Below are 144,179 nucleotides of genomic sequence, written 5' to 3'. Positions count from 1 at the left end.
GTCACGAGGCACGGTGTGGTGTCTGCATCCCGTTTGCACCAAAAACTTCTAAACTCGCTGATATAAGTAGACTAAAATTGTGTGGAAAGACATGTGAGAACAGTAAGTATCAGCTGAGATGACAGTAGTCAGGATGATAAATCACCAGTCTTTCAGGTCATTTGCTGAGATGCAGAGATAATTCTCGCCTGTTGTGCCTCTGCACGTCTCTTCCAAACGCCTTTCTGCTGATGCCTGATTTTTTTTTCACTCACTTTATCGTTATTCTGACAATAATATTCACTCTGACCCCGCTCGGCGCAGGTACGGCGGGTGCACTTTCACAATTCCCGGCGCACACTCGTGTTGGCAGCGTGCGAAGCGCGCGGTGCCGCCGGTGTCCATCACCAGTCTGCTTTACTCTGTGCGCTATTTGTAGCCACGTTAACCTATCATCAATCCTACATTACTGAAAAGCTTGAAAGAATGTAATTGCACACGGACGCGCGCTATAATCATCATCTACATAATGACAGAAAAAGAGCACACGTGTTAGAAATCAGTTAAACAGCAGGCAGACTAACCCTCCACTTTCAGCCAAAACCCCCCAAAAACACCCGAAACAAACTCTACAAAACCATTTTAGAGAATGATTTAAAAAGATTCACCAGATAAATATGCATGCAATAAATATACTTCATCAAAGCTTGTGTCAACCTACAAACTGCAAACAAAATATGGAAACTGAAGAGAGTGGGTTCACTTAAAGTACATGTAAATACTAAATAAAGAACTTAGAGGCATCAGACACATATGATCTGAGATGATACTAATGTGACATTAATTTGCAGTAAACAGCTGCGCCATAAAATGGTAGGATAATGACCATGTGGCTACACTGTGTCAGAGAGATGAGACAAACAGGTCTTTTCCCTAAGGAATCTCACTTTAGTGTGTGATAGGGTTAAATACTGAATTTATGCTGAAGTGAGAGTCTCTGTTCTCTAACTGAACTATCCACTAAAAAAATAGGTAATGCTGAAAATGTCCAGTGTATATTTTACCTAAGTAACCCATCCCAAAGACCCCTGTAACACCAGGTGTGTGTAAGCATCAACTGTTTCCGTCCAGCATTACATAACCTTACAACCAAATTTGAATCACCCACTCCTCTTTCATGTACACTTGCAGATTTATTAAAAAGCAGCCTTTAACGAGAAATCAGCCCTTGATTCACATGAGAAAACTTGAAAACATCCTTCTACTCGGAAACCCCTGGGCTGAATGTAGCTCACTGATCACAGGGCCCAGGAAATGAGCAAGCTCCAAAAAACATAAGTGCAAGTGAGAAATATCCAAGTGAGGCTGAGTGGCTGTTTGATGCAGCCGTTTGTGTCGGTGTCTCTTCCAGGATGTCCTTGTGGTTTTCATATTAAGGTATTATTCAGGCGCTCAGAGGAAAGTGACGGCCCATTTGGCGATTTGAGGTCGAGCAGGCAGTGGTTGTAAATGACTGAACACACACAGATTTGTTTAGTTGAGGCGAAGCTGTTTCAACAGATCTGAGAAAGAAGAGACCACACGCTGGCTTAAAATATGGGGGATGAGTGCCTTTTCAGCCGTTGTATAACTAGATACAAGAGTGTGGGATAATAGGCTTAACACTCACTTCTGTGTTGTCTTGGTTCTGGGAGCATTTTATGAGCTGCAGGGCTACATCCCATTGTAACCCAGAAGGTCTGTGGCTAATGATAATGAAATTAATTTTTTTTACCCCCTCGTTCTCCAGACCATGTATCTATGAAAAAGCGTACATGACATCCCTCAGCAGGAGATCTTGGGTAATTCATTAGCCCCGTGACATTGATAAATTATGGAGCAATTAATAAATTAAGTAACTTTTTATTATGCAACAGAGCCGTGATTAATAATCGTATAAGCCTACTATGCATTAAAAATTCGATTTGGATGATTTTCTGTTGTAATAACTCCGCAATTCTCAGACAGGGTTTAAGTCTTGAGGGACCTTTTGCAAATGGCTACTAATATAGATGACTATTAACACAAGGTGCCACTCTGGTTGTTGTTTATGTGATGAATGATGTGTTTCGAATGTTAATTATTCTCTGTATTTGAATGGAGGGTTATGAATAATATAAAACATCTCAGTTGTATAATTGACTGCCTGAGAAATTATGTTTATTTTTGGCAGCAGTTGGAGTTATTTTTCATCTGACTCTCAGCAAGCTGACTGGATTTGTTTCAGTCAACTAAATGGCTAATGTATGTGTAATATATCAAGAGAACAATGTGTGGAAAATTTAGGAGAATAGTTTGATATTTAGTGTCCTTTCACTGTCTGTTTCACTGTGATTAGCAGTCATGGCAGTCAGTTGTTGGTTAAACAGGGCAGAGATGTGAGACAGGGCTGTGAATAATGATTATTTCCGTCACTGATTAATCTGCTTTTTATTTTCTCAATTAATCGCGTTGCCTTTAAAATGTGAGAAAAACTGAAAAAGAGCAAAAAAATGCACATCAGCTTTTCCTAGAGCTCAAGGTGACCAACAGGCAAATATATTCAGTTTACTGTAAGTAAGGAAAGGAGAGGCAGCAAGGAGTCACATTTAAGAGGCTGTAACCATCATGTCGTCTGTGCTTAAATGATTAATCAGTTATCACATTTTTGCTGATTATTTTTCCGTCAATCAATGAATTGATTAATTGTCTACTTGCTTCAGCTCTGGTGTGAAAGATACTGCCTTCGTAAAGACATAATTCATCACTAAACAGATGAAGCAGATGCCAGGTGAACTGAGCTCACACTGTCAGCAGACGAAAGACAGGTACCTATAGAAGATAAGTTGACACACTGGAAATAGACAGAGCTGGTACAGAGTCTAAAGACGAAGGTAATGAGAGAACATGAGAGGAGGTGTAGATTAAGTGCTAAAAAAAAGGAATAAGTTAAACATCGGCCTCATTGAAAGTCATCCAATTCTTTCTTCCTTTTGCACAAAAGCACCCAAGAAAATGCATGTTAATCCATATATAATTACAACTGCAGCACTGGGCCTTAACTGTGCACAGCACAGGGTTGACAGTCTGAATCCCCAGACCAAATCTGAGGGAGGGCTGAGGTGAACGAAGAGCGCTCTCTCCTCCTTCAACAATCTGAATAAACACCAGTAGAAGAATGAAAGTGCCCATTGAACTCAACTGCTCCAGTGAACTGCAGAGTCTCTCACCCTGCAATTATTTTAAAAACCACACTTTTTTTAGAAATAATATTTTACTCTTCATTGGTATGTCTGGTTAAAGAGTAATTTTAAATATAGAATTTTCTAAACATCATAATTTCACTCACTCAGCACCTAACAAGGAGACAAATATTTCCACTTTAATACACTGCACACCCACAAACAAGCTTATTGTAAAGGAGCTCTGACCTTGTATGTGCTGTAACCTTCATGTGGTAAAGATCACTGAGGACACAAGACACTCACCTCGCCATACATGCTCACGTTGAGCTCACAGATGCTCTTTCACACAAGATTTTTCTGGGAGGGATGAGCCTCAGGTAGCCTCTCTGTGGCCATGAGAGACACGACCGCATTATACTCCCTCTGATTGCTTTCAGTACAGACGCAGGCACTGACCATCATGCTTGATAACTGAATTTCATTTCTGTTGCTAAGCACAGAATGTCACTTTTTTGCAGACTGAATTTTAGTGAGGACATTCATACATATTCCAAGGTTTATGTGACACACTCTTTTCTGTGTAGTAGGTAATTTCAGAATATAAAGGAAGCATGACACTTCACAAATTTAGGATCTAGTGCTGCTATGTTTCTCATTTCTAAACTTTTACCGTCAACCTCTGTTTGACTTTGCCATCAGCATGGAAACACTTACTTATTTAACACGGCACATCAATTAAAAACAAATTATGTTCTTTCACTGAAAGCTTCACAAAGCCCAAATCCCTTTTATAAGTAAGAAGGGATTGTGATTAGGCTGTACACCGCAGAGTACACACTTGAATCATAACATAGCACCACAACAACTGAGACAACAAAAGGCATTATATGGAAGCAAAATTGCCTGTAGTTTGCCTGGAACACCACAAGCCAGCATGGTGCAACACTGCACAAACACATGCTGTGCAAACCTTGTGTGTTTAAAAAGCAGAGGCTGTCTAACACTAATTCTAACCACATCAGACTTCTCTCTCCATTTTGGCCTGTCATGAAGTCTTAGATTCATGTTTCTTAGATACCTGTCCTCCTCTAAGGGTCACTGACCTTGTCCACCCAGATACATCCCCAGCTAAGCAGAAATACCACCTTAATCCTGAGAAAACAAATAGAAAAAAACCCTCTTTGTCTGATACAGCATATATGGCATGCAGACACAAATATGAGACAGCAGCAGCAGCAGCAGCAGCAGGGCGAATACAGTTTTTTTCTCGCTCCCTTGAGTCTCCCCTCTTTGCCATCATTGTTGCAATCTGCATGTCAGAGCTCATAAGCTTACCCCACCCCCACCCACCCCACGTCCCATACATCACAAGGGAGGGTTTGGCCTACAAAACCACAGTGGAAGCAGACAGAACAGTTTACAGTGCTGATGACATCTGTCCTGCACTTTCCTCCTGTGAGTGCGTAAAGGATCATGAGGGGGAGATTTGAGAGGGACAATTATCAGGTCACGGCATTTTCATCATCAGTAGCACAATAATATGCACTTCACTTGTTAGCCATTCATCTAAAGGGACGAACAATTTTCCGTGGCAGCTCAGCATCCCACTGTCACTTGTCCCCAGTTTTATTTGTTGTATTTGTTAGTTGTATTTTGCACAGATAATTGAATGATTGATTGCTGCTTGTCGTCCGTAAATGTCTTCTTAAATTTGATGTGTACTTTTGAAGGAAAGCCACGCAGCTTTTTTGGTTGTGTTGTGACTGTGTGATTTTTCCCTCTCTACTTTAACCTCTTTTACATCATTTTGTACTTTATACTGTTTAAATACATAATCCAACAATGAGCAATGACAAAAACAATATATAAACTCGAAGAGGAGGTGGATGAGCAGAGCTGCTGCTGTAAAGGATAACCTCTGTACCTTCCTGCCTGTAGTGTAAAACAGCTTGAGTTATGCACAGCCACAGTGTGAATGACCCCAGAGGTGCACCTCTTTCCCCCCGTGACCACCCGCTGAGGAACCGAGCGAACGACCCCAGCTCCCCTCCCCCGTCGGGCTCCCAGTAGCCTCACAGCACAGACAGGCAGAGAGAGAGAGAGATAGAGAGAGAGAAAGCACTCTCCCTGACACACTGACAACCCTTCATAGTGAAGCGCCGAGCTGTCCTGAGACAGAATACGTTGTCTGCTCTAAACCAGCACAATTTATTGTGGCATTGCTCTCTGGGAGACTGCAGGGGAGACAGGAAGACCCTAGAAGAATAACTGTAGGTTTGTCTGCTGGTTCGGATAGTGAAGGGTGGATTACAGTGCACAACTTAAAGAAAAATGACTCGTAGCCTTGGGTAGAATGAGTAGGTGTAACTCCCAGGGGATCCAGATAAAGATGCGCTTGACTTACACACAGAGGAATAACTAAGGATGGGAAAATCTGAAGGCATTTTAATTTCAGAGAGCTGCTGCTCGTAAAAGTTGCTTTACTGCATTGTGAAAATGCAAAATGTTATGGAAAGTGTCAATATAGAATAAAAATTTTCATTGTTTCAAGATCTGTAGGCATCCAAACAATATTAGAGGAGGCGATGTGGGACCAGGGGACATGGGTTTATTTGAAGAGGGAACACCAGGCCGTCAGTGTAGTTTAACGCTGAAGGAAACCGAAGCTTTTACTGATGCCGCAGGCTCCGAGGTTCATGCTGACCTCATCGTGGTGTGACTTGGTCCGCTTAGATACCACACCAGAATGAGACTGCGGAGCGAAAGCCCATTTATATTCTCAATTCTCTCACAATCTGTAAACAGTCTGTTCCGCGTGAATGAACATCTAGTGTGCAGTTCACCAGCATGCTGCCCAGTGACGGTACAGTGATTTTCAGGGTCAGAGACAGACATGTCCAGACAAGGCCTGCTGAGGGTCTTAACGGGGGTTTCCAATTAAAGTAAGCAGGACAGCCACAAGGATCAGGGAATTTGACTGAGCTTGAAAGAAGAGCATTTTAAGTACAATGAATGGATAATGGGAACATTTTTTGCAGTCCAAAGTGATTTCTGAATTGAATTGAGAACGTGTTGCTGGAGAATATAGGGCAGCAACAATATTTTAACCTGTATTTCTCCAGGAAACATCAATGTGGGGAGTGATGCATTTATCCGCGCTCCACTTCGCAATGACCCTGTTAAGAGTCATAGTGTTTTAACAGATTGTTTTAAGGTGCATTAAAAAGTGACATATGGCTGTTTAAAAACACATTTTCTAAGCTGCTCCTTCTTTAGTTAAGGTCTGGTTAAGTTTAGGCTGCTGGTGCTACATGGTTGAGGTTAAGGAAAGATTGCATTCATGATTAAAAGAAACCAGCGTTGGCTGTTACTGTTTTAAGACACTGAGCAATGTCATCTCTCTGGTGACATTTCCAGATTGAGTCTAATCCAGCTGAGATGGACTGCAGTTCACACCTGTTGTCAGGTCGCGTATCAAATGTCTCACAAGTAAGCACCTGTGATCAGATTTCACTTGCCCACTCACATTTGGTTTCGTCTGTTTAAGACTGCTGCTAAACAGAAAAAAGTTCGACTTCAGCTGGTCAAGCAGTTTGGTACTTCACTGACCTCTGCGGTACACGCAAAGAAATTGTGTTTTTAAGGTTTCTAGTCTTACCTGCAAGCGTGCACTGATCGGTCTAGCTTTGCAACCTGCAACACTAGACTGAGCTTCAAAGCAATCTGGGCTGCACGCTTGTTTATACGAATGCGGACACATCTGGCACACTTCTAAATGTCGCTGAAGTCACCTGATGCATTCTGGGTGCCACCATGGCTGTATTTATTGCTGCCTACTAATGATCAGATCCCAAGATTCATTGCCTTTTAGTGCTACTGTAAGTGTGAACGGAGCCCATTCACACAGTCACACACATTCCCAGCTGGGAGCTGCACAGTTAAACCACTGTCTGATTTAGTCACTTAGCACCTTCACTGAAGCAATTTAAATGCCTTGCTCAAGAGCATATGAATGAACAAGAAAGTATTGTTCATTTGCTCTTTTTTGCCGGGGATTCAGAGTGGCAACTGTTGAGGTATTAGTGCTCTTAGGCTTCTGGGCAGGCGTTCAAAATCCAACAGAAAGACTGGTGCATTAAGTGATACAACAGCTTTTGATAAATAGGCATTAAGTTGAAGGTTTTTATACCTGAACCCCCAATGAGATGACTGTAGAGTCCTTCTAGCCTTTACCAGACAGGTGTGAATACTGTACCAGCAGCTTTAATCAGCTCTGTCCCATCAGCCCATGCTTTGCTCCCAGCTCCCTCGGGATAAAACTGGGGAGAAACCGTCCCCTGCTACTTCTCTCCACCGTCCTCGCACCGCCAACTTGTCGATATCTTATAATGTAAAAATTTGATAGCCAATTCAGAGCCTGGCGTCTTTCTGAGCATACAAAATGAGCACAAATCCACTGGGACCACACAACAGAACCTGTCCAAAATGAGTTGGGAAAGCAGGTGGAGGATGCAGAAAGAAAGAAATGATCGAGAAAAGAGTGTGGAATAAAAAGATTCAGCATAGTGAATTTGTTCACCCACTGCAGATCTAAGCTCCAGTGACCCCCAAGAATCCAGAGTAAATTATTCATTAAGAGTCAAATGTCTTGTTTCTTGTGAAATTACCTTTCTTTCCTTCACTTCTTCTTGGATCTACACTAACCAGAAGAATAATTAGTTATAAGGGCACAGCCATTTTCAGACTTTAATCATGTAACAGAAAAGCCTCCTGCAGTGAACTTATTAGATCTGGAGATGGGGAGCTGAGACAGAAAAAAAAGAATAAAGCATTGACGAACACTTAAGAAATCTGAGTTGCCTGGGTCTGTAATTAAAAATTGATGTCATATTAGAGATGAAGATTTCAACTCAACAGCCAGAGGAAAATGGAGTGCTTATTGAACTTGTCAGCGCCCCAGGACAAGCACATGCTTTCAGCCCTGCTGGGTGGCTCAACAGGCAGATTCTCTGTATCTATCAATCAATCAATCAGTTTATTTTATTCCAGACCATGCATCTATGAAAATTAAATTTCAAACTCATGACACACATTATAGCAAAGTCATACATGCATATACAAAGACATATGCTCTATATATGCATAGCAATACAACAATAAACTGCCTATTTACACATCCAGCAGATAAAGAGTAACATTATGTGTCCACATGATGAAAGTAAGTCCAATATTTTTTTAGCTCTCTTTTGGTCTCCACCAGTTCCCAAGAGAAATTTCTGGCTCTTTAGCTGCTAAATGCAGCAGCTAGTCACTAACTTTGTCTGCTGTTTGGTGCTGAATAGTTTGTGTACAGTGGGTTTGCAGTGCTGTTTTTTCTGAAAACAGCTGCCTGCTGTGGCCACACCCTGCACTGAGGTTGGTGAGAGCGAACCATAACATTAATGTTGCAGGAGCTAAAATGAAAACAATGGGCCTAAAAGATGCTAAAATGCACAATTTTCTAAATTAATTATTTCATCTATGAAATATCAGGAAAATAGAGAAACAATTGCTGTCATTATTTTTTAAAGTCCAGTGTGATTAACAATGATACAAAACAGACAAAAACAGCAACTCCCCCCCTTTGGAGAAGATGAGACCAGGGAATCTTTGGCATTTTAGCTTAAAAAAATTGGCTAAACTGTCATTTGTGCATTTCCAAGAAATCAACAAGTTAAGTCTGAATGTGTAAACTCCATGTGCGAGTCTATTTTTGGAACAATATCTTTGACAAACTGGTCTGTCACCAATCCCACGCTTCTGTGAGAATGATGGCACAGATTTCAGATAAGTGGGTCCCTGATCTCCGTGCTATATTATGGCAATAGTGTGCTTCCGTCACCAGGAGAAGGGCGTTAAAACGGTGTACCTGTCACTGTAACAGGCTGATTATTGCCTGTGGAGCTGGCAGGCTTGCAAGGATTGCTCCCCTCACCACACTCCCTGCTGGGAGAGAGTCCTGGGGCCTGTGCTCACTGAGGCTGAATGACTCACAATTACCACAGCGACAGAGCCTGCAGCCACCTCCCATCCTCTCCAGCCGTTTCACTGACTCACTTAGCGCACATGACAAATGACAAAATCACCCCGAACCTCCGCCCCCTCACTAAGACCTGATTGCCCATCGCCCACACTTTGCCTACAGTACTTAAAGCTGGGCTACATCTTGCCAAGCTCCATGAAACAAAACAAACTTAGTCTGAAAGAAACTTGTGCTGGCCTTTCAAAGCAACATTTTACTGTCTTACACTATGGAGACAGTTTAACGTGCATATTATAAACCTTTGACATTACAGCTGCAGCCCTGAAAATACTCTGCTGTTATAAATGTTTCTAACTCATCAAAACACTTCTGTAATGTCATGACACTGATCACTGAAAAACTAGACAGCATTTGTGGTGCATCATCAAAGGATGACTTTTTTGACAGTATTTTAAATATGAAAGAAAGTGAGTTATATGAATACCCAAAGCAGACAACATTAGTGTGTAACTGTTAACAAAACAATGTCACGGTATGCATCCTAAAATGTGAAAAATAATCCCTCTGCAGTGAAGCAATGCATTCATCTTTTGGCAGTGTGAAAACAACAGTGAACTCAGAGGTTATTTTACACCATTTCAACTTGCTTACATTGCATAAGTCAAAGTAGGAAGTGTGCTGATAGTTAAATCTTACACCTCATATACTCCCCTAGTTAAATGCAGTGGCGAGAGAGTTGTAGCAGTATGCAGTTTTTCAGGAAAGGAGTGGAAAAGTAGTGCTTGTTATAATACTTAATGATGAAAAATGTGTTATGTGCTGCCATATAATGTGCGACCTCAGTGACCTTAGAAGTGCATCACTGACCAGATCTCTTAAAGTTTGAAAGCATGAAAATAGTAGGCAAAAATCCATACTACAGGCCATGCATGCATACGTTTACCTGTAAAAATGAAATCACAATTGTATTACACTGCATCATGGTGGTTTGGGCAGCGGCACAGTATGTGTTCTCTCACTGCAGTAATCATTACAGCCCTGGCTTGGTTTTTTCTCTTTTTTTCACAGCCATATTAAGCTCATTCTAACATTTGTCTTTGACAATGATGCTGCACACTGAATCTGACACCTCCAGCGGTGCCAGACACTTAAATCTTCTGTTCAACAATAGCACAATGCTCACTTCATCTCTCCTCCTGCAGCCTGGCCTCTCAGGCTGTCTAATGAAGACTGTGCAAGAGAGGGAGGATGCCTTGCTCAATATGTACGATACAACAAAGCATTCTGCAATATGTTTTTGCTCAGATACGAGTGTTGGCGCCATCGGAGAGTTGCTTAAATGATCAGGATCTTAAAAGCAAGGGGCAGTTTCAGAGAAATAAAGAGTGGCATATTTTTCAAGAACCCTAAAGGGCTTTTTTGTGGGACACCACAGGAGCTCTTAAGTGCTATCTGGGGAGGTAGGCAGAGTGCTACCCTCTGTGCCCAGCAGCCACCGGCTCATTGGAGAAGAGAAATCAAACACAAACTAGTCCTTCAATAGGAGCCATGGGGAATGGTGTATTTGTCATCAAAGTCATCTTGCCTGGCCCTAACTCCCCTCTCTGAAAAACAAAGACACATTTGAAAAGATTAAAATCAATATGTCCTCAGCTCTTCCAAATTTCTGTTCATTATTAATGAGTTTGGGATTTTCAAAGAAGCTATCAGAACTATCTGATTCAAGAGGAAGGAGTCCTTGTCAGGGCTGTTATCGGCCCCTGTGGGGAGGCTGAAGGATCTGAGCAGCAGTGTAGCGTAGCAGCAGACAGGTAACTAGAGGAGATGGTGTCTGGCCTCTAACACCCCCATGGGAATAAGGCCAGATTAAGGGGAGAAGGGAGTCCTCTCATCTCCGTCCAAACACCAGACCACAACCACATCAGCGGGAATCCTCGCAAGGCAGTTGAAATGCGATACACGTTGTTATGAAAGGAAATACATGTTTTTAGAGAGACAGAAAATCAATATCGCTGACTGACTGTGGTGCAAGTGAACAAATCTGAGCGAGCTTGAAAAACCTGCATAAAATGGAATAAAAATGAGTCAGACTTAATAATCCTGACTAAGCCGGTATAAGGAAGCCCTGGCAGTCAAGACAGTAGATGGATCAGAGCGCAGACAGGGATGCATGCATTATGCATCATTGTAAAATCTCTCCGGGTAGAACACACACACATACACAAACTTGCCCCACCGTTTGCATTTGCATCACTTATTGTTCTCATTTACCACAACTCAAAATTCACAAACGACGTGTGTGTGTGTGTGTGTTCTCCACTGCCAAATCCAAAGGACATGATAATGCTGGCTACTTCCAAGACACATTAAACAAACGCTACCTGTTAATAGATCATTACTGTTGAATAATTACCCGTTACTTTGCTCTCACATTCACACACTCTTCACAAAGCCACTGCTGAGCACAGCAGCACTATCTTATCTCCCTCATTCCTCTTCCCCACCCCTCAGTTGATTTTAACATTTGACAGCTTTGTGTGTGTGCCGATACAGATTTTTTTCTTTAATTAAAACACTGGAAGTCTTAATTGGACATTACACTTTATTCTTTGGCCCCCCTCCGCTTGCCCACCTTCCCTTCCTCAAACACTTTGATCCTCCGACCAAATCTTTCGAGGCAATAATAGTTTCCCCTGTACTCAGACTCACACTGCGGTGCTTAAGAAGCAAAAAGCTCACTTTAAAACAGAAAACACAGCTTAGTCTACTTTCCACTTAGAGTTTGTTCCTTCAAGATTTTATATAAAAACAATTTCTCTCCAGTTACATAGATGATCTTCAAGTGACCCTTTCTGACTTAGTTCCAGCGAAAATGAGATTGTTTGAGAGGGAGACATTAAAATAGCTCCTTGGATGAAGTTTTGGCAATGTAGAAGTGAGTGTTTTGTAACTGCGTGCATGAATACTGCTCCTTTTGGTGCAGCCAGACACTTTATAATTGCATAAATCAACCCCCGACCTCTGTTGTCAGAGAAACAACTCTAGAAAGCATTTCTTAATGACAGAGCTTTATTGTTTTACAGGATTATAGCCTTTGTAGAAAATTGTCCACCATCAGAAATATTGATTGAACTGCCCAATACCACCGGAGTAACGCTACTTTATGTGAATTCAGATTTGGTGTGGATTTTCTGTTTGAATCTGTTGTTTGATCCCTCTGGCCTCACCAGTAGCTCCGAGGAGGCATATGAGCCCATTACAAGAGAGCTTAGGGAATTATATCGGCTCTGTGAAAACTAGACATAAAGGAGTATTTTCTCTCGCCGAAGTAAACAAAAGAATGTAATAATAGCAATACCTGCAAAATTCCAACCATTTATTTATATATATAACATTGATAGAATGTCACGGTTACTACCACTAGAGGTATGAACTGTAAATTAAGTATCGATTAAACCTTTAATTTGTTTTCTGTCCACGTTTCTTTCTACCTTGCTAATAACTGTCTACTTTCTTTCTCTATTTTCTTCTTCGATCTCCACCTCAAACCTCCTCCTTCCAGGTGGCCCTGGGTCAAGAAGATGACTCCTCCAGCCCCAAGAGCTCTTCAGATGACTCCTCCAAGACAGTGGGCCTCCTGAGTGGGCAGGCTCCCCTCTCGCCCCTGAGCCGCTGGATGCTTCAGAGTAAGAGCAGAGCTGCTAATGCCACCTCTCTGGAGCTGCCCTACCGCTCCCCGGTCCCTTTCTCCAAGCAGGAGTTTTCTAAACAGGAGTTCTGGGAGATGTTGGGCAGCGACCTGCTCAAGCCTGACGCCTCCAGCTCCCGGGTCAAACGCCGGCCCATTGTTAAGACCGGCAAGTTCAAGAAGATGTTTGGCTGGGGAGACTTCTATTCCAATATCAAGACGGTGAGGCTTAACCTCCTGATCACCGGCAAGATTGTGGATCACGGTAACGGCACGTTCAGCGTCTACTTCCGCCACAACTCCACAGGCCAGGGCAACATCTCAGTCAGCCTGGTGCCACCTGTCAAGGCGGTGGAGTTTGACCTAGGAGCGCCAGAGCGTGGTCTACCCCAAGGACTCCAAGATCTTCAACTGCCGCGTGGACTATGAGAAGGTGGATCGCAGCAAGCGCACCTCGCTGTGCAACTACGACCCGTCCAAGACCTGCTTCCAGGAGCAGATTCAGAGTCACGTGTCTTGGATTTGCTCCAAGCCTTTCAAGGTCATCTGTATCTACATATCCTTCTACAGTACGGACTACCGCCTGGTGCAGAAGGTTTGCCCGGACTACAACTACCATAACGAGATGCCCTACCTGCCCTCAGGCTAGAGGACTTGTAGGGAGGAGGAGAGGTGGGAGGGGAGTGGATAAAGGGGGGTGAGTAGGCGTTACTGCAACACATGAGGAGGAAACCAGGGCTGTGAATCGTCCTTAATGCCACCGTGGCAGCGAGACACCTTAAAAAAACCCCTCTCTGTAGCCTGACTATTGCAAGATGTAAAAACGTATATGCAAAACAAAAACCACAGTATGCAGATAATGAGGCATTGGGAATGCTTAACTGCAGCATTCATTAACTGGACTGGTAGTGAAAATGAAATACCGCCAACACGCACATTCTTACCTCAATCCAGTTTCTAAATGCCAACTTCTCGCCAGCTATTTCTCTCTTCCATTAATTCATTTGTGAATGTTGTCTGAATGTCCTTTTAATCACCCTTTACAATATTGCTCTCGCAAGGCAGTATTTTCTGTGAAAGTGCGCATTTACATGCTGTGATACGATTCACTGGAGAGTTGTATAAAAATTAAGACTTTATTACAAACATCTTACAGCGTAAAGGAAACGATCATGAAATCAGACTTACCAGAGGGAAAGCAAAACATCGTTTTTCTCACAAAGAACAGATGAATGTAAGGTGTAACAAACCACGGGATCATTCAGGTTACACTCTAGGTCTTTTTAAAGGGCATCTTTTTTATGTGAACTCAAGTCAATCCTGGAACAACATCAAAAAGCTCCTGTTTTTACTCTGTTTCCCATACCCTGCCCACATCATCACATCCAAGTGTCTCACCATGGCACTGTCACTGTGTTTACCTGCAAAATCTAATTAATATATATCCTTCAGTAATGTCACATCCATTTCAATGAAAGAGAAAAAAAAATCTGCAAGATAAAGCAGTTGCTCAACAAAGATTCAAGACCAAGGCTTAAGACAAGTTCAATGCAAGGGAAATAACTAGATTCTGCATAGAGACAGGATTGGCCCCTCCACACTTAAGAGAGAGAGAGAGAGAGGTGGGGGAGTGAGAGAGGGAGAGATTCAGTGAGCTCTTTTAATTAAAGTGGAGAAGGAGATGTAGAGTATGCAGCTCTGTCTATTGTCCCCTCTGTATGAAAAAGATTACATTTTGTTGCCGTCAGGATTCCTGATTTCACGCCTTGATAACTTTGACTGTGTGAGGGAGATTGCTCTCTCCCGACAAATACTGTGTTCACTAAAGTCGGCCCGTTATCTTGAATAAATGAAAATATTATCATAATAATTACATATAATTTAATCTCCTTTAGAACTAATTAAGGTTTCAACGAGAGGGCGAAATGTATTCCTAAAAATCAAGTCAGCGGGTAGGAGGATAAGAGGACGTTCACAGGGATTGTTGTGTTTTTGCGTGGAGCCGGCAGCCAAAGCTCAGCCCAGAGTTAACTGCTCTCATTAAGATAAATGGCCACTGGCTGGCCCATCTCATGTTGCTCTCACAAACAATATCAGAGGAGAGCAGTGCACAGTGGAGCTATGAATTAGGTAACTTGACATTTTGTGTGCTGAGAGGTTACTGCTATCCTGCTCATAAGGACACAGTGACTTCTCGGTTCATTAACAATGAACAGTCACGAGACAGGTGCGAAGGGTCATTAAAGAGTGAGATCAGATAACCTGGTTTGATGCTAATACACTGCGATATTAGGGATACAGCCGAGATCTGTGCGCGCTTGGCTGGAAATGTGCAGTGATGTCCAAGGTGGACCCGTGCAGCGGTGAGTGGTCATCATGAAGCCATCTTCCTGTGGGGGGTAGCATAAGGCCAGACATAAATGCATCGCCTTGGCTGTTCTGTGTGAGCTTGGAGAGCAGGAGTAGGAGGGGAAAACACAGTCACAGGGCTAAAGATAGTAACAAAGACCTGTAAATCTGCACATCAAAGCTCTGAGTTTTTAATTTACTCTTAAAGAGGGGGGTAGCTCCTCTCCATGTGCAATCTAATCAACTTGTGGCTGACAGCAAATGGCAGCAGTGCACAAGCAAGTCCGCAGGGGACAGACAGCTACACCTCCCGCAGCCATCAATAAAGGCTGTTCATCTGGCTGCGTCAAACTTCTGTCTCCTCTTGCATCTGATTGTTTTATCGCAGCAGATATTTCATGTATGCACCAGCTTGTCTGCTTCACTTGTTGAAAACACACGGATCTATCTGGCTTGTATCTTACTATAAGTGTCTCACTATCAAGAATCCTCACAAGGAGGATTTTCTTTAAGAGGCTGCCATCAATCAGACTATGAGAGAGAATATAGAGAGAGATTCTGATTTCTGCCACATCACAGTAACAGTTCATGTAGTATTTATTTGAAAGTATACAGTCCCAGTGGAACATACAATATAGATGTTGGTTTGGCAGCAACTCAAACTAAACGCCTGACACTTGTCTGAAGGTCCTTTTCCTGTACTGCTGGATGAAATACAAAGCTTCATGTGTGTAAAATGCATCAACCAGCATGAATTAACCACTGCCTCTCGCTCTGTTCATCCATTTCTTCATCCTCCAGCTCTCTCTGCCCCTTTCTGCCCCCGATGTCTGCATGTTACTCAGCCATACGCCCCGCTGTCTTCACGCTGTTGTCCTCTTCCTGTGTGTGACCCGGCTGACTGGCCTCAGCCTCCATACCCTCTCTACCTCCCTTACCCTGGCGTTGAACCCTGCAGTGGGTAGTTCCTCATTGCTGCCCTGCCCGCCCTCCTGCACACAGCGCTGAGCTGAGCTGGCTAATCTCTGTGAGCTTAACGCCGAGCCAACTGAACATCAGCAGTGAGAACTCCCCTCTCTCCGTCTCTATCTATCTATTTCTCTCTATATCTATATCCCATCAAACAAATGCGTGCGCAGACACAGTCTTAAGATGTGCTGGTTTAGGTATTTTCCTCTCTCCTGTTCAAAGCATCTTACATAAGCCCTTGGATTGTGAGGACATGAAATCTCCTCGAGAGCATGCCAACAGAGTGCCCGACACAGATACGCCCCAGTAACCTCAATACTCCTCTCCCCCTCCTGCAGGGCGTCCAGAGAGAAGTTGGATACTCACACATGTTGGAATCAAAGCTGGGCAACATGAGCCCACAGCATCGAACTCATGTAGAAAAAAAACAAGGACACATGTTGGGCTACCTGTGGAGAAGAAGCTCTGCTCCTTACCAATTCTCTCAGATTTACAGCAATACTCTCACTGAGACTCCACCCTCTCCGCCTCTCCGGTGCGAGTTAAAGAAAGGCTGCTGGACTACGTTTAAGAGACAGTCGTGTTAATGTGGGATGGATGGTGTTGTTAACTGCAGCAGCCTTACTGTTGACCCATCTAGTGCCAACAGACATGTGGATATTTGGCCTTAGAGACTGCAAGACAACACTGGTCCACTCAGCAAAGAATAGTAACTAAACGCAACTGTCAAAAACATAAATATACATATATATATAAAAGCTAAGAGTCCTCAGATCTGAATAAAGTTGTATTTAAATGTGGGTCATGCAGTGGAGGTCGTCTGTTTTATCTTTTTGTTCCTCATGGTTTTGTTTCTCTATGTCATGTGGATGATATACTGTATGGATGATATGATGGCATTTACTGTGGTTTTCATTCTATTCTAAAAATCAATAAAGTACACAGAAGTACTTAATCCACTTCAATTTGTAGAGAAACAGACTCTGGTCTTATATCTGCTTGTGCTTCATATGTAGGAAGAGTGTGTCAACAATGCTGAAGTCTCTATTTTCTCATATTTGCATACCCATACTGTGTGCCAACGGCAAAGAAAAAGATGTGACAGAAATTTTTGCTGAGGGCCCTTGCAGATATACATGCAGAGAGCAAAATAGAAGGAGGAAAACGGAGCAGGGAGGAAAATGGGGTTGAAAGAGAAGGGAAGGAAATGTTTCAGCTGGAATGATGCATGAACACAACTCCATCCTCTAATTAGCCTCCTCTTTCTTTTTCCCCCCACTCTCACTCTCGCTTTCTTTGTTGTGCATCTTCGTACTCCCCGTTCATTTCAAGATGTAATTGACATTAAATTCATTCTACTTCTTAATTAAATCCCAGACAACTGTTAACGAGGGGATGGGTTCAAACATTCAGCTCACAACATCCCTTTAAACAAGATCGATTAAGGCATGGCTGGCGGCAAAGCCAGGCCCTCCACCCCTCCCTCCACGCCCCCTTGTTCCCATAAAAGTGCCGCCTGCCTCAGGATAACCTTGCCGGAGATGATGAAAGGGAAGCAAATAAGTCAACATAGAGACAGAAGAACAGAAATCTAATTTGGAAGAAAGCAAGACTGAGGTTAATGTGAAATCTGTGAGAGCAGGATTCTGGGTCAAACATGCACATGGACACACACGCTGCAACACGTGCGCAGACACACAGAAAGAGGAAACTGCAGGCAACAATCATTGATAATGGGCAGAAGAGTTTACAACAAGTGCAGAGCCTTTCGGTTGTTCACGAAGAGAAAACAATACAAGAGTGTGTGTTTCTCAGAATGGAAAGGGCATTTCAGCATGAGTAATGGGAAGCTGGACAATAGTCAATTGAGAAAATAACTAGTCATGGCACGAGGAGGCGGGAGAAGGCGTGCAAAGCTTAAAATGATAAATAGACATTCGGAAAAATAACCTTGAGGTATGAAAACGTGTGTCTGGAAAAAATGGACAAAATGTGTAACAAGAGACGAGGAGAGTGACTCCTTGTTAGCACTTTGTTTTGAATAACAAGGCTATCAGGCGTGCAATTTAATCCTGTAGAGTAATAATTATGAGTCATTTTCCTCCATGACATATTACACCAAAAATTGTAGTATTGCTCTGCCGGTAGACATTGCACCCTGCAACATCATCCCCTCGCTAACAGTGTTGACAAAGTCGAAGCTCAACCACGACACTCTCATTTCTTCACACTTTGAAATCATCGACGAGGATTAGACTGGTATACACAGAACCACAGTGATACCAAGGTTTTATTAAAAGATGAGATTTCATCAGTCATCTGTTACTAATATGATACAGGTTTCTCCCTGACAAGTCACATTAAATCAGTTTCTAAACCCTGCAATGAGGATAATCTTCCAGATATAATTTTGTTTTTTAATCTGTTTTTGTATTTTTTTTTCTTCATTTAAAGGACTAATTTATCCCCAAACCTGCCCTATTATTGAATAGGTGTGTTAGGTCAGCCTACTAACCCCTCTTAAAATTTCATTAGTGTGGGGTTTCAGAGATTTTGGTGTCTCATTACAGTGTAAATGTGGTTCCAGAGGCTTTTTCACCTCAAGAAGAATGAATCCAAGGGTAATTTGAATACCAGGTGAAGCTGAGAGCATATTGGCATGAGTTGTCCAGAAAAACAACTTTTATATTTTGTACTGACTATCACAAACCTAGTCCATCATTATGGTCATTATGTCGCCTGTTCCACATCTTCCAGATCTTATAGAAACTGATTAGTGCTTTTGTTACCTGGATACCAACTCCATCCAGATGCAGTTTATTATCGTACCTTACGTTGCTGCACTCGCTGAATTCAAATACACTTGATGCACTTTGAAATTCTGGATTGGGTGTTGGGGTGGTCATGGTCACGCTCTTACTAAGGGCACAAATGTGTAAATGCAAATGTACACATGCACTTCTTGCCCACACACACACACACACACAGAGAAACAAGCACACATACACCTTAAGTGGTTCCATGCTCCAGCATCCTAATAGTCTCTCTGCCCCACCATGCCAATCACGAAGCCCGAAGTAGAGTGGACAAGCAGGTGGGCCAAGTCTCAGCCACAGAGCATCATGAGAGAGAGGTTACATCAGACAAGGACAAATACAGGATCAGACTCTCAACCCCCCCCCCCCCAGCTCCTTTCATGATAGAGAACTACAACCCGTATTTGCAATCCACTGTACTTCTACACAGACTGGACACACGACGCAGCGCACACATGCTTGACGGAGGCCATGAGAGAGACTGGAAAATTATAGTGCAGTGAAGGGGTTGAGGAAACGGGGGGGGGGGAGGTGGAGGCTGTGAGAGCTTGTTGCAAAAGAAAGCACAGATGGCCTAAGGCTACAACATGGTGGTAAAAAGAAAGAATAACTGAATATACTAATTAGAAGGGCAGAATTTCACACACACCTCCATCAATTCAACACTCACTACCTCCGCTTGAAAAATATGTTTTAATTCTAAATCCTTCTTACGCAGAGAAAACAAGAGTTTGAGATGGAAATACTGATATCAAAGCTCAGGGCCTTTTACGCCTCACTGCCTCTTGTAACACAATAACACAGAAAGTGGAGTTTGGATTGCAGTAGGTGACAGCAAATAGCTTCACACGTTGATGCCAATGTGGAAATTCAAGCTGGGGCGTGTGATGCAATGTGGCCGTATTAGCCGGAGGCCATGATGAAGACATTAGGGCCGTGATCTCTGTATTAGCCCTGAAAAGAGGACATTTCCACTTAACTAAAGGAAGTGATGGAGAGGAGGGGTGATTTAAATTCAGTGACAAGGCTTTAAATACCAGCCAGGGATCACAGTTGTGCCCTTTGGCAGAGTAATTATTCACTCCCTTAGAAGACGATCAGGTGTGGATGTGTGGTCGCGTATGCGCACATGCTTTTGGCAAGTGTGTCGGCATCTGTGTGTGTGTATGTTTGGGTGAACGCGGGAGGTGTGAAATGTTACAGTTTCTCCTCTTTTCATGTAACTGAGAAGTGTTTATGCCAAACTCTTCAGAGGAGAGAAAGGGTGTGCAGCTAAGGGCTCATATCAGGTGACAAACGTGAGAGGGAAGAGAGAGGGAGACATAAAACAAGAGCTGGTAAAGGTTAGCTTTCCGCCTCTCCATCACTGTCTCTCGGCAGCTTGTTCTCTCCTTCCGACCATTTTTTTTCCCTTCATAACCTTCAGCCAGAAGCGGCGTGATCTCAGGGGGAGGAGCTCTCTCCCGCTGAGGCCAGACAGAGGCCCAGCCCAGGGGTTGATGGGATGAGACTCTCATTGGGAAACTGTCCTTCAAAAACTGCAGCCTGATGGATTTTTTGGCCCCGGTGTTGCTTCTATCTTCCCCAACACATCCTCCTGCTTTCCTCCTGGCAACGCTCCATCTCCCTCGAGCTCCCTCTATTGCCCCTAAGTTATCAAGTAGTCCCAACACACACACACACACACACATTTCTGCAGGTTTGTTTCTGCTGACAGTCTACTCCTTAGTACTGTGGGGCTATGGCTTGATAAGTCAAAGGCATAGTTGGGGGCCCTGATGCTTCTCGTTATCTTTGGGGCTGTTCAGAAGAACCTACCCCCCTCAATGCACACACACACACACACACACACACACACAGAGCAATCTTCCCTCCCCAGGCTTGTCACGGGAGTGTGTTGGGCTCACATCGTTATCGGCGCTCCTGCATGAGTTCATCACTAACCCAACGATCTGCAGACTCAGCTGCAGACAACACACAACACCGCAATCAGTCTTCATTTGCCTCCTCTTCCTTGTCATACTTTACCACCCTCTATCTTATTTGAAGAAGAGGGAACAAAACTCACTCAAGTGAGAATTTATTTTGCTCCCGTTCCTCTCTCTGAACAGTTGAAATTCTCACAAAAGGCTGATTGTGAAACATATCCGAGGCTTGAGTCCTGCTGGGCCCAGAGGTTTGCTGAAACTGGGACTGAGCTGCACAGTCACCTAATAGCAGCATATCTCCCTATAGGCACTCACTGTAAATGACACATGCATGAATGCTATAAAAGTAAAGCTCCCCTCACAAAGCACTAAAATGGAGTTGATGGACAAACAGTTGGCTCACCTCAGGAGTTTTCCTCTAAAGACTTTCTTTATATGAAATGGAAAAGTTTGGCTATGGTCCATCTGTAAAATGTCTGAATAAACTTCTTGCCGCAGAGACCTCCTTTTATTGCTTCGAATGAAGTGAAATCGGCGGCCAGGCTTTCCCGTTTACAACTCAGTAAAAAGAGAAAGCTACGATGGAGAGCGGGATCATTGCAGGGAGGTAATTGGAAGACTAGACTTTAATGTGACCTCTCACTGACAATAGATGGTCATGCAGTGAGCCGCAGTCTGACATTTTGGCAAATTATAAGAAGGCCACAGCCTGGTTGATTAATTATTTCACATATAGTGTTGGAATGTCTAAAAGGTGTCCAAAGAGGGATATAACTCAGCTGCACCTATTCAGCTCCTCCAAGGTGAGTGATCTGAAAAAAGTGGCGGAGAATTTTCAGATCCTTTTCTTAATTACAAGCAGCAAAACACAAAAAATGTGAGAGCTGAAAATAGTCCTGTGTTGTTGATGAACACAGGATTGACACAATTGAATTAGTTACTTGTTTACTCAGCCTGTGAAAAAAGTTGTATGATTCCTCTGCTCCAGAGGAGCTTCATAAAATCTGAGACAATAACCCTGATGACAAACTGAGAGCATATGGTTTGAAAGATGTGGAAATTTACCAAGCTAGAGAGTAGAAAGAATAATACTATGAAAGGTTGAGTATTTTCCTTGTAAAGGAAATGTAGTGGAGTAAGAATGTACAGAAGCAATCTGAGTTAACATATAAACACAAGCAGAAACTCAATGGCAATATGCAAAGCACACGTAAAGAACCTCACAACTGTACTAAGATACAGAACTTTGGATGAAGTTCCTAAGAATCAAAGGCACAAAAAGATTCAGCTGCATTTAGAGAGTAGACAGTGAACAATCAATTGTTTTTGAACAGTAGCTGTTTCTGTACAACTACAGTGAACCAAACCAAGAACATAAATCTTTTGCAGTACATACAGTGTCCTTAGACATATTATACTCAGCACCTCAGCATACATGTTATATTCTCCACTGGAACAATTATTATTTTAAGTATTTACAGCTGAGGTAGTTTTGCCATTGTCCCTCCTCTCAGAATGTTCTCTATAATGTGCTGACACTCTGCTCATTTCAGTGATAGATATCTCTATTCAGCAAATATTTTCCTGCTCATTACCTGTAGCATAACTTCAGCCCCTACCTTCTTAGACTCCTGTATAAAACAGAATTACATCTTGAGCCAAAATCAGCATATACAGTAAATCGTAAAATCTTCTGAATGGCTCACAATTTTAGAAAGTACTCCCACCAAACTCTGCCCTGAGCTTCACACATGACCTCGGCAAGAGCTCGCTTTATAAGTCTTGACGTTTGATATGAAATACTGCAGTCAGGGAGTAACAGCACACCAGGGAGCTGATGTCTTTTGCCTTACAATGCTGTAATGTGTCGACCTTCACCTTAAAGATTTTAACATACTACTATAACTTCTATTTTGGCTTTTGAATAATTGGATTATTGAGGTTGCATGGGCCAGGGGATTCTAATTCATCGCTGGATGCCTCCTGCATTATGATGATTAATGGCTGAATCTGCAGAGCCCTCTTATTGGCTTCAGGTTGTCTTTGCTACATACGTATGCCTCACTGTGAAATTTTCAATTCACTGTTTTTGAAGATCTAAATCATGGTCAGAGCCCCACCCCCAATATATATACACATATACACACAAACACACACACACAACGGAGCTGCCGAGGTAAGGCAATTCCTTTCACACTGAGGGATTTCTTTCTGCATCAAACAAGTCAGGCAATTGGAATTATGACCAGGGTCAATGCTCCAGATGAAACAGCAAGCCTGCCCTCTCCTGCTAAATTCACTTTCCACCCACCCCTGCCTTGCAACTGTCCTTGACTCCTCTTGACCCTTCCACCTTGGGGGGAATTGAGTTATTCAGTGGTACAGCTATCACCCTGCAGCCATAACTTTAAAGGCTGACCTTACAGCCTCTCGCAAACATGGTAGCCAGAGCGCTGGCTTATTGATGGAGGCTCTTTAACATGGTTCCTTTGTCTCTGCCTGGGGCATGAGGAAATAAATCAACTTTACCAATGTCTTCTTAATCCCCTTCCTACATCTCGACATCCCAGTAAGAGCTGACGGTTACCCAGGGTCAGGGGCAAAGGGCATCAGCGATCACTGTATATACACGAAGTGACATGTCACTCCTGGAAACTGACATACAATTTGATATACAGCACACACAGATGTCTGATTGTGGTGGAAGGTGGTCGTCTCTTCCGTGACTCCATACATCACCATTAGCACTCCACAGGAGGGATGCAGCAGGTCACATTCTATGCACATAAATACAATCACGTGCACACAAGCACAAATATAAATTCCTATACATCTGAAAGTAAAGGGATCTGCCTGAGAAAGGCAGTCACAAACAGAAACACTTGCAGACAGCTGATGAGGCAGTGGTGGTGTGTGGGTGGAGATTTAGGGAGGGAAGGAGGGTGATTGTGGGAGGGAGGTGTGTGGGTGCTGTGGGGGAGGGCAGCATAGGACGAGGGCGGGGAAGTGGATGTTTTATGAGGCCCTTAACATTTACTTCCCCAGCGTTTCAATCCGCCGTGTCTATTAAGGACGGCTGCTCCTCCTACGTGTTCCCCATCCATCAAAGACCGAGAGACATGAGGCCCCACACTGACGGACAGCTCGATATGATGGAGGGAGAGAAAGTCGGCATCAGGCAGGGGAGGGAGAGAGAAAGTGAAATGAAATGAAGGAGGAACAGATTGAGAAAAAAAGGGTCAGGAGTGGAACGCAGCTGAAAATACAGTTGCAGCCAGAGAATGGCAATGGGAAAAGGCTTTCAGGTATAAAATGGTCGAAGATGAGTTCCGTGCAAAGAGCTGAAGCAGCATTTTGTCTCAGAATATTCTTTGTTCAAGGTGGGCTGCTGTCCCTTCGCAGGCACAGTCTGAAACACGACAGAATGTTGTGACTCTGCACAATAAACCAAACGCATGCTGCCTGCCGAACAACATTTTGCGAGGAGCAGTGAAGTCAAACAAGCCATAAATAAAAAGAGACCCTGAGAAAATAGATGAGGTCCCCATTCCCTGTGACAGAGTGTGTGAGGTGTGTGTGGGTCAGGGAGGTGTCCAGCTCTGTTCAGGCTTTAGTAATACGTGTAGCCCCTGCAGGTCACTGCTATTAATTACAAACTTAGCCAGCTACCTTCCATTAATCTAAATTTAGAGTCTAGACTAAGCTCCCGCTTGATGCTGCCGCTACAGAGCGCTGTGCCAACCAACCAATCACATAATAGATTTTCTGCCCTCTGGCCGACTGAAGACAAGGTCCACTATCTGCAAACTAATCATAGCCACAGTCTGACACTCTCAACCTGCTGGCAGCCAAGGTCAGCGGACCAATGACCACCATAACACAGACTTGAGGCGAAAATTGCTGCAAATCACAGTGGGAGACAGTGTGAGGCTGAACACTCTGACCACCTGAAATGCATAAAATCAGGCTTGTTAATGAGTACATGGAGCTAATGATCATTGCAGTAATGAACAGCTGGTTTGCGTTGCTGTTCGTCTGCCTTCAGCTTTTTATCTTAATCAACGGTACACATATGTGCAGCGATGTTCCCACTCTGAGGCAGCCTTGGCCAGCACTCACCGACAACATGCATAGGTCAGACAAGGAAGCGTGGGGAATTTGCTTTACAACAGATCAACAAGGAGAGAGGGGAGAATGAGAGGGTAAATGAGACAGAGATGAAGAGAGTTGAAAAGAGGAAGAGAGCAAGTTGCTGAAGGAGACAGAAAGAGAAAGGGAGAGAGGGAAGAGAAGGAGGAGGGGAGGTTTGAGGGAGGGGGTTATACCATCCTATAACCTTGTGTTCCCCCGGCCATACTGCCCCTGGGCTGCTGTACCCCCCTCCAGCAATTAATCATCTGATACTGAGCTTACTCAACCGACAACCAGCTCCCCCACATCCTAATTAAGAGAAGGGAGGAGAGAAGAGATGAGAGAGAGGAGAGGAGAGGAGAGGAGAGGCAACAGCAAAACAGCAACTAAAAGACAATAGATAAAGAAAAAGGATGGTCACTGACAATGCAGAGAAAGAACAGGTACAGTGCAGTAGAGTAAACTGAAAGCCAGTAGCAAATGAGAACGAGGGAAAATGGGAAGAAATCCAAAACTCAAGGCCAGTTCCTATGGATTGGTAGTGAACATAATGAAAAGCCTGTGCCAGCCTGCGTCGAGGACCATCTATCTACCAGACTGGCGAAGCAGGCACCATGCTGGCGCCAAGGTTATTCTACAAAGCTGAAAGACTGTGTGTGCATGTGTGTGTCTGTGTACATGTGTGATTGTGAGAGAATACGTAAGTTTGACTAAATAAAATAGACAGCAGTGAAGAGTGTGTGTGCATCTATGTGTTTATTTCAGGTTTGTGTGTATTATGAGCAAATGCCTCAAGACTTGTATATGTAGTTGTGCATGTGTTTTACAGCCTGTGTGTATTGAGAGTGTGTGTGTTGGTATGTGTGTGTGCATGACTTGTTTTCATTCTGCAGAAGCCTTTTCATCTTTGGTCCAGGATACCGGGAGACTTGATGTCCTCGCTCTTCTTCTTCCTGGCTGAGACACACTGGCGTAGTCCCGGCCACCTGCCAGCCAATTAGCTGAGCGGGCAGAAGCAGCTGCCCAGTAGCAGGTGGACGTCCATCCCAACATCCCTACCACCTGCTAATGCTAATGGCTCTGATCTCAGGGACCACTGGACTGGGCCGCCAGGGGAGGCAGGTCAACTGTGGATAGAAATCACTAAGGCTGAGCTGAAGTGGAGCCTCACAGAAGCACGGTTCAACACTTTAGTGGGTATGTTAGGAGGCCAGCAAGTTGGGTTATGAGGCCAGCTAATGTCACCACAAAAGTAGAGCCACACCAGTCTGTTTATAACCATCTGCTGTCAGACTCAATTCCAAGTATCTTCTTGTGTTTCTAGCTAACAACAGTGAGGTGAGCAAATATACTGTCATTAGAGAGAGATGCAGGCATGACTCCTTATCAAAAAAGTTTATCTAAGTCTATTGTAAGTATATTGCTTTAAAACTGAAAGAATGAGGCTGTTCATCTTTTTTTATTGCCAACAAACCCGATGAAAAGATTTGTTCCTACTGAAGATGTAAATCTTTAAAAAACAGGCCTCAACCAGATACTTTAATTTCAAAAATGATCCAGTATTTTCTTAAAATATCTGGGCGCTGTAGGTTTTCAAAAACCTCTCTCACACAGGATTAAATAGTGCAGTTATTGGAGACTATTTTCAGCTGTGGATTATTACACATTTGTTGTGCTACTGAGTACTAATACAGTGTATGTGGGATCAAGAAAAACTACAGTGCTCATGTCACCCAGTGCAACGTGGCGGCCTACTGAAGTGTTTTTAGTAGTTTTTGGTAAACAGTAGAGCTCTATGGCACAGAGAAATTAATAATTAATAATTATATCGGACTTTTTATACACAGACAAAAGTTATTAATTCATTGTTGCCTTTCACTGGGATTTGTTGCCAATAAACATTTAAATTTATTCAGCTTTATCCTTTGAAATAAGATAGCAGACAATAAATACACTCGTACTTCTTAACTTTTGATGTTTTTGTACTAGTTGTTTACCTTTAATATATGTACAGGGGATGCACATCTGGATATTACATTGTACTTAAATCTACACATTTAATGCACATGCGTGCAGTGAGTGCTCTTTTAAAGCATACTTCACTTTCCCCCCTAGTTTCTAGTTTAATACCCTTTCCCTCTGATGAATCAAGCATGGATGCATACACTACACTTTTTTGTCTTTTCTGTCTATAATTGTTCAGTTAACTCTTTTGTTAATTTTCCTTATTTCTATTTCTGTGTTCATTAACTATACAAATAGTTGTTGTCCGTGTCAGAAAGGTTAACTGCATCACGTTCTGTACAGTAAAAGATCAGGCTATTCTTTGGGGAGAAAAGACACTGAATGTAAAACCTTTAATAAACTGGGGATAAGTTGTTATATCAGTCAGAAGAGACAGCAGCAAAATGAATATTTCTTCATGAAAAAAAGGCTGTTCCTACTTGTGAATTATGTTCTGCAAGCATGCAAATATTTCATAAAGATTTTACAGCCATTTTTCTACATTAACCAGTCACTGATACAATTTTTTTTTAAAAAAAAAGTGACATTGTCCCCAAGTCTTTACTCTCTACAGCTCAACCTTGTGCTCTCCATCGATACCACTTTACTCTCCATCACTCTGCACGGTGAATAATTAGCTGGGTCCACAGGTGGGGGCAGTGATGCAGTGGCTTTTAGCGATCAGACCTGAAATAGGCCTGCTCCTCTCCCCCTCGTAAAATGCCTGGACCCTTTTTCACTTTTATAGATGGAGGAGTAATATATGGCTTTATTTACGAGGACAGGCCCTGACAGATTTAATATTTTAATTCGGTTTTATGACCTGAACATAGGGCCGCGCAGGACTCTTTATTAGCCACCGGCATGAGGGGACGGAACGGCGGGGACCACCGGGCGGAGACAGGAAGGCGAGAAGTGACAGATACAGCCATTCCTCATGTATGCCTGCCTAAATACCAAGCATATCTCTGCCTGCTCTAACCTCTGCCCACACTGATCCTCCCCTGCATGTCTCTATCATCTGTCTACAGTCCCCCCACCCTTCTGCATCTCCCCTCAACCCATAACTCCAATGAGAAGACATGGCCATGGAGCAGACAGTGCAAGTCTAATAGAGGGGAGATTGATGGTGCAAACGATTCAGGGTTGGTACTGAGGGGAGATTCATGCCCAGGACAACTCTGAGCTATTGGTTTAGAGATTGATGAATCAGAAGATACAGCCCTAAACTTTCCAGGCTTTTCATGGCTTCAGCGATACCCTGCCAATACATTCAGGGTTCAGGGTTCAGGCTATTAACAGCTGATATTGGAGCAAGGCATAGGAGAGCTGATTGATGAATGTAATGATTCAAACTCCTCTGTGTAGATTGGTGGTCATTTTAAAAGCAGAAGTCAGTTTTTCACAATAAAAAAAAATCCCACACCAATCTAGTACCATGAAAAGTTTGATTACTTTTAATGGAAATCAATAGGGTTTCAGCACTCGCTCTCCAAGAGAATTTTTAATAAAGAGAAATTCATTATTTTACCCCACCACACACACCGCTATAATCTGTCTTAAGAACCAATAATAACCAAGATACCCTCTAACATGGGCACCAATTTTTTGTTCCACTTGTACTGCCAATTGGAGCATTTATCGTTTGACACCAAATTAACTGTCCTCAAAGGTTGATTGAGTAAAACTTTCAAAACAGAAACTTTGAGAGAAAATTAAGGAGGTCTTCAAAGCGCCATATCCGGTGGGACTCAGAGCAGTTCCCATGGGAACTGGCAAATGAGCGTCTGCCCAGCCTCACCCCTCCAGCACAGCGCCGGGAGAACACAGTGATTATCGATCTGTCTGAGGGGCGAACAGCTCAACCAATCAATGGCTCTTTGAGTCCCCCAAGGATTGTGGGATAGAGGAGGAACAGTGTGTGTGTGCGTTGAAGTGGCAGTGCCGGAGTGATTTCTGTCCAACACAAATCACCAGCTTAATTGACGGGCTTGAAATTGGTTTAAAAGGCCTGGTGCCCCCTGCCTTCCTCCTCCCAGGCTGGCATCAAGACAGAGCGCCGTTTACAGGTATTAGTGTCATTATCCCCCCCGGGGATGGAGGTGAGGAGCCGGTCAGGGGCTGAGCGGGCCGGGACGGCAGCAATCAAAGCACTTCACAGCCTGGTGAGGTACAGTTCATATGTCTCACCCACACTCACCAGCACCTTTTAAACAGAGATCTCATAATACTGCTTACGAAGACCCGTCATTATGCTGGATTTCCATCCATCAGAGGCATGACGTCTAACACAGCAACATCGCTGCTTGTCCCACAGTGCCAGCTCTCCCTTTTACACACAGACATTGATTTGGCTCTGTGACGACCTCTGCTGCCTTCCCACCTTGAACAGGCTGCAAATGCCTTAGTCCTGCATGAGCAAGTCTTACTATTACTGCTAAGTATGCAGGCATGGTTGAGTGCAACACTCAGCGACTAGAAAAACCAAAACACAAAATCATATATGCACCACAGGTGGACAAGGCAGAAATAGAAAGACAAATAACATTTTAGCCTTAATATTTCTGCTGAAACAATCACTTAATTAATCAATAAGACAATAACAGAAAATTAACTATCAACAATTTTGATAAACAATTCCCTGTTTAAGTCATTTAAAAAGCAAAAACACAGCAGCTCAAATGTGAGGATTTATATTTCTGTTTTGTTTAATATCATATCATTACGTACTGGACTGTTGGTCCGGTTCAACAAACAACTTGAAAACATCAACTTGGACTTTGCAAAATCCTTTCCACTGATTTACAGACTAAATGGTTGAAGGGAAATTCCAATTTCATCCAATGTGGGTTATATTTTCTTAGGTTTACATGTGTGTATAAGAACAAATTAAATGTGTTGACAGTGAACATCTCTGTAAATACTTTATTGTTTTGTGACTTTGCATTATCATTAAAAACACTGAGCTGGTGGCATTATGTTTCTCTAAAAGTGTATTTGCTTTTGCTAATTTATAGTTATAATTTCAAGGAGAGAGATTTGGTTTTTGTACAACCAGGGGTCTTATTTCTGATTTCCATCTGTAATAATGCCATTGTACTCAGCAAATTAATTACAGCAATCTGAGAACTCAAACATCGACAAAAAGGAGCCAGACTGGCCGAGTCAGACGATAATACAGCTGTTTTTTCTCTGTGTTTTTTAAATAAGGTTAGCTAAGGTTATTTGGAAGAAAAAATGAAGGCACATGGTGAACTTTCATGGTTAAACCTACCAAACTCAGTGGGTGATTTAAGGTGGGATGAGGGGAGATGCCACCCCCCTTGTTAGCAAAAGGACCAAAATGCATCCCCCTTGTTGACGTGCCATCCCCTCCCTCTCAGAGGGGGTGTTTAGTTGAATATGTAAGTCTAGTCTGCCTGACTCATTGATACTTTATCTGATTGAGGTTTGTGCAAGTTAGAACCTATGACTAGTAGTTGACATCCTCCTTTTAAAAATAATAAATCACCTACTCAACTTTGCTGCAGTAATGCAGGCCATGTTGAGAGCAATGTAATCATAACTGAGAGAAATGACAGCCAAAACTTCAATTAATTAATTAGCTGAAAAATAACTGACAGCCTAACCAGTAATACAGTAATCATTAGAGGCAGCAACACAGACTTAACAATAAATGACATTGCTCTTACTGTGTGTGTTCGCTCTGTGGAGAGTATAGGCTCAGTGAGACACCAATGTTTAGCTGTGGGCCTCCTTCTACACTCAACTAGTCACACACTGATCAAAATGAAGGCAGAGGATGGGCTTGCCCCCCTGGAGTGGACTAAATAATTAACAGGGCTTTAATTACACCTATAAGCAGACAAATGACCCCGAGCCCCTTGAGAGCTACGGGGGGTGGGGAGATGGGGGATTTGGAGGGATGGTGGAGGTGTGTATATATATATATATATATGTGTGTGTGTGTGTGGGTTGGAAATATAAGATTATAGTAACAAACAAGGAGGAGAAAGTGGCCTGATAAGCACATAAGGCAGCACAGCCTGGCCAGCTCATTTACTTTGACATTTGAGCAGAGCCATCACTGTAGGAAGTGACTGTAAGGAGGCAGATACAGAGGCCTCTGACTCACAGGACTGACTGACACCCTGAAGTCCATCCATCTGAGCCCAGGTGAATGAGAGGAGAGAGGTCGATCAATAAGGCAATGGTTTGATAGAGTGTTTGTGAGTGGCTGCATTTCCAGCTATTGAGCTTTCTGCGTTTCTAATAAGGGGGAAGATTTATAATGGCAGCTAACTAATGACTGAGCACTTGAATGGTGAACTGACACACAACCACAATGTAATAACCACTGGAATGAACCTCGTGCTGGTAAACAAGAACTGTAAAGGCACAATCTGTAATCAAAATATCTAATTAAAGTGATTTAATGTTTTTATCTTATATTTCACATTAGAATGAAATTGAAGCTGTCATATTCTTCTATTTAATGACTGATTGTGAAGGACTTACAGATTTACTTGTCTTTTGAAATAAAGTGCATGAGGAAACCCTCCTATATCGTCCAATTAGTTCTCCATTTCCTACATCTCCAATTAGGCTCCGTGTAATGTCAGACTTCTCTGCTCTAACTCCACCAAATATTACAAGACACAGAGCATAAGATCTAAAAATGCCATCATTTTCATCAGCCTAATATTGCAGAAATGGGAGTAAGATCATCTTTCTCATTGGTTACAGTGACAGCGCTCTCATTTAATCAAATTAAATCTCAAGAAGCGTGTCACGCCACACACCCCCGACATACTCACACACACACACACACACGCCACACATATACGTTTCAATCTTCTCACATGCCTGCACACTCACATGCTCTTTCTTTTGCTTCCCAGTGGCACAAGCACTCAGAGATCCAATCAATCACACCTTTTCTCAGACACACACACACACACACAGGCACAAATATACACAAAGGGCAAGAGGCGTTTAGGCAGACTTGCTCTAAGTTCACTACCTGACCAATGATATCCACCGTCTCACCCATCAACCCCGTGGGTGTCAGTGTGGCATGCAGCAGAAGAGATGACTCTTTCTCTCCATTAAAGCAAGCGACCCAGACGCATGCGCCTCTTTTTAAATGGTGGTAAAGAGGAAATTAATCTCTCCCTGGGCTGCCGTGGCAGGATATTAATCTAGCAGCTTCGCTCATCTCCTCATCTCTTCTCTCTGCCTGATAATCCCCTCCTCATCAACAGCATATGCAAACCACAGGTGGATGAAGAGAGTAATTGATTAGGATGTGAAACTCCCCTCACACCTCTTCTCTCCTCGTCTTTTTTCCCTTTTGTCAGTCCCTCTGCCCATTGTTGCAGTTGTATAATTTGCCCATCAGTTATAACAAGTTATCGATGTTATTTTTTGTGTTGTTGTCGAAGGGGAAATCAGTTTAGGATTGACTGCAGCCAAGTTTCAACCTTCAGTTTAGCATCAGTTGTTCAAACAGGTCTGTAATTATTGCTGTAATTAGACTAAATGACATTCCTAATTAATAACTACGTGTAAACCGCTTTCGTTACCCCACTCCACTTGCTTAGTGATCACCACAGACATCTAAAACAACTACATGACAAAGATAAACATGTTCTCAAAGAATGAGGCCGTCTCCCTGTGGGCTAGTCAGAAACAAATATGTCACCTTGTTTTGATCTGTAATTATAGCTCCCCTCCTGGGTCGATCAATATCATTTTGAAAATGGCACTACTCAGCGGTAGGAAAATGTAGCAGTGAGTCAGATATCACAAAACCTGAAAAATAAGTATCTAGCAAATGAGGACTAAATTGTAGTTTGTGAAAATGTTGAGATGCAGCGGTGAGATACAGCATTTTTCTAAATTTCAGTGAAATCCACTCAACCCTGTTTGACATATGACACGTAACAAATGATTGGATGTAATTGTAAGAGAAAACTGTTCACTTTATGAATAGTGTTCCCATAATTCCTAAGTGCATCTTCACACAGTATCTGTCCCCTGGGTATATTAATAGCTGTTTTTTCTAGAGTAGCTCTCAGCTGGGGAGCCTCCAGAGAGAGCTGATAACACAACACGATTCTTATCTGAGCATTAACCCCTGTGTGGCTCCCAGAGTTTACACCCGCCTGACGTAGCAGGGTGAAGCTGCCGCGTGGACTCTTGTGGAGACAAATGGGGCTGATAAAGTTAAGTTCATTATCTGTTACTGACACACTGGTCAGGGGGTCAGGCCTAATCTGAGCCCAGAGGAGCCCTGCACGACCTGGCTCTGTTACAGCCCTTAATCAGATCCGAGGTTAATGTGCTGCCTCTCTACGACAAAAGCAGCGCTAAGAGGGGAGAAAGCACCTCCTCGCCTCGCGGGGAGAGAAATAAGCACCCTATCGCTCTCCCCAGAGATCCAACACTTAGCCCACACGACTGAGCCATGACTCAGAAGGAAAAGAGCACGCCGCAAAATAAATATCATTAACCCACAATTAAAATCCTGTTCTCTGTCCTGACATCCTTTATTGTTCTCATATCACTGTCCAATTACAACATGCCGGAGTAATTACGGCTACATTAAAAAGTAATGAAGTTATATGAGCAGCGCAGTTTCCACAGGGCAATCTGACAGAAGGTGGAGAGAGGAAGGAAATCAGTGAAGCTGGTGAAGGACCTGCTCATCCCTGCCCATGAGGTGAAATGTCAACTAGATGACTCTGCAGCGGCTGGGAACATCCACAATTCAGCTGATTCTCCCTCGTGGCAAACTGCAATCAATCACCCTGCCTCCCGGGTAGCCATTATTTTTTAGCTTTTTAACTGGTCAACATGATCTTGTAGCCATGGAGACAGGGTCTTGCCCAGAAGGCATGGGATATAAATGGCTGCCTGGTCTTTGTAATGTGTGTTAACAGATTTGAGTCAGTAGCACACTCATGCACCGGTCAAGACCATAGGCAGCAAAATTAAAAACACATTTTCATCTGTTTGTTAAGTCTGTGATTGTGACCATTTTAATGTTGAAATCACATTTCTCTTTCTCTCCCTCTGTGTGTTTGTGTGTGTTACATGTTTACACATGTTGCTGTGTAAACACACTTGTTTTTGTGTGTGAGAATGGGCGATGAATTGCCTGAGTGAGGCTGTTAAGCGAGGGTCAGAGATGAGAGCAAGGCAATTTGAGGTTGGAAATGAGCGATGTCCTTTCTCATTTGAGCGCCACAGAGGCCTCAGCCTCTCAGACGCCACCTCCTCTTATATGTCAACATGTCCATTTTGTCTCAGCTTCCCTCTGTTGTGTTTGTCTCTAAGTACATAGAAGAAAGCAAGAGCAAGAGAGAGGAGACTGGTAAAACAACTGTGAGCCACAGTGACTTGAAAATAAAATATCAACCCCGGCCTGTGAAAAGAAGGTAATCTCCCTTTGGAGGAAAAGACAGAAGATGAAAACGACAGCTTGGTGGGTGAGAAAGGGGGAGATGGAGAAAGAGAGGAGGCGAGGAAAGAAAGAGAAGAAGAGAAAGCAAGAGAGAGAGAGAGAGAGAGAGTATCGGGTTGCTGGGAATGACTGAGCTTGTGTCAGAGCTGCTCTACACATGAGTGAAGATCTGACACTGATACAGCACTGGTCCTGCTGGTCTGAGAGCTGCACAGAGAGCTACAGCTCTGAGGGAAACTCTCATATCCCAGTGGATGGAAGAAGAATAGATGGCTGGATAAAGGGAGGACAGATTTCTGGAAGAATTCAACAAAAATGACGGTGGAATGTAAAGGATGAATCAATGACTGATCACACAGGTAAAAGAAGCAGCTTTGCTGTGTTAGTACAAAGTATTGAGAGATGCGAAGGACACAAAGACACAAAGCAGAGCAGGAAGTGACAAAGGTCATAGCTCAGCCAGCTGATATCTCTAACAAAATACATGAAAAGAAAAATAATTTAAAAACAACATGTGTAAAATGTGTGTAAACAGAAAATAAACCCGTCTTCATTCATTCTCTCAGTGGTAATTACAGCCTTACTCTGGATGAATTTGTATCCTGTGGATTTTCTGTGTACCTCTGCCACAGCATCCGCATATTGTCTTGTCACGACATAATTTTATGTCCTCCTTTATTTTATTTCTTGTGGCGCATCTACGTTGAAGTTTCTGTACGCTGCCTGAGGAGGAACATCAGGCTTGAAATGACTCAGAGACAATCCTCTGACTGTGTTGTGTACTGTAATGGCACCTATTACATTTCACATTTTTCTGCCCTGAACAGCTTCAACTTTTATGTGAAATTATTGACTTCAAAATCATATTCACAAGCTGCTCTGTGTACAACTTCAAACAACAGTTACATAAGGTGGTCAATCTGTTTTGATTCTGATGTTGTTGACCATTCTTTGTGGCTTCTGTAGCTTTGTTGGCTCCAGGGTCCATCATGGAGGATTTGAAAGTACATTACTGTGGTATAAATAAGGGAATGTCAGCTAGGCCTGTCATGGCTGTCCTGCACACCTGGCACCATCTTTTATTATTGAACATTGTTGGGGATGGAGCAGAAACAATACCTGGCCAACAACACACCCATTCAATACAATGAGAGACTTGCAATAACTGCAGCACAGATGATGACTGGGATTGGCAACACAGGTCAACAACAATGGATTCTTTGATAAGCATCAATCAAGCCACCGGCCCTCTTGGGGCTTTGATCGAGTGGTTGTGTGTTGTTGTTGAGAGGCTGGCTGGGGATGGAGGTTGGCAGGGAACTGATAATGGGCTTCAGTGAATCACAAGAGATGAACCCCCGTTGAGAGATGGAAGACTGGAAGGAGAAAACGATGGAGGAGAGAGCAGCGGGGCAAATAAGGGAAAGAGAAAGAAAGAAAACGATGGAGCGGGCTGGATGAGGAGGGAGGTGCGACTGGGCCCTGCCCACCTCCTCCACCACCCATTTTTCCCCAGTCCCCTGCTGGATGACCAGCACACAGACAGCCAGGCACCATGACGGACACTCTCCTCCTCTAATGAGTCCCAGTCACAGCTGAACACACCGCTGTGCTTTACAGCACCAACAGAAGGGCCTGCCACCATGAAAAACTGACTGCCTGCTACAATCACAAACACCACAACAAATACAGAGAGTCAAATGAGGTCCTCCTGCAGTAAATCTCCAGTATAATTATGTTTGTTTGTATCTTTGACGGTATGTAAGGACTGTTTTTTAAGCCTCCTGCCATTGCAGGCGACCAGGACACCTGCGGTGTGTTCGCAGCATGCACTCACTCTGCCTTGCTTTTGCCTCTTTGCCACCTGTTCTGTGTTCTTCCCGAGTGGAGCCAGCCAAGTGCCTACGCTTGATAACAGCATATCACATAGGCAGGCTCCTTTGGCTCCAGGGAGGGAAAAAAAAAAAAAATCTTGTATCATGGAGCGTTCACTCACATTTCACATTCACTAAATCCATTCAGTAATCTCCTTATGCGTGTGACATGGCAGTATTAGAGGAGGTTGTTGAGGTAACTGTCAGGGAATTTGATGTGAGTTCCCTTGTCACAGTCACTTTGGCTCACTCCCTTCACTCAGCCTGCTGTGCCCTGAGGGGCCACTGACAAGAGCGGTATCGGCAGGCAGAGGAACGGCGGCGAGGATGTCCTAGAGGGCACTCATTCCAGATACAGGAGTCTGGATGCAAACCTGCCAGCTCACATCGTCAAGGCATTCATGCACGTTCTGCTCTGGCATGTGGAAACAGTCTTTGATCAAATAAGTGGCCCTGATTTTGTGGAGCTTGAGTCTTTGTTGCCATATGTATATTGATTTTGTCCATCTTTGACGTGTCAGGCAGGGGGTGAGCAGTAATGTGAAAAATGACCTCCCTCTCTGCCAGAGAGCCAATGAGGCAAGGCCAAGACACAGCGGGGAACCCTGCTATTAAAGCGATGCTCTCTGCCCAGCCACATTACAGTCTATTATTTTTAAACTGGGGTCTCTTGATGCAATTGGCACTTACAAGAAAGGATGCAGCGACTGCAACTCCCATTTTTCTCAACACCCTTTATAGCTCAAGCCCAAAACACACAAACGCACGCGCACACACCACGCGCCATCTGAATGTATGAGTGTAATCTAGTCCTCACCCAGAGTCTCCTGTGGGTGTCTGTGGTTTGCTGTGCCAGTGAAATGAAAGCAGGCCTCTCTAATAACAGCGAATTTAATACCAGCACTAGTCCCTTAATGAGAGTGCCCTGTGTTTGCTCTAGGCTCATATCCGCAGCACCAGTGGGAGAGGAGGCGAGGAAGGGAGGAAGGAGGGAAATGTAGTTAAAATCTCCCATTAGCATCACCTCCAGGGCAAGCATGCACGCTCCCCAGGCGGCGGTGGGGGCGGCGGTCTGCGTGTCGAGCCTGTGGTGGCACGGGGGGCCACAAGATGCCCGTCCTCGCCTCTGCACAGCTGGAGTTCCTCGGATGGCAGTGTGTGCCGCCATTAATAACGCACAGAAATTACTGCAGCGTTTATTAGAAAACAGCATGACACTGGAGATCGGATGAGAAACAAGCTGCTACAATAGAGAAGAGGAGCCCTCAGAATGGACGGGAATGATAAATGATGTAAAACAGGGAAATAGAAGATAAATTCAACGTTCCTCCGTATCATTTGATGGAGGGCGAGGACCTCAGAATAAAAGATCAAAGAAACGTGTGGGAGTCTGAAATCATTTGGAGAGTGTGCATGTGCATATTTGGTGGGTGTATGTTATATTACATTACATGCAAACATGGGAGAGGAAAACAACACAGGAGGAAGAGGAGGAAAAACTTGCAGAAGAAGGCATTATATCCCGTCAGGTGATGGGAATACTTCCATGATGGTCGAACAATTAACTAGCAATCCTTTAGCAATTAGCATGTCGGCCATATCAAGGAACAAAACTAAACAAAAACAAACCATTGCAATCATCTCTGCTTTAATAGTCTTGGTGAGGTCCCCTGAGTGTTTACTAAACAGAGTGATTGCGGTGGAGATTTGAATATTTAATAACAGGAAGAGATTGGAGAGGAGCAGCATCTGGGGAGAACAACAATTCGTTTGGACTCGCTGGGCAAATGAGGGAAACTAGGCTGAGCTCATTGAGTTTGTCCCTGTGGTATTAATGAATTTTAAATGAATTTTAGGGAATAGCCATAAATACACTTCGAAAACAGTGAGTGGGGAGTGTTTCTCTGCTTCATATGGAGACAGAATATCTGTCTCTTACAATGAAGGTGCCCTGAAACCACTGCTTTGGGTATTAGGGACCAGACAGACAGATGTAAGACTTATCAGGATTGGAAAACTCTCCGAGGTAGATTTGATAGAGACATTTATTCTCCAGCAGCTACAGCAGAAAATTCCTCTCCTCTGGGACACATGTGTTTTGAACTCAATATATTTCTCAATCCAACACATCCATCATATTGTGCACTTACAGGGATCAAACCCACCTACACATGTAGATTGGGTTTGTCTCACAAAAAAAAAAAAAAACACCTAAAAACAAAATATGTAGTTGCAGAGTTTTGAGTTCAGAGTTCTTTTTGAACTTAGTTCTAACTGGCGACAGACTCACCACACCTATTAAAACATCAAAACACCACCAAGTGTATGACCCCAGCAATCGGAGGAACACCGTGTAACTTCAGCCTCAGTCCAGGGATGTGCACGTTACCATAGAAACAGTTAACGTATTTTCTAATTACGTGCAATTGCAATCCAACACACACACAAATCAACACAAGAAAAGGCCAAATGCTATCATTTCAAAATTTCAAATTCAATCTCTCAGCTATTGATATATCATTTTAAAAAGACACAAGTGAGTATTTAGAGTAGAACTGAAGATAATTAAAACATATGCTACATTAGTATTAGGTTTGTCAGCTATCTCTCAGACCAGTGCTTTCCAACCTCTTTCATCTGATTCATCCTCACAGCTAAAAACTGGATGTTTAACACTAATAATGACACACAACTTGATACTGTATATACAAAATGTAATGATCCTGTGATACTGTGTTGTGTATATTTTTGAGTATCTTTAGCATCATCATCTACTAAGAGTACTAGAAGTTTTCATTGTGCAGAGTGGCCTATTTCCAAATCAGATAGTTAAGTTAATTATTGATGCATTAATGTGTAAGCGTTACCTGAATGTTGCAGTCGGTAAAGGTGGAAAATTTAAGGTAAAAGTACCTCAAAATGCACTTAGATAAAGTACTCGTGTAAATGTATTTAGGTACTTTCCACCACTGCTCTTAAGGTACAAGTAAGCCTGGTTTGGATTCACTGTTTTAGATCCACAAAGTCTTTGGGCTTCTCTGGGATTCAGTGAAACCTCACAGCCAAATATGCACAAACAGTGAGTGTTAAATAACACACATTCCAATAACACAGTTAATTGGAACAGCAGAAACACAGTTACGTTGGACACATGAAAAACACACATTACTATATGCATGCACACACACACACACACACACACACACACACACACACACACACAAACACACACATGGAGTGAGACAATTTCTTGCAGGCCCAGTCCAGGTCTATTAGGCAGGCATCAGGCATTCGCTGTGGGCCAGGTCTGGCTGGGCTCCCAGGTTAGAGGACGTCTCCTCCTGGCCCTCTCTTACCATCTGCTCTGTCCAGAAGGCCTGCACCACTGGGGGGGAGGAGGGAGGGGCTGGTCCACCAGATACAGCCCAGAGGAGAGGAGAGGGAGGGGAAGGGAGGAGGAGGAGGAGGAGAGAGCAGTTGGAAGGTGGTGTGCTGGGGCTGATGGAGGAGCAGAGGACTGGAGGTGTTCAAAGGGCTGGGTAAGGAGGGCGGAGGAGGTTGGTGACGGGACAGGGAGTGGGACGGAGGAGGGACAGGAGGGGCAAGGCAGGGCTTAGATGCCCTGGGGGGAGGTACAGGGTCGTCTGTTACCTGTCCACCTCTGACCAAAGCCATCTGCTGCAGGGAGAGGGTGAGGAGGCGGGAGGGCAAGGAGCAGACGCTTGGAAAAAAAATATAAAATAGTGAAAAGGTGAAAAAAAGGTGCTGATGTGAGATCTAAATTTGTGTTCCGCATTTAGGTTTTAATTAGTATTTCATATTGTACTCAGGCATGTCCGTTTTTCTAACAAGGCAGTGTAATTGAGAAAGAGAGAGGTAATTGAGAACGGGAGGAAATAATATTAATGATGGATTGAGTGGGTGAAGGAGTGAGGGAGAGAGAAAGAAATGATTCTTTTCTGCATGGATATGCGAGTTTAATTGGGCACAGTGCTTTCGACTGGGCGGATGCAGGGGCTGCTGCTGCTGACGCAGGGAGTTTTGGAAAAATTGGGTTTGAAACAAGAGGGAAATTTCCTCGCTGAAATGAGAGATGGAGCGATATGGAGGAGCTAACACAGGACAAAGAAACAGGTCAGGCACTTCATCTGAACAGTACTTTCTCCCCTCTTCCAAATCCCATTCCAAATGAAATACGCCACAGAGTTGGCAACGGAAATGTATCACAGCACTGCATACAGATCTTCTGATCTCTCGTCCACTGCCATTATAATTGACACTTCAAGAAAATGCAGCAAGGATGCCCAAGGATACAGAGAATGTATATCCCCGCTTGTCTGTCACAGCTATGTCCTCCTTTTGTCCTGCTCAACTGTGGCTCCCTTCAAGCCAAACACAAGGAAGAAGACTAAAAGGACTCTGGTGAAGGTGAGAGTGAGAGATTCAGCAGGCGAGGCAGTGCTGGGACTAGATGGACAGAGCTTAACAGTGGATTTACACAGAGGGCAACTCGCCCATCAAACACTGAATGACTTGAAATTTAGGAAAGCTTTAGCTGCTGTCCCTGGACACTGAGATCGCTATTTCTTCTTCCTGCTCTTAACACTTTCTTTTCAGTATTTTCATTTTATAAAGAGCTTAACACTGACTTTTAAAACAAATATGCTGCAAATCAAAGTCAAAGATTTGAAAAATAAAGTAATATCAACCAGTGAAACAGAAATATCTCTGGTGACATCTAAAGTCAACAAACACAGCATGACTGACGGAAGAAATGCTTAATAACTTCATAACTACCGAGGTGATCTAAATTACTTTCATCTCCACTAGCAATTCAAAATGCAAGCACCAGAATTATTGTTTACAATTTATCACATCACGGCTGCAGATATCATCAAAATGTATCAGGCAGCTGGAGGCTGTCAGGGGTGTGCACGGCATCTCCGGCCCCGAAAGACTGGAGAATGACAGGACTTTCACTCACCAAATATTTCAGCACAGGCACTATTTCCTCCAATTTCTCAAAAAAAAAAAAAGAACAGATATTTGAAGGTTGCCCATAAAAACAAGAATCAATCCATCGCTTGAAAGTAATGACCATTTTCACACAAACAAATGTCACTGCACTTCTCTTTAGTGATAACTGAAATAACTGATGAATGAAATACTGGTTTCACTATCTACTGTTCTAAACACTTAGTGCCTGGAAATACTGATGCCTTCTATTTGCTGTAAAATGATTTCTTCATTAGACATTTTCTGTGTTTTATTCTGTAATATGCAAATGAGATATTGTTGTTACATGTGACTAAAATTTGGCACGATGAGGTTGGGAGTTGTGGGCCAGAAAGTGTCAGAGGAGATCTATCAATGTTGCAATTCCTGCTGGACACCAACAGAGATCAGTAAAGGTCATAAATCAATTAATGTCCCATTATAAAGCAGTCAAAGCAGCACAGGCTGAGATACTGTGACACTAGTGTGGCGTCAAGATCCAAAAATACTGGATCCTACACTTCCCATAATGCAACTCAGTAGTGTCTGTCATTCGAGTCAGGCCTCTGTTTTGTAATGCAGACTTTTTGTAAAAAAGCCTCAAGCCAAAATAACCCTAAAGACATCACTATGACATCATCTGGGTTATATTTCCAACTTTAAAAAAAGCTCCCTCCAGAACCAGAGAGACTTTATTCAACTGTTTCCACAGGCTGAGTCGTGCTCCCTGTGAAGAGAAAACCAAACTTCATGTGTAAAAATTGCTGGAGCATCTCTTGAATTTTAAATGCAGATAAACAGACAGTAGCATGATGTCATCAAGTGACAAATCCTGCTTCATAGACGGTGAATGATGAAACAACTGCTTGCAGCCATAGAGATTTCACTGGAATAAGGCGACTTTTTCCTAATGGGGATACTAGCCAGAAAACGTACAGTGAGATAAAACTCCTTTTTATAATTAAACAATTAATCAGTGAGTACATTTATTCAACCCTTTGCCAATTAAAGCCTGATGCTCTTGCTTGTGTAGGGAGGAATATTTTTACAGGCCAAAATCACTGTGAAAGCGCAATGTAAATGTTTCAGTGTGAACTGTCCCTTTAGCCATGATCCTCGTGTAAACACTGTTTTTCAGGCTGCTTTCCCAAACACACAGAACTTGAGTCAACTTCCTGATAAATGGAGCTGACAGATGAGGGGCCACCAGCCTCCCAGCCGGCGGGCAGTGGCGTTGCCAGGCATGGCTGGTGATATCCGGTTTTTAGCATCTCCCCCCTGCCGTGCCACAATTAGCAGTCATTAGCAGCTCTGGGGAACAGAGGGGGGTGTGAGGGGGCTGGGGAGCGCTGAGGTAGGGGACAGACTCCAACAGCATGGCGAGAGCGCACAGTGCTAATCAGGTCTGCTTCTCCATCCCTCGACTCCTCTCATCCACGCCTCCACAGCAAAAACGGTCTTTTTGATGTGCGTGCGTGCGTGGTCGTGATCGTGCACGGAGGAGCGTGCAGCAGGCAGCAGCACCACCACAAAATAACCAAGGACATGCTCACACAGTCTGTCATGTAAAGACTGAAGCTGATGAGATGGAGTGCTTAACACAGTCTAAAAATCCCAGAGGATCAATACTTAGCCAGAGTTATTACTCAGTGTATTACATTTATATTGGCACCGCAGCTCTGAAAAGCCACCCAAGATGAACCACGTGAAATTGATGTCAAAGGTGACTCTGCGCGAAAGGAGCATAAAAGATAATGTGGAAGCAAAACCAAATAAGAGCGGAATCCAGACAGCAGGTTAGCATCATAAGTACGCTGGAGCAAACCTGGATGGCCTTCTTACAGATAAAGACTAAGTGAATGGCCGAATACGGCAAAGTGAGACTGCGAAAATGACATTGATGCATAGAGCGAAGCCGCAGAAGAGGAGTGACTTCTCTTTTTTCAGTAGCAGGAGACTGGCAGCTTGTCCTCTGCCGTGGCCCTCCCCGGCTCTCCGAGCAGCGGGACGGCACCATCTCATCTCTCCCGCTGTGATTTGTGCGTCCGATCACAGAGGCGGCCACTTTTACAGCTGCTATATTGTCAGGGCTAAGCGGGATGTGGCATGTGGAGCCACTGCTGTGTGTATTTCTGTGTGTGTGCATGTGTGTGTGTGCATGTGTGTGTGTGTAGCTATCTATGAAAGGAAGACATTAATTTGCTGTATCATTTCATGCTGGGACAGTCAGCCCCCTCCCCTCCACACTCACACTTTTTTTTAAACTCTAAAGCTATAGCTCTATAGCTGGCCTGTCTGCCATAATAAACAGCTCGCGCTGGAGAACTGAATTTAAACCAGGGCCATATCGCATATTTCTGTACACGAGAGGAGGGGGGATAAGAGAAAAACACATCAATAAAGATGACACCGTTTAAGAGGCAGACAACCTTTACAAAAGAGCGCCGGGTTTAATGGGCTGGCCGCGCGGCTCATAAACCACAACCGCATCTGACTGCAACGGAGACCGAGAGCACGGCTTTACTCAAGGCTGCTGCAGGAGAAATGTTACCACTCTGGAAACAACACAAGGGTGTTACAGCGGGAGTCAGTCACAACTGTAAGAAACGACAGAATCTCAGCCAGGCTGCAGCCACAGCTGATAACCACAATACCAGGGCGGTGGAGCAGCACACTTCTCATAATGAAAGCAGCTTTTAGTGTTTCATCGCTTGTTTTCTTCTTTTTAGCTACAAGCTGTTGCCTAAGAGAGCAATCCTCAAGCACTGCACTTACAGTGGTTTTGTTCTTTACATGGGTATGTCTTCATACCTTCATGGCATGATAAAACCTCCCCCTGCTACATTTATGGGCAGAAATTATGTGCCACCAGAAACTGAATTTGAATCATTTATATGTGAATTTTGAATTGTTTGAATTGTTGAATATTGCATTAAAATCTGATTTATTAGTGTGCAACTAAATTCCACTAAACTTGAAACTGAATGTAATATTATGAAACTGAATTCATTTCACTGAAAAGACACACATCTGGTCACTGAGGAAGCGGATCGAGTGCAAATCACTGAATGCATATAAAAAGAGTCAATAACACAGCTGAAAAAATCCACAACATGCACACAAGAGCCATCCACTTGAGCAAAAGGAGCAAAACTAAAATTCATACCCTCGCTGGCTACGCATTATCATACAGGCTCAAACATGACTGTGCCCAAAATCTTTCATTTAAGTAAGCTGTGCCACATTTACCAGACCTAACAGCTACAGTTATGCTATCACTTGTATACATAAAGCTCCTTCTTATATGTATTATACATTGACTAACCTGTGAATCGAGCCTTTGGTCATGCCTCAACATGCTGAAAACTGACGTGGTTCAGCTCAGAGTGTCATGTCCAGAGAGCTGAGGGGAACTTTGGCACAATTTCAACAACGTGAAAAGGATCTCTGTCAATCTGCACTCGATTGCTCTTCCTCATCGACCAGATGTGTGTCTCAGTAAACTGAAATTGAATTGCAAGGGCTGAATTTGAATGATGAGAACTGAAGAGGGTTGTATTTTCAGTGAGGATCTGATAACCGTTTTAGAGCAAATTAATTCAAATTTTCAAGTTTCCTGGAATTCAGTTACAAACTAATAAATTCAGTGCTTTTCAGAATTGGGTTTTCAATGCAATAATTCAAACTAAACAATATAAATTCAAATAGTGTGATTCAAATGTAGGTTTTAAATGCACTTAATCAAGTCAAGCAATTCAAATTCAAATATAAATTATTCAAATTCAGTTTCTAGAGACACATATATCTGCCCATAAAAGAAATCCCCCAGATTAGACCAAAATAAACTTTATGAGTTTGAACAAAGTTTGGCTTGAGAGCAGGAGTCTATAATGCCTGGAACACGGGCATGGCAGTGGGCCTTAAGAGGTTAAAAATATATGTCTATGATAATTTATTTATTTCTTAGCTTATTTCTGCATGTGGTAAGTTGCAAAGATAAAACTCTTTAGCATGAAAATAATGGGCACTTTGCATCACAACAGTCTTTGACTCGACCTTGTCCATTATTTCTGTATTTCAGAAAGCTCATTGTGTTTTATCACTTAACCTAAAGTATCTACAATGCAATGCGTTGACAATGTGATACACTCTCCATGGTGATAATACATTTCACTATTGATATTTCAGGAAAACTTCAAACAAAGCATTTTTATTTCTAATGGAGTATATTTCCCTCTAGATAGTGCTACTTAATGATCTTACTGTTGTTACCTGGATGCCCTTTTCACAGCTAAAATAACAAACCTAGAGAAGTCAGATCAGTGTTTGTATGGCTGTTATTAGAAAAATTTGTCTACCAAAATATTGCTACCAAAAATGACCACTGACGAATCCATGAGACTATTATCACAGTTTCCTATAAACCATAGTATCATGTAAATGGTTGTAAGTTAAAACTGTAACGGCAGCTTCATTAATCATTTATAATCATCAATTCAAGGTTAATTGCTGTAACCAAATGAGTCAGGAGATTGTTGATTTCCTCAGTTACCTTGGTCAGGGTCATCAGCCTTTATGAAACATACAGTGGGCTTCTGTAACTGCTGAAACAAACTCTGCTCAGGAAATTTTACAAATGAGTGTATAAACTGTAATAATTGAACAGGTACCAGTGGCTGTGAAAGAGACATGAAGTCACTGAAATATCTACAGCCATATCACATCATTTAGATGTAAATCTATGCAAATACATGCAAAACCCGACACTGACCTCAACTCGCCAGACACAAGAGCAGTAAATATCCAAATTTCCAACTTTTAACCATCTTCTGCTTTGCCACCTGCCAAAAACACTCAACATTTTTCTCATTAATATGCAAATGTGGGAAATCAGATTTGTGTGTTGGATTGAATTAATCCCTGCCACCCCTTCTGCTTGTGCTGTAATCACAAATTACAGACAGGCGTCTGACGGTAGGCTAAAGCCTTGAATCTTGTCAGAGGGTCTTTTACCTCAGGGGAGAAATCCCAATCAACACAAGTGGTCAGACACACAGATACAGCAGCAGCATAGTAATTTGCCACATCCGCTGTCAGTTTCAAAGGGATATTAATTTTCCCTTTTCTCTTTTCCTTATCTCTCTGTTCTTGTAGCGTCATTGTGGAGCAGCTACAGTAGGCCCACGCCATGGCCGGTTTCCTGACATGTTAATCAGCGGGCAATTTGTTCACATTTAACAAGGGGGATGTTTGAGGAGATAAAATGCCTCCATCCTCTCAGCGCGATTCCCAAAGATTTAGAGTTAATGAGGAGGGTGCATATGAAAATTTTGAGATCAGAGGGACGCCACTGCTATTCATCCTTCGTTAAAATGATGTGACTGTATATGAACAGCACTGACGAAATGATAAATATTTAGATGCAGCAAGTCATTTCATCTAACTGGTATGAATGGTAAAGTACAAGCAGATAGTGCTGAAAGCCTACATAAAACATAGCAGGCTTTGGTTTGTTAGTTTACATGGCCACACATAGAATTAGAGAGTCAGCCATCTTTCTGTTTTTATGCCTCCACAGTGGCAAGAGCCGTGGCTGGAGGCATAAATGTTATGTTTTCAGGTTGTGACTGCGATATTTCAGTAACACCGTGAGAGAATTCCTCCAAATTTGGGACAAATGTTCACTTGGACTTCAAAGATAATCTGATTAGAATTTGGTGGTTAAAGGTCAAAGGTCAAGGTCACTGTGAACTCAAGAACTCATATGCTAATTATGATGAAACGCTGCTCATAACTTTTATTGAATTCTGTTTTAGTCCACATTATGTTTATTATAGTCTGGACAGACATGGAGGTAAGTTGCAAATGACTGGTTGGCGGAGGCATACAACCGTGAGGAGGTAATTCTAGTTTTATTATCACGATCGTGTAATGCCGTGAAAGGAGTATTTCAGAAAGCACTCATGTGTTATTAGTTATCATTGCACATCCTGCAAAAACCTCCCTCTTGGTTTTTATAGCTGTAATGCTATACTGTAATTGCTGTGAGTGTGTCTCGCTACGTATGCATGCATGTTTCCACTGTCAAACCTGTTAATGTGTGCACTATTGAATCTTGTGTAAATCCTAATTTAATTGAACATGTGTATTGTGTCTCCTCAGCAGCCTCTCCCAGACCCAGATGGTTGCATGATAAAATAATAAAATGACATGAACATCCACCTGTAAGATGAGTGTCAGGTAAGCTGTGCAGACTGCTGAGATACTCATAAGCAGAGTCATGCTGAAGAGTGAAAGTGTGACTTCCCCCGTGAATAGCATCAGTAGTTACATCTGTGAAAGAGGAGAGGCAACATGAGGGGAAAATATAACGGGCCTCATTCAGATGACAAAGGGGGACAGACAATGGGCGTAGCAGCATTATTTCAACTCCCCTCTGACAGTACTCTAATTTAATGAGGCACACTGTGAGCGCTCGGGTGAGTCTCTGTCTCACTTTGTCTGGAGCAAGGTCAATCTGCAAACACAAGGGCACGCACAGGAAACAACAACAAAACAAAGCCAGGCCTTGTAAAGAAAAAATGAAAAAGTCAGATTACAAACCACCAACAGTGCAAACAAGAAAGGCCGCGCTGGCCGCGCCAGAATATCCCGATAATTAAACTGTAATAGCAGACACGTTGTAAACAATGTTTGCTGTGCAGAGACTGGTAATAGCCTTTTACTGAGGAGAGGACTGGGCCAGATTATTAAACGGTGTTGCTCACCCCCCCTGATGTGCTAAAGTGCGACACTGCAAACACTGTTATCATAGTCGCAGTGACGACAGAAAAGCAGCAACAACGGCGATCTCTTCCAAACAAACACACACAAACACACAGACTTAGAGACACTGCAACTCCAGCCTCTTGGCTTCACCACGTCCTTCCTCCCTCCATCTGTCTGTCACCACAGACACGCACGCCATTCCAGGCAGCAGTCGCCTGGCAACATGGCTCAGCCTCTGAACATATTTCCCAGTTCGGGTAAGATATACACTTTCAGCTACAGTGTTATTTCATTAGAACAGAGCATGTGGGTTTGTGTTTCTGCATCTCTGTCTCCAGCCACCTGCTTTTATTGAAGCCTGCCCCCGGAGTGTTTGCTGGGGGAATATTAAAAAGACGACTGCCGTTGAACGGGATATTATAACATAATTAGCAGGGGTTCCGGGCTGGCACACCACACGAAAACAGATGGCCTGCTAATTCTATTAGCAGGGCAAAAATGGCCGCATTAGCTTTTAGCACTGGTAGAGCGCTGTGACCTTCAAGCCCCTGGCAATGGCCTGGTGCACAGACCCCCACTACTACTACAAGATACTTTCACTGACCCTGCACACTTCCTATTAGACTTTTTATAAACTGGCAGGGCCTATGTGAGGAAACCTTCAGAGTACAGTGCTCTTATGTGATTCAGTTCTCATATTCTGTATTCACATCCACGGTGGTTCCTATCAGGGCCACCACCTATAATTACAAGGTATTTCTTGATTCAGTTTGCAGAAGTACAGGTTGGCAGAAGCATCATAATAATGGATCCTGATTAGCAACAGTATAAGCTGCTGTATTCACATTAGATACCAAATGAAGGTTTTTCCAATCAACCTGTCAGTGGACATTTTGACTTCTTATTACAGTCAATGCACAGGTAAAACTAATAACATTAATGATGGGGTTTTTTGTTCCACTACTAAATACAATGCAGTCACTGATGATTTAATAAGATATGCTTGTATTTGACAAGTCAGTCACAACAGGAAGAGACAAAACAAAAACCAGTCACAGGTCAGGCAGTGCAAAAAGTTTGGTGACATTGGTTTACTATCAGGAAAAAGTGTGAAAACCACACATTTAACCTGCAAAAAGAGTTGACTCACTGATGAGTCAACTCTTTTGCTCAGCTCTTTATCAGGCTCATGAAAATGTGCAATAGTGATTAGCAATGGTATACATCTCAGACGATCAATGAAAAAATACCACGAAGCAATGAGCACTGGAAATAACTTCAAAGAGAAATGGAACATAAAAATCATTGGATGCTTCTCACTCCTCAGAGCAGGGTTTTATATATATACTGTAAAATCATGCGATTTCTCCTCAATTTTGGACTCAGTCCTCTCATTCTCTGAAAGGTCAGCATGTCAAGACGCACAAATTTGCTTGTCAAATCTACTTTGCCTCTATGGCAGAATGTACTGACTGTGGTGATTCCATTGAAGTTTGTTTTGGTCTGACAGTCAACTTGTTTGTCAATTATTAAAGGCTGAAACTAAATCTAACCAATCAAAGTTAAATTCTAACTGTGCTCATCAAACAGATTTTGGTCATAGACTGCATGTGATGGTGGTGAGTAATTTTAAGTTTCATAATACAGCCTTTTTTAATTTATATAAAAGGGAAGATAAGATGTAACCGCATGAGTTCATCTATTTAGCATCAAAATTGACAGTGAAATTAAACATATTACCACGAACATTCCTGGTTGTTAATATATTTCATCATTTCTATTCAGTTTAACATATCAATCCTGACCACAGAATCAGTGCAGCTCTGAAATGTTATCAGAGCATGAACCATCACAGATGTTACATTCTGAAATATTAAAAATATCATCTTTTATTACAAAACCTACATTCAAGACCATGTTTAGGACTTTAAATTAGGACAGTCTGTAATTTTGAATAAGAAAGTGGTGAATCGGTACAGTGTTGCTGGAGCCATGGATCCAAACCAGCTGAACGCTGTTTGACTGGCCACAACCAAACCTCTGCTCTGCCCCGAATACTGAGCGTCTGAGTCTCAGCCTCTGACTGTCATTCTCACACCCACTCACTTTTCATCTTTACCTCAGCCCCAACGTTCTCTCTCGCAGGTTTCAATATGCCGTCCTTCATCCTTCATTTCTCAGAAGATTCCATTTACCTTCTCTATATATTTCACTGACACATTTTTCAGCCCTTTTCGCTCTTTCTTCCTGCACCCCCCTATCCCCCACCTCCATCCCTTTGCTGTCCCTCTCCCTCTAAAGCAATCATCCTTCTTCCTTTCTCTTTTTATTTACATGACACCGAGGTTCTCTCAGAGGCAGGTGCAGATGGCAAAAGGCAGGCTTTTACAAAACGGTTCAGGTTTAATATCTTCCTCTTGCTTTTCATCCCAACTCAAGAGCTTCATAGCAGAACTAACAGTCCTCTCGTAATCGCATTGTCCTTCTGTAAATATCATGGGCCCAGTCTCATCTTTATTTTATTACCACCTCTATCACTAAAGACCCCCAGTGTGGACCAGATCGTTTAGGCTTGAGGGCCAGCCGACGCTGGTCTCATATCATCCACCCCTGCCCTGCACAAAATACATCATATGAAACACAGAGGACTTCTTCAGTATGGCATTAAATCCATTTACATTTAGTCTAATATTACATTCCTAATCACAACAATGCATCAATCCGAATAAAAAAAACTTCTGTAATCATCTCTGAAAAAGACAATCTTTGATAGCAGAGTGAAGCATTATGAAGCAGGAGTGGCATTAACAAGTTGATCGACGTGTTTTAAATGTATAGAGTTGGCTCAGTCTACAATTACAACTTTTTCTTTTGAAATTTTCTGTTATTTAGGAATTGGCTTAGTTAACAGTTGAATGGTTAAAAAAACACACATCCATTCTTTGTTGTTACGCACAGTAGAATATTCTCTCAAAACAATTAGAGAAGAGGTAAACTCGGCTCAGACGTCTGTTCAATTTACAAAGAAGTGGGCACAATAAAAAGATATATAAGAAGTCTCTGGTGATCAGACTATATCATGACATTTTTACTTAGATAGCCATGCAGAGGAAAGAAAAAGCCTAGTGGAGGATACGGATGAATGTGATCTGGAAACATAATTCAGCAGATGGTTGAAGAAAAAAGTGTAAACGCCATCAGTCAGCTGAGACAGGAAAGAAAAATATGAATAAATAGTGAGAGCAGGCATGAAAGATTGTCTCATCTCCTGATTGAACTTTCTCTAGGTTTTATAAATGAAAGTCATGCTTGCAAAGGTAAAGTTAAATCAAAAGCGACCATCTCTTAAGCCTCTATCCAGTGATTCTGTCTCATTGACACTGATATTCTGTCCTCTGCATCATCATCTGTCACGTTACTGAAGTGACAGACTATCTATGTGATCTAACTCTCAGTCAGTCAGTAGTTGAACTGCAGAGCTGTCCATAGCAATGCAGGGATTTTTACTTATACTGTACATGTAATATATGTCTTTTATGATATATAGTGAATCCATAAACAATCCAACAATAACTGAGTCATGTGCATACAAAGCAGCACTCGCACACATCACACATGCACACACACGTTTTACTTTACACTCATCCTGAACTTCCTCAGAGGCTGAACAGATGTTTTGTCCAACAGAGATCTGAGCTGAATCTTTTCCTCAGCACAGAGGAAAAAAGAGGAGGAGAGAATAGTTGGAACAAAGCAGAGAATCCCCATCAGACTCTATGTCAGCTGTTCTGAATAGTCCGTCAACACCAGCCCCTCACACACTCATGGCTAAATCTAAAATAGTGTGAAAAAAAACTTTGCTCTCTAAAAGTAACGTGTGTCACATGTTTGCATGTATCCAGACATGACAAATGTCTGAGGCTCCTTTTGTAGAGTCCTTCATTATATTCAACCAGCACAGTCTCTCCCCACTGTTTCTGCTTTATAGTGTGCATCATGTCGTCAGCTGTTTATTAATGGATTCCCACTGGAGCAGCACATGCAACTCACAACTCACTGATTGCTGCAGCACAGGAGTGATTCAACCTACTTACTGTACGGCCACTTTATGAAAGCTTTCACACTGCTGTTGGAACTTTTCTGGAGAAAATCCTCATGTGCACAGGCAATTATGTATGTTATGTCGTGCACGGGATAAATAGAAGAGGAAATTATGAGCATGCATGGCTCAACAGACAAATAAAAAAAAAGAGCTGCACCAGAAGAACCTTCAGCAATAATGCCAAAATGAAAAATAATGAGAAGTTATGCTTTACGGCTTTAATCTATGAGAAATTTGCTTAAACTTTAGACAGTCCGCAATTACATACTCCAAATGTGCAGCAATGGAGTATTGCCACATATTGTCCAAGGCATCATCCTCATAGTCATTAACTAGAGCGACAGTGGAATGATGATTATTATTCCCATCACTGCACACACACCTTTGTGCAGCTACTGTAATTCATTCATTTATTTATTCACTTTGAATCTGATGATAACGGGGCTCATTAACACAACACACATCATCCTGAGTCATAAGACAAATCCCACAAAATTACTGGCCGTGGACACATCATAAATGGAGAGGAAAGTTTTGGTAAACACACAACTTTGTGGCAGAGAAGTCTTAATTCAAATGAAGAAGAACTCATAGGAGTTTCTGGGGGAGAAAAGCCTGTCATATTCTGCTCCTGCCATCATAGTGATTTTGCATGCTGTTTTGTTTATTAGGAGCCATTTGAATATTGTTTTTCATAAAATTCTTCCCTAAGTACCTTGTCCAGACAAAGAAAACAACACACATGTATCCAATTTACTTTTACATAAAATTTTGAGAAAACAGAAACCACCCACATCATGCCACTCCTGAGTGATATGGCTGGTTTAAAATTCTAATTTAATTGTTATAATTTTCTCTTAATCATGGGCCAAAGATGAAGAATGAAATATCAGCTTGGTGCAGTCTGTCATGAGGGGATATGCAATCAGAAGTAAATGGCTGACTGCTGTAATGCTAATATGTAAAACGCAAAGTTCACGCTAACAGTCAGGGTGAATAACTGGCCCAGTGCAGCAGAGATATTTGTATTTCGCCCCACTGAGAAATAACGGCACCCTGAAGCACCCGCGAGAGTGAGAAACAGAGAAAGACAAACTTGCAAAGCCTTACAAGTCAAGATAATTCTCAAGTGCAGTGGGGGGAAATTGGCAGATTGAGGAAGAATAAGTGAGAGAAGCAAAAATCCTTTGCATTTTAATGAAAACTTTGAATTGAACGTAAATAAAGGAAGGAGTACAGCGGTACATAAACAAAAAAGCAACCAAAACAGCATCAGCTTTGGGGGTTTTGATGGAATTTTTAACCAGGCGAGAGTGTGTGTGTGTGTCTGTTACACACTCCCGATGAGGAAGACACACAAACTCACCTCACTCAGGTGTGAGGAGAATGTGTGATGACTGCGGCTTGGACCCATCAGCTCACCTGAGCGATCAGGGACGTCAGTGAAGGAGGGCAATCGGCCGTTTGAAGAATTCATGAGGTCCTGACAGAAATGTCTCATAAGCAGCGACTATTTCACAGAGTCAGCTGGACAGAGATATTTTACAGCTAATGAAGGGTAATAGCCAAAGTGATGGACCAACATTCCTCACAGTGACCTTTCAGCCTTTCAGGTGTGCACAGGCTTGTTTGTGAGGCTGTGTGTGTGTGTGCGTGTGTGTGTGTGTGCGCGCACCTGATAAAAGCGGATAGAGCAAAGCTTCTTGAAGGACGAGTGACCTCATACATCATGCTGGCATTCCTCTGCACAGTGGTGAAATGAGGGATTTTCTGTCCCACTCCTTTCTGTCCACACATCAGCACACACACACACACACACACACACACACAAACAAGCATTTGTACTCTATACTTGTTAGGACCGTCATTCACACAATGCAATCCATGGACCAAAAACTTTGCCTTACCCTCATAACTATGTTCCTAACTGCAACCCTTACTTTAACCTTTGTCTAACCTTGACCCTAACACAAAATCTTAAAGCTGCACTGCTCATAATTTTCATATTAATGTGACAGGTTTGCTTGTAGTGACAAAGCAGCAGATAATTATCACCGAACTCTGGAGCCGCCCTTAGCTCTATGAACCGTTTCAGTGTCTTTCAGCTCTTAGTTTTGGTTCAGCTGCACCTTTACTGTTCTGATTCACTCTCATTGGTCTTATCAGTGTCATTTTTGGCAACAGCAGGCAGCACAGTAGAGCATTTAGCAGCTAAAGAGCTAAATATCTCCCTCAGGAGTTTGTGAAGTCCAAAACAGAGCTGAAGAGATATTGGATCTACACTAAGGTCCCGTTTATCTGATGCACCTAGATAAAACTAATGCAGTCTAATGCAACAGCCTTGTTTTACAGAGGTGGACTGGACTTGATGTCATTATCCTGTGTGTTGTGCTAGTAGTCAGAGCCCTATCATGAGATGGAGGTGTTTGTTTGGATGTTATTTGGCAAAAAGGTTTGTTTACATTTGTCAACAAAGAGAGAAAGTGCCATGGCTGGCTAGAAATTTGATCACACCTTTCTAAATTTCCCATTTCATTGTGTCTTCAACCTTGACACAGCTTCTTGAAGTGAGGAACAGCCAAAGTGTTCTCACTTCCCAAAAATATCCTCATTCTCATGGTCTAAAACTCAAATTGCACCTCACAAAGATAGAAGTACAAAGACACATACACATGCATTCAGACAGGTAGAAATACATCCCTAAACCTCAGAAGGTCAAGCTACCGTGGGTTTCTGCCTGTTTCCATGACACTGCCAACCCAGAGCCTGCACTCAACCTGACTATCAATCAGCAGACAAACCATACAAAGGAGCAGGCTACTGTATAGGTAAGTGGACACACACACTGCTTGCACACTCACACAGAGATGAATCAGTTTCTTCTCTCCCCGTTGAAGCTCTGTGTAATATTAGCGTGCAGTGCGGCTATCTGTCAGTAATCTGGAGATGTAGCAGGAAGCACAGCAGTACCTCATCTGAGCAAAAACTTGCTGATTAGCGCCAGAATTATCCTATTAACAGAAATGATTTCACAAGCTTCAGCATACAAATGAGTCACTTACAAAAGCTTCATCTGATACTACTGCGAAACTTATTAAATCATTTAACTGTGAGATTAAAGTGGGCTAATTTGACAAACCAGCACTAATCACAAATGACAATAGGACAGTCTCGAGGAATGAGCGCGGATTGCAGCCTCTCGTTTATTTATATATTGTTAATAAGAGCGACTGAAGGGACAGAAGGGTGTCAGTGAGGAAATTAGATAAAACAAACAGCTGAAACCGCAGTGAGGCAGAGAATAGAAGGACACACCATATAATGAGATGTCTTTGAGGAAGAAAGAAAGGAGAGGGAAAAAGTGTGTGTATGTGTGTGTTTGGCTGGCCACGGCAGGTCAGAGCTAAGCACCGAGACGATCAGAATAAAGGCACAATTGCTGCCTGGTGAAGCAGACACACATGCTCAAAACAACGTGAGACTCAGAGATAAGGCTGGAAGTAGCGGACTGTGATTAATCAGTGACAGCTAACCACTAATTACAACCCCCAATCAATTACCTCAGCGCTCATTATCTAGTCAACACACCACCTGGAGAGCACTAATGCGCTTTACTTGCTGTGGGCAGTATCAGCATATACACTTGTCTTTTGAAAGCACTGACACTGAATGGAAAGTATGAGAGCTGAGTTCGTCTGAGAAGGAAATGTGACCAGTGTGTAGTTTGTGTGTGTAATTCTGTGTGTTTTAGTGGATGCATGGGTGAGCAAGGCAGCAAGTGAATAATCCCCTATATGTATTATTGTATCGTGCTGTTATAAAGGAAGGTGAGTATGCCAACATGTGTGAGGTAAGGGGGAAAAGCTCTGCAGTGGCCAGAAGCCTCCAGCCTTTGCTTTACATTTCGAGCGAGACTAAAGATTAAAGCTCTTCTCCCAGCAGCTCTCTAACAGAGCACAACCCAATTACACCTCTCCGGACCTGCACCAAGAACCAAGAGGGAAGAAAGACAGAGACAGAGAAAAGAGAAAGGGAGAGACAAGAGAGAATGAAGATGAGGGAGGTCGGAGGGAGGGATGACTGGGTTGCAGCAAAAAGGTGGCTGACTATGTAGGGGGAAAGGACACTGAAGGAGAGATTGGCCTGAAGGAAGGGTGAGAGCAAGAGGGTGAGAGAGGAATCGAGTTGGAGGGATGAGTGCAATGCAAAAGGAGGTGTTAAGAACAGAAAGTGTGTGTGTGGGGGGGGGGGGGGAAAATATCAGAGGCGAGAGAAAAGCAATGTCAGACATTTCCTCAGAGGATAAAATACTGTGTTCGGTTAAAAGGTGCAACTCCAAATGGCAGAAAGAGTTAACTGAAACTTAAGGACCTCAAAAAAACATGAATCATGCTTCATGACGTCAGGAAGCAGACGTGCCTGTGTTTCACAAACCAACTGGTCGGAGAGTCTTAAATCACAGCATGCCAAAAGGAAGAGGGACACAGAAGGTCTAATGTCCAGTTTTTTTAGCCATGCTATCTGTCAGTTGGTCCACCACTGTGGTCCACACTAAATATCTCAAAAATTATTTGATGGATTGCCGAGAAATGTGGCACAGACATTCATACTGGCCAGAGTATGAATTCTAATAACCTTGGTGATGCCCTAACTTCTCCTCTAGCGCCTCCTGCTGGTCTAAATTTGCTTTTGTCTGTCTGGTTTATGGCTAAATGCCTGCAAAACAAATGACATTCTCATTAACCCCAGCTATACTTTGTGTTTAGTGGTGATTAGCAAATATTAGCAGGATAACAAGCAAACTAACAAGTGAACATGGTAAACATAGCCCTACTGGATGTTAGCGTCGTCATTATGTTAGCATGATGATATTAGCATCTAGATTAACACATGCTGTGAGTACAGTGCTAGCATGGCCGTAGCTTCTTAGTAAAGTTACTTTAGTTACCAGAACTCACCACTCAGCACTACAACACAACCCCACAGTTTATATTTATATACATTTTTCCTTATGTTTGATGGCTCAGAGCAGGTCCATTTTTGGTAAAAGTCAAATGTGTCTTCTCATTAACCAATATTCCAGATTCAGCAAAAAAAAAATTAAACTTGCACTACCTGGGCAAAATGCCTCAAAACAGCCTGACATCATGTCGTATTCAGCTACACTTTATGTAAATCAGTTGAACTGTGGCAGGACTCATTTACATCTTTAGTTTTAGTAAATATCCCACTAAATTGAAAAAAAATGCAATAAAACATAATTTGGTACCCCTGACAGTAATTCACAACTTTGTAAATATTCCCCTTTGTCTTGTTAGACATTTCAATCCAAACCACAAATGTACTACTTTGCATTTGTGGGATACTTTTGTTCCTTAATTGTGTATTTTTCTTATTACGGCACATATCTGGTCAAAAGCAAACCACAAATTATTTCCAACAATTCAGCCGGAGGACATAATTTATGTGAGGAAATCAAGCCTAGGCTTATCTTGAATGGAAATATCTTGCACTCTTGCGGCTGAATCTCTGTTACTCTTTCTGCTTGCGGCTACAACCACCCAGCTGAATAAAACAAGTCTATCCTGTGCTCTCTGGTTGTCAGAGAGAAGTCTGGAAAATGAAGAAAATTGCTAATTTAAGAAGAAGTAAAACAAGGCAGGCTGAAGGAAAGCAGTTAAAGTGCTATGATCAATTAAAACCACCACAAAATAGCTCAGATTGCACAAACAGTACTATGGGCATTTGATCTTACCACCAATTGGAGAGATTTTCCTACCATGACCATACCCAACACCACAATTTTATGTGACCCCCCAGTGTGCCAGTATATCTATGCAGTATGTTGCAAACTGAGTAGACAAGTGTAATTTTACAAAGAAGCCCAGCCTTATGGAGTTTAAAGTGCACCCTCTCCTACAACACAAACACACATCTTTCTGTAAATTCTTAGCAACAAATGACTGAAACCTCCTCTTCGCCTTTTTCCAAGAGCCTCCCAAAATGTTCAGAGTAATTATACAGTTGGTGTTTGTACCTATCAAAGACTTTGATGCAACAAACCCAAACAGACAGAGAGGGAGACGATGAGAAGAGATGAAACAGGGAAGAGATTAAAAGTGTATGTCTGCTGTCTCTCTCAGCTTTACTTCCTTCAGGTAGGAGACACTCTTTACACAGTGTGAGCTGAGTTTATCAGGTCTGCTGTGGGTGAGTGATGATGTGGGTTTTTGGAAGCCAACACCGATTCATCCAAAAAGTTGCAAGCTTGCTTCCTTGTGAATTTTGTTCTTGGCAGGATGGAACATCATCTGGACGAACATTTAGATCCTGGGACACTGAGGACATTTTTTACACTTGGTCGACATACTTAAGTTTGTACCCAGGTAAGTTTTATTTTTGGTTTAGATTTTACACAAAGTCCATCCAAACTGCAGAACAATTTTGCAGCACAAATCACACAAACAGACATCATGTCAGCGAGACATAGCGAACCAAATAAGGCATATTTATCATTTGATAAGGTTTATGATGCTGCAGGTTTTCACCAGACCTGCAGTTAGAACTGGACCTGATGAGAGAGGAGTTTGTGGCCAAAAACCCAAAACAGTGAGCTGAAAGACACTTCAGAGGACGACTGAGAGTTGGTGACAATTCTCCATGGGTTTGTCAGTATGTATGACCTCCCTCACATTACACATTGGATTAATTTGATCCATTGTTAATATAAGGAGACTCTGGAGTCTGTTAGGATAGATAAACCAAAGTACTGGACAGTATTGGACAATTTTCCCCCGATGATTTGACCTCTTGTAAACAAAGGTGAATTCATGGGATGACCAAAGTCATTATGAATCATCCTCTGAGGAACTTGAATATCTGTACCAAATTTTGTGCCAATCTATCTTGTAGATGTTTATATATTTCACATAAGTTAAAACTTTGACCTGTAGGAAAAGTTGGGGGAATTTCCAAAATCATTAGGATTTGTCCCCTGGCAGCTCATTCAATAACTGCTGAGATATTTCAGTCTGGATTTAAGTGGTGGACCAACAGACCAATTTTGCCTTCCCTATAGCCGCACCATGAGCATGGCTCCAAACATTGTTCTCCAATCGTCCAAACTGTTAAAACGTCCTCAGACTCTCCACTAAATCCATGTATAATATTCCTTTTTATAATAAACATATCTGCATTTGTGGACTCACATCGAACTAAAACACTGAGTTTGCAGGTTTCTACCAGACATCTAGTTAAGTATTGATCATTTAGGATCGGCAGGATAACAGTTCATATTGTTGTGTGTGTAGTATATTGCCAGTCTATGAGCATGAGCTTAAATAAAGATCTCTTCCCCTCCCCCCGTCCCAGTGGCAGGCGAGGTAAAAGGCTAAATAAATAAGGCATGGCTGTGAGGGTCGCTGAGCCATGACCTTTCGGCCCATTTGCTTTTGGAGCACAGGAGTGCAGCCTCAGCTAGCCGCTCCCCCAAACTCCGGAGGGCGAATTTTAATCAGCGCCGTGCCGATGGCTGAGGCAGTGCATCATGCTTAACGAGGCTAAGAGAGGGCTTTCATTTACCCATGCACAGGTAACAAATGGACCACAGTGCTCATAAGACAACCCTGTTTCCCCTTTTCCTGTGATGTCCTTAAGTGCTTCTCTCCTCATTCTCCCTCCTACTCCACACCCAATCCTGCCTCACAGGGTATCTCATTTATAAGATTTATACACTATTGTTTTTTTCTTTTCACTTTTTCACCTGAGCACTGTAGTTTTAACTCTTCAGCCATTGTTTTTCTTTTATTATGTGCACAGCAATTTCAACTTCTGCCACTGAAAATGTTAACCTGGACTGAGGCTCTATCAGTTTGCTATATATTAGTTTTACACTGTTTTTTTTTTAAGTTTATTAGCTTCACCTTTACAATCTAATGCAATCCAGTACAACAGCCCTGCAAAACATCCCACGTGTAATGTAAAACTTTTGTTGACTCTTCATCACAGAGGAGCTGACTGGACCTTGAGTAATATCTGAGTCCATACAGTAGTTAGTGGTGGTGCTGCTGGATCGGACTGCATTACACTGAAGGGGTTTATCCAAGTTCTCTCTGTAGATGTGTGCGATTGTGTTGTAGCCTTAGGTTGATCTGTCACTTTGGTTGAGGCTGAAATAATTCAATAAGTATTGAATGGATTGGTGTGAAATTTACAGATATCCATGGTGCCCAGACAATAAATCCAAATAACTCAGACAGTTCATCTAGTGATGCCAGCAGGTCTGCCTAAATAAACCTCACAGAGCTGGTAGCATGGCTGCAGACTCAGTCTTGTTAGCATCTATTGTGTCGTTTTGTCTATTACTGTGTTTTTACATTTACTGTTCATTTGACTACTGTCTGTAAACCAAATTCTGCCTCGGGGACATAAAAGCTCTACTCTCCTTTACTTCTTCCTTTCCTCTGGCCTAATGCATACTGGAATAGGCTGAGGCCCCCATTTATTTTTCATTCATCTCTTCTTCCATTATATATCTTCAGTCCTATTTGGACAGGATTAATACTCCAGAGGGAGGGGAGTAGTAAAATATTTCTCCTGCTACTTAGTAACTGAGCTAATAATTCCAGATGGAATTTCAGCCCATTGCTGAAGTACAGGAGTTGGCTTTTAGAAGAGGAAAATTTGAAAGAAACCATCTTAAAATCCCTGATCAGAAAAAATGAATAGAGTTTAGACAACAATAATCACATTAAATGTGGCCTTAGTCTTTTTTTACATCATCCAACATCCCTCTTTAATTTCCACCCTTCCCCACTACCTCTCTCTCTCTCTTTCTCTCTGTTGCGACGAGTGTTGTCCTGATGAGTTCAACTCCATCACTCCTTGGCTCCACAGGTCTCATTACAGCCGGGCCGGTAGGGAACGTTCTAATAAACAGATGAAGATGACACTCTTACAGCCTGTGCATATACACACGTACACACATACACAAACACACACAACCTTGAGAAAGATTACACCAGGGACGAGTACAAAATAAAAACCTTTCACTTGATTATTTCAGGCAAAATAAATCACGGCCCTCAGACACACTCCAACCTCAGAGCAAGAAAAATAGTGATACAATAACATCCACCGTGAGAGCGTGAGCAAACATGCGGCTGCAGATAACAGCGCTCCTTGTTAAGGAAAAAAATGGGCACGCGCACACACATGCACATTCAAACACGCACTTGGATAATGAAACACATACACCCATGCACCTTCCTCTGTTGCACTGTGCACAATAAGTCTTGCTTCATTAAAGCCAAATCTCATCCACTATCAGTTTACAACCACAGAAGTCGTTTGAACCGCCGGGGAAATACAATTCCATTCCGTTTCGGGGTTATCTTAATATATGAGCTTGTCTCCGCCACATTGGTCTGCGGTTATGAGCCGGGCAAACACCCACAGCACTGCAATATTGCACCGGCACATTCACAGGACAGATTGGTGCACACAAAGCAATTAGCAGCTCATATACATGTGCGTAATTGTGTCTCTCTGTGTGTGTATGTGCATGACTCAGCTCCCATGTCTGGTTCTTTTTCTCCTCTAATTTCTACATCCGGCGTTATTAGCAAACAGTTAATTGTGAATTGCAGTTTGTTTGTGCACGTCCCTTAATCTTTAAGACAATCCTCTCAGAATGGAGGCTTCTCCTGAAACGGCAAAGCCAAACATTGCCGAGCAGAGCAGGTACAGTTCCACGGCGAAACCACCGCCGCCACCACCACTACTCCCGCTGCTTTGTCAGAGTAAATAATTTTATGAGATTTAACTCGCTCGGACACAGTGGAGAAGGAGAAACAAGACAAATGGAGTACAAAGAAGACAAATCTCTCAACGCTGTCAATGTCTGAGGTGCTCCGGCCATCCATCCTCCATCGCTCCTTCATTCACTATCTGTCTGGCCCTATCCCACCTGTATGACACCCAATCACTCTTCATCCCTCTATCCATCCATTACCCCTGTCACTTCATCCTTCCATTTTTCTGCCCCAAGGCCTGAGCTCCCCTCACCTGTCATAGATGATACCATCTGAGTGGATTACTTTGGATATCATGAGGGATATATGGTCAAATATCTCCTCACTGAGGTTTTAATATGCTTATGCTGCATTCAGCAGCACTGTGACTGTGGTAGTGGCTCCACATGATGGCTGGGTACCACTTTTTTCATTAGGCACAGTCCATAAAGGGTTTATAAGTTGTAACTAATGGCTTTATTAATGTTACCAGTGGGTTTCTCACTTTTAATGATTCAAAATGAAAGAAATTAATAAGGGCTTCTTCCAGTACAGTCATCCATCAAGTCTGAGTTTATAAATATTAGCAAGTTGTCAATAAAGAGAAGCTGGACCAAATGCTTTTCAGCTTTTTCCAGCAGATAAATGGTCAAACTGTCCATTAAAGATGTCCTCATGATAAAGTAGTTTATGCTGGAGGAGGTTACCAGTCCAAATAATTTTTTTTCTGATTAGTAAATTAATTATTAATCATTAATTTTTTTTAAATGTATGCTTCATTAGATGTGAAGACACATTTAATCTAATGAAATTTAAAGCTGCTGAATCAGTACTTTATATTAAAAACGGATCATATAACCATGTGTTGGTGGAAACTGGCCCAGCTTTGCAGTTTTGTTTTTATGGCCGGCAACTTTACTGCTTTGTTTCTGTCTCAGTACTCTCATAGCCTTTTTTCAGCAGGCAGCAGTTTTCAGTGAAAAAGCTCCTATAAAGCCAATGTACACTACCTGTCCAGCACCAAATAGCGGACACGCAAAGTTAACAACTAGCCAGTGAAAACATAACTAATAGGAGAATATCAGACTTAAACACAAACATGATTCTAAATGAATGCTAATGTTGCTCTGTGTTAGCTTGATGTATAAACAGGTAACCATTTGCTAACAGGTTCACGATAACAGTTTCCTATGGTGAAAATATATATATTATATAGTGGCCACACGTTTTTAATACTATATATTTTGCCTCATCAGAAAGATATGCTTCAAGCGCTTCAGTAATGACATTACGATCTGCTTTCTCCTGTAACCTGATCATCTAAATGTCATCTAATCTAAATACCCTGTGAAACTGGAGAAGGGGGTTGGACAAACTTTCCTCAGCTTGATTTCTGTAACATTAGTAATGATTTAGAAAAAAACAAGCATAGCATTGGCAAACCTACAGTTTGATTGTCAACTCAAAATATTAAGTTTTCACAGTGAGTATAGTGTATTGAAAAATAAGCTAATGGTCATAGTGTTGGTGAGTTTCCTTAGGACATAAAAAGGTTATAATAAGAGTTCAAGAGAAATTGCCATATTTATATTCACAGAGATGCTTGAGTTGGTGGGTGGCGCTGACATCAAAATAGTTGAGGTTTAAATTTCAAGCCCCTGAACTCGAACCCCCCCCCCCTCTCCTCAGTGCTGTTCCCCTCCTCCGTCTCCTCCTCCTCCTGCTGGGCAGTGCAGACCAGCAAGCATCAATCTCTGGCCAGCTCTTTGTCCTCTTTAGTGATGGTGGGCTGACACAGACGCAGAGCTTGTCACAGGCTTTCACAGCATTGACCTGCCACACCTCCTTCTCCTTTCTCCCATAAAAGGAGGAGTGAATGATGGAGAGGCAAGGCGGAGGCATGAGAGGAAGAGCAAGGAGGAGGGAGGGAGTGACAGACTCATACAGCATGCATAACAACTGAGTACGCCTCCCCACATGCATGGCTCCATCTATCTCCCCCTGACTGTCTCATCTAAGGCCAGTGGAGACACACAAACACAAACACACACATACACATCTTTACAAAGATACAGGAGGTTGGCTGCAAGCTGCTTCACAAGCTGACTATCAAAGCTAGCAAAAAATATCACACCCCGAAGCCTCGAATTCCAGCTCAAATGACGAGGGTCACACTGGCAGCCCCGACTCCAGTTAACAAAGCCGCTTCCTATCTCAGGGACATTCCTAAAAAAGCACATTCTGCTGACATGCATGCCCACTCAGAGAGCACCATATGTCTGCCATGTTCACACATTCTTTCAGTCAGACGCACATGCACACACCTTGACCTTTACCGGGAAATTCTCAAACTTAGAAATATTGGCTGGGAGGCTTATTTGAGGGTTATCACGCATTCTAAAAAATAAGCTATCGAGCCCTCCTCTGCTCCTCTTCATTTGATTCTATAGTCCTCTATATATGTAGCTCAGTGGGAAATCATTTTACACAATTCTATTCTCCAAATGAATGATTCAAAGAAAATCCATTTTATCAGCCATATTATGAAAATAAATATGCTTATTGAAAAATAGCATGTGTTACAGTGATTTCAGTCATATTGCCCAGCACTATAATGTGATCATATTTTAGGGAGCACTGAGGAATACAACTTTATTGTCCATCAAGATGCATAATTGTCTTTGGCCCATCTGGCAGTTCATTAAAACACACACACAACACATAGCAGTACAGTGACAGTGTGGACAAAATACAATAAATACATTTAAGCAAATCTCAGATCAGCTTGATTATAAAGTCCCATGAATTACTTTTTGTATAAACTCTTAATTTTTTTATTAGTAATGTTGATACAGCAATCAAATATGTGCAGTCCTGAACACAAAAAACCCCAAAACATAACCGTCCTATCAAAGTTTATCATAAGATAATTGATTTTTATTCAAACAGTATTTTTCAGTCTGTCTGATGATAAATGATTTGCAATTAACAAGTCAGCTAATAAATGTAGGGCTGGGCTGACTGAAATCACTATTGCAGTAACTATATTCTTTTTCTACAATGACAATGAATTGCAACATGAATCCTAAAGTGCCAAGTTCAAGTCTGGCTACTAATTTCCTGTCATCTATTGACTCTCTGATAAATATATATTTTAAAAAGTGATGTTCTTTTGCATTGAAATTGAATTTGTCAAACACACCTCTACCACCATGTCTTCAGAATATGATTCCGCTCAGTAAATATGAATAATATAACTGAACCATACATTCTGCTACTACTGTATGTGCTCCATCATGAAGCTACAGTGTGCTCTCTGTATAATAATGGCCTTCCTTCCATTTGATGAACGTGGGGACAATGCCAGGATTGGTGTTCAAGGCTGACTGTTTGATGAGAAGCGATTTTCAGGGCTCAGGAATGAGCTTCCTTAAAGCCCGCTGGGCCTCGACTTTGGTCAACACAGAAAAATCCCAGTTAAAATACTGTTCAAGAGAAAGGTCCAACTCTCTCAGAAGTGATTACAACCTATATGTTCTCTAAGCAAGTCCACAGAGACCAAGTCAAACAGGCCTGTGACCATGAGTGAGAGATGAGCCTACATACTGCACAGCTGGATAGGAGCCCTTGTGATCAGACAAGGGAGCAGCACATGCACCGGGGATTGAACTTTGATCACGACAAGACTAAGCTTGGAACTGAAATGTGTTATTCACACACACTGATCTGGCAGCAAGTTGAAAGAGGCCGTGCATTAATGAGTCAGTAACTGACCAAACTGCATAATGAGAAATAATGAAGATATCAGGGATGAAAAAGACACGCCATGTCAGAGAAGTTCAAAATATCTGTATTTTACAGGTTCAGAGGCCAAAACATTGTTTCAGTCATCAGGAATGTACTGTGTTTAAAAGGTGAATAAAAAGTTTATTTTTGTCCATGATGAGTTTCAATAATATGTTCCTTAAAGCCGGGCAGACACTGTGTTGACATTTTTTAATCGGTCTTTTTGCCTGGCCAGAACCCGCGACTTTTATACTCACACTGTGCAGACCATTGACTGGTCATAACATGGAGGTCACACTAAACAAAAGCATGGGACCCTGCTTTGTCCAGTGAGGTCTTCAAAGAAGACGAATGCATCCTCAACAAGGTTGGCGAAAAGAGAGACAGCCAGCGTTACTTTGTGCTGTTGCACTATGAACGCAGAGTAAGATGGCTGAAAGATGCAGACAAAATGGTCTGTCTGTTCCGCAGAGAAGTTCAGTTTGACGGCACAGTCTCAGTCTAGACTGCAGTTTTAGCCACAACATGTAAAACTACTCCAACAACATTAAAAAAAAGCCCATTGCAGCTTGTAACAGCTCTTTTGATGGCAGGAAATTGGACTATGGAAGAGAGCAGACCAAAATTTCTGACCTGCCAGAAGACCAACCGATCGCCCAAAAGAGACAGATCATTGATTGTTCAGGGCATTAATCAGGCGTCGTGACCGGCCTCAAACTGCATGTCAAACAACAGATGACGTGACAGAAATTCTGCCAGATTCTTAAATTAGCCTGAGGCATCAATTCAGGTTTAAATTCAGGCTTAATCCATTCAGTGTCTGCCCAGTTTAAGACGTAGGCTACAGAGCGAACATTAAAACATGTTCACATTTGTCTTCTTTCATTCAAAATGTTTTTATGTTCTAGAGAAAACAGCACATTGTACAAACATGACAGTCGGTCACTTTCTGGTTGGTTGATCCTCTTCACTTGTCTTTTTACAAGCACAGTTTGGGCTTTAACACTCAAGACACTGTACAAGACAATATGCCATGAAATTGTATTTACAGGGACTCAAAAATGACTTTTCTGTTCAAAGCCAGAAGATCATTTCTTTACGTGACTGACTCACAGATCAAGGTTCTAGCTTTCCAATATCATAGGTGAAGGATATATGGAATACGTGAGGCATTGAGCTTGCAATCCATAAATATCCAGGTTCAGACCTTATAGAATTGACCCCTTCCCCACCTACAGAGATGTGTAGTACCTCCTCTGTGGCATCAGTCTCTGTTCTGCCCAGCTGAGTAGCTCCCCTAGCCATATCTAGCCAAGTCTTGGGTATCAGTCTTGGGCGTCTCGGGATGCTGTAGGAGCAAGAGGAGGACTGGGAGGGAGGAGCAGTGAGGTCGCTGGTACAGGAGGACACAGCAGGGTTAGGACTGAAGAACCTCTCTCTGGACCACTAGGACTGTTTGAGGCGTTTCCTCGGGGGACCCAGGAAGGGGCACTGGGCCGAGGCCAGGGAGTGATAGGCCTCTGCTACCAGGTGTGGATGAGAGATCACCATGGACTTCCAGCCCGATGTCTCCATCACATCAGCTGCGTGACTGTGAGAAAAACAGCAACGAGAGGAGATACAAAGTAGAAGAAAGTGAGAAAATGTTCAAAGAAAACTAAATGGACAAGCACATAAAATAAGTGCACAAATAAATCAGTTTCTCAAGAGTTTGGGATTATATGACTCCATCTGTGTGGAGTGCAGCTCTGAGACATTAAGGATTTGTCATACCAGCTGGCAGGGCTGTTATTTACTTTATATTTTTAAATGTTTAACCCTAAAGGTCATTTCTGAGAAAAAAAACATCACACAAATAAAAATGCAAAATTCAAAGATCATAAATATGTGGGCATGTGATGAAAAAGCCTGTTGAGTCACAGTTTTCAGATTCATGTCATATCATACCATCTCTTCAGCATTAATTCCCAACCTTTTTGACTTCTGACCCTTTATAGTCAATGCCTACTTGTAACTCCTCATCACACAACCTGACCCTTACATACAACGATGAGATGTGAAGACTCCAACCAAAAAATGATGTTCCCTTCACACGTCGTTTCCTTTTAATAGTTTTTTAGAGTTCAGAGGAGGTAAACCTCCACAGCATTTCACACAATTGGAGAAAAAAATGTGAGAAAAGAAGAGAAAAAAATAAACATAGTTTTGTGTAGCAGTTTTTTCATCTCAACTATATTGTTAAATACAGCTCCAGGTTGGGTACCATGCTTTAGAGTAAACATATACTTTATTTATTTATATTGATTACTAATCTGGACTATTAACTTACATTAAGAGTTTTTTTCTGTTCACCACATATTGACTAAAGTGAAAAGTAATTAAGTACTTTTACTCAAGTATTGCAACTGAGGGGAAAATATTATAGTTACATAGCTATAGTTACTGATTACCTCGCTGGTTAAGATTATTCAAACACTGGGCATTTCTGTTTCAAAGGTCATGTAAGGACAGAAATCATAGGACTGATTATTGTTGAGAAACTACACAAACACTACTAGTTACTGATCCCTAATTTTAAGTGAATAATATTTTTTAGATATATAACTATATGGATCCCCTGTGGTTGTGTGAGCTTCAGCAATAATGAACTAATGGAAGCCAGAAAGCCCCAAGAAGTGTAATGTAAATCTTGTAATTAATTGCTGATGAGTTTTACTCGTGGTCATCATCTCCCACAGATGTGCATTTCCACCAACAGACCCTGTGGCAGTCCTGACCCTCCTGACAGCCTCAGGGTGCTGGGCTGCACTATCACGCACACCACTGTGTGGCCTTTAATGACATTTTTCACGTTACATTGTGTGTAAATAAGCAACAGTGTGTGTGTGTGTGTTTATGTCTTGGCACGTCCAGTCTTGGCACTCTGGTTTGTTTATATGTGTGTGTGTTTGTGGTCATATGCTGTCCACACAGCAGCTCCAGACCTCCAGCCAACCTCTGACCCTACTCTCTGTGGAGGAAGTGAACCCCTGCTTACAGTAATGGCCAGTGTGCTGAGGCTGAGGCAACAGGCCAGCGAAAGGGCACGAGGAGAGCAGCCACAGCAGGAGAGGAAGGAGGAGGGGTGGATCAAGGGAGGAGAGAAGAAGACGACAGCAGTGACAAATAAATAAATAAATAAAAAACAAGGGAGGTGAGGGAAAGTAATGAAAGTGCAGAGAGAGGGACAGGAGGGGACCGAGGGAGGGTGAGGAACAGTGATGTGAAGGTAAATTAAAAAGAAGCCAAACTATGACCTCCAGTCAGCAGCAGTAATGAAGCAAACCACCACTATTATCAAAAAACACTACTTTAAGAAAAGCAAGTTTTTTTTTCCTGCCTTAAAAGACCCTTGCTTCAATTACTCATGTCACATTTGCACTACTTACTGTGATTTATTCTATGAATTTACTCAGGCCTAAAGATTCATGTTAGGCTAAGAAAAGTGGGCAAACTCTTTTCTATAAACAAAGTGGATAAAGAGAGTTCGGGTGGCTTTACTCTCTGCTACATCCCTGGAGAGGATGAATAAATGAGAAAGAGGTAGGATAAAGAGGACTCCTATTGTCTCAACTAAATGACTGTAAGCTGCTTGTAAAGACTGGTCTGGAAAGAGGTTGAGGTGCTACTGGGGGGAGGATTATTGGTTCCTCCGTGTCGTCTGTTTTCTATATTCGTCCTCTAAATTGATTTTTGTTTTGTTGCTCTTGTTGCTGTCGATTGTGTCCGCAGGAGGAGGGTTGATAATGCTTTGCTGGCCAGGAGTCCCCCGTGGCCAATTTTCCCACCACCACAACAACGCTGTCGCAAATTAAACTGTCATAACGCCCATAACCACAATTAATGACTGGGATTAGGGGCAGAAATCTGCATTACTTAACATCTTTAGGCACACACAAGCTCTTAAGCACAGAACAGGAGAGGGAGAGAGGGGAGAATAGGAAGGAGAAGGAGGAAAAGGAATGAAGATGGGAGTGAACAGAGGGAGGGAGGGAGATGAAGCCCATTCGGGAACAACGCCAGGAGATGGAGAAAAGCTGCAAAGAGAGGACAGAGGAATGAACAAAGGGATGTAAAATGTGTCTGGCTATGAGACAGACAATTCAGAAAACAGAGGGAAGGTGATGAGCAATTTAGGTAGAGACTGTGAAAAAGCTTTTTGTTTCAACTGGGCATTCAAATACCAGATCAATCACTTCTCCATGGACATAAATAGCAGTCATTGATGCTAATAGGCCCCATCTTACCTAAACAGGCTGCCTGCAACATGATTAACATCAGCAGTTGAGGTTTATTGCTAAATGGCCCAATATGATATGGCAGCAAAATGGTCTGATCTGGGGATTAAATTAAATTTCCTTGGGAGACAAAAATTGCTCCCACTGAAATTAATGACTTCCTTTAACGAAAAGCTGAGTGTATGAAAAAAAATGTTTGCATAAGTGTGGAAATAGCTCTGGAGATGGATGATTTCAACGCAGGCGTGCAACCCACTAGTTGATGAAGTCCACAGCCTGCGTCCTGAGCTGGTCAGCGCTGTGCAGGTCGGCGAGGATGAGGATCTCTGCGGCGTTCTCCACAGACAGACTGGTGCACAGAGCGTCCTCACACATCACCTTCAGCCTCTCCAGTGCATACTGCCAATGACAGAGAGAGCAAGAGAGGGGAAACAACAGGTAAACTAAATTACTTAAACAATGCCACTGACAACTGTTGTCACAGTGTGTAATGATACAGAAAGACAGAATTACTCTACTGCAGCGGCAACAAGGCCTAAACTTGAATAAGGAAATATATGGCCAAGAGAAGGAAAAGTGACAGTTATGCAGACTGAGGGGGAGTGATGATGGAAAAGGGGATCACTTGAGAGGTAAAAAATTATTTCCACTGAGTCTGATTACAAAATTGCTAACCCTCTCTCATATTCATACACACTTCAGGATGAGTCGCAGGCGATCAGCGCGAACTACAGGGGAATTTACATCACCACAATTTTTCAATTTAGTAGAGTATTTTACCAACAATAATGATGTAAAGGAGTTGATATGAATGAAGTTACACTCAATAGGACTTGTGCTGGGCTGTTTATGACATAGCTTGTTTTGTGCCAGTGAACTTGAAATATTCATTAGACAAAACATTAATTTGAAACTGCAATTAAGCACTCTTCATTCAAAAAAGGAAGGATATGAGTAGGGAGAAGAAATACCAGTATTTTAAAAACATAACCAGATCTTCAAGCAGGGAGTGCCAAAGACAAGCTGACAACATTAAAGGCACACTTCAGGAATTTTATACATAAAGTTTAGCTCACTTGTCATGAGAGGTATTACTCAGCATGTAAAAACAGCTGCTCTACAGGCAGCTTTCAGGGTCAGTTCAGGGTACAAACAATGAGGAACAGGATTCATTGTATTGTATTGCATGTTTATACCTCCCACAGTGGGTAGGTTTAGATTTTCCTGTAAAGTATGAAATACTATAAAGTATACTATAAAGTATGTTTGGATGTGATTGTACTTGAGGAGGAGCAGTAAGAGTCTCTCAGGTGTCTTTTTGGGGACATTATTATGCATACTGTCTTGTGTGCAAATGTTCCCAGTAACAGGTGCACGCACATCAACACACACTCTCTCTCTGTACCTTGTCAGCTGCAGCCAGCAGGTCATCAGCCATCTTGTCCAGGTTGGGGGCCTTGCCTGTGTAGATGAAGCACATCATCTCTTTGAAGACATCTGGCTCCACGTCATTTATCTCCACACGGTTCTGAACGGGAGGAGAGGACAGGAAGGAATACACAGAGGGTTTAACAAAATAAAAGGCAAGAGAAGAAAAAGACAGATGCTTTGACAATCCTTCAAAACCACGCGCAGCAGCAGAGTGTTTTTTTATTTCATGTGAATATCCCAAAACCTACCTGAATTAAACTCACTCACCTTGTTTAGCACACACACAGGGACAGTCAGCCACGCGGTGATACAAAACAAGTTCCAAGTGGCAAATAAGAAAAGAAAAAATAGAAGGATCCTCTGAACAGTCTGAACACGTTTCAGCAAAACTACAAGTACTTTTATTTAATTCTTTTCAACTGATTCCTGAAAATTAATCCTGAGTATTCTTTCCTTGACAGTGCCTGCAGCCAGCGAAGTAGGCCTTATCGCTCGCTGGCACAGTGACGGTAACCTGAACCTTTCCCTCCACACTGAGAGGCTGAACAAAGCGGTAAACCAATTATAACAGTGCTTTATCATCACCACGGTGACCAGCGGCGTTTCAGCAGGGTCAGGTTGGGTGTACCAACAGCTTAGTATGTTTGCGTCAACTCTGACCATTCAACAGCAACATAAACACACTGAGAAATAACAGAGGGAGAGTCTGAAAACAGCTGGGTAGAGCTTTCAGAGTCTGCTACAGTGCCCTTGCACAGAAATTCACAAAACACACACAAACATATGAAGGCATGTGAGCACACATAACATGAATCCTCTACTCGCTCCATTATACACACACAGAATCTGCATGTAACCCACATTTTGCTTCTAAATTAAACTCTTGCGTGAAAGATAATATTCTTCATCACAGCCTGTGTTGTCTTATTTTCACAGTCTGTACACAATCTTGACTTATTATGCAAATTTTTGACAGCAAAGTGTGTTGGAGTGTTAATGAAATAAAAAGGGGAAAATAGCACCACATAACCACATTGGAGGTCACATGAGAAAAACTAACAGGACATCTCTCAGTGCTGCGAAGGCAAGCTTTCAACAGTGTCTCATAAATAGACAACAGTCCTGTAGTTACAGTGTCTGAAGCTCCCCTCTATTCACAGAGCAGTCTTCTATTAGAGTGTTTCTTTATGAGCTCATTTGTCTCTTCTCTATAGAGTGCTGCAGAGGAGTGTTAACCCATCTATCTGTTTTCTCTGAATCGTATAGGGACGTGGCCCACCCTCTCTCTCTCTCTTTTTCTGATGAAGACGCCCACTTAAACAGCAATTAAGATGCATTTCCTGGCTCTGTGCTTTATAATTTCCTCATTCGAGTCGTGCAGGCATCAATATTCCACTGACATGACGGCTAAATCACCAAGGTTCAATCTCACCACCTCCTATCATATGAACACAACCAACTGTGGCACGAGGGCTCTCCGCATGACACACGTGCACACACACACACACGATAACAAACACGCAAACATCACAGAGACACATAAGGAAAAGCAATGAAGTGCACACTGCACACACTGATGAAATACACTCAGCCACAACGATAAACCTCTATTTAATGCATCCAGAATATGAACTGCACTCAGGGCAACTAAAACTTAACTTAAAGAGTGTTGTAAAATTAAGTTACCATAAAACTATTTTAATGCTACAGTACTTGACACCAAGGTTAAGAAATTTAACAACAATTAAAGCAATGAAAGTGCACACAATGGATGTAATGGTTGGCATAGTGCTCTACCCAGTTCTCTATTACACTAAAGTGAAAATCAACCACTGCATGGAGACAAAATATCATGTGGCTGCTTTTACTTACATTTAAGTTTGTACATTTAAAATCTTAAATGTTTTGCTATTTTTAGAATACTTTTTCTGATCCAATAAATACGCCAACCTATATTAGCTTATCAGAAATATGTTAGAATATATATATATACATATATATACAGAATGTCAGCTAGTAAGTAAAGGCTCAGGCACATCAGGGAATGGCATGGCAGAAATTCTCTGTGTCTTCACAAAATATTTTGCCCCACACATTTAGTGATGTAGTGAGTATTCCTGGGGTTAGTTAGTAAATTAATGCTGCTTAGCTAACTGCTAACAGGCTAAGCAGCTGGGAATATGCTAACACTAGTCAGTCACAAAAGCTCTCTGAGTTCTCTATTTTCTATTTTATGTGCTGGGCTGTTTACTCCCCCGTGGCATTTAATCTCAGGATTGTACATCATTTCACTCAATAAAGTTACTGAAGGGGCAAGCTAACAAGCCTTCTAACTGCCATTTAGCCAGTTCACACATTTCATTCAAAAGACGTATTTGTGCCATCAACTCTTGAATCATGACTGTCTACAAACCGTTCCTCTTTTCATGGAACAGTTTGTGCCCAGAGAGAGGGAAAGGTTAAATAAAAGTGGCTGGTGCAACACAACTAATATGCTGCAACTGCTTCCTCCATTTTGGACTCTCTATCTCTCCCTTCATTCAAAGGTCAGGACTGTCAAGTCAGCTCGCTATAGTTCAAAAACACAAAGTTGCATGTCAGAGTTAAATAAAAGTTGAATTTGATTTACATCGACCCTACAAGTAAATCTGCTGACTGCTCCAATTCCATTTGGATTAACAGATTTTGTCCAAAGATTTCACAGTTTTAAATGTTGGTGTGGTCTGGCTATAATAAGCAATGCAGTGCAGAAATGGTAAAGATATGCTAGACATCATTTAAAAGAGAGAGAGCACTGACAAGTTAATTGTGGTAGAAAAAAAACTTAAGTAATCCTTATTAGAGATATTTGGGTGATTATCATGATTAAAAACAAATATTTTCTGATATACCACCCCACAAAAGGCACCATAGTAAAAAAACAATGCAGCCCAATTCCCTTCTCTCACCATAATTTAATACTGGAAACAGTGAGATGGCTGAGGAAAAAGCAATACACAGACTGGACTAATCCTCAGTGGTATTGTTTCATTTTGTCTATAAATGACACCTTCAACCTTCAGAATAATTTAAAGTCCCTGTAATCACATGAAAATTCTGCACATAGTGGTTTTAAGGACACCGGATAATAGAGTTGCAGTCAACAAGAAATGAAGGAACATGTGCACACACTTTTTTGAGAGGTGAGCACCTCCTGACGCAACAGAGAGAAAGATTAGAATTTAGACATTCAACTCGCCACTGAGGGAACAGGAACAAGAGTCAAGAGCTCGACTCACCTTCTTACTCTCCTCCATCTCGTGCTCAAACATGGCACTGAACACCGGCGAGCGAGCTGAGACAGAGAGAGAAACAAAAGACAGAGAGAGGGGTTTGTTATTGTGTGTAATGTTGATACATGGCGAGGTCTCTGATATCCGTTAACTGCCTGCCACAGGGCCAGTGCAGAGTGAGAGGGATGATTGACAGCAGTGACAGCAGTAGAAGCATCGTGTGGAAAAAGTTGAACTGAAGCTCATTCCTGCTGACAGATTCATGACGACCTCTCTGGTGTGTTAAGCCAGTATTTAAAGCTGACAGACTGACTTGACTGGAGCTTATTTGATACATTATGCTTTAATTAAGGTCTGCCTTCCTGTTTTTATAACATGGTTACCTGCTGCCACTCAACAAAGACTATTCTAACATGGTAGCATAGACATAGGCTTTTTTTATCAACAATACATACAGTTTTTAAATGAGCAGATATGATTTCATTCAGCTGTCCTACAAACTCTAAAACTGTTCTCTTAAAGCAAGGACAGCCCAGACTATGATTCCATTTACAGAAAACGAGGAGCAAAAGTGGAAACAAAACACAAGAGAGCTGCTGATTATGCAACAGTTAAACAGTGTTTGCAATGCAAATGGTATTTCTATGATCCAATTATTTTTCAGATTTCATATTATCAATTTTATAAAGCAGATTTTACAATTTTTTTAATATTCACAGATAAATTCACAGTTTAAATAAATAAGGAACAGTGACTCCAAAGTTCTGGAGCCACTGATATAACAGAGATTCTAGCGTTAGTGTTTTGATCACTGCAAAGACGAGGTGGCCAACAACTCACTGCACTGCTTTGAAGGCTAAACACAGTGTGTTTTCTTTCTTATTATCACCGACGTGACCCGAGCTGGAGAGGTCATGTTTAATCTCCAGCACAGACCGACAGTGCTAGGTGTCTGATCCAACCTCAGTGCTTCACCCTACATAAATCAGTCCCACTTCTGCTGCTTGAAATCACTGCTGCGTGACAATTCTGCATGCTTAAAATAATCACCACATCTTGTCTTTGTAGTTCTGCTTAAGGCAACGGTACTGTGTATTTTCTCTCTATCATCCTGGCCGTGACAGTGGTTAGTTTCGGCACAGGCCGAGGCAGAACCTCACAGAAGGAGCTGAGGCTGAACTCGATTATCAGTCGCTTGTTTACCAGCAGAGGAAGAATGTGTCTCTACAAAGGTTAGAGCTTGGCCTTATACTAAGAATCACACATCAACTAGCGTCGTCTTCCTCTGATATGGTTCACTTTTTCTGAAGATGTGCACACGTACACTTTGCATTATTATTCCCTAATAAATGCTTAATTAACTAGTGATTGCATTTTTTAAAATGTTTAACACATTATTAAGTATGTGTCAAAGTCAGTGATATTCTAATTAATTTAAGTACTTGATAATGAGTTATTAACCGCAGAGCTAGCTACCCATTTAATTACTCATTTGGAAACATGGTGTCATCCATCAGCTCTGCACAAGCCACAAATAAGTATTACATTGATAATAAAAGCAAAATGTGGGCATGACTCATTAAGTGAATGAGTAAGTTAACAATGGACCGTAGTGGTGAAAGTGTCAACAACTGTTGCTGCAGTAGTAACTAAAACATTCAACTAAATAAACAACACAGTAATTAACATCAGGTCTCACATCATTCAGTTGTGTGAAGGGAGTTTAAGATGTGCTGTGGCTCAAGGTCAGAGGTTAGGACAGAAGAAAAACTGCAAAAACTGAAGCTCCAAAATTGTACTTTTAAGGAACTTAAGAAAAGCAAAAACACTGGATATGAACAGTTAACTTGTGTTGAATGTTTTCAGGTAAGCTGAATAGTCCAGATATTTTTAGGTTAAAAAGGTCCTAATGTTTTTTTATTTCATGGTTGTGTAACATTACATATTTGATAGTGTCCAGGGGTAGGCTAGCAGTTGAGAAGATGAAAGTTGTAGAGGCTCAAAACTTGAGTTGATGTTAAACTAACTATTAAACTATCAGGCTTGTTTAGGGGATCAGTGTAATCAACATTAAAAATAACTTTTACAAACCTCTCCTCTGCTCTCTCTAAAGAGGTAAAGTGTTTAGTTATGTGGGAGATGAGGGAAACTGGCCAGACAACTTAGGTTTTTGGGACAGTTGATTTGTGAGACAGTTCACCAGCGATGAAGATTTTGCTTTCAGAAAAAATACAGAGAACTGAAAAAAGGGAGTGTGGTCGTCTTTGACAGCCAGACTTCCTGTGGGTTCTTGGTTCATTTCTGTTAGAGGTTACAGTTATATGGCATGTCAAACATTTGTAAGACAGAGTCATATGTCAGAAACAGGGACATGATGTTGGTACCAATCCTTTCTTTACATATCACGTAAAGTCAGCAAAAGTTTGTGTCGTGATTCATTAATGCTTTGATCCCGAAGCTAGCTTGGAGAGAAAGTGTTTCCTAAATATTTGCACTGAAACCAAACTTAGCCCTGAACACCCAGGTATGACTATGGGGACAAATGTACAATAACTCTGTCCGATGCAGCTCAGTACTGGTGAGCTCATACTGCAGCAACAAAGGGAAGGGGCTGACGAGAGAGAATACAGAGAGAGTGAGAGAGGGAGAGGGTCACTGAAAATGAAAGGAGGGAGAGGAGAGAGAAAGTCGAGCGAAGAGAGCAGTAGATAGAGATGGGGAGTAAAGGGAACTGAGCAAATTTTGGGAAGGGAGAAATAGATAAAGAAGTAAAGACTGACACGAAGACAAATAACAGAAGGATATGTGGAGAAAACTCAAGACAGGAGGCAGAGAAGGAAGGAGGAGGGCAGAGGGGAAGAAAGAATGAAAAAGCAGGACATGAAAGTGAAAGGGGAAGGAGGGATATTGAGAAAAGGTAGGAGAGATAGATAAGGGGGGATAAAGAGAAAGTAAGAGACAGAAAGAGAGAGAGAGGGACTGGGTGGTATAAAGATCACATGGCCAATATGGAGCCAATTTGAGTTGCTCTCCCTCCTTCGTTTGATCCTTCTCTGTCCGTCTCCACGGCGATTAACAGGCCGGGAGAGTTGTCACGGGAACGAACTGAGAGGGGGAATAACGAGGAGGAGGGACGTCACCAAGCAGAGCAGAGCAGAGAGAGAGACAGAAGGAGAGAGAAAGAAAGAGGAGAGACAGAGAGAGGGGAAGACCCCAAACCACAGCAGCACATAATTAAAATGGCTCCTCACACACACATTTCAACAAATCCAATAATGAACAGCCTCTCCTTTCCTCCACAGAGACACACAGTTCACCAGTTTGCTCAAACTTTTCACTATCTGATGTTGGCTGTCATAAGTGTCAATAACTGCAACAAGTTGTCCAAAATGCAACACATTTGTTTGTTCGAGTGTCTACGTCACCATGTTCGATCAATATGGATTCCTGAGGGCCAAAGAAGACACACAGGTGCTGAAGGTGTCAATAACTGATTCCTGTATGGATATTCAATATATTCAAATTTAACCATCCCTGTGGCAAGCAAAATTATTCATTAAAATTAAAAATTTGATGAAGTATTTCCCCTGGAATTTAATTCTTGTCACAGTGGAAAAGCATCTGAAACGGCATTTAGACCGAAACTAAAATTCAGGAAATGAAACCCAGGATGATAATGACAAACCCCACCATGAATAATAATAAACTCCACCACATATTAGTTTGGAAGTGATATAGTGCAAAAACTATTAGCACTGTTATTATCTACTTTACAACTGTGAAATACGTACATTTACATTTTTATATACTGAACTGTTTCACAGCCTCCCTACATGTATCACACATGAATATTGAGATTTTTTTCCTCTTTTTTATCCTTTGCATTTCTTTACATATTTTCATTACTCATTGCACACTAGTCATTTCACTATTTCACACACTCAATAAATTGATTTGACAGTTGGCAGAAACTCACTATCACCAATTACAACTAATTATCACTATCACCAACACCAATCATCAACATTCATTTCAGTCATTTATTGAGCAAAATGGGAGGATTTCTTTCTGTTTTATATCTTTGTAAATTGCACTTTTTTTGGTTTATGGGCTGTTAGTGATACAGAGGCAATTCCAAGATCTCATCTTGGGCTCTGGGAGATTGGAATGGGAGGTTTTACAAAATAAAAATAATTAACAGCATAATCAAATTAGTTTCCAACTGTACCACTACAGTGCTGTAGTAAACATCTCTATTACTGTTTTTACTGCTCCAGTAATGATGCTGTATGGGAGTAACTGTCAGAAAAACATGACAGTTGCAAGCAACATCTTGGAAGTGTCCACATTTAAATCCCTTTGAATTTACTGAGACAGGACAACAAAACTTTCTTATGCCTGTTTACTGCTCCTGAACACTGTTTTTTTTAAACATGCAGACTTGAGCTGCAAACAAGATATTAAAACATACAGAATATGCTGTGTCCTACCCTCATTTTTAAGCTTGTATCGTCTCCTTTTCAAGATGTGAATGATGATGAATGAAAACATATCCTCACCTGCCAAGATGGCTTTGTGTGCCTGGAATTTCTGGCCAGCGACACACAGGGAGCAGTCAGTGAATCTTGAGTTTTCCCACAAATCTCCGAGCTCCTCAGCCAGCCTGCAGTCAGGAACCTTCACCATGTTCATTGTGTTCTGGCCTGAGATGTTCACAGAGTCCTGCACCACACTCACCTAGAAATACACACATATACAGAGTAGATACAGTGAGTACAGTTCATCAGTTCATTTGTATTATTAGTCTTTTTTTAGATACGAGTCAAATACGAGGACTTACATCCAGAGAGTTATAATTCTAGGGTGAACTGTTCCTTTAACACTCTCACTGGTTCACACGGAGGCTAATAAATAGCATGCAATGTTCATAAAAAGACAATAAATCAGTCAATCAAACATGCTGTGAATGATTAATGTGAGTTCTCTGCCTCTGTAATCAATACATCAGCCACTCAATATGGGGTCTATTCAAAGACAACCTATTCTTCCTTCTTTATCCAATCAGACCGGCTACACTCTCAAACAAGCCAGAAAATCGGCATTGAAGTCAAATTGGGTGTGTGAGTGTGTGTGTGTCTCTGTGTGTGTGTGTGCATGAGAGTTGTCTGTATGTCTTCCCTGCTGACTTCACCACCTGTTCCAGACAATGTCAACCAGACTCATTTATCTCTCAACAGGACTCACTGCAAACACACACACACACACACGAGCAGGCTCATGAGCACAAACACACACCCACATATTCGCACAAACACTAATTACTAAGTCATTTCCGACTGCCTGGATTGACTGACTTGCAGTTTCTTACCTGCTTGCTGTGCCATCTAATCAAACAGTAAATTAGTGAGCTGTAGCCTGGTTGAGAACATAGTTAGTTAGTTAATTAGCTGGTTAGTTAGTTGCAATTTGTAATAAAAATACCACAAGGAAAAGCAATACACTGTAGAATGGTCCCTGATTGAGTAGTGAAATACAGAGGATTGTATGAAATGATCAAGGGTCCTGAAGTAAAGGTCCTACTAATTTTGGCATTAACAACGTTTTGACAATTGCCTGTTGAAGTATTTCTATTTCTTAGATGGACATGAAATTCTCTCAGTTAATTTGTCAAGTCAAAAGTGTACAACTGTGATCTTAGCAACTTTCAAAAACAACTACAAGATAGAACTGCAGTGAGAAACATCCAATCAGCAAGCTTAAAATTATGTTGTTCAGGCATATACTGGTGCTGATAAATAGATTCAGCAGCTTTCGGATTTTGGATCAATATTGGAGTCGAGTTATGTTGCACTGTAAAACTGCAACTTATAGTTTTTGGCATAAATATGAATTTAAAGTTGCTCAGGCTTAGAAATATCAATTTACACTATTTAAAGTAAAAACATTCAGCTGAAGAAACAAACTGTGCTAACCTCTTTTTTCAACAAAAGCAATTGAGTCCTGACAACTTACAGTCCGACCATTTCAGAACTTGTGAACATGTGTTCTACCCACCAAGCTGAAATCATCAAATCATTTATTTAGACTCAAAGTTAGGTTGATAGCACTTCCTAGTACTTTGTTTTTGGATTCAGATTCTTCAGAAATCCTTCTTTTCATTAATTTGAGTTTGATATGTTTCTTTATACACGTGTCTAAGTAAAATGGCCTTCTTCCTGAACAGTTTTTAAAAAATGCAAATTTGTCCACTTAAACCACCCAACGCACTTCAGCCACAGATTTCAAAGCTTGATTTAGTCGAACGTGAAAAGCTTCACAAATGAAAAACAAATATAACTGGAAATCACGTCAAACAACTCTGGTCAATGTAACGTAACAGTTGTTGACTCAGCTTATTTTCTTAAGTTTGTCCACTTTAAACTTTAAAGTTACGCACAGAGAAAACTGACAGAACTAGTTATTTCAGCTTGATAAACCAAAAACAGATGTTTGATTAAACAACAGTAGATTTTCTTGAACAGAGCTGACACAAATAAATGACTGTGAAGTTTAGTAAACTCAAAGAGACTTTGCAGCTGGTTCTTCATAATAACACATGGGTGCTGTAGTATGTAGAGTTATGTGACAAACCAATACTTCCTCCTCATGCCAAAATTAAGCTGAAATATTTGACAGCCTTGACATCATCCTGTGCTATTTTTTAAACTGTCCTTCTGTGTAAATGAGACTTTATAAAGAAAATATAAAGAATATTCTGTCTACTTCATGAACACTTTGTAGCTGATGAAGTCACTTTTCTCAGTAACATATGAGACTGTAATCATGAACAGTATAATAAATAAAAAATGAGAACTAATCTGTCAAAATGTCAAATGTGTTATTAAGCCTACAGTAAAATCTTGCTGGATACTAATTATTTTTTTTCCTGACTATATATATAACAATCTTACTTTTAATAAGGTTCAACCTTTTTTATTTATTAAAATATAAGGATGTCAACAACAAAAAAAATCTAATGCTTTCCATCCATTTAAAGTGACTTTCTAATACTTTTCCCACATCTACCAATATGTTAGAAAGAGGGTTTTTAAAGGTAAAATTAAAATGATGCTTTCACACTGCAGCACATCATTGCAAGACATTTCAAAACATTATGAAACCATTTAATTATTTGGCAATTACATTCTACGCAATTATGACTTGAAAGAGATAACACCAGAAAACTTCAGAAGCTAATCTTTGTTCCTTGTGTTTATTGCTGACAGGCCCTAAACACATTCAGTGTAGCGCTGTCCAGAAAAGGGATGAAAATCCCCACAACATCCCCGCAAAGTGACCTTGCGGTTAAAGCTTTAGCCAGGGAGGCTGACACTCAAGCCATCCCCAAAAAAAAGAAGAAAAAAAAAACAGCCAAGTTCCCTCCTCATCCATCCCATCCATCCTTCTGCCCGCTCATTCGTCCAATGGCACATCCATCCACCTATTCAACTCACACAAAAAGAGTCCTAGAAAAGGAGGAGAAGCACATACAATAGAGAAGTGCGTGGCAAGCAGGAAATTGAATGTCAAGGAGCCTTGTTTGCTCCTGATGGAGGTTTGAGGGTTAGCCTGAAGGGGACAGAAAGACAGAGAGAAAGGGGAAGATAATAAAACAGAAGAGGGGTGAGGAAAAGGAGGAGAGGGGAAGATATAGGGATAATAAAAGGCAGAGAGAATACAAGATGCAGAGATACCAAGCAATGGAAAGACAGAATAGACAGAGAGGCCATCACACACAAAGAGCAACAGAGGTGTGAGCGAGCAACTGGCAGGATCTACAGTTGGAGATGGCCTCTCATAAGCAGCACCTCATTTCTGGAACAGAAATGACAGGCACACAGTGAGAAGAAAATGTGACTTTTCTGAAGAAAGGAGCATTCAAAGTATTCCTCTGTGTGTGTGAGCGTGTGTGAGTGTGTGACAGTCTGGTCTCCACAGCTGGCTCTATTAATCACACTCCAGGAGGATGCAGGTCTGACTGACTGACGTGCATCCATCTCCACACACTCACAGAGGAATGCTCACACACACAGTCACAGGAGGACGAGACAGTCCTGCACACAGACACTGGCATTCATAAAACACTGATTAGCAAAACAGAAAGCCTGGGAGAAAGGGAGCGGCTGTGTATACGGGAGGAGAGGGAGTAAAAACAACAGTGAGTGAAAAACAGAGGAGGAAGACAGACAGACGGACAAAGAGACAGAGGGCAGAGGACAGAAGTTCAGTGAGCTCAAGTTGGAATGAAAAATGGCTTTAGGAGAGGAGGAGGAGGAGGAGGAGGGTGGCGAGTCCAGCCCTGTGTCCTGAGTACACACAGAAAAAATAAACAAGTGCTGAAAAGCGAACTGGAAAGGAAGCCAGTGAGCCCGGTCAATGTGCCTCGGTATAAATAGCCCAATTAGCATGGCGGAGCCGTCGCTGGGCTCTCAGAGGCAGCGTGGTAGAGCCGGTCTAATTACTGGCTAACTTGACCAATTATTCCACTGTTTAACCAGGCAGAAACTAAATCGCAGCACCTGGTTATTTAGACACACTGGCTGCCCTGACAGTCTTCACGGCATTAGCTGTCATCTTCAGTCATTGTCAACCTCCTCCTCCTTCTCCTTGCATCTAGCTCCTCCTAACACTCCTTCTCATATTAGACTCACAGACAGGGATGTAGTTGATTAATAGTTGTCTGAAGATCACCAGGTAGTGTTTCATCCACCAAGTTATCCACCATTATATTACTAGATCTCAAAAATGTCAAAAGAGACCGTCCTCCCAAGAAAAAACCATTTCCTAACAAGACAGATGATATCCTGCTGACAGGGGCATCAGATCAGACATGCTGTCCTGGGGGGAAAATGCTTTTCTCATTTAATTTGGAGGTCTGGTTGATGTGAAAGCGGCATCTGAAATTTGCTAGCGACCCGTACTGAAATGTATTTTCATTACAACCCTCAATACTACAAGTGTTGTTTTCGTTAGTAATAGAGCTAAATAAGTTTCGCTTGCTGGTGGCGCAAGAGGAAAGGTCATGGGCTAGTTAATATTCAGTGGGGGTTTTTGTTTGGAAACCCCCCCAAGATTGGTTGGCAATCTACCTGTTGGCTGAGCTTCAATTCAAACAGGGCAGTGTCCAAAAAGTGAAAGAGTTTGTCATCTTGCTAATGCAACACAGGTGCACAGCAAATTTTACAGGAAATGTGGTGAATTAAGTTTGTAAATTCTTGCATAACAGTGGACATTTTGGTTGGTGGAACAACAGGAAATGTAGATGCAATCACCAAAAACATTTGGCTTATTTATGTGGGGACAAATTTCCACTGGGGACTTTAAATATTCTAATTTGCATTGACAAATATCATAGCAATCCAGCCAGCAATGATGAAGATATCATGCTTCCAGCCAAGTGTTGGACTGACTGACCAACTGTATGAATGACTGACTTTTATATAATCCCTAGTGATTTTGATGATGATTATGCCGACAGAAACACATTCTATATACAGCCCTAGGTAGAGAATAACAGTAATGAAGAATCATTGCCGCTGAATCACCACAATCATCATTTGTTTTGGTAATTAAGTTCCCAAGATAAGTACTTACTAACGCGCTCGCCTCCCAGTTAGTTCCTCAGACATCAAGATGGATCTGTCGTAAGCTCCCTCTCATCCCTCCAGGCAACGCAGAGTTAATATTGAGTTTCGGTACCCAGATGATTTATTCATAATGCATCAATCTTTTTCTGCCTGTTTATGTGTTTGTTTATGGATTTACAGTGTTCTTCCATGCGTGAAATAGTTTGAAAAAGAAAAAAAAAAATCAAATCAAATGAAATTCATTAAGTTATGGAACACTTGTTCTTTTACCTCCCTGGTCTCATTTTTCAGTCAGTCCTGTGCATTCTCAAACACATAAACACGGGCAGAGATCAGGGACACAGACGACACATGGGCAGACACATGCATACACTCACCTAATCAAACTGCGCACACACACACATATGCATACCCTCAGATTACACCACACCACTTGCTGCAGATGTATTACTTAAAAAGGAAATCTAATTGTTTTCTTTTTAGGGTAATTTCCTTCTTGCTGTTAAATTAGCAACAGATCATTTGCATGAACATTACTCAAATTTGCACATTGCATAGTTTTACTGACCTGATTTGGGATATGCTCCCCACTAATCTGAGCCATATTGCTGTTGACTTTATGGGTAACTAGACGGCAATCAGTATGAGCGTATATCTCTACTAGCTTCATAGAATTGTCAAGATTTGTCAGTGCCACATGTAAATTTCTTCCAGTCCTCCTTACCTGTCAACAACTGGCGTTCAAATTTGAGCAACTTTTAATCATTCTAACTAAACATTAGTTTGAAAGAGTGGCAATTCCATCCCCATACTAGCTTTGAAAAAATGGGATTTATCACATGTTAGTTATGACTAACATGGGAATAACAGGTTGTTTTTCTCTTTCTGACAGACACAGATAAACAGTCATATTCTGACTTGCTCTTACTGTTACTCTTTTAAAAGTATATAATAACACTGACTGACCAATATTTGCTATATACATTTCTACATCTCCGCAAGGTCAGGTCAATTGTAGCAGCTGAGGAAAGGCTGGCCAACAGCCCTCATTTCAAAAACTGTATTAAATGGCATTGAAAACACAACCTGATTCACTTCATTCAGATTCTTAACTGCAGTCCACTGGTGCCATTTCAAATATATTTTTCAAATCCACCCTCTTCTGTTATTTTCACTATGTTCCTCTCAGTGTTTTGGTGAAATTACTACTTATCTTTCAATTAGTTTTGGCCGTCGTAGTATCAGGTCCATTGTTATGGGGGTTATACTTTGTTGTTGACAAGCTATCACTTGGCTCTTTTACTCCACCCTTTGCTTTCAATCTTTATATCTGACAGAGCAAATCAATGCAACAGCAGCACTTTTATTTGCCAAGACAAAGATTTTACACAGCAAGTGCTGGATACATATGAAAAAGGCTTCCTAACAGTGGCAAACACACCAAACTAAATGTTTGACAGTGATCCAAATCTGGTTGCCTGGGGCAGATGGAAAACCTACTGTTGAGCTCCGGGGAGATAACTATTACAAAATTAACAAATTAAAACTTGTGTTTTCTATCTTTTACAACATATTCTGTATTATGATTGTAAGCAACACATTACACATTTACATATGTAATGGAAATCTGACAGCAATTTAACCTGTATTAAAAGTAAATAGTGGATGGAAATACTGTATGTTATCTATTTTATCATATAGCATTTCAAACATAACAAGGTTGGGCTAAGGAATGAGACAAACGTGACTCTAGTGTTTTCATTAAAGCCACACAAATACACACATACACAACATGCACACAAACTCTTTTCATCTACAGTGGCTTAATAGATCTGTGATCTTTAAACTTGTCGTCCGAAGCCTCGAGCACAGAACTCATCACCAGCTTTTTATAATGCATGACTCGCCCTCCACTCTCCAGCCAGCCAGAGTAAACAGGCTTGATGTCACAGACGCTCTCTGCAGCTCTCTCTCTCCCTCTCCCTTTCTTATTCATCCTCTCCACCCACCTTTAGATGTTAGTGCTCACAAAAATCAAAAAGATTCAGAGCAATGACAGGATATTTTAGTTAGGAGACAGAGCCTGGTGCAGGTGTCGGAGGTAGCAGCCCTGTGGCAGCTGCAACAGGTCAGTGAACTGATTAAAACTGAGAATAATAACAGAATCTGATTTGGTACTGACACCATTAAACAAACATAGCCCCAGATCCCAAAGCTATTAAACAAAAGTCAAAAATAAATACTTCATTCGCAGGGGGACAACAGCTCACCCTGTTTAATTACAGGGTATTCATTTCATGGAAGTTAATAATTATTGTTTTTCAACCTCTTTATTCAACTGTTAAGGGGTTAATGGAAGATCCTATTTTTGCTGTCCTGACAACGTGGTGTTTGGTCAGTTTTTTCTTTAAAGAACAAAAGGTAATTAGTTATTTTTTGTTTGTTGGGGAAAAAAGAGGGAAAAAAACTAATCTTGTAACCTCTGGGTGGTTAGTTTGAGCAGCTGCAGAAACGCCCCGAATACAACTGAACATGAAACTAATTATTATTAACAGAGACAGCAGAGAGACAGATGGAGCAAAACTGAGTAGGCAGCAATACCAGCAGCTATCAAAGCTATCCTTAAGATTTTCTGTTTGTGTGTAGCAATGTATCATGGACTTCATCATCTGGTATTGGAAATTTGATTGCAATTTTACATGAATCAAATGTTAGACTCTTAACAGTGGATGAAGCTACTGTACATTACATACAGCATTTAAGACATAACAAGGTGGATCCATTTCAGCTAAAGAATGAGACAAATGTGACTCCAGTATTTTCATTAAAATTTAGAGATTTCATTAAGTTCCATTCATTAAGATTTTCATGACATCAACCTTTGTTTATGGCTCTATATAGTAGTTTTCATTGTTAGTGGTAGAGTCTGTCATTCCAGCACTGGATTCAAATTACTTACCTTCGCATGAGCAATTCACAGCAAACAATGTGATTCAACATCACTGTCTGTAATTTAATCGTATTGATATCAGCCTCATTGTTTACTGTTCATTCTCCTACCTGACACTGTGTCAGAGCGATATTAAATTAGCGCAAATGCAAACCGAACATTTCCTACTGCTGCTGCTCCACATTAAAAGCATTCATAGCAAAACACAGGGTGGCTTTTATTGTGAAGAAATCTCAGGAATTTTCATTCATTCATTATTTTTGGCCACTTTTAAAAGCAGATTTAAATGTTGCAGGAAGTAGTGGGGAATGGAAAGAGTCAGATGAACAGCTACAGACGACATGCTACACACCTACAATTCCTCTACAAGGTAACCAACTTTACTGTACCCTGCTGTTGTGCCATGTGCAGCTTTAAATCAGACTGCAGCTGCTCCTTGTATGATGAACAAGAGACACTTGGATTGCATTGCGTAGTGCCATGTGCTCCATAGAAAAAGAACTCGTATGCACAAGGTACAACTGGTTTGTCAGCAAAAATGCTGAAATAAGTTTGACAAAACAGTTTCACCTCATTAATGTGCAGATTTATTCTACAAAAATCTAATCAAATCATCTTCTCCATATGGGGGTACTTGTGGTGTAAGTATGAGGTTTCTACTATGCATTGGTCTTGAGTTATGTTCACAAGAAAAATCAACATATTGTTTCTGCGAGCCACATATCTGGTATCAATTAAGTGTTAAGGAGTAGCAGCAATTTCTGGGAAATTTATTAAAATGCAAATTTACTCAGGAAGATGTTCTAAAATATAATCAGATCACCTACTCCATACCAAGTGCCTATGGTATAAGTATGAAGTTTCAACTAGGAATCAGTCAGATTATCATGTTTACTAGAATGTCAACAGAGTCACAGACGACCGACAACATAATGTCCCACATACCACACACACAGAACATAAAAAGGCTGATTATTGTTGGACTTTACACCATGATGAGTAACCACAGGTGTCACCAAATCAACCAGGGCTGAAATCTTCAGGATTATAACTTTAAACAACTTGTTGAGTCTCTGTACTTTCTACTGAAGACTGAAAACTTTCACTAAACTGTCACAATTCTTTACTCAAATCTAATCTTCTCTTAAGTAATAACCCACTGTATGTGTCTGGCCATGTATTGCAGTGGTCACTGGACCCAGCTGTTTGCATTTCAATGGCTCAGCTCATAGACAGGGAGGTCTCCCTACCACTGACACAGAGGTATTTGGGTGCATCTGCACAGACAGAGGCATATTTCATGCATGATTTGAAGTCAAGCTGCTGAACAAGCGATGTGGCCTGCGCCTCGATTCACAGCCAAGTGTGTTGTGCCTGGCCAACCTTGTTCCTACACACATGCGCACAGGCACCGGCTTTCAAATACAGGCTTCACATACACACACGTATACACATACACACAGTATTAGCACTGGCAGTGAGCGTGAGCCTCTGTATGCTGTCTGTGAGCTACAGCCATTTGGGTCTCTTTTTAAGTAGTTTTGTTTTCTCTGCTGGAAGATCACAGACACTAAAGTGATAGCTTTGAGACTCTGAGGCCCGATCTAAAGTGCTTGAAGGAAATGTTTGGACAAAGAAAATAAATAAACAAGCAGGAAAAGTTGCCTGTTTGTTTGGTTTCTGGTGTCTTTACTCTGGGAGAAGCAAAGGGCTTTTGATGGGATATAAAAGACCTGTTGGTGTGGTGTTGGTGTAAAAGTGTTGCAAAGGCACTATCAATTAAAGGATCCGTTATGGCTAAAAACTGGGTGCCAACAAGCAATTATAGTGAAAATCCACTGCAAGAGAAGAATCTAGCTTGCACTCTGTTTGCTCATTCTGTTGCTGTATCTGGCCCTCAATCAGCATTTTTATTTCCATCTCTTTGATTAGATTTCCAATCCCCTTTCTAAACGATCTAATTGATTTTACCTTTCTCACTTCTGCTCCCTGTTTATGCAAAAACAGAATTATATGAATATATTTCGCCTCACTTCCAAAGAAAAAAGGATTGTTTTTGCCTTCCCCTTTTGCCTACACAAACCCAAACCTTCATGTGTATCCATCCTCCCTCACCCCTTCCTCCCTGTGTATCTTCCCACCTCTGCCTCTTTATCCTGTTCTGAGAGTTGTGTGTGTAAGCGTGTGTGTACGTATATGTGTGTGTGTAGTTCAGTGTGCAGGGAGGGAGCAGCTGGAGCATCTGCAGTCGTCTCCTCTGACAGCAGCACAGCATATGGCAGGGCGCTGTGAAGGATGGGTGCTGTCACCCGGCAAAGTGCTTACCCACCGACAGGATAGGCGAACCGCACTAACACCATGAGGAAGAGGAGGAAACAGCTGAACATCAGCACCCTGCTCATTTATTCTCCCACTGCCACCTCGTCCCAGGAGGGACACGGTGGAGGAGCCTTAAAGAAAAGACCTCCGACCGGTTAGCAGTGGCCAAGACAACAGTCGCAATGCATTACAGTAAATCACATCAAAGATTGTTTATGTGCAGAAGATAAACTGATCAAGAGAAAAAACAGTGGCTCATCTTCCAATTTGCACATGCAGGCACTGATCCTCACACATGCCCTCATCACCCTTCTGTGTCTCAGACATAAGTGCATAAGCCTGCATGACTGGTTACCATACAGAACATTAATAATAGCTAAAAATGCATAGGCACAGCTTTTTGCATCTTATTCTGCCCCACACATTACAGTTACTACTGCAAACTATATGTCATTTTTCAGAATTTTTATACCAATATTCCTCTCTTCCTGTAAAACAATATTATATTTGCGATGACTCATTCAATATTTGTGAACTTAGAGACATATACATGAATTCATGTTATCTAGGTAATCCTTTTCATATCATAAAACCACACACCACCCAACCTAACCACCAGATTGTGTGTCATAGGAGGTAGCAGAATAGTGGGACGTGTGTGTCTCTGGATGTGAGTTGGCAAAAATGTTGTTTACACTTCCAAGGAACAGTTATGGTCTGTTTTACTAATTTCTCCCTCATCCTTCTTCTGCTGATATAACAATGTGGGTGAGAGAGGTGTGGATGTTCAGCAGTCGTCTACAGCTCCTCATCTCTCTATGTATTGTGTTTGTATTGTGCTGTACTAAGCCATGCCTACTTTTGAGTGATCCAATCAAACAACAAAGATCTTGTTTAAATCCATCTCATACCTAAACTTCTCCTAAATCTGGAAGTGCAAAGTGGAAGGGGTCGCTGGTGTTTTCCCCTCTGGCTAAATGCACCTTGGGAGTCATGGTTAACTTCTCCCCCAAAAATGTTATGTACACAAGCTTGTACCTTCAACTTTTTGTCAAAGAACCATATTTTATAACACAGTTGTTAATAATTTAGACTGATAACTGAACTCAGGTTAATGCCAACTGTGAATTGTGTTACATTGTCTTGAATGGCTTTCTAAACATCTGGAACCAAGGGCACACAAAGGAGCGCCTCCAATCTCACAAATCTATTTGGTTTCAGTCAGAAATATGTTACATTAATGAAAATAAAAATGCTCTAACTTCCTTAATAAACCTGTGCTATTCTAATGAGAAGAAAAAACTGCTCTTTCCTCTATTGCACTTCACAGTGATATTTACAGAACCTGACAAAAAAAATTCACCAAGTGAAAACTGTATTCATCTCCTCCTCATAAGTTAATTTATGTGTAAATCAGACAGCAGCCAAATATGCAGTACTTCTCAATTTCACAAGTGCTCACAACTTGAATGGAAGGACAATATAATCAATGCCAATCCAGTCATTATCAGCTGTCATTCTTCCTCTGTGTACTCTGGGAAGGAATATTCTGCCTGATTGTAGATGAAAGAAAAAAATCAATGGGCTCCACTTTGGCTCTTACACATGAATGCTGCTTTTCAAACACATATTTAGATCACTCATTCTGTTCCTGCTCCAAAATTAGGCACTTTTTCCCTTTCAAATTACATTTGTCCTTTCAAGATATGACAAGTTTAATGCACTTGGCCACAATTTAGCAAAGAAAGATATTTTAATATTTTACAGCAATATCAAAAAATCTCCTCTAACCCTTCTCACCAGTGCATGGTCATCTTTTGTTGTCAATCACCTTTTATCAGCAATTATAACTGAAATAATTAGATTTAAGGCCAACATGAGTCTCTACTGGCAAAATACTGCATCAGTATACAACACAAATGAGGAAGTACTTGAATCTGACAGTGGTGTGAAACAGATGAGGTGCTCCTGAAGGGGAAAAAAGTAAAGGCACTAAAGTAAAAAAGCTGTTATTATAGTGGCTACATTATTAAAAGAAGACAAGCACATATTGTCCACCCACCCGCCTTCCACAGGATGAAGCACACACACTTGGGAATTCATTCCAATTTTTTTGTGGACATCAATACATCAGTGTTTCCTTAGCTGACATGAAGACAGATAAAGTGTAGCCTATCAATAGTTAAAGCAGAGTAATAATTTATAGCGTATGTTGTGTCGACATGATGGAGAATATCAGTCTGTCCTGCATGTTGCTCCTGAAGCCACAGCAGAGTGGAGAGGAAGAGACGGCCTCCTCTGTGAAATAAACCAGATGTGTCCAGCAGCAGTAGCTTTCTGACTCCACTTCTGGCGGACTAAAGGTGGACCCACTGTGTTCCTCTGCTTTTCAGCAGCCAATTTAACATGACTGACAGATAAGTTTCACCATAAACTTCTTCCTTCCAAAACAACCCCTTCTTTTCCCTTTAGTCAATCAAAACAGACTTCCAGAGTAGTAACCCTTACAGTGTCAGTCAACACGACTCTGCCTGCAGGCAAATCACGACGGCACAAAGTTGTCGAGATTTTCTAGGGAGCCAATGGACCCCACATGCGTGTCTGGTGTGAAGATCTGCATTATCTATAGCATGAACAGCTAAATAGCAACGGTCTGACCTTAGAGCAAGAGGTTACCTGCGGTGCTGACAGGGAAAGAGAGGCAAGGTAAGAGAGAGAGGATTTAACCTCCTTTACCTCTGTGCCTCATTAGAGGAGGATTGAGAGAAGACAGTGAAAACACGCCTCATCCACATGAAAACATTCTTCTTCTAACAAAATCAAACCCAAACCCACTAGTCCTTTTGTTTTTTATCCTGTATAATCTATATTTTTCTTTTTTGTCTGTTCTGTCACCCCCATTGGCTCAATGCCACCCAGCATGCCCACTTTTCTTGAAAGGGCCTTTCCTTCAGTCTCTTCTAACTGTGCCTCCTTCCCCTCCTTCTTTATCTCCCTCTCTGTCCCTCATGCTCTCTTTTGACAGCCAGCGCAGCACCTTTAATGGGAGCTATCTCCTCATTAAATACCTGCAGGTGTCTACAGTGCTTTGGCAGGGATGGAGAGAGAGAGAGAGAGAGATGGAGACAAAGAGAGAGACAAACAGAGACAAAGAGAGAGAGAGTGGCAGCTGGTGTTGTTCAGGCCCTCTCCGACATGATATATAGCCAGATTCCCTGTGCTAAATTTGAATTACTAATGTCTCCAGAGGCAATTGAACCGAGCACAGGGAACAAGGGTCAGGAGGTAGAGGTTGAGCCAGTATCCCCCTCCCACAGTGATCTGGCTTCTCCTCATAGCCTTTTCGCCTCTTTGACACTCCACTACACAGAAGAAGAGAGACGGGTGATGAAGGAGGGCAAAGAGGGAGGAAGCAAAAGTAGAGAATCTGAGCAGAAGGGGGAGACAAGGGACATGGGAGGGAGGTGAAGATAGAGTGAGGGGGAAAAAAGTAAGAAACTGTGATGCTCAAAGTGGGAGGCAGCGAGAGATGAAAGGAAAAGGGAAAAAAGGAGGAGGAGATTGGGTTTGAATGAGAGATAAGATGGAGGCAAAAAAGAGGAAGTGGAGGAGATGAGAGAGGAGAGAGGAGGGAGAGAGCTGGGCTCTGGGGCGATGGGGTTCTCTCAGATGCAGGACGGGACCATCTGGACGAAAGCGGAGCCAGGTCTCTGACGGTAAACACTGGGCTTCACTTTCACATGGAAAAAGACCAGGAAAAGAGATTCAAACACCCGCTCCACACTTTCTTACCACCATCCACCAGCCGTACCCCTCCCAATGACCAACTCCGCCAACCGTCCTGCCCACGTGTCTGTGGAAAACGCTACCAGACCTCACTATTGGCAATCTCATCATTTTCTGCACAAAACATCCCACTTCCAGACTGCCTTTTTTTCTGTAACACACTGCCTTCCAGTATGTTTTAGAATTGATTTTAAAGTACTGCTGCCTGGCTATATATCACATCTCTGACTTGCTTTAACAATATGAACTCTGTAGACCTCTCAGGTCATCTGGTTCTGCTAAATGTTAAGCTTAGTTATTATGCCACACACACAGCTGGTGAAGGCTTAGGACCATAAGACCTGAGACTACTTTTAATCTTAAAAAAATATAGAAAATGTTCTCAGCCTTTTTTATTTATCTACTCTCTACTTCCGTTTAATCTTTTTATGTTGTACACAGTTTTTATATTAAGCACATTGATTTTTGCTTGTATATAAAATGTGCTGTATAAATCAGGTTTGCCTCGCCTTGCTTGTTCATCAGCAGAGCTGGCTAATTACCACAGTACAGCAGATATTTACGGGGGAGGAAATGGCCACCGAGGAGTTGAACTCCAGCAACCCTACCTCCCCCCCTCCAGGAGAGTGGAAGAGAGGACTCTACAAGGTAACTAATCCTTCTCTCTTCCAGCTCATTCTCTCCAGCAAGCAGTCTCATCCTCAAAATTACGTCCCAACGAGACACGCCTGCACAAACACACACAATATATGCATAAGATACTCCTACATACACACACACACACACAACTCTACCCCCCATCCCACATGGCTCTAGAGAAGCAGCACTGCCCCTCCTATCCCTCTGTCAATAAGCCCAGTTTGGAAACACTTTAAACAGACTTGCACATTGCTCCACTACAAAAAGGGAAAACTTCAAGACATGCTCTCCTCCATACCCGCAGGGTTAATTAGAATTGTTTTAAACAGCCACTGCCATGCTTTTTAAACATTTATGGGTGCATGCATTACAACTAAGGCATTAACATATCCAGAAAGTTTAACCTCTTCTCTGCTCCCTGGCTCCATTATGAGGAGCAGAAGGGGACGAGAGAGAGGACAGTTGACCTCTGCTGCCCCCTGTGTTACAGCTGAAAAACAACAAGGGAATTTTCGATGAGGAGCAGCAGCCAGCTTTGGATCAGAGGAATCGGAGCCAAGCCACCACGCAGGCTGAATGACAATCAGCTTGTATGTTAGTGATGAGAGAGCGATCTAAACCCAGAGGCTATGTAGTACCAATAAAAACATACATTATTCACTAACAGGGACATACAATGAGCGGAAGTGTTGAATAAAAAGATGAGTGAAACAGGAATTACAGTTGTGATCACTGCAAGGCAAAACCACCAATACAAACAAGTCATTTAGATATTTCAACAGCATTCATTATTTTTAGACTGTGTTAAAATTATAGATTTTGGGGTAATCCAAAATACTGCTACTTATATAAACACAATCCAGCATCAGAATGATCCAGCATCATAGTTTCTGCTTTAAAGGTTAATCATAGATGTCTGCATTTGTCTGTTTGTCTGATGAATAATAATTTTGATCTAGCAATATAATCAGGATTATCATGTCTGACTGTGCAGCCCGTTTCTGCTGGAAATTTTTTGAGCTTAAAAATGAAGACAGAGTGATCTCTGGTTCACAAATATGCTGAGATCAGATGAAACCCTTACCTCACAGAAAAGCGTCAGTTTGTCGTCAGGCAGCAGACCGTTGGCCTCATCCAGCAGGAAGTCCCTCCTGATGAACTTTTTGAAACCCCAGTCCTTCCCCTGGACAAAGCGGTATGCCCTCTGGCTCTCTGGAAAAGAAAACACACAAACAAGGTGAAACAAGATTATTTGGAGACTTTCACAATGTGATTAAGCTCTGCATGTGTGAATGTGTGTGCGAAATAGAAAGTTTGTTATGAGTCATGGCCATAAGCAGCGGAGGAACAATGGCGAAAGAGGCTGGGTGCAGGAAGTATTGCCTGCAGGGAGCTTTTAACACTTCAGAAGAAAACAGAATCTCTCTCTCTCCCTCTTTCACTCTCTCTATCCTCTCGCTGCCACATAAAGACTAGTGGTAAACATGAGACAGAACTGCTGCGCCTCTTTGGCCAAGAAGTGAGAAATTGCAGGGATCAAAGCAGTCCAATTATCATGTGTTTATGGAGTGCCAATTATCTCTGACAGTGGCAGGAAGGATTCTGTAATACTCAGTTGCACTACAAAGACACAGGAAAGATGCTGGAGTTCTTGTGTGTACAATAGTTACACTGTGGGGGCGGTCATAGCTATCTAAAGTCACCTAACAGTCACAAATGCTCCCATACAAGGTCAAAAGATAATGGCTATGGACTATGGCTGCTGCAGAGATCACAGCAAATTAAAGCTAATTGCTAAAAGAAAGAAAACACAACACAAACACATAAATTCAGCGAGTAACTGCAGCACTGTTGGAGGGATGTAACACCACTCTTTGGTGAAATTACATCATTCACCATTTTGTTAATGAGAAGAAAATGCTTCCCTGGACACCGCTCTGGGATTTCTGAATGTGTTTTGTTGAGCCAAGCTACAGCGACTGTTCCTTTCTGCGTATGGCGACATCGCCCATTCCTATCAAGGCAGACATGCCTCACCGCATGACGACAGAAATAACTTAAATGGCCATAGAGGAAAATGACACACACACAAAAGAACCACTTGAAAGCACTTCATTTTTCATGTCTTTTCATCTCTTTGATGAAGATGAAGATGTCATCAAGACCCTTCCAAGGATAACCTACACACAGGATGTTAAGATGTATCTGGATGATTGGATTGTGTTGACATTGAGCTGATCACAATCCAGGAGCAAATTCAGTAATAATACTTTGGAGGTTAAGTCATCAAAATGAGAACAGCATGTCTGATGCAGGGGGAAAAGCGATGTATCTCTGGTCTACATACAGTACAGCAACTCCATTATGTGTAAATGAGTATTTGTGCATGGATCCAAACAGAGAGCACACTGTATATGGAAATGAAACAGACAGCTCATAGAGAGGGATATAAGTCGTAAGAGGTGTAGTGATGTGCCTGGCAAACTGTGATTTGTATGACATGCAATTCTAACCTGTGCATGAGAATTACTTTAATATACATGTTACCATATTTCTAGAGGCATGGAATACAATGAGTAGAAATGTATAATTATTTGAGAATTTGAAATAAAATGGAAAATGCTACTAGAAAAAGCATGAAGATAAAAACAGCTGTATGGAACGTTTGCTTCCATTAGTGGCCTGAACGTTCATCAAAAGACACAACAGAGAGCCACACTTTAGCCCCAATTTAACTGGTATAATTCATCCCTTTTTAATGCTTCCAGTTTATCATTTGTGACATTTAAGACTTCAGCGGGACATGCAGAAAACCTATATCCATCCACAATCTAGATTCAATTCATGTGTTAATGTCAGATGATGAAAAATGACAAAGACAACCTATGAATCTTCCATAAATCCTGCAGGGCACAAAGTAGTAGAAGACTCCTGTTAAAAGCTGACAGAGCTGGCTATAAGCTATACAGTCACCACATACCAAGAGGTCATCACCTCCCGTATTCACACATCTACAGTGTACCCATACTACCTGTGTTTAGCCCCAGCAGTTCACACAGATTCCTCTTCAGGCTGCTCTTGCTTAGAGATCCCAACAGGAGATCTGCTGACAGATCACAGTGGGAAGCACTAAGATGAAGTGTCAATGCTGCTGTAAGATCGTGTGTCAAATCCCCGGTTTGGATCTGAGGGTGCAGACAGCCAAAGAGGGGATTGGTAGAGGAGTGCAGTGCATATGCAGTTATTCCCACTACTGCTCATGCAGGGGGTCCTTCACTGTAATCCCCTGCCTCTACAGACTGTGTGCGCAAAGAAGCTGAGAGAAATCACCATGCAAACACACACACACACACGCATAAGCATAAGCATGCATGCAAGCCAATGCACAAAAATGACAAATCTATGCACTCTGCTTTTGACAGCACTCTACTTTATTCATTGTTCTGCCACTATGTGTAACAGAGGGGGAGTGTCAGCGTTTCCAAAAAGACACAGAGTTTTTTAGACCAAAGATCTCTCAGCCAAAGACAAGGAGGTTTGAAAAAAGAGTCAAACTTCTGTGGCCTTGGTACAGTGTACTGTTTGTGACAGCGTAGACACACAGTAGTAAAGTTAGTACCTGGATTTTCTCTCAAGGATCTGAAGAAACTCTTTCTCTGCCGACTTTCACTCACTCCTTCGTGTCCTTTAAACATGTTTGATAAGACCTAGCATGTGAGACCCTGATGAAATCCCAAGACACAGAATCTCATTGTGAAGTTGTGTTATATGGGTATGAAAAAAGACTAGCAGTGATGAGTGAGGACTTCCCCAGTGGCAGTATCTGGAGCTAAACCCGGGTGTGAGGAGAGGTGAGTGAGGTTTGGAAGGAGAGAGAGACAGGAGGGGGAAGCAAGCCAAGAGGAAGAGGGGAGGAGAGGTGTGAGGGAATGCTGAAAGACTCACCAGAAGACTAGGGGGAAAGGGAGAGACAGAGGTGTGACTTCTTCAGTGCTCACCCGTGACAGTGAGGTGGCTGTGTGTGTGTGAATGTGCACATGCATACAGGCACTGATGATGAGGGTGTGTGTGTGCTGAGCTCAGCTAATGCCATGCTGCCATCTCCAGTGGGGCATCAGAAACCCGCAGTGCCAGAGAATCAACTGCAGGTCGGATTGCTGGCGCTCACTCTTTCAGTGAGCTAGCCAAGGTGGCGAGTGTGCAACCACTCCGCCAGAATACCAAAAAGAGCTGGACACTGAGGGAGGGGGTCGGTGTGACTGAAAAAAAATGTGAGTGAAGGAAAAGACTGGTATGAAAAGATAGGAGATTGTGTGACGTATATTGTGGTAAGGACAGACCTCATTAACATGGGAATATTATTATAAATTTTGTGTTAAAGAAAATCAGTTATACTGAAGACATGTCAGACAGAGACGATTTTTAAGTTTCTATATAACGTTGCAATGCACTTTGATAGTTTCCCAGCATTGAAGAGTGAAGTTTCTCACCCTGCCAAAAAAAGACTGAAGGTGATGAGGAAGGTGAGAAAAATGAGGTCTGAGCTGAAGACAGAGAAGAGAAGGAAAGCAGGGAGTGAAGCCAGGGTGTTTAAGTGAGCAGGGCATCCATATTCAGGCGGAGGGCTCAGGGGCACGGCTGGCACACAGAACGAGAAGGTCGCCAGAAGACGAGCTGGCATGTAGGAAAATAACAGCCGACACAGCAGCCAGAGTCAACATCTCTCTTCCTGTCTGTCACTCTTTTGGCCCTATCTTTCACACATTCAAGTTTAGCAAAATCCCTGCACTAACCGCAGCTCACTACCACCAGCAGACCACACTCACATCAAAAACCTATCGATGTGAAAGGGCAATTAGCAGCTGACAACACCTCAGTCTATACTGTATATTTATCACACTTGTATCAGAGTCTAAAAGGCTAATTTAAAACTTCATTCCCATCTATACACTGATTCATACTGGATAACATAAGGCAGAGAGATACACATATAAACATGACACACAGCCTTTTAGAGAAGAAAATCTAATCTCTATTGAAGATTGAGTTCTATAAACTAGTGTCAGCACAAACATGTCTATTGACATTCTTTCTACCAATGTCAATACCAGCTGATTATGTAAAGACTGGCCAATAGCTTCTACTCTATTAGCTGTGCTCCACTTACCCACACAGAATGCCTGATCACCTCCATCAGTTACTGAAGGCAGCAGACTCTGACAAGCTCACACCCAGAGCTTCAATTAACTGAAACCAAAAAACACAGAATCTCCTGCTGCAAAATATAGAAGCAGCCCACACCAAAAACCTGCTGTAACTAGACTCTCCGGCCAACTCATAAGCTCACTTAGCCTTTGGCTACAGCACAACAAAAACCATTGTCTGTAGGGGAGACTTAACAAGGAGGCTATTTGAATACAAAACAGCTTGCGGCATAGGATGAGAACTTTCCATCTCTTCTCTCCAAGCTGTCAGAACAGGAGTTTGCAGGGGGGGCAGCTGTTTTCTCTGGCAAAAGGAGGAGGAAGGAGGGGGTGTCAAGAGACAAGTTACAACCCACCCAACAGCCTCAGAGGAGAAAACCAGCACATTAAGCCAGGGAGAGAAATGATGTGGCCAAGCCGAGAGTATGGGAGTACAGCGTGGGGAGGGGGGGGGCAGTGGGCTGCTGCTGCTGCCTGAATCTATCTCCATTAGCAAGTATGGACCATCAGAGGATCCAGACACAGACACACACTCTCTAGTGGGGGGCTCAAGGGCTGAGTGATGCGGATGGGATGTTTCATCAGATAACGTCAAGCTCTCCAGTCAAAATCTGCCATCGTAGTACAGCCTTCATATGTTGGACTGTATTTATGTCTCCTCTTTCAAGTACTGCAGGGATACTTTAATTCACAGTATGCGCATGCCAGTCCACACCTCAAGACAAGTCAATGTATACCCTCTCAGAGTAGGTAATATTTAACTGTGAGTGTATGGCAAGAGTGCTTCTCCGTCAGTGACAGAGCCTGGCTTATGAGTGAGAGTTTGCCTCATGCAAAAGCTACAAAAAGACAGAAATTCAAGCAGACACCTCAAACACAAACTTCAACTGCTCAGCTGTTCGGCTCAGTACTGAGGATTTCCATCAGTTAGATTTTGACATGTGCCTATGATAACAATGTTGCTGCTATATTTCAGTACAGTGTGCTCACAGTTTCAAAGCACTTCTTTCTTTACTGTTTATTCCACTCATTATTCTACCAAACTATTCTGGTTTAAAGAACTCAGACTTAATATGCATTGTATTAAAAATTGTCCCCACAGGAATGGAGTGTATAAGCAGTCCAAACAGTGACCTGCTACATAAACAGTCCACAGTCACCCAGCTTTCTTAATTAAGGCACTTTGTTTTTATTTGGCCTTTTTTCCTAGAGGCCTGGATTAAATTGGATTCTAAATGATCCAGAACCAATAGAGCAATCTTTACTGCCATATTCTTAGACGGAGTGCTCACTAAACTGTCACAAATATGCTGGCAGTTGGGTAATTTTCTCCTGTGACAGGGCGAGCGAAGTGGAGGACCCAGGTCTCCCTAGGGGGATTGTGGGAAGATTGGAGGAGGGCATATGGTACGAATGGGATGGGGTGTGCACCATCGAGCACACCATTTATAGCCGAAAGCCCCTAGAGACACAAAAAGAGAGGAGGAGAGGAAAATGAGATCCTCTTCACTTCGCTCGGTATTCCCCATATTCTGTTATTTCTGAGGTCATTTAGGGAGGCACGAAATGGCTAAGCAGTGAAGTCACACACCTCAAAAGTCTGTTTATTACTCATACTACAGGAAAATCCTCCCCACAACACCACATAGCCACCAGCATAAAGTATTACATCCAGAAGAGAAGGCTTTAAGGTCAATAACGGCAATGAGGTTCAGTTTTCTTTAGCCGGCTGCTGAGAATTAAAAGGTGGTATTCCAACATTACAGGACAGAAGTGGAATAAAAGGGAAAAGAAAGTGACATAGTGAAAGAGAAAAGGAGGCGAGAGAGGTCTTAGTGAGCAAATGAGGGACGGAAAGCACACTCAGGGGGATGACGGTGTCAAGTTCACATGGGGGAATGTTTCTTAGCAGGAAAAATGATTTCCCTTTCTACACAACCTGCACCGCAGGGGGTTGTACACAGTTTCACCGCATACGCCTCCAATTCAAAAACACTTCCGCCTCCCACCTCTCCTCTCCAGTCCCTACCTCCCACCTGCCCCATCTTCCCTCCTCCACACTTCCTGTACAGTATGCTGCAGGGTAGTGGGAGAGAGGAGGCAGCCAGAAAGCCTGATAACCAGGAAGCGGTCACATCTGGCCCTCACTAATTCAATTCCACACAAGTTTGCTTTTCCTCCCCATAACATAACCTAATTAAAAAAAAGCAGGAATTGGAGGCGCATTCATTTCCAATTCATCAACGGTGAGAGAGGCAGAGGAAGACTTCTAAAAAGGTTGGGTCTTTTTTAATTAAAATCAAAATTGCCCCACGCTACTTTGAATTATATATTTACTAGAAATGAATCCAACCGGCAGTGATTACACAAACCCATATGGCTATCAATACTTCACATTATTAGACACACTTGGTGTATTAGACACACTCCCCACCTCCTACATTTACAAATTTCATTGCCCCAAAGACACAGGTGTGACAGGAGTTTTTAATTTTGAAACTCAAACTTTGAGATATCCTCAGTTTCCTGCTGAACATAGACTTCTATGAAGGTTGGCCTTAAACAGTTTTTGAATGCCAACATGTTTCCACTGACAAATGAAGAAAATCATTTTACATGGTGGACAGTTACAGAAAATGAAAATGAAGACTCATGTAAATGAGTGCTGGTTAGTATTAGCTGGGATTGGTTAGGGCCTGGTGGCTCTGACTTACCCATGGCTTTGGTCTCTTCTCCCTTGGCATTGAGGATAGAAAACTTAAACTTGGCGCGAACCTCGCTCTTTGGGCAGCTGACTAAGAGCAAGTAAAGTGACAGATAGTCTTTGCTCTCCTCATCCAGACCTTTAGGATTCACACGCAAACACCTGGGGGGAGGGTGGGGGAGGAGAAAAGGAACAAACAGACTGGTGAGACAGATAAAGCTAAAAGATAATATGATGCTACAATTCCCGCAGGCATTTTTCTTCATTATTGTTTGCAATAATAACATTACACTAGACACTCGGGATATTCATGAGTATGAAAGCATCTCAAACTTATTCTGAGTGTTTACTTGGTTTTACAGTCACATCTATCCACAACCCTTCAACTGTGCCAAAGAGATGGTTTCTAGCTCAACATGCAAGTCAAAGTGTATCTCAATAATAATATCTCAACACAGGTTAATCTGCAACATGCTTTACTGTATATAGCATGAAACCATCTGAGATATAATATGATGTGGAAAATGCAACACCACTTAAAAAGTTATTTTTAACAAAGCTGGAATCAAAACTATACTCTGTTTATTCACCCCAAACATAAAATGTTTTCAGTTTCACAGAGTTTCATAGACAGCTGAGATGTAACACCGTGGACCAAAGAGCAAAGAGTCTTTTTAACACATACACTGCAACATAAACACGTGCCAATTTTTCTCTGTCAAATAGCAATAAACTGGCAAAAGGCTGGACTGCCAATAGCAAAATTCCACAGCTTAAGTGTGCAGGCGAAGAGAAGGAAACCCTGCTTCAGTAATGCAACAGAAAGAACCTCGGCAGAGGTCTGAAGTATCAGTGTGGTATTGTAACCAAGACTGTAACACAACATTGATTATTTGACCCACCTCGACTCCTGAGTAGGTATGCAGCTTTCTAGCTAACCTTCATGAACTTAAAATGAAAGCAGAGATTCCTCAATGCACCCGCTTTCTTTCAGAACACAAATACGGTATGTCAGGCAGACACAGACATGAACAATATGTCTTAACCAAGGTATTCAACTAAGATTTGCTGTGTTCAGTACATCAATGGGTCTTTTTATGTCTACAGAGAGCAGTCTTACAAAAGAATCACGGCTTTGCACGATGTAACTGAAACATATGGTTTGTTTGTTGCACATTCTGTTATATAGTTTTCAGTAAAATGAAACACATCACTATGGCCATATGGACAATTACTTAGCATGTGAAGCATCAGGAAGCTGTGATTCAAGCACTTCATGAAATACAGTATCAATCAACAAGTATTCTGTAATGTATAACTGCTTTGGTAAGTAGTTGCCCTGTAACTCTAATACTTGCCTAATCAAAGTCCCCTTATTGAAAACTACTGGAAGGAGAGAAAGGAAAATGTCAGTGACTAAACTGGATAAGTTCTCATCTGCATGTAGCATCACTGTTGGCAATATACTGCAAAATGTCCATTTCATAGTTTTTTCTCATAACTATCCTAAATTCTTATCAGGTTCCATATAAGTCTATTACTTTTATTGTTACAATTTGTGTCTGCTAGCTGTAACACCTGAAAGTGAGGCTGACCTGCAGTGCACTTTGGATCTCATTTCTCTAACAGGCGTCTATGAGAGCATTGGAGAAATAAGCAATAATGCTACTGACAGTGGGGTATGATACAGAGGAATAGATAAGAAAAGTCAGAATTGTTCACCCAGATAAGATGAAACAACAGGCAAGCACTGTCAGGAGGAGGTGGACAAATAGCATAATGTCCAAAAACAACTTAGTCTGGCAAGCTATTTGAAGAAAAGCCCAGCTTTTCTATGAAATTGTGCATCTCCATTTGTTTCTATTTTTAAGCAGGTAACCTACCAATCTCAGACCCACTGTTGTGTTTTATTTTACCTCAGGCTCCAGTCATTACTTTCAGCCCCCTCAAAATGTCTATGGCCATGTTTTTGTGTGAGACACTGAATATGTTTCCCTGCACTCTGTAAGCTCTTCTGAAACATGAAACACTGGCATGCCATTTTATTTCAACACTATTCAACATCAAAGCCTTGCAAGTGTATCTTGAGTGTAGCCTACTGTATACGTAATAAAACAGAATAACTGTACATCCAGTAAGTCATATATAAGCGTTCTCATCTGTCCATGTTCAGGTCACAGTGGCAGCAGGCTGAGCAAGTCCCTTTCCCCAGACACCTCCTCAGCTCAACTCCTTCCAGAACAAACCAGAGCTGCCTGAAATCACATTGCTCCCACTGAACCTTAGTTTTTACAACTGGCCAGAGCCATCTAAAAAATAGGAACCACCCACATCTGCTGTGGTCCACAGGCACTGCCTCAGACCTACATATGACACGGAGGAGGTGCGTCAACCAAGGCAGCCAATATCCAGAGCCTTTGGCATTCACTTATCCATTTTCTGCTGCTTATCTGGGTCCACATCCCAGCAGTAACAGACTAAGGAAAGTAGCCTGTATGTCCAAACTTCCTGGGGGATCCCAAGATGTTTCAAGGCCAGATGGGACATGTTACAGAGGCTTCCAGGAGGCATCAGAGTCATATACTCGTACCACCTCATTGGACAACTTTCAACACCAAGTAGCAGCGCAGTGCTCTATTCTGCTCTGGAGGGAACTCAGAGTAATGCTGCTTTTCCATTTCAGGGCAAATGTCATCCACTTCTGGCACCATGCCACTGCATACCGTTCTGACTGCCTCAGTGACCTCTGCTAAGAATGGTCAGGGCTTCCCTAAAGTTTTCTAACTCTGCCTACATTCAGTAAGTCTTAATAGTTAACTGACTATACATTTAAAAATGTTTCCTCATCTTAGTATGCTTAAATTTAGGGTCAACATATTTATTTGGTATTTATCATGGCTTTATTTTTCACTCTGAGCTTATTATAATGTAAGCACAAGATGCTAGATTTGTCTATAGGCAAAACAAAGAGCTACAAGAATTACTAGTCCTAACATACATGCAAATAAAGACCAATACTAATGCAGATTAGATGAAGACACACAAGATACCATTAAAACAAAAGCACCTGGATGCTGATGGGTTTAACTTCAGACAACAATGTTCTACCTCTCAAATGCAAAACGTGGACAAGCCTTGAATGAGCTGAAAATGTTCTCACAGAACCCATACAGATTTCAATATCTGACATCTCCAATGACCAGCCTGTTACTAACCATTTGAGTTTGTCGTTGGCTCCTGAGGAGAAGGTGGAGCTTTTGATGACCTCTCCCATCTCCTCACGACAGAAGCTGAAGTTGTTGATGGTCCACATGTAGGAGAACTTCACCACTTTGATCTGCACAGAAGAAACACAGGAAGGGCTGAAACCAGATCTCTTTATTTATATATTTATCTATTCTATATGGGTAAGTGGTGTTTGGTCAGCCTGGACTTCAAAACCGCACATCAAAACTGCCTTTCATCTTAATAAACACTGACAACAAACGAAGGGAAAGAAGAAAGGATATTGTAAAAGCAAGAACATAAAAAAAACAAAACAATTTTGCAAGGACAGAGAGAAGATGAAAAAACAGAGATCATCAATGACATACTTTATCTACCTTAGGTCTTAACAGGAGAGTGATATCTGAACTAGCAAGGCTATACTGCAATGACTGAAACAAATACAATTGCACAGTATAGGTAACCTTTAAAACAATGAAAACACCTGAAATGGCACCAATTTTTGTGAGAGACAAATTATGCTTGTAATACTAAACCAGTGAGGAAAACACAGTAACTGAAAAAGTCCAGACATGGTTTATTTCCATTCAGCTGATCATCGACCAGAGCAAAGCAAGTTATATAAAATACAAAGCTTTTCTGATTAATCATGTTAATCTAAAGTGAATCTTTTTCTCTTAATAAACAAGTTTATTTCCAGATACAATGCCCACATCAACAGAGCAAGAGTGGGAACCAATACGCTTGATGCTTCACTCAAAAAAATCTATTCTGTGTTGCAAACAGCCCTCAGGTACAGTATGAGGTAGAGAACACATCTATCAGTAAGTGAGTCAATAAGTAAGTCAGTCAGTGATTTCCTAAAAAAAACTCTCACCTTGTATTCAGTGGTAACTGTGTGCTTAATCGATAACAGTTATGTATGGTATGCAGTCAATCACAGACCCTTCCAACACACATCCAAAAGTCATACATCCCTCCTCACCTGAGTGTAACACCAGCTCTCAGCCACAGGGCCGCTGGACATTTCCGCTGGGGAAGGGGGGCTTGGGACTCTGGACATTGCCAGCCTTGATGCAGTGAGAACCTGAACCTGGGGCCAGAGCACCAGCCAGGCGTTGGGTGAGGTGGTTTCGGGGTGTGTAGGGGAGAGGAGAGCCAAAAATATGTCAAGCTGGCAGCCTCTTAGACAACACCTGCCGTACAGAGAGCTGCAGAGAGATGAATCCAATACAACAGGACGTCCAGGCTCCAAAATAGCTATGGGCACCCTGTAGGGACACAGAAATACAGTCATTAAAATAACGCTGACTTTATACCAGTGAAGCACATTACTATGAAAAGCTGTGACCTTGTGTGTGTGGTTGTGTGTCTGTGTCTGCGTTTGTGTGTGTGAAGGCAATTCCTAATTGAATGCTTAGTCTAATTGAGCGGTATTTCCCAGTAAGTAGGACATAAGGGCTGTGAATTCATTTGTTTCAAAAGAGGCTTCAGCATTCAAAGCACAGCAGCGGCGCGCGCTCTGCTTCAGTGAGGGAAGCCTTCCTTTATCTGTGCGTGGTTTCGCCTTTGTTTTGCTTTGAGAGGAGCAGAGTGCTGTGCCAGCCATCTGATTCCAGCCAGGTTGCACCCATCCACCGTAGCTCTAAGTGAAGGGCAAGACTTAAGACTTTCATCTCAAGCTGCCACTCTGCACTCACACAAACTCAAACACAAGGTCATACAGTACTTTCAAAAGGCAGTAATGGCTAAGACAGGTTAAAACAGTATTTTATAAGCACCCGTATCCAGGATTCGTTTCATTCTGAAATGCTGCAATTGAGATTTACACTGCAATGGCCACGTCACTTCTCACTTTCTGTTTGTGGCAAAGGGAAACTTCCTCATTATTTTTGTCTCATTTTTGTTCCTCTGCTACACAAGCAGCCTCATGGGAAAATCTTGTTGAAAAAAAAATTCAAATAAAAAGGCACACGCGACAGTTTGGTTTCAAAGCTTCATTTCTCTGCTGCTTAAATCTCTCATTTCCGCTGGTTTCATATCCTCTGCTCCTCTCAAGTTCCTCTCCATATATTTCATACTCCACACAAGTCATCACAAGGTCTCAGGATCTGGCTTTTCCCATTCAACCTGCGCACCCCCCCCCGATCTCTGCCAAAGAAACCCTTCCACTCCGCTGCTTAATTAGTGGCTGATTGAAAGAGAAGTTCAGGACCTGAGAAAACTTGGCAGAAACTGAACATCAGACCGAGAGTGCAGAGAGGCAGAGCGAGAAATGAGAGAAAGGTAAAAAGTGAGAGAGACCTCTGTCTTCGCGAGTGGATTGGAGACAGGAGAGGCGACACCCAGACCTCAACGGCTCCAGACCGAGACACGACTTAATTAATGTTTAGAGATAACGCCTGCATCTGATCTTCCTCAATTCAGTGCCCCCCTTTTCTTCTTTTGTGCTATTTGTATCTGATGAAAAACACTGGTGGCATTTTCGCTCAGTAAAACAATAAAATATTAATCACAAAAGTTGGGAGAACAAGGCTGCCCTGATTTGCAATTTAAATTACCTGAGACTTCCTGGCAATTAATTATAGTCTATATGAGTGAGAGAGGGCGTAGTATACGCAGATCTCTACACGCATGTGTGTTTCTCTGCGTGTGTCATCGTTCAGGCTTTGTTTCCCAGCATATCCGAAGCACAATTTACCAAGTGCTTTTCTTGTATCCTGTCCCTTAAAGAGCACCATGAATGCCAAGTAATCACAGGGAATCAATTTAAGAAAACATGACAACACTGGCAGCCCTGCTAACAGCCTCACAGATTTCTAAATAGACCCAGATGACACTTAACTAGAATAAAGCTAAAGACGTTTTTTTTCATCTTTTGCATGACAAACATCAAGAGCACAGCAGCAGAAGGAAAGCAGCAATAACAACTCTGAGAGATTGAGGAGATGTGTGCTAATCATCAGGCTCCCTCAGTAGAAATGTCTTCAGACAGTTCATTTGTCATGGGACATCAGATGATGACAGTGTGAATGGGAAGAATGACTAATAGGTGATAATGCACACAGCACAGAGAAAATAAATACTGTCACATTACAGTGTTTGCCAGGCAGAGATTTACAAAGACTGTGTTCCCCCAAAGGCAATTAAAAGACAAAGTAAGGAGGTAATGGAGGTGCTCTGCTTCAGATAAGGGTTGAAGTGTTTGTCGCAGCTTCTTGGTCTCCATCAACACCTTAGAGGCTGGATAAAAAGTGGCCAAAATTATGATGAGGGTAAGAGTGCTTAGAGACAGCAATACAGAAAGAGAGCAGTTTTACAAGTTTACATTCTACACAGTGTACATCTTAATCTCCTCTCTAGCAAATACAAACTACAGAACCAGACAACAGCTTATCATATTGCATACATGCATACAAAGGCCCTGCAGTGGATTCTACATTGTGAAGCCTGTAATGTTGCTTGGATTCAACACTGTTATTATACTGAATAACACTACAGTAGAGGGTGTATTTTTCCTCAAGTCTAAACAACAATTGAACATTGAGCTTCACAAAGATAGCATTTATTACATGGCCTTTTCATTGAATTGCATAGGCTATGTAAGTGTTCATGACTGAGTCCACCTTTAGTACATTAGTCTATAAAAAGCCAGATTCCAAATTCTTTGCAACCAAAAAGAAAAGCTGGAAGCAGAAAATATTTTTGCAAAGTGACTTAATTAAAAGATAATCCAAATTGTTGGTGATTAATTTTCTGTCAACTGACTATCTGATGTTTGTTTCAGCAATAATATGACACAAGTGTATCTTTTTTTATCAAAAGATTTTCTCACTTAATCACAGCAACTGAAACTTATTCACTGATGATGAGCACTGAAGTGCAACCTTCTATCATGTGAGCTCTTCAAACATCATTTGCATACATCACATTTTTATGGTATAACACATTCACCTTCATATAAAAACACCTGAATTAAGCACAGTTACTTTGACACTATGCTGAAGTTTCACAGTGCTGAGTCTCACTGCCAGCTGTTTTGGCCAAACTGGGACCTCGAAAATCACAGAGCAGACAACACAAAAAGAAACGAATTTGTATGTTTGTGTTTGTTCTGTGTGTACAATGCAGAAAGTCTGTGAGCGCAAAAAGAGGAAGGGGAGGAGGAGGATGGGCCACCTCCATCCCACATCTTTGGTCCCATGCCTGTTTTCAGAGAGCGGAGCCAGATGAAGAGAGTGAGACCTGGAGCCCATTTATATTCATTACAGAGAGACAGTCTGCTCTCACTCTGCCAGTCCAGCCTCAATCTCCCTCCATCTCTCTGTCACACACCTCAGCCCGCCGGGGAGGAGAGTCTGACAAACCAACAGACAGATAGATTCAACTTCCTCTGTATAAACAAGAGCTAAGCGAAGTGATGGCGCATCTGCCTCCCCCGTCAGGATGAGAGCTGGAGGCTGCCAGCTGCCCAGATACTGACCAGGCCGTTACAGCCACACTACATACTGTAACCACACCACGAGTTCATGTTGAGTCAACACAGCAGCTCATGGTGTTGTAACGCTTCTGATATTAACTCCATATGTAAATTTTACGTGGTGATAGCATATATTTCCACAATTATGTTACCTCCATCTGCAAATCTGATAACGTGAACAGCTTACAATGCATATTTATACTCGAGGACATATTTCTGTTCATTTGTTTTTCCATCTGTGCTTATGACAATCTGAACATGTCGCCCGCACAGCCACCCCAACCTGCAAGGCTGTTTATAAAAACAATGCATATTTAGCTGGTTTATTTTCAGTGTCACAATATGTCTCAATATGGTGCTGTTATCTTTAGCATATCCCACTACTGGCCCTTATAAAACCTCTCTCAATGTTACTATTAGCGTTTTATCTACTGTATCATAAATCAAAAGCTTTATCCTCGGTACAGTGGTGACTTTACAGCATTTCAGATTCACCTTGTGAGGCTCAGATCGATACTGTCAGATGAGGATCAACTGTCATTTCTAGTAAGCCTCAGCTGTACTTAGTCTCAGCTGTGCAAATTTGCTAATATCAAAATGTCACAACTAAACATGAGCATACTGACATGCATGTTGAGTAGTAAGCTTATGCAATTTCATTCACATCATCTGTTCCCTATTGGCTGGATGGTAGTGGACAGAGCTGATCAATTAACTCAGTGACCTGGTTTAGGTTGGTTTAGGTGGTTTAGTAAGTGCTCACGCGTAGCAGCGTTGCAGAGTGGACTTTGTTGACTTACTGCTGGACTGAGAGAGAGTTTAGTTGTTTGTCTACTTGTCTTTTGCTGAGAGCTGTTAAACCAACTACCTACACAATGTTTTCTTCTGGAACAGCTGCAGAACTTGAACATGAACGACTTCAACAGCACTGTTTGGGCTGGCTGATTGTGAGACAGCTGTTTAAGCTTAAGCCCCCAAACAACCCACTGCCAGCCGGCCCTCACTTTCTTTCCCTTTCTCTTTCACACACATGCACACTTTATGTTAGAGAATGACCTTAGCCATACATCAACAAAGAGCCAATTTAAGGTCATTCTTAGCTAACACATGCTAATGTGTAACACAGACATTTAGCATGTTAGCATGTATTATTCCCAATGTTTGTCTAATTATTTGCTTTATCATATCAAATACTTCTCTTGTCCACAATGAACAATAATCTATTAAATCTATGAGTTACGCTAACTTCATGCATCTGTAGAGATGGCGTCCAAAGGTTTCATGGTTAAGATGAATACTGGTGAATCTCTGGTTCAGCCCCTGTCAGGGACCTTTGTTGCATTTAATACCCCTCTCTCTCCCAATGTTTTGTGTCTTATCTTCACTATTGCTATTACATAATGGCCATATACAAAACTGTATCATTACTATCCCTTAAAATAAATAGTCACTATAAAAATAGTCATTCCTTTTAGGCAAAGGCAGGCACTGTTTTGCTATGCTAAACTAAGTCAGATGTTCAAACAATTATTAATTCCAAAGGCACATAAGATGTATGTTAAGATGCTGTACAGATCACTGTAAAGATGCACATATAGTTTAGCTGCTGGACATGATGACAAGCCCATTATATGTAATTATATCAATAGATTTGTATGAAATAGTCAAGTTCATCCCAAAAATCCTTCAGCAAGGCCATATGGCAGGGACTTCAGGCGACCAGGCCTGCTGTGAAAGAGGAAGTGAAGACTGACAGAAGAGAGAAATGGAAAGCCTTCTGGAATTCATTACAGCTATTGACTCTCAAAAACAGTAAATAAATTCATTATAAAAAAGAAAAAACAAAAAACACACTCTACATGTGTGCACACAGACACACACACAAAAACAACATGTCTCCATCTAAATTCCCTTTAACTTGCAAAATGAAAGGGAAACATCAAATACAAAGAACCACCCACTTGCCTCTCCCTCAGGGCCCCACTTCCTGCTGGGAGGAGAAGAAAAGGGGTGGCACAATGCTGAGACACCACCACCAGGTGGACAGGGGGTGGAGCTGCGTGATTTGGCTGCTGCAGAAAAGGCTGCAATCACAGCAGGCATCCTGGAGTGTTTAGAGGGTCACCTTGTGTGACGATAGGCAGCGAGTGAAACAGTGAGGTACAGAGACGGGCTGCAGAGTTTAGAGGGACAGACTACAAAGACTGAAAACGTGCCAAAAGGCTGAGGCTAAGTGACAGAGTGTTGCAGCTTTGAGCGTATGCATGACGCATTTCTGAACGTAAATCAAACGCCCACATGCCAGCTCACTTTTCCACAGCTTAGAGTCAACCCTGTGCTCTTCTAACAACCCCCCTCCCACCATTACCATCTTCCCTTCAGCTCTGGTGAGAAATCTGACAGAGGGTTAATGAAGCCTGGTCATTATAAGGTCAGATTCCATTAAAAGCAGACAGCAGCTCCAATGAAAACTTACAGGGAGCATGTGCAGATGCATCTGGGGGATCAGCAAGACTGATCAAGTGAAGTAGCTGACCCTCATTTCTAAAAATCAACCACAACTGGCTGGAGGTGCACATCCTGTCAAATAAGCACACACAGGAATCATATGAAGGAAATGTTTCCAACTCTCTGTTATGAGAAATTCAAGAGTTCTGGCAGCAGACAAGCAGACGGTCATGAGAGAGGAAAGTAGTGCAGAGAAGTCTCTGACATTATTGGCAAGAAAAACTAAACTATTATGAGACGCTGCCGCAGGTGAGACTGGCAGGCAAAATAGGCAGAGAGAGAGAGAGCGAGAGACACACACGTGTGAGCAAGGCTGGATGTGGAGCATGTATGAAAACATGTCTGCTGTAAAACGGTCTGTCCATCTTGCCCAAGGCACTGCTGAAAGCCCTGACACTCACTGAGAGAGAGAAAAGGAGGGTGAAAACAGGGATAAGAGAATGCCGGGACAAGTGGGCACACATGCATGACAGAGCTGAGCGCAAACTCGGCGGCGGGTTGGGGAGACACTGGAGTGTGTCGGATCCAGGGCCGCAGGAGGTGTGATGGATTAAGAGGCGCTGGCAGAGACAGAGGCCCTCCCTGAACCGTGGAGCTAACCCCAGTGAAACAACATCACCATCCCTCTCCATATCACTCATGGTGTCTTCTCTCTTTTTTCCTCCATCTGCTTATTTCATCCCTTTTTAAACCATCACCTAAATGTCCCATTTTCTCTACCCGTCTTAAACCCACACAAGATTGCTATAAAACCAGACAAGTATACCAATGCCACACTTCTTCTCGCTGCTTTAGTCCCTTGTTTTGATCACATTTCTGGCTTTAGAAGATATAAAATTGAGAAAAGTATTAATTGTGCAGCTAAGATTACAGAAATACCATAATAAGTCTCACAGTAAAATAGCTTAGCCCAAATTAATAATGTTAATATCCTAGCCTCACAAGTATACTGATCACTACTATGAGTGGTAATATCAATTAATTTAATTTTGGCATTGTCTTTAGAGATAAGCAGTCATTGCACTGATGTTCTGGACTACACTTCTAAGAGATGACGTCGCAGTGCTTAGACAGAAGACTGACATATAAAACATACTGAACAAATGGACCGTTGTGCTAAGATTAGTGAAGCAACATCAAATATTCTTGTTCAAAAAATAACCATGTCCATAATAAACAGGAATAAATACTCACTGCAAATATTAACAATGAGATTATTCTATAATCACTAATTTACTCAGAGCTGCTTGCCACATATGAGACAGCACAATAGTCAAGCCAAGGTGATATAAAAGAAAAATCACATCTCTACATCATCATTCATCATTGAATATAATCAATGGCGTGGCTTGAGGCTATTTTAACCTAATGTAATGCCATGGCTGAACAAAAGACATAGAAGAAGCATTTGGCCCTTGCCACCATCCTTTCCTCTTCCTCTCCATTTCTCCATCCTCTTCCGCAAATATCTGTTTTGTTCAGATAATGCAGAGTTGACCACCTGCTGTGCGACTCTATCTTAGGTAAAAAGGTCCAATCCTAAATCCAAACACAAGCCATAGAGCTTCCTCAACACTCACCTAATTCAACTTTATAAGTCATTTACTTTAACTACAGTCAAAATGTTAACACTTCGTCTCTGTAAAGTTCCCATACTTTGCCACAAAAGTTGCAATTTGTGAATGACTTTCTGATAAATACATGGTCTAATGTACATCATTACACACACAAATACCTTTACCACAATGACTTTCAGTCTCGGTAAATCACATTACACATGCAAATCAATCTATTAGCATACTCCTCTCCTAATAATTTGCACACTCAGCTAGAAATATCAGATATTACTTATTCAATAAGACCTGCCTGCAAGGAAAAAACTGCACTGCTGCTGTATGTATTTGGCAACTGTTACAGTTTTGCATGTGGATTACACACTCAACTTTGGTAAATGAGGCCCTGTGTGTACATATAAACATTGCCATCATGTGAAAAATCCAGACTGCAGCTATAAGTCCCACGTCTAAAGCCTTTCAGTATGAGCTCTTGCAATCTGTCCTTGCACTTTGCTCCAATGTGATCAATTAACCATCTATACTCACAGCACAACACTTAGGTGACAAAACCTACACGTACAAGCGTAGGCACACACACAAACACACACAGAGCAGAGTGAGCCAAATCCACTGTGAAAATCTGAGACTTGAAAAAATTATATACTCTGAGGCAGACATCAAAACCACAGTAAGCCCATGTAGCCAAGATAACAACAGAGAGGTGCTTTCTAAATGACAAAATGATACTGGCTGAAGCAAGTCCACAGCTCTCTCTCTCACTTTGTGTCGTCTTCTTCTCCAACACAGAAATCCTCTAAAAACACAACAAAGTCTGTCTGACTGTCAAAATAAAGGTCTTTTTTGTTGCTATATCTCTTCCATTCCCTGAATTAAAATGATAGAGAACAGTATTGGTACAACAGTGTTTGCATACTTGCACTGAAGTGAAGCTTCTTTCACCTTCATACACATGACTGTATTGGCTGTGCTCTTACGTATTAGCCTCCCTGTTTATTTTCTGCCCTGCAGAGGCTCTCCGCACGAAGTTTCATTCTCATGAAGTGAGCCGAGCTTGAAGCAAAAGGGAGGAGTGAATGGAGTGAGAGGGATTTGTTTTGTTACCGCACTCGGTGCAATGATGCAATTTATAATTAAAATGCAAATAGAATGACGGGGAGTCTCTCTTCACCTTGTTTTCACTTTGCTTCAACATTCTCCGGGGAGGCCCATCTCTGCCCAGGATCTATGTATCCAAGCCGGTAAATCAATTTTCATATGAAGCGGTGAAATCAATTTGAGATTTAGGCTATACAAATTTTTTAGTACAAGCCACTGCTTAGCTGAGAGAAAACTTAGATGCACAGACAGAAACATTCAGCCTGTGGCTATAAAACATTTTTCTACTTTGCTATGATGATGTGTGAGGGATTTTTAGAGGCTCACATCCCTAAACTGAAGGCTAAAAGCAATTATTTCTGCAACAAGAAAACACAGGCCTGTCTGACACATACGCCATTGGCCTGTCTCTGTTTTGACTATAGCTTATCACAATAGGTGGCTCAAACATCCCCTAAGATTCGATCTCAACAAACAATAAACACCGTGGAATGAATCATTTGGGGGGAGTTTTATTTCAAAAGTGTGTCTGACAGAGAAAATAGGGGGGACGTGGAGAAGAGGTCTTTTTTAGTGGTTGTCCTTCAGCGTGACTTTGTCATGTAACACATTTCCAGCTCAATTATCTGCATCCAGTGGATTTCAAACACATTTAGCAAGGACCAGAGAGCTTGGTAATTAGCAGGAGCCCTGGCTCATAAGGGGACCAAAAAACAAAGCCTGTCTTTAGCGCTATCTTTATCCCCGCCGCTTGTCTAATCTCTTCTGATCCTTCTCTTCTCACAGAGGGTGTTGGACATCATATATGCGCTCAGTCAATACCTTTGTATGCCAACAGGTTTCAGCATTTATATAAGTATGATGCAAAACGAGATACCTGAGAGTATAGAATAGGCTTACAAAATAAATAAACCCAACTGTGGGTTTCTATTAATGATACTGCATTCCACATTTAATTATATATCAGTTAATTTCTGAAATTCTGAATACTCACAGAATATTGTTCATAGAGTAGAATAAAGGGCATTGTGATCATATTTGAGTATGTGACTAGATAAAGAAAGGGATACCAAACTTTACCAACCTCCTAATGCTGCATTATGTGAACCACGAGGAGTAATGAATCTTTGATGAGACAGACAACCTTTACTATTCATGCAAAAGCTATCAGAAACTACAATGCAATCCAGTCTAATATTTTCCTGTGGAAAAAAAATCTGAATTTGAGTTGTGATGACATTTACCACAGAAACATTTTGAAAAAAATCAATTCAATGTTCAAAGTACATCATGACATTATTAGAATTCCACACATAAAGGTTAAGACCATGTCAGACTTTGGTCACCAACCTCCTCCTCATGTTGTTTTCCATTTTAATTACAGTTTGAAATCATGTCAGTTTGCTCTGGCACAGAAATGTAGCCTTAGGTAAAACGGTTTTCTGTCTAATCCCCAGGTACCTGTAAGGGCTCATTTCAGCAAGGGACAATTTCATCCTCCCTTCACTATGGTCCTTTGTCCTGAATCGCTCCCTATTCGCTACCAAGTGCTCTATACTTACATTCAGCCATTTCATTTGAGAGTCTGAATTTTATTTTTAACGTTTATGTCATATAAAGCCTTAAAAAAAAATCCCTCGAAGGTACAAAAAAATATACAATTCAATGGCTCACTGTTTCTCTTAAGATGACAATGGAGACACAAAATAATGCTGCATTATTAATTTTAAAAAGTCACACAATAGAGTAAACTTCAGAGTTTTCAGTATGTTTAATATGTAGTGTATGAGTAAATAAGGGAGCGATTTCAGACCCACTGAGTTTTTCCGAGCTTATTTTCTCCATTTTCTCCTCACCATATCCTCCCTTCGCTCCAACAATTATAATGATGAACAGTGCCAGCAGCAGTACAAGTCACTGAATTTGTGAGATGTCATCTTAAACAGAAGTAGAGCAACTCATGTGGGCAAGAGAAAAAAAAGGGAAAAGGAGCAGTAGTGTAGGCAAATTTGGCGTGGATCCATTCTATTAAAGTCCACTGTTTTTGGAGGGCAAAAAAGAAAATGCCAAAAATTTCTAGATGCATCCTAAAATACAGGAAACATGACTGACAGCGAGGTGTACCAGACCATCCATTTGGCTGTTTGGTATCCTCTCACATACCCATCTGTCTCTAGAGACAGAATCTAGCTAGGAAAAACATCAATGAACCAAATATCACTGAAAAGCAAACATCTTTTGTGAAGTAGATGTGTCCCTACTGTTGGTCTCCATTAGCATAAAGTACTTCAAACCCAAGTGGATCCACACACACACACATGCACACAGACTGAAGAGGAGCCAATTAAGATCAACTGTTCACTTAACTTGTCATACTGTCATATCACTGTGTTGAAATATGGGGATCAAGGGCAATCTAATGCAATGGGGGGGAGGCGGGGTCAAAACTGGCATTCTTCCACACAAAAGCATAACTTCACCTCAGGGAACAATATTCCTGCTTCTTACCAGATGTCACATTTAATCTTCCTCTCCCTGGAGAAGCTTATATCTGAGACTATTCAGTAGTAACCACTGAGGCAGAGAGCCACCGTGCAGGGTCACCGTAAGCGCCCCAACGCGATATATGTATATGTTCAAGCCACAAAACACAACAAAGGCCACTCCGGGGAGGTCAGTGTGGATGGATGGGTCAGTAAAATGTCAACATTGGTTTCTTTTTACTACGATCACGATCATTCCAAAACCTAAACTTATTGTAATCAAGATGACAACGCTCCCCTAACCTTAAAGCAGTAATTTAAACTCAGATCCTAATGTTTCCCAAACCTTAACCAAGTTATTTATTTCAAGCCAAACCATGATCTTTCTTTAGAGCTAACAAAGTCATCACCAAACCAAATCAAACCATATCGATGTTACATAATGAAACAGCTTTATTTTTCAACTGTTTTGTAACGATCAGATGATAGGTCAGTCAGATCAGAAAAGTAGTTAGAAGTAAGAAAATATCACATTCAAGAAATCAAAAGTCAACTAAATTAAAAACTGATGTTTGAAATGCTTCAGAATATAAAATGCAATTAGGTGTGTTTCCATCTGCTCAACTGAGGTGAATAAATTGGCTCTCTGAGTAAACGTCAACAGGAAAAGTGTGAAGTTGTCAGAAACACATAAATGCAAGGCAAGATGTTATTCTCCTTTGGTGTCTACTGATGTGAGGCCACATTTCATAACGCCTAAAGACAAAACAAAGACAAGCAATTAGTAATAATGTAATGCAATACCCAATGGTTATAAAACCACTGCCAATCTAGACTTAATTTAATGAGTGAATGCATCTATCTATCTATCACATAATTTGTCAACCAAGAAAAACATTTTATCACAAGGTTTTTCATTCCTATTAAGCTTCACTCATTCTCTACAGATACAGAATTCACATAAATGCTTCTTATACTGTGTGGAAAACCAGGCACAGTCTCACAGGCCATTGAGGAGATTTAGAGACAGGGAGACAGGTGCACATGGTGCTCTCTGTCTTATTGCTTTGCTGTTGCTCTTTTCAGTGAAAGGAAAGGAGAGGAAAGGTAGCTGCGCTAATAAGTTCAGTTCTATCCATCGGTTGCACTTGGTACGACAAGGGTTACTCCTTTGTGTGCCCCAACGTCACTCTGCCTCCCAATTACCACATTTACACACATATACACACACACATGCATTCATTTATATTCAGGGAGAATTTTAAATGCTCTCCATTAAATTCATAAAAGATGGATCGTCTTTTAAAACTAAAAGTGATCTCCTCACCTTTTATACATTGTTATCTATACATTAAGGAGCACATACATTATACAGTAAGGGCTGAAAATGAGCCATTTCACTCTTTAAAGTGTCAAACTTGAGCCTTGATAATAATACCAGTAAGACTAAGCACAGAAAAATACTGTTGGTCAAATGAGAGCACAAATGTGAAAAAAAACAACTTTCAAAATAGAATCATCAGCAAAACTTGGCTCAAGTGGTACTGATTGAATTTTTGCTATCAAAATATGTCAGATGAATGAGCATGAGTCTGCACTCCATTGCTGTAGTTTGTCACATTTTTAGCTAATTATGAATAAATTAAAAGTAAAAGTATACTCCAGTTGTGTGGTGTATAGTATGTTAATGTGGTTTCAATGACACTACCATTACATGCATTTTTCATGTTAAATCCTTATGTAAGTTTCTTTTCAGCAGATATATAGCTCTAAATATGCTAAAAAGTTTCAACAGTTTCAATATTAACATATAATTTTCAGGTGGCATTTTCAATATTCACTCCCAGAAGAAGCTGTGAGTTGAGATAGTGGTGGGCGTTGGAGTGCCTGCAGTCGTACATCTCTGTTTGGCTGCTGGTACCTAAATGCCAACCTCTATCCTTGCAGAACTGAAGAACTGTGGAAAAGACTGCAAAGTTGCAGCCACAAGCTGATGCTTGCTATGAATGTGTCATATCATCTGTATTAATCAGCCAGCTAGTCTGATTTGAGATCAGTTCATTACCTGCACATAGGATTCACAGAAAAGCCAGCATGGAGGAATCAAATCCAAACTCCCACAACACTATTAAGATAACAGCCACAAAATAACCGCTGGTGTTAGTAAAGGTGGCAAACCTCTGTCTGTCATCCTCCAAATCCAAGTCTTCCTAATTCATGTTAAGGTTACATGTGTTCCCCTCAATATTCTTTGCAGCGCGGAGCCTTTTGGAGGGTCATCAGATGGTGCCTGGTGCCGTAGTCGGTTGTGAAAGCAGGAAATGCCAGGCAGATAAAGCTGCTAGACTACCACAAACACACACACATACACACAGTGACATTTCAGATCGCCAAAGTAAATCAGAGACTGTAACCAACAGCTACGCTCTGAATCCAAGCCTTCCTAATTCATCTCCCTCTCTTTCACTATCTCTGAGAGCACTCCTGCCACTATCAAACTTTGAGCCGTAAAACTCATCCTCTCTGCCTATTCTGCCATTTGAAATTACTCATGTTAACTATTCCACACGTTTCGTCTTTTGTCTAAATGGCTCTGACAAATCAGTCACATCAGGCTGCCTTTGGTGGAGACCCCCTCTGAGATTATCACTCTCTAATGAAGTCATTTGAGTCAGGAAGGCGCATTCCAATCTCTGAACGGCCAATCAAAAGCACCAGAGAGACTTTCTGCACTCCGGCAGATGCCAAGATGGTGGCAACAACAGGCAGTGATGGACAGAGGGGCAGAGGCAGATAAACAGGGAGAGAAAGAAGATAAGAGAAAAAATACAACAGTGGGGAGCCAGACAGCATTAATCTTAGACCATGCTGAATACATAAATATACCATAAAATACTCATAATAAGAGTTGGTAATAAAAGAGCAGTACAATAAGAAAGACAGGAAGGCAAACAAGCACAAAAGGAGAAGGTGATGGGACCTGCCTTTTTCTTACATTGATGCATCCAAACTCAAACAAAAACAGGTTTTGTTCACAGAATAATGTGACCGATGAAAAAAAGAATGAGGAAGGCAAAAAACAACGCATGTCCTGACAGACGGAAACTGAGAAAACAAAGTACACAAGGAAGACTGTTGTCAAAACAAATCAAATTCCAGTGCTTGTAACTTTAGGAAAGCAAGCTGGACTTGTTTCAAGTAACTGAGTTAACAGGATGAAGTTTTTTTCTTTCAGTCATTCACAGAATTTTCAAATACAAATACTACAGTGTAGTTTTGACTGTGAGATGCCATCATCCATTTAATTATACCCATAAAAGTTTGCATTTTGGAATCATTTCCTGTTGCTGATATTCACATCTTGAGAGCTGCACATAGACATACAGGTGTGGTCACTCAATGTCATTATGATATCTACAGTGTACAGTTTCAGTGAGGTTATTGGAGGGTATGTGTGGAAAGACAAAAAAAACACAGATGGTGAAGGAAGGGTGGATGAACAACAGGAGACAAAGCAGGCAATAAAGAAAGATGAGATGTACATTTCCACTTGTTTTTGGCTATAACAGAATATTTGTTTAAACCTGACAATTGTTAAAGAATCATAAATCAAACTAGATGTGTATAAAAACTGAACATGATGGGAGGAAATTTCCCTGTTGTGATTACAATAACACATTCTTACTTCAGATAACACAAAGTTGTCAGCATCTCACAGAAAACCTTTCAGGGATGAACTTTCGGTAGAAAAAAAAAAAAACCAAAATGTTAAGACAAATTTAATCTCCTACATTTGAGCTGAAGTAATTTGCGCTCATCTCCTTTCGTGAACAGACAGTGAAACAATTTGGTGCTTAATAATGAATTAGGACAGATACTGAAACAGCAGTGTTTTAATGAATGTCTAAATCTGTACCAAGCATTACAGTTGTAGTATAATAAGTGAACTCTACTGATGTAGAGTACGTATGTGGTGGTATTGCAATGAAATTAAAAACACTGGTTCAAATAACCATAAAAATACATAAATTACTAGATATTTATATCTTGCAAGCCTAAGGTATGCAACAAATGTGTATCCTGTTGTTTGTTTCACTGAAATTTTACAGTGAGAGTTTGGCTGAATTCCATGTAAACTTGATCTGCATAAAAGCAAACAATCAGACAAGGCACACTGAGCAAACTAATTTGCATCCAAGTATGCCATTGAATAAGCAGTGACGGTCCACCTCATGTCCTTGAATGACCACAATTTACTGCATGACTGACGGCTAACAGTGGCAGTCTGCAGTGTCATGAGAAAAACAAGGAAACACAAAGACAGAGAGTGCAACAAAACAAGAAATGGATGGAAAATAAAGGGAAGAGGCAAGCCGGAAAGAAAGCAAACAAGTACGCGAGAAAGAAAGAAAATGAAGATACAGTAGGAAGAAAGGCAGACTCAGACAAGAGTCAAGACATGTGTCGCCCATCAAAAGGAACCCTACTGGCAGAAAAATAGAAATAAAACACAATCATTAACCAGCTCTACCACACTTAACAAGGAGCTCAGAGAGACAAGGGAGGAGGCATAAGCGGAGAGAGCCACAGGGTTGCCGCGGCAACTGAAATTAGAACCTGGGATAACAAGAGAAATGAGAATGTGTGGGACGACCCAGGTGAGACAGACAGAGGGAAACAGAAAGACAGAAAAGGAGACTGAGAGAGAAAAGCTTCACTCCTATGAGCACCGCTTATACAACAATGTGATAAATAAAACACTTGAATGTGTTTTCTTTTAAAATCTTAAAAAGGTGTGGCAGCGGCTCATTCAACATAATAGTTGAGGAAACTATGCATGTGCCCTCCTGTGGTGTGAAAAAACGCACACACATTGTTGCATACTGCAGCAGGATTATTGGAGCTGTGTGAAAAATTGCAGCAAAGATATAGATATTTAATGACACGGTGTTCAAAATAATACAGCTTCCACTTCCAGTTATTAATTAAGTCAATTTTATTTGTATAGCCTCTAATCACAGTGAGTCTCGAAGGGTTTCTCAACGCCCACACAATAAAAATAGATGAAAACGATGCCTTCCAACCTCAGACCCGCACTGAAAAGGAGGAAAAACTCCTACGAAAACTTAATTAAGAAAAAAATCATAAGAAACCTTTGACAGAGCTACTTATCAGTAAACAGCAAACATGATATACAGACAATGATTTTTACAACACTAATAAATTTGAAAGCACCCATTTCACCACAGCTGACAGACAGACATATTTAGCTGTGAGCAGTTATCAAGCACCTTTCTCGTCTGTTTGGAGGTTGCCAAGAGACAGATAACGCCAACTGGAGGCTGGCAGTTTATAAGGTCTGAGTGTTAAGACCTAAAATGTCAATATTGGTCCCTAAGGAAGGAATAATTAAGGCGTAAAGATCTAAAAGGCTGTCACATATGGCTGGCCAGCTGTCACATCTGTCTGTTCATATTCACGCCGGTAACAACCGAGCCTATACTAAAGCAGGAGCAGAGTATGTAATGGCTGAGCATTAAATGTCAGCTGACTGAGCTACAACTAAAGGCTTGCAGAGGAGGGCATGCTGAATGAGGAGAGGCCTGGCATTTCAAACAATACACAAGCTCCACTTCTCATTTTAGACGTTCACTCCCAAGTGGGTTGTCTCAAAAAGATCTATTCCCTGTGGTACTATTTCATACATTCCCAGTGTTCAGTGTTATGGGAAGAAGCACTGCAGAACCAAGAGAGTAGAACAGTATTTAAGAGAAAACTATTTAACTCTGCAGAATTCCTGCTGGATGTCAGATTGGCATGTTTCACCGTTTAGGGCAGCGGGGTGTTGCAGTGACAATCCCTCAACTGGTGGACCTACAGATTAGGTGAAAACAATCAGCAAACATCCTCCCTGCTGATGTGTCATTGAGCAAGACACTGAGCCACTTCCTATTTCCAGAAGAACTGTCCTGTGAGACTTTCCTCACCATAAATGACAGCACTGATTTGTTCCAGTTCCTTAAACTACCTACCACAAGTTCACTCTTAAAGCAAAAAAAAACCTCTAGCAGTCATGTGAATAATGGCTGTCCTCTCTCAACAGCAAAGCATGAGTGACTTCCACACTGAATCCCTGTCTCCTACTTGATTTCTTTAAACCATGACCACAATCTTTACCTAATCTTAACCCAGTAGTTTTAGTTGCCTAAACTTATCCAGATATTAACCAGAGAGTTTGCAAATCATAACCCCTCATAAAATTTGTTTTTGTGACAGCCATATAGAACACTTTGCAAAGTACTCACAAACAACCAATTTTGTCCATTAGGTATGAGGACCTGCTGGGCCTGAATCTAACCATGTGCTTTGGCCAAAGGAAAATAACATTTCTCTGCAGGGATAACGAGAGTATCACTTTTATGGTCTTTGCGAACCTTAGTCAGCTTGTTTTGGTCCAAATGAGGGGACAAGTTGTTTCTTTGTTGCTTTTATGCATTGGATGCTTTTATGATAACCATGGACAATTTTCAATTCAGCCATAATTTATCAACAAAAGCCATGTGGGAGGCAAATTAGACCAAACAAATCCAATTGCTGTCCGTGTCACTTTAGCTGAGCTTTGTGGACTTGCAGTCTTGGCTCTTAGTTTGCACTGAGCTTTAGAGTTTAGAGTTTATAAATGTGCCACATACTGAAAAGGCATTTCACTGCATCTTGAGCAAGTTTGCCCTTGGTTCATTTTGTTATGCTTGGCTTTTCAAGCACAAGTAAGTACCAGCTATCAGATGACAACATCCATCTCCTTACAGCTATAAAACTGTATTGCAGGGTCACTTCTTGTAGATGAAGGTCTAACTCCTAACAAAGTGCCTTGCAGTTCACTTGAGGGCCACATTTTCAGGCATCTCAGAGTGGTTCTTATTTGATGGCAAACTAAAAGTGCAAGGGTTTAAATACACTTGTTCAAGTGGCTGGAGCAAACGTACCCTGGCTTACACTGCAACTGGAACGGATGTAGCGAGGTGGGCGTATACTGTGCTTCTCCCTGGGATGCCTGCAGTGTTCTGGGGATGTTAAACATGAAAGAGGACAGTGTGTTGGGATGTGGTTGTGTGTGGCAGCTGGCAGTGTTGACTGGCAGGTCAGGTGAGCGGCATGGTCTGCTCAGGCGTGCAGATCCAGCTCCTCTGACTGATCTATAGTGGCTTCAATTAACTGGAGCAGCCAAGTGTGAGGGAGGGGACTTCGGGTGAGGGGGGCCAGACAAGCCTCATGACGGATTTTTTTTTTTTTTTTTTTGGGTGGGGCATTCTGACAGGTTCTCTAATGCCCCACCAACTCCAACCTTTCTCCATCTCCTCTTAGCTAATTACTAAGTATCCATAAGGAGACACTTGTCATTGTGATCACAGTAAATTGGCTATAACTGCAGGGTCGGCAAGGACTGTCTATCACTCGCATATACGTGCATACACACAGGATACACATATCTAGTCTTGTGCAAAAACAAAACTCACAACAGTTTTCATCATTTTCAATACTGAAACTATTTTGAGTTTCCCCAAGAGAACAGAAATTAAGTCGCAACCAGAAAATCCAATATCACAGGCACTGCCTCACGTACATCTGCAAAACCATATTCACGTTGATTCTGCATGATGCTCTGTCTGCATGATAATATAGAAAGGAGGTGATTAAAATATGCCAGCATTTCTGCAAAAAATCCTACACACAGATTTAATTTTCATGGATATATACAGCAACACTGATGTCAGAAGACACTGCCAAAGTGAAATGCTAGTTTCACTTTGAATATATGAAGGTAAATCGCACTCCAAACGTGGGAACATGGAGAATAGATTTGAACTGTGTCCTGGAAATTCTCATGTCTCTACATTTGCACAAACATGTGCTTTAAGTTTAAACCAAAAGGAAATGAATAGCAAGCAAACCTGTATACACCACGCAGGCTATCACGTCACATCAATAATGCATCTATCATATACTATTTTCACGTCTAAGCACGCACAAAAATCTGTGTCATATGGCCTCCAACTGAATAAAGTGTGTTGTTGTCTTGCTGTTGTTGCTAGTTTTACATTACCTAAGTAACATAAAAAAGTTTTGGGGGAAGGCGTGAAACACAGAGGACCACATCATTTCCCCTAAAGGATATATTTTATTGTTCTTTCTTTTTCTTTGGCCTCTCATGTTAGCACACACTGTGTGCCTCATTTCCCCTTCAAAAAATCTGATCTCCTTCCTCTTTTCTCACTTCTTAGTCTTTTATTATAACTGGGTGCAATTTCCACTTTTAAATGACGGCTGAATACTACCTGAAACTTCTTACGCAGCTGCCATTTATATGATCAAGTGTCTGCTGCATCCTCTGTTCTCTTGCTACTTGGTATTCATCCACTGGTAGCCTTTAGATCTTCTGTCACCTTCATTCTTTTTGAAGGTTTGTGTTTTCTATTCAAACCATCTACCTTATTTCTCATTCTGGACCATCCAGTTCCTCTTACCCACTATTTGGTTCAGCGCTGGCCATCTGAGAATACTGTAGGTGTTGATTTCTCAAAAAAGCAAAACAAAATGTAGTTTACTTGAGAACAAATGACTAAAACTAAAACTTACTGAATCATTTTTGTTTCAACATTACAACATCTTCCAGAGAAAAACAACTTAAGTCCTTCAAGAAAACTAAAGTAGACTATCAAAAACAGCTGATGCCATTTAGAATCCAAAAGAATACAGCATTTCCCATCTAACTAAAATCAGATTAACTGTTGCCCTATAACAATATTGGTCTGTATACATGGGCTGACAAATCAGTGCTAGAACACATGCCACCAGGAAGACTGCAATATTTAGAGAATAAGTTGTTACAAGTTAGTTTAAGACATAAAAACTTTATCTAACTGTCCTTTATGGCCTTGAGGTTCGATAATATGGTTTAAAACACTTTTCAAACACTTACAGACATCGTACTAAGTCATATTTGAATGTTTGTTGGTAAAATTCAACACATCATAAGTTAGAACTGCAGGCCCCTTTCTCAGCCCCCCCTCCTTCCACAGTATAGCTGCCATTTCCCAGTATTGGTACAGACCAATGCCCCCCTTCCCTCCCCCAAGATCCTCACCCTATTTGGTACTCACCTAGATCAAAGTCTCTCGCACATCTGTTCCGCTTGCTGCTGCCATGACTAGCCAGCTGGACTCTGTCCGTCAGGTCTCTCTGTCTGTAGGTGTGTCAGTACTGCATGTCTCTCCAAAGCCTGAGCTTCTTGGCAAGCTGCAAACGCAAACAGCGGAAAGAATCAACAAGACTGTAGTTGTGAGAGTGAGCGTGGGTGTGAGCCAGTGCCTTATCATATTCTTGCAAGAGACTCCTTGTCAAGTTGACTGTTTGTGTGCGCATCTGTTATGTAGGAGACTTGAATGCAGAATATTTTTTAGATAGAGTGTGTGTGTGTCTGTGTGACAAGATATTACAAAGACACATGTTTTATGAAGACCGTAGTGAGGTTTACACAGCGAAGCGGAACAAAGTGGGACAGGGGGCCCTCCTTACGTAATTACATCCAGCATTAAAACACTAATCCAAACACAAACTGTATCTGGACTGTATCCAAACACTAAACTAAGTCACAGGTGTTAAGAGAGCCATGAAGGAAAGCAATCTCATTTCCACAAATCAAATGATGGTGCTTATAGATTCAAAGCAGATTTAATGCTTCCATAATACTTCTTGGGTATATATGTGTATATATATATATATATATATATATATAGATATATATATAGTATACTCTGACCCATAAATATGGATACAATTCTGATGTATGCATTGCATGTTAATGTGATGTATAAAGGGCCCACAGAGACCCCGAAAAACAGCACAACCATCTGACAGACCAGACCCACGGTGGCACTCAACTCCAGCATAGAAGTATGGTCTGGCAGTCTCATTATAATCCTCCAAGTCTAATTCTCTTTCAAATACCACCTCTATCTAAATAAACATGACCGAAGACGCTTACTCATACTTCACATGCCTGCCAACCACAGACGAACAGGATTTCACAGAGAGCCGGCTGGTTGTGTTTGGCCGACCATTATTCAAGAAAGGTTTGTGGATTGTAACGAAATGTCTAAAGCTAAACAGCCACAGTGATGCTCTTTGGGCCCATAATACAGCCAATCCATAAAAATGCCTGACATTTAAGACATTTAAACCAGAGAAAGCTGACTAGATTTAACTCAATTTTCTTTTATACTCAGCTCATAAAAGTACAAAGCTTTATGAGTTTTAAAACAGCCGTGAATGACTTGAAACTATGGCGATAGGTACAGAAATGTGAGCCACAAGTTGCCTCAGAAGTGAAATAAATTTTGACTCTAACTAAAACACTAAACACTGACTTACACTTGGCCCAGATGTACTGCGCAAAGAATAGGCCCCTTCTTACACTGAGGCTCTTTGTATTCACGACCAGTATCCAAACTGCCTGTGGGCTTTTACCTCAGAGAGAGAAGAGATGATCTACGTGAATGAATGAAATATCTTAAGATCCGCATGTTTACACTTACATACCAAGGAAATGTCAATCAGATGCAAAATGCAGAGGTTGAGCCCTGAAATAAATGTCAAAAAGCTAGCCTGAAATGTGTGTGTATATGGGCTCAGCACCGTTTGATCAATAACACACCTGAAATGAATATGTGATCACACTCGCTGACTCAGAGCAGACATGCACTTGACAACAAAAGAGACATAACCCTGATCAATAAGCCTCATTTCCAAAATCTATTTTATTATGACCCATTTTGAGGAAACATTTTTAACAGGCAGAGTGAGGACTGAACATCCTACCTAACAGCTCTTCAGTAAGTCTAATTAAGATTTTTGTTGCTTTATGAGTTTATTAATTTAGCAGTCAAAGTTGAAACTAGGCAACTTCAATAATTACTTTTTCTCTTGGTCTTAACATCCATTCCAGTTTTCACCATTACAGATTACAGAATGCAAGATGTAGCTTATTATAGCATGGCAACAAAGAATACTGGTTATTTTCAGAAACCTTCTCAGCTTTGCCACAGCAACCTCATCACTGCTCTACATTAAAAGCTGTCAAGCAAGTTTCAGCATGGTGAAGTGAAGTGGTGAAGCTACTAAAATGACTGTTTAGTTAGTCAAGTGACAGAAAATTATTTGCCAATTGCTTCAATAATAAATTAAATGCTTAATGTATCTATGAAGGAAGAGGTCACACTGGATAGCTTCTCGAAAGTGAGTATTTGCTGCTTTATTCTCTTTTATATTAGTATAAGTTGACTACTGTTGGTTTTTGGTTTTAGTTGGAGAAAACACTTTTAAAAAAGAAAGACTGATTACTCACGATAGCAATTTTTCACTTTTCTCCCTTTCTTTAACATTTCATAGACTAAATTATTAATTGACCTATCAAAAATATATCATATATAATGAAAATAACCATTACTTGCAGCCTCAGGCAGAGCTCCATGACTGTCAGGAGTCAGGTCTTTTGGAACAAGAGGTTCTACAAAATAATTAACTGTTTTGGTTCTTTTCAAGCTGTTTTCAGTCTAAAAGCCCACTGGGCTTGACCTGCTCGGTACCAAAATGTGGACTCACGAAGTTAGTTACTAGCTGGTGGACATAGTGGAGCATTTAGCAGCCTCAGAGGTTGACCAAACCAGGGCTAAAACTGGATTAAATACTTGGACTTAGAACTACCAAGGAGAATAGAAACACAACTCTAATGTATGCAAATATTGCTCTGTGTCCACCAGACATAAGTAAGACCAACTTAAAAGATCATAATAAGTCCATGTTGTGTTCACTGCTTGTTTCTACTGCCTCCATGTGGCCAAAAATCTGTTATAGCGGGTTTAAAGAATGATATTTGGAGGTATCAGTTCTTTTCCTTATGTTATGACATAATGATTAACACAGTACTACTCTTGAAGCTAAAAATGTGCATTGTTTTTTTTAGTCTGTACTTTCAGTATCCAATATTCACACTGGTCAGAGGTGTGATACTGAGTTGTGACCACAGGAAATGAGGTATGGCCTGGAACTTGTAACAACCCCATCAACAGTTTGGATAAGCAGGATGGGACCCGGCCTTCATGCCCTTCTTGTCTTCTCCTTCCTGCCTCGTTTTGTCCTCCTTTGACTCCAGCAGTCTCAAGCGGTCAGTTAAGACAGGGACACATGACAATAGACAATCCAGACAGTCATGCCACCAAGGGCTGACTGGTTGACCCCGACAACGTCTGAGCTTCATGAGATAGCATGGTCTGTCCGGGAAAAAATAGAAAAGGAGGTTGGAGCTGCCAGACAGGGAGGCGGGAAACAAAAATACAAGAGCAGGGAAAATAGAAGCAGAAAAATGAAGAGCCGACAAGACACAGAGAGAGGAGAGGCTGGATGGAAGGATAGGTAGATGTACAACAGGCGGATGAACCAGAGCGAGAAAGACAGAGAGAGAAAGGAGTGGAACAGCAGCTCAAACAATAGTCAAGAACCAGGAGAACAAAAAAAGGAGATACCCTGAAGGGACAGAAGACAAATTAAGCAGAGGGCAGAGAGGGACACGATGAGATGGGGGTTGCCCAAAAAAAAAAATGTCAGACTCCATTCTTCTCTCAAAAGAGGGGAGAATTAAGGAGGAAGAAGAAAGGCTTGTTCCTCTCCGTCTCACCGCTCCTAAAACCTGCACAGACTTAAAAAGACCAATATGTAGAAAGGAACAAAACGCCAGGGGGTTACATCAAGCGCTTGACTACATTCAAAAAGAGCCACAGAGGAAGAATAACTGACACAATTAAGAGCATAACTGTCATCACAGCCAATCAACCCAGTGCTGCCCACACACGGGCACTGAGCAATAGACCCATCATGAAGAGGGATGAAGGGCTGCTAATTCCCCCTAGCAATGCAGCACTGACTGCTAATAGTGAATAACAGATACCTCAAAGGCTTAAAGGCTACAGCATCCAAATGTAACAGAAACAAGAGACTCATGTACAAATTCGTTCCATCACAACACGTTCCTGCCTCATTTGCATCCTGAGAGAAAAGCTGACATTTAAATATAATCCTGCTGACATGCAAACTAAGAGCAGCCAATTTCATAACCCCCACGTGCATCAGAAAACAGAATGATGTGTGAATCTGAAACCAATCACAGGTGAACGCATACTCTGACTCAATAAAATACAAACCAAATTTAATGAGCTCTCGAGCTCCTCCACTGTGACATTTCCTCTTCCATTTCCTCCATCTTTTACAACTATCATTCACCCCAGCTCCATTCCCCGCACACCACCACCACCCCAACCCCCAAACTACCGCCTGCCCTTCCTTGCTCAGTTTTTCGTTCTAAATCCACTTCTCTGCCTCCATCTTTTTCTCTCTCCATCCAAAACAACAGCCATTCCAGAAAGAGGGCCATCAATCTTCTTCAATGAGACCAGAGTGCGAGAGAGTGCCAAGGCTACAGCAGATTACTATCTCTCCTTACCTCCACTCAACACTGGATAACATATAGGAGGAGAGGATGGGCAGACGAAGAGGCAGGGAGGGCCGAGAGCAAGTCAAAGAAACAATCTTAGATAGCAGGCGGACACATTAGATCTTAAAAGCCTCAAACAAACTTCCTCCCCTGTCAACAGCAGAGGCTTGTCAAGTAAAAAAGCACAGCAGCTGAATTTAAAAAGTCTAATCCTAACTGGCAATTTCAAACCTGACCCTTGATTTATTTCCACAGAGTGTTCTGCTGATGGAAAGACATGGGCTACACTTCAGCTTTCATCTCCTGCAAACGGCTGGCTTTGGTGGAGGACTGGAATTCATAAATGACTTAAACGATTGATCGACTATCAATAATGCTGCTACTTAATTTTACGTCAGTGGACTAAACGATTTATTTACTGGAGCTGGAGTTCTACAGCATTTTATCTAATTTTAATTCAGTTTGAAACCTTCTTTTTTGATCCAAATCCTTTCAAATCTCTTATCAAATTAAATGAAGTTTAGCTTTTAACACTTTTAAGTAACCAAAAGTATAAACAAAAAGATCAGTAATCACCTCCTGTTGTCTGAAAAAATAGAAATTTCCAGTGGTAGCTTAATTAACCTTCATAACCCGTAGCAACAACCTAAAACGGAAGGATGAAGGAAGGATGAACGGCTGAAAATATGAAATACTGGTTGCATGAATCTGACACAGTGAAATAATAGGTACAGCCTTCTTACTTTGCACACCTTAGTTTTCATGGGCTTCTTGCTCCAAATGCTAGAGTTCCTAATTCAAAACTAGAGACTCTGACAGACTCAAAATGATATTCATGAAAGTTTAATAGACATGACACAATCAACTAGATTAAATGGAAGCGTCAGTACAGCCAGAGTTACCGCTCCCGTACTCACTGTTTGTGTAGTTACAACAAAACTAACAGAGTAATATGTCTTCAGTCTAGCTGATCACATCAGGTCAGTTAAAGAGAAACAGTCTCCCAGTTTAACTTTCATTCACATTATATCCATAATTTAAGCTTATAAAATTAATAGTTTTGGACCAGAACCTACAATATTTGGATCAAGAAGCTTGTGAGAAATTAAGTGTGAAAAATGTAGTTGGCTTCACCTGTTATTACAATGTGCCAAATAGCCTACAAATTAAAAGGTAAACATAATGATTGGTCCAGGAGATACCCAATATTAAAGGACTCAGATCATAATCACAGCCAAAACAACTTGATAAGGTCATCCCTAGTTACAGAATTAATATTGAACAGCTACAGCTTATATTGACATTTTTTACAGTTAAGCATCTGTCAGCACTGACTAAAAATGAGAAGCTTAAAAAAGGGTGAGGAGGGAAAAGGGTTTAGAGAGAGACTGACGTCAGAGCTTAGCGATTCCAGTTATTTTGCTAGGTGGGATCCAAAGTGGAACCCAACCATACTGTTTCAGCACTAGCACATATGTGAGTAAATATAAATGAAGTGGGGTACATGATGAAGCAGCTGATGCTTATCTACTTGAAAAGACACCCCAGGAAAACAGTTTTTGGTGTGTACGTGAATGTATGTCAGCTTCACGATATTTAAAAGTGTGTGAACATGCGTGTGACGAAGCACTGACACTCGCAAAGGTGGAAAAGCCGGAGCTGTGACCTTGCAGCCAAGAGGGGTTTTTAACGAGCTGCCTCACTGCCTTGTGTGTTACAGTGGCAATAATCCACACACCACACACACACATACTCACACACTTTATATCACCAGCAAATCCAAGGCCAAGTGTGTAATTCTGAGGAAAGCCCATGAGAGAAAGAGATGGGATACATGGAAAAGTGTGGAGGAGAGATTTTGCATAGAGAACTCTCATAGAGAACACAAGTGTGGTGGAGCAAAGGTTCTGTGACTTCTTATTACTTATACAACAGAGTCTTCTCAAGCAATGTGCATCGTGTTTAATCCAAGGACACAACAAGACGACCAAGCCAGCTTTGACAGCTATATCCACAACTGAACATGATAGGGCTAATCACTATGCAGCTTTCTCACTGAGGAGAATCTACATGGGGGAGTTTTGTCAGGCATAATAAACTCTCCTCGTGTTGTCACAGCACTGTTGAGGAGGAAGGTTAAACTTAGAGCTGTCTATAAAGCCGTCCCTCAGCAACAGCAGTGCTCTGACTGGGGAGCAGCGTAGTGTGGCTTCTGTTGGGCCTCTGGGCGACACAGTGACAAAGAAGAGGAGGAGGAGACAGCGGTGGGGCTCAGCCCGCCCCTAAAGACTCTGACACTAACATAATCACTGATAATTGATTTGGCTGGTGAGGAAGGTGTTACATTAAAGGATAAAAACGGCAGTGGTGGTGGCAGCGCAGCACTGAGGTTTAATGGGAGCTGATGGGGCCGACGCTGCCTGTCACACGCCGTCTAATCACACAAGAGGAGAAGATTCTGAAGACGTACACATATCAAATCACTATCAGCCTCCGGACCCATTCAGCATCCTCAAAGGGGCTTTGATCAGCAGCGGACCAAGGAAAGTGCGAATGCACACAGGCCAAGGACAGCGGAGAGATGAGAGTGAAGGCAGAGAGATAGGCAAAGGAGACTGGCGTCCTTCGCTGTTGCAGGATGGCCCTGAGATATCACATGATGCCACAGAATCAGCAGGGCGTATCAGTGACTAGCACCCAAGGGTCAAACATGTTGAACATTTTTTAGACGATAACCTTGTCCAATTCACTGCCCATAAAAAATACAGGCAGCAGTTACAGTTACAGTTATACTGGCATGTGATTTAATGTAAATTTCATTTATTACTGATAATGGGTTCTGAGATGCTCCAGCTTGTGTTTTATTTGGCTGATGCAGTTTTCAGATGCAAAGCAAATAAACACTGAAATAAAATTTATCAGCTAAGTCATTTATCAAGCAAAATTGTCAAACATTACCTAGTTCCAGCTTCTCAAATATTCAGATTTGCTGATTTTCTCTGTTATATATCAGTGAGCAGTGAATATCTTTGGGTTTTTGGCTGTTGGTCAGACAAAACAAGACATCTGAAACAGAAGCAACTGGGACAACCTGAATTCTCAGAACAACTGTGGTAAATTCTCCAAGATGCCTGGAACAACCTAACAGCACATTACCTAGAAAAACTGTCCGCAAGTGTACTAAAGAGAACTGGTGCCGTTTTAAAGGCAGCATATGGTCACACCAAATTGATTTTAGTTTTTTTCTTTGATATAAATTAACTGACAAATAAATTAAATAAAAAACTATTTACAATATATTTTTAAAGCATTTTAGTGCCTAAAATTTGCACAGTAATATACTGTATATACCCACATATGTGTGTAATGCACTAAGATAAAAATAAATAAACAGCCTACTAAAATGAATGCAGCCTGTACAAGTTGTTATTGTCTGCGTATTTGTTTCATACTTGCAATAATCAAAATGGAGTACAGCAGTCAGCAAATATTGCAGTTACAATTCAGCTTGTGTCATTCTCATTAGCTTATGATAAAATGACTGCTATTATACTATAATAATCAGCCAGCTGTGTATTATTGTAAACTGCCATTCAGTGGAAAACCCTTACTGTAGAGGTCTACACTAATAACTCTGAGGTGCTTCACATTTTTCAGAGGTAATAAATACATTTTGACCTGTTTCACCTGTGCTTTCAGCAGACCCCTGTTTCCCGACATGGCATAACATGGAGCGCCAATTCTAGTCACCCTCACAGTTTTGTTATTAATGTGTAATGGAGACACATGAGGTAAGTCTAGTAACGGTGACTGGGGTGTGCCTATCTGCTGAGTGAACTGATGAAGACAGAGGGCTCCCTATAGCCTTACAGTCAGAGCACTGATAAATTGGCCAGCCTCCACCCTTTCCCCTACTGCGGGAAGGATGTGTGTGCATGAGAATCAGCATGGATGCCTGCTAGACTGGAACTGACAATATTAAGTGGCAGTGCGGCCGATTTCATGAACACAGAGAGGGCAAGAGCACCGAGGAGCAGGAAGGCCTTTATTATGTCACCGCATAGTAGACATAAAAGGAGCCAGTTGGACTATCTGTCCTCCTCTGCAGCACCAACACACTCACCTTTCCCAAATTAAAGGTTGCCAGTACAAGCAGTATGAGACAGACAGACAAACACACATTTCCACCCTGTGCTGCAGACATAAACACACATCACCTCATGTTGAAAATGGCTGGTGGGAGATCAAAGATTTTACAGATGTTTAACAGAACCATAGGAGCTCCTTCAGGTAGACTACGGGGGTCGGATATGTTACAAAGGAGCAAGGGAGGAAAGAGAGAAGCTGAGAGGGAAAAAAGGGAGTAATGGCAAATAAGAAGGGGAAAGGGGAGCAGCGAAAGCCGAAGGCTTAAGAGAGTAGGGAGAGGAGAGGAAGACCGGGATGACGAGTAAGTGAGAAAATGCAAATGAGAGGCTGCTGAGCAAAAGAGGAAAGAGAGGGGAGCGAACGTGAGAGATTTCTATAGGAACTGCTGGAGGAGAATCTGAAGAGCAGAACAAAGCTGACAATGAAAAAAGTGTGGCAAGAAGGGAGACCGAGAGCAAAGGAGGAAATGGCAACACATGAGACATGACGAGCACACGCAGCCTTTTGCTGCTAAAATGGGCCATGTGCGTTCTCATATGTCCTTCAAAACACTCCAGACATCACAGCAAAATATGTTCTAAGAAAGAGAAATGCAGGAGATACAGAAAATGAAACTGAAGAGAGGTAGCAAGAAAGAGAGAGAGATATAATAAAAAGGACGGAGCTGGTCCCCTGAGAGGCGGCCCATGGCATCTGTTTGTCACGAGCCAGCACCACAGGGAGGAAGAGGAGGAAGAGGAGGAGGAGGAGTGTAGACTGCAGCTCCTCTTCTCAGTCTTGCGCTCCCTGGCTGTCCTCCACAGCAGCTGGAGGCTAGTCTTAAGCTCCGCCAGCAGCCACCAGGGAGAGAGGGGAGGCCTTGGGAAGGGGTCATCCACAATCACCGACCAAAGCAAAACTCACGGACACACATCTGCATCATTAGCAGAGGAGCCCAGAGACTCCTGATGTCTACCCACTGCAAAACAGATCCCTCAGAAATGTGGCCACCACAGTCCCTGTGCACACAAACACCCTCTACACAATCGCCATACAGCGATGTCAGCCTTCTCTTCATGAATATTCATCTGCCTCATTAGCACTCAAGTGGGAAAACACGGCATATTGCATGAGACTCCCGTTACTTGGAGAGGGAATGAGAGTTGAGGGAGGGAGAGAAAAGGGGAAGAAGAGATGGGACACATGGTGACTGTAGAGGAAGCAAAGGAGAAGAGAAACAGAGTAAGAGGCAAAGCCTTCTTTTCATCGCCAACAAACTTTTTTTTTTTGAGTCTCAAGAGTGAGGGGGGAAAATGTTCCATATTGTTCCGGGAGCTGATACCCTCCTGTCGCATTTCCTTATGAAGCCAGACTAGGGCAGTATGAAAGCAGCGTCAGCAGCAGGGACAGCACAGCAGGAGCGCAGGCTGGGAATTACAGACCATTTTACCCTGCAACTGCTCCAGCAATAAAAGCTTTAAAACAGCTGCAATTTCTCTGCTTAATGTCTGGCTGTTCACAATAACTGCTAAACTGTAGGGGATATGTGTGAATACACCTCAACACGAGCTGCAGCTGTACAGACGTTCACGCAACCCCCGTCTTTGTTCAGTAACAAAACACACCCGCACATGCAGACGTACAAAGCCAGGCTGTCTAGTACGCAGACAGCGAGTCTGTCAGTCCACTCAGTCAGACTCTTTCCCTCTGAGCCATTTGCCAACAGACACACATGCGGACAGATACTACCACACATAGAGAGAGGATTATTTTCTCTTTATGTTGTAATGCCAGTGAATCTCTTAACAGGAACTGCCAACAGGGGAAATCTCCCATCCTGCAGCTGTGTCCTCAGAGAGACTCTGGAAACTGTAGAAACAGCAGACTCTATTTCCTTGACTTTTTCTCTGTGGCTTCGGTGACAGAAAAGTTGGCCACTCAGGGAGGAGGAGATGAGGCAAAGTCGGGCAATGCCCAAAATTTTGCCCCACCAGAGTCACTCTGGTCCTTTAAAGGGCACGAACAAAACCCACGGTACCATAATTGGACCAGGTCTCTGGAAATCAATACTGCTGCTTACATGAGGGGCCTCTACCAAAGCTATTTCATATTCCAGCTTCTACACGCGGTTTCTGACAAAAAAAACCTTCAATTTCAGAACGGTATGAACTATTGATTTCACAGCCACGATTCACTCTCCCCCTCCGCCTCCTTCTGTCCTCTCTCTTCTCTAGTCCCCTACCCTTGACACATAACTCCTTTTCCACTCTCTGTTAAAGGGAAACAGGAGGGTTTCTGTCCAGGGGTGAGAGGGGGTAAAGTGGTCCTTATCTGTGAACTACATAATTTTAGACCATTCAAAGGCCTTACAAGTGGCTTCCCATGGCTTTATTTAAGTTGGTTTGGAACAAGGTTCTTCTACAACTTCCATCCATTGGAAACATGAATCATGCTGCCAGCTACAGCAATGTTTTGAATGTAATTCTTCAAGCATTTGTCAAATATTCAAATGAAATAAAGAAGCTATTCCCCTGCACAAGTGAAGAATGCAGCTACTTACTTCTCTTTTAGATGGAATTTAAATTGTTCATTGTTGTTTGCACTGTCTGTTCTTTTTGGTTGTTTCCAGTAATTTCAAAGTTAGCTCTGCTTTTCTTGTGTGAAAGAGGTAAACAGATTAGTTTAATATTATTATTATTAATTAGAGTTTAATCTAACAATTATTTATATTATTAATTAATCTGCCATTTATTTTCTTGATTAAACAGATGAACTGCTTGTTTTTTTTTTAAAAAATAAATCAGAAAATAGTAAAAATGCCAATTACATCCAAAGAGTTCAAGATGATAAATTCGACATATTCAAATTGCATTTTTATGTTTTATTAAGAAAACCGCTGACACGTGAGAAGCTGGAGGCAGTGAATTACTGGTTTAAAACTGACCTGCGCAATTAACCAATTATCTAAATTATTGCAGTCATTTGTTGTCAATCATTGTTTCAGCTTCAGGTTGTTATTATTATATTTTCTCATTTAACATCTCAACTCGAGTATCTGGCTTCCTGGACACATTGCAGTTTACATCAACACAATAACTCTTGGTATGATAGAATATTCCCACTGCTTTTAACATTTTAACTGAAAATGATGAATCCTTCTCAAAAGCCAAATCAGACAATATTTCATCCACGACAGAGCTGGATCTGGTAATCAAACCATTTGGATGGGTGACCGTTTTCCAGGCTTAAATGCCAGATAATATCAGCAAAATTGGATCTGACTTTTGGGCAGTGACACTTTTAACCAACTGTGTTGTCATTAATTCATATTCAGATGGCTTCCCTGGGTCACAAGTTGTGCTGAGCAGCCTGGCAGAGAACAGGGACCTGACCAGTTCAAATCACAGGTCCAAACTCAGCATGCATGCATGATTTAAATACATCTAAATGGCAGATGGCGAAAGAGCTGGCTCGTGTCTGGCTTCAAGACAGAAGCAGTGATGTAGGGGAAGCAGAGGATGAGGCTGCGTACTGGAGTGAGGAATGGCTTGGCTTGTCTTTAAGATTACTTTTCCTCTTAAAACATTCACTTCATCTGTGTCACTCCTGCTCCCAACTTGTTATTGGAAAATAGCTCGGTGCAGGAACGTTGGAAAACCATTCGATGCCGACACTGTCTGCATCAGTCACACGCTGACACACACATACACACAGAAAATACATTTCATCCTCCATATCCGAAACAGCCAATAGCACTGGCAGGCATTTGCGACCCCAATCCATATTTCAATTTCCCTTCTCTCATGCAAACTAATTCAATACTTGTTGCCTTCCCTCACAAGCGATCAGCAATGTGAGAAATGAGCTTCTTCTCATGCTGCATCTATAAAAGGCCCAATCAGAGAAATTTTTGAGTGGGCCTCTGCCTATATCAATTATGTCTTAGTAGGCCTGCACACAGACAGATTCTTGAACGTAATGTCTGAGGATGAAAAATCAGCACTGTGCAAAATTCTCACCATATTGTAATACAAAATGCAGATCACTTTTCTTCACATTTTCTGTACTGAGAATACATTCAGCTCACATCAGCCACATTTAAAACTCATATTTTACATCACATACTGTCAGTGCTCATTTCAAAAGCATAACTACTCATTGTTTCAAACCAATTAAATGAGCATTAAGCTAACAGTGGGATGTCAGTCAAACGAGTAGTTCAAATATGATTTACTCTAATTTGAGATTTGACCCCTCAAGTGGGATTCAGCCTAAAACAAATATAGCATATGATTTTTTTTTTTCAACAACATTAATCAGTGCAGTTTTGTGAACTTGTAAAAGTTCCTCACAAAGCCAGAAACAGAAATGCCAAAGCTGTAGGCTGTGATGCCATCGGCCAAACACTTTCTGGAATCGATCCACCGACACAGCTCAGGAGACAGACTGGCCAGAGTGACAAGCCAAGTTCTAGGGGAATTTACGTATATCCTGTTAATCAGGCTCATCAGTGGGAAAAAAAATCAAACTCCATTCATTAAGAGATTCTACTGTGGATTTCTGATAAGTGAACGATTTCCAAATATTCTCTTCGCACTAAGTACTATTTGATATACTAACAGCTGTAGCATTTTCCTCTCTGACACCAAAGTTACAACTAGTCAAACACAGGAGCCTGGCCACACTTTTCTTCACAACTCTTTGCCCATGTAAAGGGAGAAGCAAGCAGGTAATAGCGACAAATATAGGGGCTTAAACGGCGACAGCTTTACGATGCCTGAGCGGCCACTATGACTCCATTCCTGTCAGATTCTATTAGCTTGGCCTCCACCATGTGTTTCGATTGGCTCTTGGCCTATTCCCAGCAGTTACAGAAGCACCTCCCGTAAATAAACCAAATGGCTGCATCTTGTAGTGTATGAAGAGTTGGGGGTTTGGGGGGGGGGGGGGGGGGGGTCTGGGCAGCTGGACGCTTGTGTGTAAAGAACATCTGACAGAGTGGTTGAATAGTTTAATATACAGCAGCAAGCTGAACGGACACAGCCGACTAGAGAGAGAGCTCGACACACATCAGTGTAACAGTTTAAATTTGACTAGTGTTTAAGAAGAATACAAGCAGCCAGGCGAGGAAAGTACTTTTAAATCAAGACAAGTGGTCTCATTCCACTCCACACACACACTCCTATAAACAAAAAGGGAAAAAGTGTGTCTATCTGCCAGCTGCCAGGTGGAAGTCTAAGGAAAGGCCACCTGTCTAATAACCGTTTTTGATGCATACAGCTCAGAAATATGAAACAGAGCATCTGGCCCATCCCCTCCAAACTGATCTTGTTAACAACATGAGCATCAGTGTTCCTCATATAGAATTTATTTGGGTAGTTCACCTAAAAAGATTTTCCTCACCAAAACACATAATTTTGTGTTTATTAATTCATCCAATTAGGGCTTGTGATTGCAGTGCAGTTTTGCCACCAACTCTCAACTGCCAGATGTCCATTGGACATTATTATAAAGAGCAGACAGTGTTCCCACAGTGTGAGGATTTATTGGTTGTCGTCCACCAAAAACTGGGAAGGATTTAAACTACTTTAAAACCAAGTCATTTGTTCTTTGTAAACCAAATACCCCAAGAGTAAAATAAAATGGATTTATAAATTCAAGTAACAATTATTAAAAATGCAATGCTTGACATGCTGCAGCTAAATTAGTTTTTTTTATGGCTTTGAAATGGCCTTTGAAAAACAGAGGAAAATAATACATTTCTTTGTACAGATAAAGAAATACTGGACTGTAGCTAAGCATGCTGAGAGAAGAAAGGTTGGCAGGGCTGCTCACACGGTGAAATGACAATTAGCTACGTGTTACTTAGAAATAATTACAGAAACATACAGAGCAAAAACTTTTTTGGGAGGAATATAAAAAGAGCATACAGTATTTCTCATTAATAAGCAATATCATAATAATGGAATGAGTGATAAATGTTAGTTGCATAGAGTTATATGACTGTCACAAGCCTTTATATGCATTTGATTGTTTTAGTATTTTTACTTTTTCACAGCAGACATTTTGACTCATTGTAGCAATTAATACAATTATCCATGGCTCTACTCTGTTATCAGTGAGCCATGCTCAACAGAAGTATCTATGGAGCAGTCACTGACTGCTGTGCATAGTTGGTACAATTAACCTCCCACAGTAGCTCTAACTCCTGCAACACAGCTGACCCACACACCTAGTCTTTACGGTGGTGGGCACCCATTTCATTATTGCAGCCACATTTTGTTTGTTCAACTTTGAACTGCAAAGATTTGCTACTCAGCCGGCAGAACAGCACCGTTGTCTGTCAGTATTTCTTCATCATTTATACCTGATGGTGACATTTTTTTTTCTTTGCGGTTGGTGCAACTGTAGGAAACTGACTGAAGAGACTGAATGATGACAGCTGTAACACAAAACTGTTGGTAGAATGAACTCAAATCCTACTTGAAAAAAGCACATTTGTAGATGGAGCTGCAGCTTAATGAAACCTCACAGCATCTTTACCAGCAGCTATGTAAAGAATGTGCTTGACAGTATGAGAGGCACGGCAAATTAGGGAAAAATGCAAAGCCGGCCAACGAGTTATCTTTGAGATTCAAATATTTTCACCCATAGACTGTTTTGAATCAAACAAGACTCCCATTCAGAGCATTTCTGAACTCCCACACGCCTTCCTGCTCATGCATGCAATTCCAGCACAGCTGAGCGGAAAAAACACTGTGGGACAAACCAGCTGAATTTTAGCATGCATTTGAGCAGGACTGATACTTCCCAATACAACTTCATAAGTAAGCATTGAACTATTCCACCAACTTCTTCCTCATTATCAATTAACAAATAAGAACTGAGAATCTTTTTTACCTGCCCTAATATATTTTTACTTGGACATTTTGTGTCTCATGACCTGTTTCATCAGCCAATAGAAAAAAATACCTACAAATTGTAATGCCTTGTTTTGTCCAACTGATGGACCAAAGCCCAGAGAGATTCAGTTGTAAATATGTAAGATGAGACACACAGCAAATTGTCATGTTTGACTGGTGTAAATCCTATCAAATGTCAGGAAATTTCTGCTTGAAAAATGACTTAACAGTTAATCAATTACAAAAACCTCTTTCCTGTGTTATAATGCAAAGGAAATTGCATTACACCTTCGGTATGGTTTTGATTTAACCATATATTCTGCTTTGTGGTTTATTTCATTTGTTCTCATTAGCCCATTTTATTTAATACACTGAAAATCAAAATCTTTAACCAAATTCATTTTAGCTTTTCTCTTTTCAAATGTATCCTTCCTTACATAACGTGTGCACACACTCTGCCCAAGGACCACATGCCTGTACATCCCCCATGAGGATTTTCTAACACAGTCTGCTATTGTTCATACTCACCAGTCTGTTCCTCAGTCTATTCATCCAAACAGCCCAACAGACTTCACTACACAGACATCCCATGTCTCCTGTTGCAGTTGTGGTTAGAGTAAGTATGTCTTATGTAGAGCTGCAACTATTAGCCAATTAATCGATTAGTCCCTGGCAGAAAATTGATCTGCAAACACATTTAAGTCAGTCAAAAACACCAAAATCTTAACTTAAGGTCGGGTGCAGCCCTTGTCTTATATATGCATTTATTCAAAGAGAGGGAGCTCAAGTTTAAAAAAGTAGAAACAGAGAGTTAAATCAGATATAGATCCTGATGATACACTTATAAATCTGAGTCTCTGCTCTTCCTCAGCTTAAATAAATAACCTAGGTAATCAGTCTCTCTGTGGTTTTGTGCCACTTTATGACCATTTAATTTCCAACCACGTTGCAGAGGTAACATTAGTACTTGACTCTGCATTGCAGTAGCCTTTCTGCTGGACTCTCCCCTCTCTCTGATCAGCTGCTTTCTGGCAGAGTGCAACCTGCAGCTGTCCTGCACTGCGCATGGAGATGCAACAGAGGGGGAAACTATTGTGGTTGTCACTATTTGGCAGGATACTCAGGGAGAGCCGGAGGATACAGCACAACACGGCGTTTTACTGTGGGCTCATAATTTTGCATGTCTCTATGGAAATTTCCCCACTGATAATTTTAGCCGTGACGTCCAAATCAAACCAGCAGACCTCGGGAGGCCACAGAAAATGACAAAAAGCGTCCGAAAAGTCAGCAACACCACCTCGACACCACACATTTCAAACCTGAGCCGTTACTAACCTGCTAACATTAGCCAGCTAGCGGCTAATATTTCAGCTCTGTAAAAGTGCTGCCAGCGTAAACTAACGCCCAAACTTCAAACATACGTCAACACGAGGGGTATATTACAGCACACGAGCAGTAAGTAGAGGTAGTGCTAATTCTACAGCGTTTAAACTCACCTTTATTTCGCAGTTCCACGAAGGGGATGAGGGATTTTTGACAAGAGCTGTCACTGTACTTCCGGGTAAGGCTGTGACGTGCACCGGCGCGTAATAAGCGTTTGGCCATGCTGGGATTGTTTTGGTTTTAGACTCTGAATGTTTCACTGGAAAATAAGTCCATTTGTCACTTTAACTGCCTCTCATCACACCCAGGACATTTACTGTCACTGACACACAGACGATGGTTAGTTTAGACTTTAGAGCTGATTAAGATAAAACAACAGATCTCCAAGGAGGAGAACTTTACATCATTACATCAAGAAATAGACCAGAAAGCAGTAATAGGAAAACAATTCAGATCCTTTAGCAAAGCAGCAATGCAGCACTGTAAAAATAATTTATTACAAGTGAAAATCCTGCATTCAAAACTTTATCAGAAAAGTATCAAGCAGTATAGCCCCCGTCAGAAATATGTAATTAAAAATGAATTATACTATTGGTTTTTTGTTGTTAATGCATAATTGTGAATAAAGCATTTTACTGTTGTTGTTGCTGGTGGAGGTGAGGCTGAGTTTAAACACTAATACACTAAAAATTCTGATTACCATATATACTGTTGGCATGGATAGATTACTGGACAGGTTTATTGGGCACAAACCCAGGGGTACAAGGCTCA

The 144,179-nt window shown here is 41.6% G+C and overlaps 2 protein-coding genes across 4 annotated transcripts in view; one reads left to right on the top strand and one right to left on the bottom strand.

Moving 5' to 3' along the window:
• LOC108880641 (neurexophilin-1) overlaps positions 1–16,787 on the top strand; it is a 17,463-nt gene extending 676 nt beyond the window's left edge. Inside the window, 2 exon segments of the mRNA XM_018672234.2 lie at positions 12,767–13,258; positions 13,260–16,787. Coding sequence (XP_018527750.1) covers positions 12,767–13,258; positions 13,260–13,541 — 774 coding nt within the window. The 3' untranslated portion in view covers positions 13,542–16,787.
• Positions 16,788–58,652: 41,865 nt separating this feature from the next.
• spop (speckle type BTB/POZ protein) lies at positions 58,653–143,603 on the bottom strand. 3 transcript variants are annotated; one of them, XR_001960518.2, is made up of 12 exons: positions 143,522–143,603; positions 126,611–126,746; positions 106,292–106,577; positions 105,297–105,418; positions 102,092–102,243; positions 95,258–95,385; positions 79,413–79,590; positions 74,860–74,915; positions 71,556–71,678; positions 70,407–70,549; positions 67,125–67,464; positions 58,653–61,223 (listed from the first exon to the last, which is right to left on the bottom strand). XR_001960518.2 is itself a non-coding variant. In XM_018672227.2 (11 exons), exons 3-11 carry the CDS (start codon positions 106,367–106,369, stop codon positions 67,320–67,322), a joined length of 1,125 nt encoding a protein of 374 aa, XP_018527743.1. In that variant the 5' UTR covers positions 106,370–106,577; positions 126,611–126,746; positions 143,522–143,603; the 3' UTR covers positions 65,917–67,319. The 3 variants fall into 3 exon arrangements, 2 of the variants coding, with proteins under 2 accessions (XP_018527743.1, XP_018527742.1); XM_018672227.2 differs by lacking the exon at positions 58,653–61,223 and having other exon boundaries at positions 65,917–67,464; XM_018672226.2 differs by lacking the exons at positions 58,653–61,223; positions 67,125–67,464 and adding an exon at positions 67,485–69,949.
• Positions 143,604–144,179: the final 576 nt, after the last annotated feature.

Source organism: Lates calcarifer, linkage group LG11 (assembly GCF_001640805.2).
Source record: "Lates calcarifer isolate ASB-BC8 linkage group LG11, TLL_Latcal_v3, whole genome shotgun sequence".
Classification (NCBI taxonomy): Eukaryota; Metazoa; Chordata; class Actinopteri; family Centropomidae; genus Lates; species Lates calcarifer.
The sequence above is the reverse complement of the archived record's forward strand: the minus strand, read 5'-3'. Positions and strand labels throughout refer to the sequence as shown.

Excerpts from the sequence above, each read along its gene's own strand:
- spop (XM_018672226.2), bottom strand. The coding sequence starts at position 106,369 with ATGTCCAGAGTCCCAAGCCCCCCTTCCCCAGCGGAAATGTCCAGCGGC. Across the intron at positions 95,386-102,091 it reads AGAAGAGACCAAAGCCATGG|AGAGCCAGAGGGCATACCGC; the intron begins GTAAGTCAGAGC and ends TTTCTTTTCCAG. Across the intron at positions 74,916-79,412 it reads ACACAAAGCCATCTTGGCAG|CTCGCTCGCCGGTGTTCAGT; the intron begins GTGAGGATATGT and ends TCTCTGTCTCAG.